Below are 105,036 nucleotides of genomic sequence, written 5' to 3' on the forward strand. Positions count from 1 at the left end.
AATATCTGTTCAGTGAGTTTCAGATTAATAAAACCTGACTCATAAATCCCATAGAATACAGCATGAGGGTTATATCTAATATTTTTTTCCTTATTCAAACACTTTTGAAAAAATTCCCCTTCAGGGGTCACTTTTGGGCTTCAGGGGTCCCTGAACAATGTATCAGTTGCACCCCGTCTCTTCGGGTCATGGGGTGGATGTGGCCTGTCCGCTTAGAAGGTTTGTTTTGTATTTGTTGTGTTGTATTGTGTTGTGTTGCATTGTGTGTAAATGAAGGCATATAAATACAACACAATATAACTCCAAGTAAATCAAGCTTTTGTCAAATCAAACTGTCCACTTAGGAAGCAAAAATGATTGACAATCAATTTGACATGCTTTTGTGCATATTCAACTTTGTACAGAACAAAGTATTCAATGGGAGTATTTCATTCAATCAGATCTGGGATGTGTTCTTTGAGTGTTCCCTTTATTTTTTTGAGCAGTGTATACATCGACCGTAGCGCACGTCACGGATCTTTCTCCGCCAAAGTTCCAGCCTTGAAACTCCACCTAGTGGCGAAGCGTCTTCGGTTCTGTTTCTCGTTTTACTCGGACGGGTATGACGCTCTGTACGGTCGATGTAAACAGTGAAGTCCCGTGATACAGTGGTGCCCCAAAGGCCACGTTCCCTCATTGCACTGGTCGCAAACAGCTAACTACTAGCTACCAAGGAAGTCCTCGGAGTCAGGCGATGCAAATTCTCGGTTTTGCACTTTTACGTTGGGTGCCTTGTCCTAGCCCTGTGCACGAGAATCGGGAGAGTGGGGTGTCCCGTTCTTTCAAAGCTTCTACCATCATTTGTACTATCACAATTACAATTTATATGCTGACATCAAGTATGAAATATATTCACAAATGAAATGAAACTAAACTTGCACACTTAAATAAGTAAGTGATTAAATTAAAATTCAATAAATGACAGAAATATCTGTTCACTGAGTTTCAGATTAATAAAAATTGAGTCATAAACCTATAGTATACAGCTTGCCTTATTCAAACATGTTTGAAAAAATTCTCCTTCATGGGTCACTTTTGGGCTTCAGGGGTCCCGCAACAATGTATCAGTTGCGCCCGTCTCCTCAGGTCTTGGAGGGAGGATGGTCCCCCGTCATTTCCAGAGAAGCCCCGCGTGTCACATCTGACTATGGTAGATACATCATGGGGTGGATGTAGCCTGACAGCTTAGAAGGTCTGTTTAGTTTTTGTTGTGTTGTATTGTATTGTATTGAGTTGTGTTGTGTTGTATTGTCTGTGAATGAAGGGGTATATAAACTACACAATATAACTCCAAGTAAATCAAGCTTCTGTCAAATCAAACTGTCCACTTAGGAGGGGAAAATGATTGACACTCAATTTCACATGCTTTTGTGCACATTCAACTTTCTACAGAACAAAGTATTCAATGGGAGTATTTCATTCAATCAGATCTGGGATGTGTTTATGAGTGTTCCCTTTAATTTTTTGAGCAGTGTATACAGTGTTCCCTCGATTTTCGCGGGGATGCATTCCGAGACCAACCGCAAAAACACTATTTTTGGATATGAACAGTATCACATGCCTTCCCTTAACACTTTAAACCCCTAAATTACCAGTTCCCATTCCCTTCACAACCATTTACTCACCATTATTACTGATAGTCACCATTGAATAAGACACTTAGTGATCCTGATATTTATAAACATAATTATTTATTAACAATACTTTTTTTGTTATTTATTGGCAAAAATTATTAGTTTGGCGATGACGTATGATGTCATCGGGCAGGAAAAACTGTGGTATAGGAAAAAAAACACAAAGTATTTTTTAATCAATATTTTTTGAAAAACCGTGGTATAGGCAATTTGCGAAGTTTGACCCACGAAAATGGAGGGAACACTGTACTGGACGTTTTTCGCTTACTGACCAACTGTGTGAATTGATCTCTGTTTGTCTTGCAGCTCAGAATGGATTCCAGTGGGCGGACCGTCTTCTGATCTAGTCTAGGACTCCTATGTTTGGAGGTGAGTGCTTGAGAGAAGCGGGGTTCAATCTCTGACAGCTGTCCCGTCAGAGCACGAGACCATGCGGAGGAATTGCCTGCAGCATGAACGGCGTGGGTCGGGAAGGGACTCGGTGGAGGCTCCTTGTACAGAATCCCGCTGGGACTCTGGTATCAGGGGTGTCAGAAAAGAGGGAAAAAGCGCTCCATCATCCAAGTAAGTATTAGGAGAATATTGGAAAGAGGCTTTGTGGGGCATGTCAGGGCTTTCAATCTACCAAAGGGCAAGGAGCCAGCCCTGAGATTCCCTCCAATCCGTTTCGGGAACAAAAGAGGAGGATATTCCCACAGCGAGACAAAGAGTTATTTTAAATACAGTTTCCACGTCTCCAAATGTTTCCAACTCTTTATTGTTTCAGGACAAGGCAGATCCCGAGAGGCAGCATGCTTTGTAATGTTCTTTGGCTCTTCACTTGGTAAGTTCCAGGAAGTGGCCTTTGAACACCGAAATATGTTTGTTTGGAGCAGAATTTTCCATTGGAGGGTTACGTAATAGGGACTGAACGGCCGCGGTTTCTCTCCTCCCGTCGTCTCAAGGCTGCCGTCGTCGGGCTATAACCGGAGGATTTTTCAATGGAGATACTGGAGGGCTTCCGCTTAGCACCCCACACCGTTTCACGGCTGCCGTCGTCGGGCTGTCAACGGAGGCTTTTTCAATGGGGATTTAGGAACTTTTTCGCTTACTGACCAACTGTGTGTTTGATCTCTGTTTGTCTTGCAGCTCAGAATAGATTCCAATGGGCGGCCTGGCCTGTCTTCTGATGTAGTCTAGTGTTTATTGTTTCAGGACAAGGCAGATCCCCAGGGGCAGAATGATCTGTAATGTTCTTTGGCTCTTCACTGGTAAGTTCCCGGAATTGGCCTTTAAACACCGAAATATGTTTGATTGCAGTAGAAATTTCCCTCGGAGGGTTGCTTAATAAAGACTCCGAACGGCCGCGGGTTCTCTCCTCCCGCTGTCTTAAGGCTGCCGTCGTCGGTCTGTCATCGGAGGGTTTTGCAATGGGAATAGTGGACGGCTTCTCTTAGCTCCCCGCACCGTTTCATGGCTGCCGTCGTCGGTCTGTCATCGGAGGGTTTTGCAATGGGGATTTTGGAACTTTTTCGCTTACTGACCAACTGTGTGCTTGATCTCTGTGTTGCAGCTCAGAATGGATTCCAATGGGCGGCCTGGCCTGTCTTTTGATCTAGTCCAGTCTAGTCTTTATTGTTTCAGGACAAGGCAGATCCCGAGAGGCAACATGCTCTGTAATGTTCTTTGGCTATTCACTGGTAAGTTCCCGGAATTGGCCTTTAAACTCCGAAATATGTTTGTTTGCAGCAGAATTTTCCATCGGAGGGTTGCGCAATGGGGACTCTGAACGTTCCCTCTTTGCCCTGGTCGCAAACAGCTAACTAAGGGCTACCAAGGAAGTCCTCGGAGTCAGGCGGTGCAAATTCTCGGTTTTGCACTTGTACGTTGGGTGCATTGTCCTAGCCCTGTGCACGAGAACCCAGAGAGTGGTGTGTCCCGTTCTTTCAAAACTTCTACCATCATTTGTACTGTCACAATTATAATTTATATGCTGTCATCAAGAATCAAATATATTCACAAATGAAATGAAACTAAACTTGCACACTTAAATAAGTAAGTGATTAAATTAAAATTCAATAAATGACAGAAATATCTGTTCACTGAGTTTCAGATTAATAAAAATTGATTCATACAGCATGAATGTTATATCCAATATGGTTTGTCTTATTCAAATATCTTTGAAAAAATCCTCCTTCATGGGTCACATTTGGGCTTCAGGGGTCCCCCAACAATGTATCAATTGCACCCCGTCTCCTCAGGTCTGGGAGGGAGGATGGCCCCTCGTCATTTCCAGGGAAGCCCCGCGGGTCACATCTATGGTAGACACATCATGGGGTGGATGTAGCCTGCCAGCTTAGAAGGTTTGTTTAGTTTTTGTTGTGTTGTATTGTATGGAGTTGTGTTGTGTGGTATTGTGTGTGAATGAAGGGTTATATAAACTACACAATATAACTCCAAGTAAATCAAGCTTCTGTAAAATCAAACTGTCCACTTAGGAGGGGAAAATGATTGACAATCAATTTGACATGCTTTTGTGCACATTCAACTTTGTACAGAACAAAATATTCAATGGGACTATTTCATTCAATCAGATCTGGGATGTGTTCTTTGAGTGTTCCCTTTATTTTTTTGAGCAGTGTATACACTACGTGCTTGTATTTGTATAACTCAGGCTCACCGCGTTTCATGAATGACATAAATATCTGTTCACTGAGTTTCAGATTAATAAAACCTGACTCATAAATCCCATAGAATACAGCATGATGGTTATATCTAATATTTTTTTCCTGATTCAAACATTTTTGAAAAAATTCCCCTTCAGCGGTCACTTTTGGGCTTCAGGGGTCCCTGAACAATGTATCAGTTGCACCCCGTCTCCTCGGGTCTGGGAGGGAGGATGGCCCCTCGTCATTTCCAGGGAAGCCCCGCGGGTCACATCTATGGTAGACACATCATGGGTTGGATGTGGTCTGCCCGCTTAGAAGGTTTGTTTAGTTTTTGTTGTGTTGTGTTATATTGTGTTCTATTGTGTGTATATGAAGGGTTATATAAACTACACAATATAACTCCAAGTAAATCAAGCTTCTGTCAAATCAAACTATCCACTTAGGAAGCAAAAATGATTGACAATCAATTTCACATGATTTTGTGCACATTCAACTTTCTACAGAACAAAGTATTCAAGGGGAGTATTTCATTCAAACAGATCTGGGATGTGTTCTTTGAGTGTTCCCTTTATTTTTTTGAGCAGTGTATACACTACGTGCTTGTATTTGTATAACTCAGGCTCACCGCATTTCATGGATCTTTCTCTGCCAAAGTTCCAGCCTTGAACGTCCACCTAGTGGCGAAGCGTCTTCGGTTCTGTTTCTCGTTTTACTCGGACGGGTATGACGCGCTGTACGGTCGATGTAAACAGTGAAGTCCAGTGAAACAGTGGTGCCCTAAAGGCCACGTTCCCTCTTTGCCCTGGTCGGAAACAGTTAACTACTACCTACCAAGGAAGTCCTCGGAGTCAGGAGGTGCAAATTCAACGTTTGGCACTTGTACGTTGGGTGCATTGTCCTAGCCCTGTGCACGAGAATCCAGAGAGTGGGGTGTCCCGTTCTTTCAGTGCTTCTACCTTCATTTGTACTGTTACAATTAAAATTTAAATGCTGACATCAAGTATCAAATATATTCACAAATGAAATGAAACTAAACTTGCACACTTAAATAAGTAAGTAATTAAATTAAAATTCAATAAATGACAGAAATATCTGTTCACTGAGTTTCAGATTAATAAAAATTGAGTCATAAACCTATAGTATACAGCATGAGGGTTATATCTAATATTTTTTTCCTTATTCAAACATCTTTGAAAAAATTCTCCTTCATGGGTCACTTTTGGGCTTCAGGGGTCCCGCAACAATGTATCAGTTGCGCCCCGTCTCCTCAGGTCTTGGAGGGAGGATGGTCCCCCGTCATTTCCAGGGAAGCCCCGCGTGTCACATCTGACTATGGTAGATACATCATGGGGTGGATGTAGCCTGCCAGCTTAGAAAGTCTGTTTAGTTTTTGTTGTGTTGTATTGTGTTGAGTTGTGTTGTGTTGTGTTGTATTGTCTGTGAATGAAGGGGTATATAAACTACACAATATAACTCCAAGTAAATCAAGCTTTTGTCAAATCAAACTGTCCACTTAGGAAGCAAAAATGATTGACAATCAATTTGACATGTTTTGTACATATTCAACTTTCTACAGAACAAAGTATTCAATGGGAGTATTTCATTCAATCAGATGTGGGATGTGTTCTTTGAGTGTTCCCTTTATTTTTTTGAGCAGTGTATACACTACGTGCTTGTATTTGTATAACTCAGGCTCACCGCGTTTCATGGATCTTTCTCCGCCAAAGTTCCAGCCTTGAACGTCCACCTAGTGGCGAAGCGTCTTCGGTTCTGTTTCTCGTTTTACTCGGACGGGTATGACGCTCTGTACGGTCGATGTAAACAGTGAAGTCCCGTGATACAGTTTTGCCCCAAAGGCCACGTTCCCTCTTTGCCCTGGTCGCAAACAGCTAACTACTAGCTACCAAGGAAGTCCTCGGAGTCAGGCGGCGGAAATTCTCGGTTTTGCACTTGTACGTTGGGTGCATTGTCCTAGCCCTGTGCACGAGAATCGAGAGAGTGGTGTGTCCCGTTCTTTCAATGCTTCTACCGTCATTTGTACTATCACAATTACAATTTATATGCTCTCATCAAGTATAAAATATATTCACAAATGAAATGAAACTAAACTTGCACACTTAAATAAGTAAGTAATTAAATTAAAATTCAATAAATGACATAAATATCTGTTCACTGAGTTTCAGATTAATAAAGCCTGACTCATAAATCCCATAGAATACAGCATGAGGGTTATATCTAATATTTTTTTTTCTTATTCAAACATTTTTGAAAAAATTCCCCTTCAGGGGTCACTTTTGGGCTTCAGGGGTCCCTGAACAATGTGTCAGTTGCACCCCGTCTCCTCGGGTCTGGGAGGGAGGATGGCCCCTCGTCATTTCCAGGGAAGCCCCGCGGGTCACATCTATGGTAGACACATCATGGGTTGGATGTGGTCTGCCCGCTTAGAAGGTTTGTTTAGTTTTTGTTGTGTTGTGTTATATTGTGTTCTATTGTGTGTAAATGAAGGGTTATATAAACTACACAATATAACTCCAAGTAAATCAAGCTTCTGTCAAATCAAACTGTCCACTTAGGAAGCAAAAATGATTGACAATCAATTTGACATGCTTTTGTGCACATTCAACTTTCTACAGAACAAAGTATTCAATGGGAGTATTTCATTCAAACAGATCTGGGATGTGTTCTTTGAGTGTTCCCTTTATTTTTTTGAGCAGTGTATACAGTACATCGACCGTACCGCACGTCATGGATCTTTCTCCGCCAAATTTCCAGCCTTGAAGCTCCACCTAGTGGCGACGCGTCTTCGGTTCTGTTTCTCGTTTTACTCGGACGGGTGTGACGCGCTGTAGACAGTGAAGTTCAGTGATACAGTCTTGCCCCAAAGGCCACATTCCCTCTTTGCCCTGGGCGGAAACAGCTAACTACTAGCTACGAAGAGGATGATGAAGTCCTCGGACTCAGGCGGCGGAAATTCTCGGTTTTGCACTTGTACGTTCCTAGCATTGTGCACGAGAATCCAGAGAGTGGTGTGTCTCGTTCTTTCAATGCTTCTACCATCATTTCTACTGTCACAATTACAATTTATATGCTGACATCAAGTATCAAATATATTCACAAATGCAATGAAAGTAAACTTCCATAATTAAATAAGTAAGTAATTAAATTAAAATTAAATAAATGACAGAAATATTTGTTCACTGAGTTTCAGATTAATAAAAATTGACTCATAAAACCCATAGAATACAGCATGAGGGTTATATCCAATATTGTTTTTCTTATGCAAACATTTTTGACAAAATTCCCCTTCAGGGGTCACTTTTGGGCTTCAGGGGTCCAGGAAAAATGTATCAGTTGCACCCCGTCTCCTCAGGTCTGGGAGGGAGGATGGCCCCTTGTCATTTCCAGGGAAGCCGCGCGGGTCACATCTATGGTAGACACATCATGGGTTGGATGTGGGCTGCCCGCTTAGAAGGTTTGTTTTGTATTTGTTGTGTTGTGTTATATTGTGTTGTATTGTGTGTATATGAAGGGTTATATAAACTACACAATATAACTCCAAGTAAATCAAGCTTCTGTCAAATCAAACTATCCACATAGGAAGCAAAAATGATTGACAATCAATTTGACATGTTTTGTGCATATTCAACTTTCTACAGAACAAAGTATTCAATGGGAGTATTTCATTCAATCAGATGTGGGATGTGTTCTTTGAGTGTTCCCTTTATTTTTTTGAGCAGTGTATACATCGAACATACCGCACGTCACGGATCTTTCTTCGCCAAATTTCCAGCCTTGAAGCTCCACCTAGAGGCGAAGCGTCTTCGTGCACGCGATTCTGTTTCTCGTTTTACTCGGACGGGTATGACGCGCTGTAGACAGTGAAGTTCAGTGATACAGTCTTGCCTCAAAGGCCACATTCCCTCTTTGCACTGGTCGCAAACAACTAACTACTACCTACCAAGGAAGTCCTTGGAGTCAGGCGGTGCAAATTCTCGGTTTTGCACTTGTACGTTGGGTGAATTGTCCTAGCCCTGTGCACGAGATTAATAAAAATTGATTCATACAGCATGAATGTTATATCCAATATGGTTTGTCTTATTCAAACATCTTTGAAAAAATCCTCCTTCATGGGTCACATTTGGGCTTCAGGGGTCCCCCAACAATGTATCAGTTGCACCCCGTCTCCTCGGGTCTGGGAGGGAGGATGGCCCCTCGTCATTTCCAGGGAAGCCCCGCGGGTCACATCTATGGTAGACACATCATGGGGTGGATGTAGCCTGCCAGCTTAGAAGGTTTGTTTAGTTTTTGTTGTGTTGTATTGTATTGAGTTGTGTTGTGTGGTATTGTGTGTGAATGAAGGGTTATATAAACTACACAATATAACTCCAAGTAAATCAAGCTTCTGTAAAATCAAACTGTCCACTTAGGAGGGGAAAATGATTGACAATCAATTTCACATGCTTTTGTGCACATTCAACTTTGTACAGAACAAAGTATTCAATGGGACTATTTCATTCAATCAGATCTGGGATGTGTTCTTTGAGTGTTCCCTTTATTTTTTTGAGCAGTGTATACACTACGTGCTTGTATTTGTATAACTCAGGCTCACCGCGTTTCATGGATCTTTCTCCGCCAAAGTTCCAGCCTTGAACCTCCACCTAGTGGCGAAGCGTCTTCGGTTCTGTTTCTCGTTTTACTCGGACGGGTATGACGCTCTGTACGGTCGATGTAAACAGTGAAGTCCCGTGATACAGTGGTGCCCCAAAGGCCACGTTCCCTCTTTGCCCTGGTCGCAAACAGCTAACTACTACCTACCAAGGAAGTCCTCGGAGTCAGGCGGTGCAAATTCTCGGTTTTGCACTTGTACGTTGGGTGCATTGTCCTAGCCCTGTGCACGAGAATCGAGAGAGTGGGGTGTCCCGTTCTTTCAAAACTTCTACCATCATTTGTATTGTCACAATTATAATTTATATGCTGTCATCAAGTATCAAATATATTCACAAATGAAATGATTCTAAACTTGCACACTTAAATAAGTAAGTAATTAAATTAAAATTCAATAAATGACATAAATATCTGTTCACTGAGTTTCAGATTAATAAAACCTGACTCATAAATCCCATAGAATACAGCATGAGGGTTATATCTAATATTTCTTTCCTTATTCAAACATTTTTGAAAAAATTCCCCTTCAGGGGTCACTTTTGGGCTTCAGGGGTCCCTGAACAATGTATCAGTTGCAAAAATGATTGACAATCAATTTGACATGCTTTTGTGCACATTCAACTTTCTACAGAACAAAGTATTCAATGGGAGTATTTCATTCAAACAGATTTGGGACGTGTTCTTTGAGTGTTCCCTTTATTTTTTTGAGCACTGTATACAGTACATCGACCGTACCGCACGTCACGGATCTTTCTTCGCCAAATTTCCAGCCTTGAAGCTCCACCTAGTGGCGAAGCGTCTTCGTGCACGCGGTTCTGTTTCTCGCTTTACTCGGACGGGTATGACGCGCTGAACGGTCGATGTAAACAGTGAAGTCCCGTGATACAGTGGTGCCCCAAAGGGCACGTTGCCTCTTTGCACTGGTCGCAAACAGCTAACTCCTAGTTACCAAGTAAGTCCTCGGAGTCAGGCGGCGCAAATTCAAGGTTTTGCACTTGTACGTTGGGTGCATTGTCCTAGTCCTGTGCACGAGAACCCAGAGAGTGGTGTGTCCCGTTCTTTCAAAGCTTCTACCATCATTTGTACTATCACAATTACAATTTATATGCTGACATCAAGTATCAAATATATTCACAAATGGAATGAAACTAAACTTGCACACTTAAATAAGTAAGTAATTAAATTAAAATTCAATAAATGACAGAAATATCTGTTCACTGAGTTTCAGATTAATAAAAATTGAGTCATAAACCTATAGTATACAGCTTGCCTTATTCAAACATCTTTGAAAAAAATCTCCTTCATGGGTCACTTTTGGGCTTCAGGGGTCCCGCAACAATGTATCAGTTGCGCCCCGTCTCCTCAGGTCTTGGAGGGAGGATGGTCCCCCGTCATTTCCAGGGAACCCCCGCGTGTCACATCTGAGTATGGTAGACACATCATGGGGTGGATGTAGCCAGCCAGCTTAGAAGGTCTGTTTAGTTTTTGTTGTGTTGTATTGTATTGAGTTGTGTTGTGTTGTATTGTCTGTGAATGAAGGGGTATATAAACTACACAATATAACTCCAAGTAAATCAAGCTTCTGTCAAATCAAACTGTCCACTTTGGAGGGAAAAATGATTGACAATCAATTTCACATGCTTTTGTGCACATTCAACTTTCTACAGAACAAAGTAGTCAATGGGAGTATTTCATTCAATCAGATCTGGGATGTGTTTGTGAGTGTTCCCTTTAATTTTTTGAGCAGTGTATACAGTGTTCCCTCGATTTTCGCAGGGATGCATTCCGAGGCCGACCGCGAAGGTTGAATTTCCGCAACGTAGAGATGCGGAAGTAAAAACACTATTTTTGGATATGAACAGTATCACAAGCCTTCCTTTAACACTTTAAACCCCTAAATTACCATTTCCCATTCCCTTCACAACCATTTACTCACCATTATTACTGATAGTCACAATTGAATAAGACACTTAGTGATCCTGATATTTATAAACATTATTATTTATTAACAATACTTTTTTTGTTATTTATTGGCAAAAATTATTAGTTTGGTGATGACGTATGATGTCATCGGGCGGGAAAAACTGTGGTATAGGAAAAAAACCACAAAGTATTTTTTAATCAATATTTTTTGAAAAACCGTGGTATAGGCCATTTGTGAAGTTTGACCCACGAAAATCGAGGGAACACTGTACTGGACGTTTTTTGCTTACTGACCAACTGTGTGAATTGATCTCTGTTTGTCTTGCAGCTCAGAATGGATTCCAGTGGGCGGCCTGTCTTCTGATCTAGTCTAGGACTCCTATGTTTGGAGGTGAGTGCTTGAGAGAAGCGGGGTTCAATCTCTGACAGCTGTCCCGTCAGAGCACGAGACCATGCGGAGGAATTGCCTGCAGCATGAACGGCGTGGGTCGGGGAGGGACTCGGTGGAGCCTCCTTGTACAGAATCCCACTGGGACTCTGGTATCCGGGGGTCAGAAAAGAGGGAAAAAGCGCTCCATCATCCAAGTAAGTATTAGGAGAATATTGGAAAGAGGCTTTGTGGGGCATGTCAGGGCTTTCAATCTACAAAAGGACAAGGAGCCAGCCTTGAGATTCCCTCCAATCCGTTTCGGCAGCGGTCCCCAAACTACGGCTCGTGGGCCGGATGCGGCCCGCTGAGGCAATTTATCCGGCCTGCGGCAGCACACGAGATTTTACATGGAGCCGGGTGTTGAAGTTGGGTTCGGGGAGCAACGAAAGTGCGAGGCCGGCTACAGTTTTTCTTTTTTTGAATGGCGAAGGTTTTTCTTATTCTGAATGTTGCATGTGCACGTGCACTCTCCATCCCCTTGTGGGCTGGCAGGGGGATGGGGGCGGAGAGGCCACAACTGAGAGACTCGGCACCCGTCCCTCCGCAGCGGGCAGGAGCGGCCGCGGCTCCCTTTCCTTCTCCCGCCGGCAGCCATCGCTGCAGGTTCCTTGGGTGGGAGCTGCCACTCCCTCTGGGCAGCCAAGCCAGGCGGCCTTATAAAGTAAAGAGATTATTGCACTTTCTACGGCCCGCCTGGATGGGCTGCCCAGAGGAAAGTGGCCGCTCCCGCCCAAGAAACCTGCAGCACCAGCCACCAACTTGGCGGAAGGCGCCAGTGGTAGACATAGGCAGTGGGAGAAGGGAGATGTGGCTGCCCCTGCCCATTGCAGATGTGCCGGTGCCATGCCTCCCCGCCCCCGGCCTCCGCAGAGAGGTAAGGAAGAGAGAAAGAGAGAACAAGAGAGAGAGAGAAAGAGAGAGTGTGTGAGAGAGACCAACAGACAGTGAGAGAGAGATAGAAAGAAAGGAGAGAGAAAGTGAGAAAAAGAGCAACAGAGGGGGGAGAGAAATAGAGATAGCAAGAGAGAGAACAAGAGAGAGAAGGAAAACAAGGGAGAAAGAGTGAGAGAGAAAAAATCAAGTGAGAGGGACAGAAAGAAAGAGAGAGAGAAAGCAAGAGAGAGAGGGACAGAGAGAGAGAGAAAGAAAGAGAGAGATAGAGAGGGAGAGAGAAATAGTGAGAGAGTGAGAGAGAAAAAATCAAGTGAGAGGGACAGAAAAAGAGAGAGAGAAAGAGTTAGTGAGTGAGAGAGAGGGAGAAAGAAAACAAGAGAAAGAGTGAGAGAGAAAGCAAGCAAGAGAGAGAGGGACAGAGAGGGAGAGAAAGAAAGAAAGAAAGAAAGAAAGAAAGGGAGAGATAGAGAGGGAGAGATAGAGTGAGTGAGAGGAAGAAATCAAGAGAGAGAGAGAGAGAGAAAGCAAGAGAGAAAGAGGGACAGAGAAAGAAAGCAAGAGAGAGAAAGGAAGAGAGAGAGATACAAAGAAAGTGAGTGAGAGAGAGAGAAAAGAACGTGAGAGAGTGAGAGAGAGAGAGAAAAAAAAGGAGAGGAAGGAAGAAAGAAAGAAAGAAAGAAAGAGAAAACTCGGCAAGGAGTTGGGGACTTGCTCCACTTCACCTCCTCCTCCTCCCTCAAGGTGACGGCATTAAGAAAACCGCAGGGTTTTTTTTAATAGTCCGGCCCTCCAACAGTCTGAGGGACAGTGAACTGGCCCCCTGCGTAAAAAGTTTGGGGACCCCTGCATTTCGGGAACAAAAGAGGAGGATATTCCCACAGCGAGACAAAGAGTTATTTTAAATACAGTTTCCACGTCTCCAAATGTTTCCAACTCTTTATTGTTTCAGGACAAGGCAGATCCCGAGAGGCAGCATGCTTTGTAATGTTCTTTGGCTCTTCACTTGGTAAGTTCCAGGAAGTGGCTTTTGAACACCGAAATATGTTTGTTTGGAGCAGAATTTTCCATTGGAGGGTTGCGTAATAGGGACTGAACGGCCGCGGTTTCTCTCCTCCCGTCGTCTCAAGGCTGTCGTCGTCGGGCTATAACCGGAGGATTTTTCAATGGAGATACTGGAGGGCTTCCGCTTAGCACCCCACACCGTTTCACGGCTGCCGTCGTCGGGCTGTCAACGGAGGCTTTTTCAATGGGGATTTAGGAACTTTTTCGCTTACTGACCAACTGTGTGTTTGATCTCTGTTTGTCTTGCAGCTCAGAATAGATTCCAATGGGCGGCCTGGCCTGTCTTCTGATGTAGTCTAGTGTTTATTGTTTCAGGACAAGGCAGATCCCCAGGGGCAGAATGATCTGTAATGTTCTTTGGCTCTTCACTGGTAAGTTCCCGGGATTGGCCTTTAAACACCGAAATATGTTTGATTGCAGTAGAAATTTCCCTCGGAGGGTTGCTTAATAAAGACTCCGAACGGCCCCGGGTTCTCTCCTCCCGCTGTCTTAAGGCTGCCGTCGTCGGGCTGTCATCGGACGGTTTTTCAATGGGAATAGTGGACGGCTTCTCTTAGCTCCCCGCACCGTTTCACGGCTGCCGTCGTCGGTCTGTCATCGGAGGGTTTTGCAATGGGGATTTTGGAACTTTTTCGCTTACTGACCAACTGTGTGCTTGATCTCTGTGTTGCAGCTCAGAATGGATTCCAATGGGCGACCTGGCCTGTCTTTTGATCTAGTCCAGTCTAGTCTTTATTGTTTCAGGACAAGGCAGATCCCGAGAGGCAACATGCTCTGTAATGTTCTTTGGCTCTTCACTGGTAAGTTCCCGGAATTGGCCTTTAAACACCGAAATATGTTTGTTTGCAGCAGAATTTTCCATCGGAGGGTTGCGCAATGGGGACTCTGAACTGCCTCAGCCTCTCTGATCGCGCCGTTTCAAGGCTGGTGTTGTCAGGCTGTTGTCGGAGGGTTTTGCAACAGTATGTGCTTGTATTTGTATATCTCGGGCTCACCGCATTTCATGGATCTTTCTCCGCCAAAGTTCCAGCCTTGAAACTCCACCTAGTGGCGAAGCGTCTTCGTTCACGCGTTTCTGTTTCTCATTTTACTCGGACGGGTATGATGCGCTGTACGGTCGATATAAACATTGAAGTCCTGTGATACAATCGTGCCCCAAAGGCCACGTTCCCTCTTTGCCCTGGTCGCAAACAGCTAACTAAGGGCTACCAAGGAAGTCCTCGGAGTCAGGCGGCGCAAATTCTCGGTTTTGCACTTGTACGTTGGGTGCATTGTCCTAGCCCTGTGCACGGGAATCCAGAGAGTGGTGTGTCCCGTTCTTTCAATGCTTCTACCTTCATTTGTACTGTTACAATTACAATTTAAATGCTGACATCAAGTATCAAATATATTCACAAATGAAATGAAACTAAACTTGCACATTTAAATAAGTAAGTAATTAAATTAAAATTCAATAAATGACAGAAATATCTGTTCACTGAGTTTCAGATTAATAAAAATTGATTCATACAGCATGAATGTTATATCCAATATGGTTTGTGTTATTCAAAGATCTTTGAAAAAATCCTCCTTCATGGGTCACATTTGGGCTTCAGGGGTCCCCCAACAATGTATCAGTTGCACCCCGTCTCCTCAGGTCTGGGAGGGAGGATGGTCCCTCGTCATTTCCAGGGAATCCCCGCGGGTCACATCTATGGTAGACACATCATGGGGTCGATGTAGCCTGCCAGCTTAGAAGGTTTGTTTAGTTTTTGTTGTGTTGTATTGTATTGAGTTGTGTTGTGTGGTATTGTGTGTGAATGAAGGGTTATATAAACTACACAATATAACTCCAAGTAAATCAAGCTTCTGTCAAATCAAACTGTCCACTTAGGAAGCAAAAATGATTGACAATCAATTTCACATGCTTTTGTGCACATTCAACTTTGTACAGAACAAAGTATTCAATGGGACTATTTCATTCAATCAGATCTGGGATGTGTTCTTTGAGTGTTCCCTTTATTTTTTTGAGCAGTGTATACACTACGTGCTTGTATTTGTATAACTCAGGCTCACCGCGTTTCATGGATCTTTCTCTGCCAAAGTTCCAGCGTTGAACGTCCACCTAGTGGCGAAGCGTCTTCGGTTCTGTTTCTCGTTTTACTCGGACGGGTATGACGCTCTGTACGGTCGATGTAAACAGTGAAGTCCCGTGATACAGTGGTGCCCCAAAGGCCACGTTCCCTCTTTGCCCTGGTCGCAAACAGCTAACTACTAGCTACCAAGGAAGTCCTCGAAGTCAGGCGGTGCAAATTCTCGGTTTTGCACTTGTACGTTGGGTGCATTGTCCTAGCCCTGTGCACGAGAGTCCAGAGATTTATATGCTGACATCAAGTATCAAATATATTCACAAATGAAATGAAACTAAACTTGCACAGTTCCTCTGTCTCTTGCTCTTTCTTTCTCTTGTTTTCTTTCTCTCTCTCTTGCTCTTTCTTTCTCTTGTTTTCTTTCTCTCTCTGAGCTTCGCGGCACACCTGACCATGTCTCGCGGCACACTAGTGTGCCACGGCACACTGGTTGAAAAACACTGATGTAAACAGTGAAGTCCCGTGATACAGTGGTGCCCCAATTGCCACGTTCCCTCTTTGCACTGGTCGCAATCAGCTAACTACTAGCTACCAAGGAAGTCCTCGGAGTCAGGCGGTGCAAATTCAAGGTTTTGCACTTGTACGTTGGGTGCATTGTCCTAATATCTTCGGGACCGCCTCCTGCCGCACGAATCCCAGCGACCGGTTAGGTCCCACAGAGTTGGCCTTCTCCGGGTCCCGTCGACTAAACAATGTCGTCTGGCGGGACCCAGGGGAAGAGCCTTCTCTGTGGGGGGCCCGACCCTCTGGAACCAGCTCCCATCTGAGATTAGGATTGCCCCCACCCTCCCTGCCTTTCGAAAACTCCTTAAGACCCACCTCTGCCGTCACCTCCCCCTTGCCCATGTTGTTTTGTTGATTGATTGACTGTGTGCCTTTTTTTATATATACTGTTTTTATGAGATTACTAATTTTAAATTGTTATTAGATTGGTGGGCATTGGATTTGGTATTATGTACTGTGCTGTTTTTTATTACTGTTGTGAGCCGCCCCGAGTTTGCGGAGAGGGGCGGCATATAAATCCAATAAATCTAATCTAATCTAATCTAGTCCCGTGCACGAGAACCCAGAGAGTGGTGTGTCCCGTTCTTTCAAAGCTTCTACCATCATTTGTACTATCACAATTACAATTTATATGCTGACATCAAGTATCAAATATATTCACAAATGAAATGAAACTAAACTTGCACACTTAAATAAATAAGTAAGTAAATTAAAACTCAATAAATGACATAAATATGTGTTCACTGAGTTCCAGATTAATAAATCCTGACTCATAAATCCCATAGAATACAGCTTGTTTTATTCAAACATCTTTGAAAAAATTCTCCTTCATGGGTCACTTTTGGGCTTCAGGGGTCCCGCAACAATGTATCAGTTGCACTCAGTCTCCTCAGGTCTGGGAGGGAGGATGGCCCCTCGTCATTTCCAGGGAAGCCACGGGGGTCACATCTGACTATGGTAGATACATCATGGGGTAGACGTGGCCTGCCAGCTTAGAAGGTTTGTTTAGTTTTTGTTGTGTTGTGTGTAAATGAAAGGATGTATAAACTACACAATATAACTCCAAGTAAATCAAGCCTCTGTCAAATCAAACTGTCCACTTAGGAGGGGAAAATTATTGACAATCAATTTCACATGCTTTTGTGCACATTCAACTTTGTACAGAACAAAGTATTCAATGGGAGTATTTCATTCAATCAGATCTGGGATGTGTTCTTTGAGTGTTCCCTTTATTTTTTTGAGCAGTGTATACAGTACATCGACCGTACCGCACGTCACGGATCTTTCTCCGCCAAATTTCCAGCCTTGAAGCTCCACCTAGTGGCGAAGCGTCTTCGGTTCTGTTTCTCGTTTTACTGGGACGGGTATGACGCGGTGTAGGGTCGATGTAGAGTAGACACTGAAGTCCAGTGATACAGTCGTGACTCGTGCCCCAAAGGCCACGCTCCCTCTTTGCCCTGCTTGCAAACAGCTAACTAGTAGCTACCAAGCGGAAGGCAAAGTCCTCGGAGTCAGGCGGCGCAAATTCTTGGTTTTGCACTTGTACATTGGGTGCATTGTCCTAGCCCTGTGCACGAGAATCCAGAGAGTGGTGTGCCCTTGTTATTTCAATGTTTCTAACATCATTTGTACTGTCACAATTACATTTATATGCTGACATCAAGTATAAAATATATTCACAAATGAAATGAAACTAAACTTGCATAATTAAATAAGTAAGTAATTAAATTAAAATTCAATAAATGACATAAATATCTGTACACTGAGTTTCAGATGAATAAAAATTGACTCATAAAACCCATAGAATACAGCATGAAGGTTATATCCAATATTGTTTTTCTTCACTGGCTGGGGAATTCTGGAAGTTGAAGTCCAAATATCTTCAAGTTGCCAAGGTTGGGAAACACTGATGTAGACAGTGCAGTCCAGTGATACAGTCATGCCCCAAAGGCCACATTCCCTCTTTGCCCTGTTTATTTATTTTATTTTATTTATTTATTTTGTCCAATACACAATGAGGGTTTTAGTGGGTATATATATATATATATACACATAGTAAAATACATGATGAAGGTTATAGAGGAGATACTCATAGTAAAATATATCTAAGAAATAATAGAAAAGAAGGTATAGTAATAGAACATATCAATGAAAGAATAGAAGAAGAGATATAGGAATAGAAGAAAGGTATAGGAGATATAGGAGAGCAATAGGACAGGGGACGGAAGGCACTCTAGTTCACTTGTAATCGCCCCTTACTGACCTCTTAGGAATCTGGATAGGTCAACTATAGATAATCTAAGGTTAAAGTGTTGGGGGTTGTGGGATGACAGTGTGGAGTCCAGTAATGAGTTCCACGCTTGGACAACTCGGTTACTGAAGTCATATTTTTTACAGTCAAGTTTGGAGCGGTTAATATTAAGTTTAAATCTATTGTGTGCTCTTGTGTTGTTGTGGTTGAAGCTGAAGTAGTCGCCGACAGGCAGGACGTTGCAGCATATGATCTTTTGGGTAATACTTAGATCTTGTTTATGGCGTCTTAGTTCTAGGCTTTCTAGACCCAGGATTGAAAGTCTATTTTCGTAGGGTATTCTGTTTCGAGTGGAGGAGTGAAGGGCTCTTCTGGTGAAGTATCTTTGGACATTTTCAAGGGTGTTAATGTCTGAGATGCGATATGGGTTCCAAACAGAGGAGCTGTATTCGAGGATGGGTCTGGCAAAAGTTTTGTAAGTTCTGGTAGGTAGTGTGAGACTGCCAGAGCAGAAGCTACGTAGGATTAGGTTAACAACTCTTGAAGCCTTCTTGGCTATATTGTTGCAGTGGGCTTTGGCTACCAAGAAGAGACAAAGTCCTTTGAGTCAGACGGCGCAAATTCTCCCTTTTGCACTTGTACGTTGGCTGCATTGTCCTAGCCCTGTGCACGAGAATCCAGAGAGTGGTGTGTCCCGTTCTTGCAATGTTTCTACCATCATTTGTACTGTCACAATTACAATTTATATGCTGACATCAAGTATCAAATATATTCACAAATGAAATGAAACTAAACTTGCACACTTGAATAAGTAAGTAATTAAATTAAAATTCAATAAATGACATAAATATCTGTTCACTGAGTTTCAGATTAATAAAACCTGACTCATAAATCCCATAGATTAGAATACAGCATGAGGGTTATATCTAATATTTTTTTCCTTATTAAAACATTTTTGAAAAAAATCCCCTTCATGGGTCACTTTTGGGGTTCAGGGGTCCCGGAACAAGGTATCAGTTGCACCCCTTCTCATCAGGTCTGGGAGGGAGGATGGCCCCTCGTCATTTCCAGGGAAGCCCCACGGCTATGGTAGACACATCATGGGGTGGATGTGGCCTGCCCGCTTAGAAGGTTTGTTTAGTTTTTGTTGTGTTGTGTTATATTGTGTTGTATTGTGTGTAAATGAAGGGTTATATAAACTACACAATATAACTCCAAGTAAATCAAGCCTCTGTCAAATCAAACTGTCCACTTAGGAGGGGAAAATGATTGACAATCAATTTGACATGCTTTTGTGCACATTCAACTTTGTACAGAACAAAGTATTCAATGGGAGTATTTCATTCAATCAGAGCTGGGATGTGTTCTTTGAGTGTTCCCTTTATTTTTTTTTAGCAGTGTATAAATCGACCGTACCGCACGTCACGGATCTTTCTCCGCCAAATTTCCAGCCTTGAAACGCCACCTATTGGCGAAGCGTCTTCGTGCACACGGTTCTGTTTCCCGTTTTACTCGCACGGGTATGACGCGGTGTACGGTCGATGTAGACACTGAAGTCCAGTGATACAGTCGTGCCTCAAAGGCCACGCTCCCTCTTTGCCCTGCTTGCAAACAGCTAACTACTAGCTACCAAGCGGATGGCAAAGTCCTCGGAGTCAGGCGGCGCAAATTCTCGGTTTTGCACTTATACGTTGGGTGCATTGTCCTAGCCCTGTGCACGAGAATCCAGAGAGTGGTTTGCCCTTCTTATTTCAATGTTTCTAACATCATTTGTACTGTCACAATTACATTTATATGCTGACATCAAGTATAAAATATACAGTATTCACAAATGAAATGAAACTAAATTAAATAAGTAAGTAATTAAATTAAAGTCGGTGTTAGTGGGGGGACAGAGGTCGACTCCTAGGTCTCTCCCTTGTGGGGTGCCTCAGGGGTCGGTCCTCTCCCCCCTGCTATTTAACATCTACATGAAACCGCTGGGCGAGATCATCCAAGGACATGGGGTGAGGTATCATCAATATGCCAATGATACCCAGCTTTACATCTCCACCCCATGCCCAGTCAATGAAGCGGTGGAAGTGATGTGCCGGTGCCTGGAGGCTGTTGGGGCCTGGATGGGTGTCAACAGACTCAAGCTCAACCCGGATAAGACGGAGTGGCTGTGGGTTTTGCCTCCCAAGGACAATTCCATCTGTCCGTCCATTACCCTGGGGGGGGAATTATTGACCCCCTCAGAGAGGGTCCGCAACTTGGGCGTCCTCCTCGATCCACAGCTCACATTAGAACAACACCTTTCAGCTGTGGCGAGGGGGGCGTTTGCCCAGGTTCGCCTGGTGCACCAGTTGCGGCCCTATCTGGACCGGGACTCATTGCTCACAGTCACTCATGCCCTCATCACCTCGAGGTTCGACTACTGTAATGCTCTCTACATGGGGCTACCTTTGAAAAGTGTTCGGAAACTTCAGATCGTGCAAAATGCAGCTGCGAGAGCAGTCATGGGCCTACCTAGGTATGCCCATGTTTCACCATCACTCCGCAGTCTGCATTGGCTGCCGATCAATTTCCGGTCACAATTCAAAGTGTTGGTTATGACCTTTAAAGCCCTTCATGGCATCGGACCAGAATATCTCCGAGACCGCCTCCTGCCGCACGAATCCCAGCGACCGATTAGGTCCCACAGAGTGGGCCTTCTCCGGGTCCCGTCAACTAAGCAATGTCGGTTGGCGGGCCCCAGGGGAAGAGCCTTCTCTGTGGCGGCACTGGCCCTCTGGAACCAACTCCCCCTGGAGATTAGAACTGCCCCTACTCTTCCTGCCTTCCGTAAACTCCTTAAAACCCACCTTTGCCGTCAGGCATGGGGGAACTGAACATCTCCCCCTGGGCACGTTTAATTTATGCATGGTATGTCTGTGTGTGTGTCTGTTAGCATATGGGGTTTTTAAATATTTAAATATTTTAAATTTGTCTGATTGCTTATGATTTGTTTTTACAAATCTTCGGAGAGGGGCGGCATACAAATCTAAGTAATAAAAAAAAATAAAAAAAATAAAAAAAATAAAAAAAATTCAATAAATGACATAAATATCTGTTCACTGAGTTTCAGATGAATAAAAATTGACTCATAAAACCCATAGAATACAGCATGAAGGTTATATCCAATATTGTTTTTCTTATTCAAACATTTTTGAAAAATTTCCCCATCATGGGTCTCTTTTGGGCTCCAGGGGTCCCGGAACAATGTATCATTTGTTGTGTTGTATTGTATTGTTTTGCACCTGTACGTTGGGTGCATTGTCCTAGCCCTGTGCACGAGAATCCAGAGAGTGGTGTGTCCCGTTCTTTTAACCTTTCTACTATCTTCTGTGCTGTCACAAACTGTCACAATACCAATTTGTGCTCTGCTCTGCTCCGCTATGCTCTCAGAGTTGGAAGAGACCTTGGAGGTCTTCTACTCCAACCCATTGCTTAGGCAGGAGACGCTACACTACTTTAGACAGATGACTATCCAACATTTTCTTAAAAACGTCCAGCGTTAGAGCATGCACAATTTCTGGAGGCAGGCGGTTCCACTGATGAATTGTTCTAACCTTGACACAGGTCGTTTTTTCAAGGGGAGGAAGGGGACACACGAGGGCAACAGTGAGAATCGGGTGGCAAAGAAGGGGCGATCCTCCCATGGGACTCCCCTCTCCCTATGCAAACAGCCTTCACGGACCTCCGCTTCCCCCCTCCCCCCACATTCCCCTCGTGCAGGCGGTTAAAAAGCAGGCAGGGGCCTCCGTTTCTTCCCCGCCACCGCTCTGATCAACTGCCGGGAAAATGTACAGAGTAGAGCCGAGAGGAGTGTTGGAGAGCCGCCCTGGTAAAGGGCTGATCCCTCGCTTCGCTGAGGACCGGAACTCGGCGCCTCGATACCCGTGAGCGATGGGGAAGGAAAAGAACAACCCCCGGTTGCCTTCTGGCATTCAGGCGCCCACACACACCCCGAAGAAAGAGTCACAACGAAAAATAACAAAAACCACCACCAGGGCGGCGCCCAGAGCTCCCACTCCTAAGCGGAGGGCGATGCGCGGTCCCGGGAGTCGGCTGGGTTCCTGGGCAGCCTTCCAAGGTGGATCCCCGCCACCCCTGAAATAGGCTTCGTTTGTGTGGCTCAGCCGCCTCTCAGTCACGGAGGGTATAAAAACGGCACAAACTCTATAAAGTTACAATATATAGCCGCATGTATAGTGTATATATAAGAATAGAATAGCATAGTTTTATAAGAATGTATAGTATGTATGTGTGTGTGTGTGTGTGTGTGTGTATATATATATATATATACAGTATTCTATATATATACTGCACACAAAAAAATAAGGGAACACTTAAACCTCAGAATATAACTCCAAGCATTCAATGATAATATTTCATTCATTCAGATGTGGGATGTGTCATTTGAGTGTTCCCTTTATTTTTTGAGCAGTGTATATATACAGTATATATATATATAGAGAGAGAGTATGTATTTGTATTTGTATTTGTATATACCGGACTCAGTGCGTTGCATGGATCCTTCTCGGCCAAAGTTCCACCCTTGAAACTCCACCAAGTGGCGAAGCGTCTTCTTGCGCGCAGTTCTGTTTCTCGTTTTACTCGGGCGGGTTTAATTTAAAGCGCTGTACGATGTAGACCAGTGTTTCCCAACCTTTCGCTGGCTGGGGAATTCTGGGAGTTGAAGTCCAAATATCTTCAAGTTGCCAAGGTTGGGAAACACTGATGTAGACAGTGAAGTCCAGTGATGCAGTCGTGCCCCAAAGGCCACGTTCCCTCTTTGCTCTGTTTGCAAACAGATAACTACTAGCTACCAAGAAGAGGCGAAGTCCTCCGAGTCAGACGGCGCAAAGTCTCGCTTTTGCGCTTGTACGTTGGCTGCATTGTCCTAGCCCTGTGCACGACAATCCACAAACATACGAGTGGAATGTCGTGTTCTTTCAACGTTTCTCCCATCATCTGTGCTGTCACAAATTGTCACAATAACAATTTATACGTTAAAATGAAATATAAAATTTTTTTCAGAAATGAAGTGAAACTAAACTTGCACACTTAAATAAGTAAGTAATGAAATTAAAATTCAATAAATTACATAAATATCTGTTCAATGAGTTTCAGATTAATAATGTTTAGGTCATAAAACCCATAGTATACAGCATAAAGGTTATATCCAATATTGTTTTTCTTATTCAAACATTTTTGAAAACATTCTCCGGAACAATGTATCAGTTTCACTCCGTCTCCTCAGGTCTGGGAGGGAGGATGGCCCCTCGTCATTTCCAGGGAAGCCCCGCGGGTCAGATCTATGGGGGCCACATCACGGGGTGGATGGGGCCTGCCATCTTAGTAGGTTTGTTTTGTTCTATTTTGTTTTGTTCTCTTGTCTCTATATATATCAATCAGTGTTGCTTCCTAAATGGACAGTTCGATTTCATAGAAGTTTGATTTACTTGGAGTTATATTGTGTTGTTTAAATGTTCCCTTCATTTTTTTGAGCACTGCATATTATAATACATTATAAGAATAGAATAGGTATTATAATATATATTCCGCAGGAAGATGGCAGCCCCTCCCAACTGCCTTCGGCACCCAGAGACCCCCGCTGCCCTCTCTCTCCCCTCCATCCCGAGCGGTGCCTCCCTCCGTCCTCCTGCGCCCCATCTCGGGCTCACTGCGCTGCGTGGCTCCTTCTAAGGCAAATTCCACCCAGTTCAAGCAAGCAATTCTGTTTCTCGTTCTTCTCGCGCTACAGTTTAAGTTTCAGTCTTCCGAGGCAGCCGTGCCGAAAAGGCTTACGGTCCTTCCCTCTTTTTCCTTGGCTGCAAACAGTACTAGCTACTCGTTGGAAACTATGAGTCAGTGGGTGGCCCCTCGGAGGAGTGAACTCTGCTCACTTTTATTTAAAATAAAGCCTCAACCCAGAGAGAGAAGGCGGAATCCCTCTTCAAAAGACGCAGACCAAGCCGCCCTGAGTCTCAGGAGATGGGCGTCCTAGAGACATCGAACTAATAAATAAATAAAATAAATAAAAATAAAAATAAAAAGGCGTATTGAAGCTCCAAAGCTGAGGGAGAGAAAAGTGCCTTAGTGTGGTCCAAGCAGAAAGCGAGGAACTGAATAGATTTCTTTATTGACCAAGTGTGATTGGACACGCAAGGCATTTGTCTTTGGTTCATATGCTCTCAGAGTACATAAAAGAAAATACAGTATATACATTTGTCAAGAATCATGAGGTACAACACTTAATGATTGTCATAAGAGTCAAATAAGCTATCAGGAAACAATCAATATTAATAAAAATCTTTTAAAAAACCATATGTGGAAACTTTTACAAGTGGCTAGAAATTAGAAGAGAGAATACAAACAAGTTAAATAAACGGGGAAATTGTTAAAATGTAATCAACAAATTTATTCAAAATAGTAAACAATATAGATATAGGATAGAGAAGTAAAGTGTATTTATATGTGTGTAAAGCTAGAAGAAGTAATATTGTGAAGTGTAAATATATCTGGAAATGAAATAGTTGCCAGAGTGGTTAGTATTTACTTTATTTGTTTATATTTCATGCATTTTTGTATATCGTGTTTATATATTGTTTTAACTAAAAATCTCAATAAAGATTATCAAAGGGGAAAAAATCTTAAGTATACAAGCAACAAGTTACAGTCATACAGTCATAAGTGGGAGGAAAAGGGTGATAGGAATGGTGAGAAAAAAACAACTAGTAATAATAGTAGTGCAAACTTAGTAAATAGTTTTGCAGTGTTGACTGAATTATTTGTTTAGCAGAGTGATGGCATTTGGGGGGGGGAAACTGTTCTTTTTTTCTGCAGTTCTGATTATCCTCTGAAGTCTGTGTCAGTCTTGTTGGGTTGCAGAACCAAACCAGACAGCTATAGAGGTGCAGATGAGAGACTCAATGATCTATCACCATAGAGGAGCTGTTTAGAAAATAATATAATATAAATAATATATTATCCTATGCTATGCTATGCTATGCTATGCTATGCTACGTTACGCTACGCTATGTTATGCTATGGTGTGCTATGCTATCAGAGTAGTAGTTGTTGTTGTTATTGTTATTGTTATTATTATTATTATTATTAATTAGATTTGTATGCCACCCCTCTCCGCAGACTCGGGGCGGCTCACAGCAGTAATAAAACAATATACAGCAACAAATCTAAAATTAAAAGTCTAAAATAACAAATCTAATATTAATTAGATCTAAATCTAAGAGTTGGAAGGGACCTTGGAGGTCTTCTAGTCCAACCCCCTGCTTAGGCAGGAGACCCTTCACCCCTTCAGACAAATGATTATCCAACATCCCCCACTGCCCACCTTCTCCCCTCCATCCCAAGCGGGGCCTCCTTCTGAGCTCCATCTCGGACTCACTTTGCTCCCTTCTAAGGCAAAGTGCACCAAGTTTGTGCCTACAATTCTGTTTGTCATTTTTCTCGTGGTCAGTTCAAGTTTCAGCTTTCCGATGCAGGCCTGTCGAAAAGGCTTATGGTAGTTCCCTCTTTTCCTTGGCTGCAAATAGCTACTGGAAATTATGAGTCACTCGGTGGCTCCTCGGAGGAGTAAGCTCATTTTTATTTAAAATAAAGCCTCAAAGCAGAGAGAAAAGGAGGAATCCCTCTTCAGAAGACGTAAAACATGTTAAAAAAGGTGTATGAAAGCTCCAAAGCTAAGGGAAAGAAAAATAGTGCCCTCATGTGGTCCAAGCAGAAAGTGAGGAACTGAATAGAATTCTTTATTGACAGTGTGATTGGACACACAAGGAATTTGCCTTTGGTGCATATGCTCTCAGTGTTGATAAAAGAAAAAGATACATTTGTCAAGAATCACAAGGTGCAACACTTAATGATTGTCATAAGAGTCAAATAAGCTATCAGGAAACAATCAATATTAATAAAAATCTTAAGAATACAAGCAAAAAGCTACAGTCATATACTCCTAAGTGGGAGGAGAGGGTGATAGGAATGATGAGGAAAAACTAGTAGTAATAGTAGTGCAGACTTAGTAAATAGGTTGACAGTGTTGAGGGATTTATTTGTTTAGCAGAGTGATGGCATTTCGGAAAAAAACTGTTCTTGTGCCTACTTGTCTTGGTGTGCAGTGCTCTGTATGGATGTTTTGAGGGTAGGAATTGAAAGAGTTTATGTCCAGGATGTGAGCGGTCAATAAATATTTCCACTGCTACTAAATATAAGGAAAATTAAAAATACAAGGATCAGGGAAATGAGAAGGAAAATATTACATAAGTGGTATTTTACTCCCGTTCAACTCACATACTTACAGCAGAATGTCAGGGGGAATTGTTGGCACGGGTGTCAAGATAAAAGAGTGTTTATGCATATGTTTTGGGAATGTCCGATAGTGCAGGAATTTTGGCAAAAAGTGAAAGAGGATATCAATGCTAAATATACAATGGACAATCACTAAGGAAATGGCAGTAGTAGTTAAAAGCAATGCGATGGGAGAATTTAGAGAAATAAAAAAAGCAGCAATAGAAAGCGCTCAGGCCATAATAGTTTTGGGTTGGAAGGATGCGACAAAATGGACAATGCAAAATTGGTACAGGTACATGGTGGACAATATTCAATTTGAAATAATGGATAAAAGGATAAATTCGGATAATGAAACTGAGTTGGGACAACTGATGGGACGGTGGGACAAGGTAAGACGATATATGACGAGCAGAATCCGAGACCAAGCTACAAGAAATAAATTGGAATCACTCTATAATATGTAAATAAATATATTGCTCTTGGGTCAAGTGAACTATACAAGGAACACCCCCGATTTGGTGGTGGGGAATGTGTGTGTGTCTGGGTGGTGGGCACATTTCACTATGCACTGTTTTATGTTGTGTGTAATATAAATTTGTTAAAAATTAATAAAAAAAATTATTAAAAAAAATATTTCCACGACACTCTTTTTGACTCGTGCAGTATACAGGTCCTCAATGGAAGGCAGGTTGGCAGGAATTGTTTTTTCTGCAGTTCTGATTATCCTCTGAAGTCTGTGTCGGTCTTGTTGGGTTGCAGCACCAAACCAGACAGTTACAGAAGTGCAGATGACAGACTCAATGATTCCTCTGTAGAACTGCACCAGCAACTCAATGTCAGCCAAACAATGTCAACTGGTGGGGCTCTGGCTCTCTATAACCAGAGAGAATTACCCCAATACCCCAGAGTATTAGGGTTTTTAAAATTGTTTTACTGTATATTGTTTTTGTCTGCTGTACACCCTCAGAGTCTGACAATAGTTGGGCAGCCTATAAATTCAATAAATTAAACACCTGTCCACCCTAGACGAATTCACATCACCAGGACCAGATGGATTACACCCCAAGGTTCTGAAGGAACTGGCAGACGAGATCTCAGAAGCACTGAACTATATCTTTCAAAAGATCCTGGAGCACTGGGGATTTGCCAGAGGACTGGAAAAGAGCTAATGTAGTTCCCATATTCAAGAAAGGGGGGGAAAAACAGATCCAGAAAACTACAGACTTTTCAGACTGACTTCAATACCAGGGAAGATTTTGGAAAAGATAATCAAACAACAGGTGGCAATGAACACCTAGAAGCATAGTTCCCTCTAAGCTGAGCAGTGAGCAATCGCTCACTTAAAAATCATCATCAACTCAGAGTTTTCCAAACCTGCCCAGAAGCCGAGAGGGAAAGAGTGAGAGGGAAGGAGAGAGAGAGGAAGAGAGGAAGAGAGGAAGAGAGAGAAACAGATAGAAAAAAGAGAGGAAGGAAAAGAGAAAGGAAAATAATGGGAGTAAGGAAGAGAGAAAGAAAATCAAAATCTAGTTTGAAACTAGCTCAACTATTTAAGTGGCATTTTGATATTGATAGAGTTGCCCTATTATGAGCTCACTGTTATAGACACACAGTACAGTATTTTATTTTGAAATTCTCTGAGGCAAAACAGGGTGGGTTTTTTGTTTGTTTGTTTGTTTATTTATTTATTTATTTGTTTGTTTGTTATTTCTGTGCCGCCCAGTCCCGAAGGGACTGCCGCTCAGACACTATACTTTTCCGCCCCCCCCAAAAAAAAAATTAGAGGGAACACTGCCTAAAAGAAAACAAAGTAATAACCAAAAGCCAACATGGGTTTGTTAAAAACAGATCATGCCAGACTAATCGTATAGCATTCTTTGACAAAGTGACAAAATTAGTGGAGCAGGGAATGCTGTCGGATGTGGTTTACTTGGACTTCAGTAAGGCTTTTGACAAAGTAGACCATAACCTACTACTAAATAAACTAGAAAAATGTGGGATGGACAGCAACACCTCCAGATGATTTCAAAATTGGTTAACTAACCGCCCTCAACGTGTGCTGTTTTAGGCCCAGTACTCTTCAAAATCTTCATCAATGACTTGGAAGAGGGGACAGATGGGGAACTTATCAAATTTGCAGATGACACCAAACAGGCAGGAATAGCCATCACTCCAGAAGACAGGTGCAAAATATAGAATGATCTTGACAAACTTGAACAATGGGCATTATATCTAACAAAATGAAATTCAATGGTGAAAAAAGTAAAGTTCTACATTTAGGCAAGAAAAACAAAATGCGCAGGTACAGTATATGTTGTACATTGCTCAACAGTAGTAACTGTGAGAGGGATCTTGGAGTCCTAGTGGACAACCATTTAAATATGAGCCAGCGGTGTGCAGCAGCTGCCAAAAAAGCCAAAACAGTTCTAGGCTGCATTAACAGAGGGATAGAGATCAAGATCACGTGAAGTGTTAATACCACTTTATAATGCCTTGGTAAGGCCACGCTTGGAATACTGTATTCAGTTTTGGTCGCCACGATGGAAACAGGACATTGAGACTCTAGAAAGAGTACAAAGAAGAGCAGCAAAGATAATTAAGGGATTGGAGGCTAAAACATATGAAGAACGGTTGCAGCAACTGGGCTAGTTTAATGAAAAGAAGGATCAGGGGAGATATGATAGCAGTCTTCCAGTATCTTAGAGGTTGCCACAAAAAGAAGGAGTCAACCTATTCTCCAAAGCACCTGAGGGTAGAACAAGAAGCAATGGGTGGAAACTAAACAAGGAGAGAAGTAACTTAGAACTAAGGAGAAATTTCCTGACAGTCAGAATGGTTGATCAGAACAGCTTGTCTCCAGAAGTTGTGAATGCCCCAACCCTGGATGTTTTTAAGCATATGTTGGATAAACATCTTTCTGAAGTAGTGTAGGGTTTCCTGCCTAAGCAGGGGGTTGAACTAGAAGATCTCTAAGGTCCCTTCCAACTCTGTTGTTATTGTTGTTGTTGCTGCAAGACGGTTTTGCTACACTCTATACCAGGAGTAGGCAAAGTTAGCTCTTCTCTGACTTGTGGACTTCAACTCCCAGAATTCCTGAGCCAATCATGCTAGCTCAGGAATTCTGGGAGTTGAAGTCCACATGTCAGAGAAGAGCCAACCTCTGCCTACCCCTGGTCTATACACACAGTATAGCATATAAAGGGTATATCAATATTGGGTTTCTTTTTAAAAAATTGGTTTAGTAAACATTTTTGAAAAATTTCCCCTCTTTTATTCAATTTTTAATTTTTTTCTCCACCTTCACAAAAACAATTTCACACACACACACACACACACACACACACACACCCTCCAATATTACAACAAAACATATATAAATTCTTGATTATTTAAAACAATTAAAGCCTTAAATAGATTTGATATAGCATATATAAAACACTCATAACAAAACTACCTCTGGTAAAAAAAAAAGTCATTTGGATTTTTTCCATTATCATGTTACAACAATTAAAACTCAATTAATTGTTATGTCTGATCTTTCCCAAATTGTTATTTTTCTCTCATTCCTTTCCATTTTTAGGCCTACTGCTTCTACCCCTTCTTTGATCATTTCCTCAATCTCTATTTTTTCTTTTACCTCATCTTTTATCATAACCAAAACCTCTATTCTGCTTTTGTATAAACATGTAATCAAACCTATTATGTTCTTATCATTTCCAATTTAAATAGTACATTTTCTTAATTATCAATAGTTCATATATTACTGAACTTTCACATAATAAACGTTTCCATTTAGGCATTATTTCAAAGCTTATAAAAGAAAAAAAAATTCAAAACAGATCAATAATTCAATTTCTCATAAAATGTATCTTCAAATTTTCTATTTAAACCTTATTTCATGAACTGCAATCATTCCTAATTCAATAATTATCATGCCAGGAATTACTCCATCTTCAATGCTGTAATCTTTTCTCTAGAATGTAGTATTTTTAGTAATAATAATTCATGTTAATTATATAAATCAAATCATTAAGATCAAAGTTCATATTATTCTCATACTCCTTGTTTACAACAAGTTTGTTGAATACCATAAAAAAGTGCACTCATTTATTTCAGACAAGACTTTACCTTTCAGCAAATTTCTCTTATAAGGTGAAATAATTGCTTATTTGAAAAATAAAACAAAGACCACAAAAAGAGAATTATAATAATAAAGAAGGATCTGAAAGAATAACCAAAATTAATAAGTCTCTCATATATTCATAATAATACTCTATCCATCCTCATCTTTTTTTTATATTTATATTTTTCCATCCCCATTTCTTTAACTTCACCCTTTTCTCCCTCTCCCTCTCCCTCTCCTTCTTTCTCTTTTTCTGTTCTTTCTTTCTGTTCTTCCACTATTCATACCTAAACTTTACCCCAACTCCTTTTCTGTTTTTAAAGAACCTTATTGCTCCCTCCATGCAGTTGTTAGCCGCCACCTTTTTACCGTACCTCTCTTTTCTCCTCATAAATCCATCATTTTCAAAGTAATCATCATCTTCGTGTTCAGGAAACGGGACCCAGGGGAAGAGCCTTCTCTGTGGCGGCCCCAACCCTCTGGAACCAGCTCCCCCTGGAGATCAGGACTGCCCCCATCCTCCTTGCCTTTGGAAAATATCTTAAAACCAACCTCTGCCGTCAGGCATGGGGGAAGTGAGTCATCTCCCCTTGCCTATGTAGTTTTATATATGGAATGTTTGTGTGTATGTTTTTATATAAGGTTTTTTTTAGGTTTTTAATGTAAAATTGTTATTTTAGACTTAATATTAGATTTGTCGTTGTATACTGCTTTATCACTGCTGTGAGCCGCCCCGACTCTTCGCAGAGGGGCGGCATACAAATCTAAATAATAATAATAATAATAATAATAATAATAATAATAATAATAATAATAATAATAATAATTGTTCTGTCGGGCTCTCTGGTAGAATCCTCCCAAAAATTCACAGGTACAAATTTCAGACACACACAGGTTTGAAAATTCAAAATAATGTTCTTTATAATGAAAATTCACTTAAACTAAGCCCTCTTTTGGTATAGCAAAGAGCACTCGTCTCCAAACAAACTGGTAATTTATACAAGTCCCTTATCAGTCCTGTAATACTTAGCTTGCAGCTGTGAGGCAATGCAAAGTCCTTCTTTCACAAAGTGAAACACACTTTGCTCTGGTTTAGTTTCAAAGCAGGGAAAAATCAGCACACACAACAAGTCAGTCAGTAAAGCAGTCATGAAACACAAGGATCAGATAATCCTCCACAATGGCCAAACCCACGGGCTGCTATTTATAGCAGCCTCACTAATTACCGCAGCCCCACCCAACCACAGGTGGCCTCATTTTCTTTGATAATAATCTCTTAGTTGTTGTTGCCTATGCATGTGGCTGTATCATTAACTCTTGTTCTGAATCCAAGGAGGAGAGAGATAATTGATCTCCTTCTGAGCTGTCTGCCACACTCTCCTCCTCCCTGTCACTCATGTCTTCTTGGTCAGAGGAGCCTTCATCTTCAGATTCCACCGGGGGCAAACCAGGCCTGCAGCATGTGGATGTCTCCCCCACATCCACAGTCCTTGGGGCAGGAGCTGGGCCAGAGCTAACCACAACAACAAATAATAATAATAATAATAATAATAATAATAATAATAATAATATTGTAGATAAAACTTATTAACACAGTCTAGTTTAATTTCATGTGTCACCACTTTTTTTTCTTCCCCCCTTGCATGATTCAAACTTTCCCTTCTGTAGCAACTTCCTTCTCAGTTTTGTTTGCATTTCCTTCCTTGTCGTAGAGTTCTCTCTCGGTTTGGAGTGCTTGTCTCTCCGTGGGAATTACCCGAATTATCACCGCCTGTGTGGTCTTTTTGGAACCAACCCCAGAACTGCCCTGGAGGGGCCGTGAAGAAGAGGGACACCGTTTGGGACCTGTTTGGAGGACGGCATACCCCACAGGAACCTGAACAAGAGCTGCCGTGGAAAGGGTCGGGAATCTAAGCAGTTGGGAGTCATCTGGAACTGAGGATATGAAGAATTGTGCAGGGAGACTGGAGAAGAGCAGAAAACTGAGGTTGGTGTATTCCCTTTGTGCCAAATAGTGAGACCAGAAATGAAAGGAGAGGCTACAGGGGGTGGACAAAAACATGGAAACACCTTGAAAATCCAGATTTGGAATCCAGATTTGTGAAGCTCCCTTCGAACAGTTTTTGTGGAAACTGGGCTCTGTATGTGTCTATTGAGATCTATAGTGATTTTAGGAGCTGTGGTCTTGTGATCCGCTCTAACAATTCGCTTTAGAGTCCGACGGTCTCTCTCAGACAACTTTGACTTTCAACCAGACTTGTGCTTGGCTGTGGACATTTTCCCTTCTCTTTCAAAGGCAGTCATTACTTTTGAGACATTACCTCTTGAAACGCCAAACATTCGGGCACTTTCTGTTACACTAGCGCCTGCCAGTCAAGCACCAACAATTTGGCCTCTTTGAAAGTCTGTGTGGTCTGCCATTTCTAGAAGGTTATAACCAATGATTGGTTTTAATTTGTGGTGTTTTTAAATTAATTTAAATATTGGATTTGTCTTACATTGTATTGCTATTGCTGTGAGCCGCCCCGAGTCTGCGGAGAGGGGCGGCATACAAATCTGATTAAACTCATACTTAAACTCAATTTCCTTAAATTTCTGTTTAAAAAAAGGTAGTTTAAAGAAACATATCAAATAACAGAATTAAAAAAAACATTAAAATATGTCATGATTTGATTGATTTGAACACGTTCAAACATTATGAAGCCAAAAAGTCAAGTGTTCCCATTTTTTTTGTTCACCCCCTGTAATATGACATTTGGAAAAGATAGAGTTACAATGTACTGTAAACAAAAAAACATGCTTGTGGGTTTTATTTTAAATGACTGGATTGTGAAGCAAGTGATTGCTAAGATATCAAACGGAGGAGTTCCCTGATGGTTTATTTCTGAAGAGTGGAAGTAAGAAACTAAGCCGAGAGAAGAAAATGGGTGTGCCTTTTAAAGGCTTGCGGCTGTGAAAAAATTGCTGAGCTGAAGGCTTGTAAATTGGTGATGAGGCCAGTTGATAGACTTGTTGGTAGATGTTTCATCTGGGCTTTTTGGAATTTTAAGACAGGACTTAAAGATTTAAGAACAGTGACTTTGTAAACACGATGGAATTTAATTCAACTGAGTTGAATCGCTGAGAGAATTGGCGGAGGTCTCCATGGAAAAAATCCCCCTTCATGGGCCACCTTAGGTACGCCTCCTGTCACTGATGTGTCTCTGGACAAGAAGCTGGTAGGGGCAGGTACTTTCCCACCAGCTTCTGCCTTCCATGGTTGTCCCAAAAGTGCTTTGTCAAGAGGCAACTGGAGTTTCTTGGGTTTTTTAAAAGTGTCCTTCAGTTTTTCATCCAGGTTTTTTGGATGAGAAGTGAAACATCTTCAAAGAAAAGCAAGAAAAGCTAAGAATCTTTACGAAATTGCGAAAAAAAATGAAATTAGATATAATTTACCTTCACATATCAAAAGACAATATAGCAAATCTTTAGAATGCCCCAAAACTGGGAAATTATATTCTTCGTTAACACAACAACAAAAAGGGGTGTGTATGTCTTATATATTAAAGAAACAATAAATGCTTAACAATGTAGGCATAATAATAAAATAACAACAACAATAACAACAACAACAACAATACATCACACAGTCCTAGACACTTGAGAAGTATTTGACATGATATTCTGATATGAAATCCAGCATATCAATCTCATTTGCTGTATATTACTGGTTTGGGTGAATAATAACAACAACAATAATAATAATAATAATACATTGCACAATCTAGATGCTTGGGAATTGTTCGACTTATGATATGGTGATACGAAGTCCAGGATATCAAGTGTAAAGATACAATACATGCACAGAACAGTGTGGGAATGGTTATTAAGGGAATAGGAAAAGTTTATGTAGCGTAATAGTGTGGGGGAGGGTTTATAAAGCCTTAAGTATAGCGTCCCTACTTTGCTGATTTTCTTTTATTGATTGATTGATTGATTGATTGATTGAATGATTGGATTTGTATGCCGCCCCTCTCCGTGGATTCGGGGCAGCTAACAACAGTGACAAAAAACAGAATGTAAAGATCCAATACTGCAACAGCTAAAAACCCTTGTTATAAAACCAATCATACATACAAACATACCATGCATAAATTGTAGAAGCCTAGGGGGAAAGATTATCTTAATTCCCCCATGCCTGACGGCAGAGGTAGGTTTTGAGGAGCTTACGAAAGGCAAGGAGGGTGGGGGCTATTCTAATCTCTGGGGGGAGTTGGTTCCAGAGGGTCGGGGCCGCCACAGAGAAGGCTCTCCCCTGGGCCCCGCCAACCGACATTGTTTAGTTGACGGGACCCGGAGAAGGCCAACTCTGTGGGACCTAACTGGTCGCTTTATTGCGGGTAGTCCTGGAAACTAACACCCACGATGATGATGATGATGATGATGATGATGATGATGATAATGATAATGATAATGATAATGATAATGATAATGATAATGATAATGATAATGATAATGATAATGATAATGATAATGATAATGATAATGATAATGATAATGATAATGATAATAATAATAATAATAATAATAATTTATTAGATTTGTATGCTACCCCTTTCTGAAGAATTGTGGTGGCTCACAACAATAATAAACAGTCTACAAATCCAATATTTAAAAAACAATTGGAAAACCCTTATAGTAAAATAATCACACAATCCATTCAAACCATACACAAACCAAGATAGTTGGGGGATATGTCAGTTTCCCCATGCCTGGCTACAAAGATGAGCTTTCAATAACTTACAAAAGGCAAAGAGGGCGGGGGCAATTCTAATCTCCGGGGGGAGTTGATTCCAGAGGGCTGGGGCTGCCACAGAGAAGGCTCTTCCCCAGCTCGTCCCACCAGACGACATTGTTTAGTCGACGGGACCCGGAGAAGGCCAACTCTGTGGGACCTAATCGGCCGCTGGGATTCGCTGGGATAAACGAGGGATCACTGTATTCTGATGCGAAATCCAGCATATCAAAATCTCGTTGGCTCTGTATCATTGTTTTTGTCAGTGATGATGGTAATGTTGAACTGACCGTGTAACAGAAGGTGCTGGAAACACACAAATGGTGACTTTGAACCTGCTGCGGTGGAGATTCAAGCCACGGTGTTGGGGTCTGCTGGGTTTCACCAGCTGTTCAGAAGATGCGAGGAAGATTCTCTGCTCCCACCCCGACCTCTGGCTCTGGAACGAAGTTTCTAGCCAGGCACAGCAGCAGAAGCAGCCTACGGAGCAAACCATTCGGGTGGCCGGGTAGAGGGAGTGCACGGGAGATGCAGCACCAGGACAAGGAACCTTTTGACTGTATGCTGCTGCCTGAGAGAAATATCCCCCCCCCCCGTTTCGCTTCAAGAGGCTGCGCCAGGTGCAATGAGTCTCATGAAGGCTAATTTCTGGCAGAGTTTGAAGGAAGGGAAGATTTATTTCATGCAGCCAAAAGGTTCCTTGTCCTGGTGCTGCGTCTTACATGCACTCCTCTGCCCCCCCGCCTGAGAGGTTTAATTGCCACCTGCAGGCCAAGCTCAGCTGCGTGGAAAAGGAGGCCTCCAATGATGGTCACCCTAGAGCAGGGGTAGGCAAAATTGGCTCTTCTAGGACTTGTGGACCTCCACTCCCAGAATTCCTGAGCCAATGACGCTAGCTCAGGAATTCTGGGAGATGAAGTCCAGAGCTTACAAAACTTTTGCCAGACCCATCCTCGAATACAGCTCATCTCTTTGGAACCCATATCGCATCTCAGACATTAACACCCTTGAAAATGTCCAAAGATACTTCACCAGAAGAGTCCTTCACTCCTCCACTCGAAACAGAATACCCTACGAGACTAGACTTTCAATCCTGGGCCTAGAAATCCTAGAACTAAGATGCCTTAAACATGATCTAAGTATTGTCCACAAGATCATATGCTGTAATGTCCTGCTTGTCGGCGACTACTTCAGCTTCAACCACAACAACACAAGAGCACACAACAGATTTAAACTTAATATTAACTGCTCCAAATTTGACTGTAAAAAATATGACTTCAGTAACCGAGTTGTCGCAGCGTGGAACTCATTACCAGAGTCCTATTGCTCTCCTATATCTCTTATACCTTTCTTCTATTCCTATATCTCTTCTTCTATTCTTTCATTGATATGTTCTATTGCTATATCTTCTTTTCTATTCTGTTCTTTCATAGATATATTTTACTATGAGTATCTCCTCTATAACCTTCATCATGTATTTTACTATGTATGTCACCAGAAATTTCCAAATCCTACACGGAAGAAACCCAAATATACCAAGACCGTCATACCTGTACCCATGAAAATCTACGAAAACAAATATATATAAAACTCTCATTGTGTATTGGACAAAATAAATAAACAAACAAACAAACAAACAAACAAATAAATAAATAAAAATGTCATAGAAATGCCAACTTTGCCTACCCCTCCCTAGAGCAGGAAGCACACTTGCAGTGGAGTCACTGCCCTGGGTGGGGTTTGGAAGCCGCAGAGCCGTTTGGGGAAGAGAAAGAAAGGCTCCTTCTCCTTTCCTTCCATGCACCCAAAAGCAGAAGCAGCAGAGAAGTCTTTCTTTTTCTCCCTCAAATTTTAGTGATGTTTTTACTCTTTTTTACTTGTATTGGATTTATAACCGTTGTTAGCTGCTCAGAGTCCATTTCGAAGTGAACGGCATATAAATGCAATAAATAAGATAAAATAAAATAAAATAAAATAAAATAAAATAAAATAAAATAAAATAAAATAAAATAAAATAAAATAAAATAAAATAAAATAAAATAAAATAAAATAAAATAAAATAAAATAAAATAAAATAAAATAAAATAAAATAAAATAAAATAAAATAAAATAAAATAAAATAAAATAAAATAAAATAAAATAAAATAAAATAAAATAATAAATAAAATAAAATAAAATAATAAATAAAATAAAATAAAATAAAATAAAATAAAATAATAAAATAAAATAAAATAATAAAATAAAATAAAATAATAAAATAAATAAAATAAAATAAAATAAAATAAAATATAACAACATAACATAAAATAAAATAAAATAAAAATAAATAAAATAAAATAAAATAAAATAAAATAAAATAATAAAATAAATAAAATAAAATAAAATAAAATAAAATATAGCAACATAACATAAAATAAAATAAAAATAAATAAAATAAAATAAAATAAAATAAAATGAAATGAAATGAAATGAAATGAAATAAATGAAATGAAATGAAATAAAATAAAATAAAATAAATGAAATGAAATAAAATAAAATAAAATAATAAATAAAATAAAATAAAATATAACAACATAACATAACATAAAATAAAATAAAATAAAATAAAATAAAATAAAATAAAATAAAATAAAATAAATAAAATAAAATAAAATAAAATAAAATGAAATAAATGAAATGAAATGAAATGAAATGAAATAAAATAAAATAAATGAAATGAAATGAAATAAAATAAAATAAAATAAAATAAAATAATAAAAAATACAGACTGGCTGAGGGATGCCAGGAGTTGCAAGACTCCAGTAAGATTCATGACTCATGGGCTGGCCTGCCTCCTGCACCCCGAAAATAATAAGACCCCCCCAATTGTTGCAACATGGTGTCCAAGCTACTGCTGTAAGACACGTATGTGTTGTCCCCTGTTTGACTTTCAGCAGATGGAAATACCTGTGTATAGCTGAAGGGCCGTACTCAGGTTTAACCTATGCTAAAGTCCAAACCCTCGTGTCTTCCTTCCCTGACCTAAGCACATCCCACAAAAGGCATGGTTCAGCGAATTCCTCACTTCACTACCTCACTTACCTTGTTGAATTGTACCTTTCCAATTGGATTAACTTTTCTGCAGTATTGTGCAATCATTTTGTATTGGACCTGGCTTGTCACATGTATCCTGTCCTCTAATTGTCTGTAAACTATAAAAGGAGCTCCCCTGATCTTAGTCAGGGTCCTCTCACCTTGAACAAATTCACGTCTGTGCCTTCTGATTTGGAGAACCCCGAAGCGACCCACTAGGAGCGGGGGAATGTCTGCACCCAATCATAAGGCAAAGGCCATATTTTAAGGGTCCAAAAATATAATACAGGGTCTTATTTTCAGGGAATAATACTAATTCTAATCTAATAATACATGTGTTAACAGCGGCTAGATTTGTATTTAGAAACAAAGAAACATAGAAAATTGACAGCAGAAAAAGACCTCCTGGTCCATCGAGTCTGCCCTTAGACTATTTCCTGTATTTTATCTTAGGATGGATATATGTTTATCCCAGGCATGTTTAAATTCAGTTACTGTGGATTTACCAACCACGTCTGCTGGAAGTTTGTTCTCACGTTGCTTCTGATCTTTCCCCCAACTAACCTCAGATTGTTCTTGTGTTCACTTTCCTATTAAAAACGCTTCCCTCCTGAACCTTATTTAACTCTTTAACATATTTAAATGTTTCGATCATGTCCCCCCTTTCCCTTCTGTCCTCCAGACTTTACAGATTGAGTTCATGAAGTCTTTCCTGATAAGTTTTATGCTTAAGACTTTCCACCATTTTTGTAGCCTGTCTTTGGCAAATACAATGTTGTATTTGCACAGCATTGGAAAAAGTAGTGATTCCTACAGAAGAGAAGATAATAAAATAAATGCTAAAATATATGGAAATGGATATACTAACACTTAAAATTAAAGAGAAGGAAGACACAGAATATTTTTATTTTTTTATATTATTATTATTATTATTATTATTATTATTATTATTATTATTATTATTATTATTATTATTATTATTATTAATTAGATTTGTATGCCGCCCCTCTCCATAGACTCGGGGCAGCTTACAGCAATGATAAAAACAATATATAATAACAAATCTAATAGTTGGAATCTAAAATAACAATAATACATTTTAAAAAGTCTAAAAAACAAGAAACCCCAATATATAAAAGCATACATACAGTCATCATCGTACACAGAAAACTACATAGACAGGGGGAGATGTTTCAGTTCCCCCACGCTTGACAGAAGAGGTGGGTTTTAAGGAGTTTATGAAAGGCAAGAAGGGTGGGGGCAATTCTAATCTCTGGAGGGAGCTGATTCCAGAGGGTCGGAGCCACCACAGAGAAGGCTCTTCCCCTGGGTCCCGCCAAATGACATTGTTTAGTTGACGGGACCCGGAGGAGACCAACTCTGTTGGACCTAACCGGTCGCTGGGATTTTTGCGGCAGAAGGCGGTCCCGGAGATACCCTGGTCCGGTTCCATGAAGGGCTTTATAGATAATGACCAACACTTTGAATTGTGACCGGAAACTGATCGGCAACCAATGCAGACTGCGGAGTGTTGGAGTAACATGGGCATATTTGGGAAAGCCCATGATTGCTCTCGCAGCTGCATTCTGCACGATCTGAAATTTCCGAACACTCTTAAAAGGTAGCCCCATGTAAATCATTTTTTAAATTTTTTATCTCCATATATACAACACAATACATATATCCAAATCATTAGTTTTATCAATCAGCGTTGTTGTATCCGTCATTTCGGAGTTGAAGTATGAGAAGATGGCGTAGCTTCTGCTGTCATAATATAGTGGTATCTTTCTTGTCATCATATCGTCAAATATTTTTAATCCAAATATAGGTGTAAAGATGTATGTACTTCAGGCTCTTCTTTGTCCTAATCCAATTATTGTAGGAAATCAAACAAAAACTGTAATCCAAACACAGGTATTTAATCCAAACACAGGTCAACACTCCACAACCTGCATTGGTTGCCAATTAGTTTCCGGACACAATTTAAAGTGTTTGTGATGACCTACAAAGCCCTACATGGCATTGTGTTGTATGGTTTTAATTGCTGGGGTTTTAGATATGTTTTATTTTTAATATTAGACTTGTTTCACTGTTATATTGTTTCTATTATTGTTGCGAGCCGCCCCGAGTCTTCGGAGAGGGGCGGCATAACAAATCTAATAAATAATAATAATAATAATAATAATAATAATAATAATAATAATAATAATTGGACCAGAATACTTACGGGACCACCTTTTGCCACATAAATCCCAGCGGCCAATTAGGTCCCACAGAGTTGGCCTTCTCCAGGTCCTGTCGACCAAATAATGTCATCTAGTGGGGCCTAGTGGAAGAACCTCCTCTGTGGTGGCCCCAACCCTCTGAAATCAACTCCCTCTGGAGATTCGAACTGCCCCCCCTCCTCACCTTCTGCAAGAGCCTTAAGACCTATCTATGTCACCAAGCATGGGGTAACTAGTGTATCCCCTCCCTCTGACCATTGAAAGTTATGTGTGGTTATGATTGTGTAGTATCGATTGTTTTTAAGGTAATGAGTTTTAGTTACAGTTTTAATTATTAGATTTGTATTTGTATTGTTCCATTGTTCCATTGTTGTTGTGAGCCGCCCCGAGTCTTTGGAGTGGGGCAGCATACAAGTTTAAATTATTATTTGTTGTGATTCCGTCTGAGGCTCCTCAGGGAACAGCTGGAACTCTGCCGGCTCCCAGCTCAGAGGGGGAGGACGAGGAACAGGAGGAGGAGGAGGAGGACCAGGCAGACGGGGAGGAGGAATGTCAGGCCGAGGAAGAGGGAGAACAGCCTGAGACCCCCGGGGGGGAGCTCTCCCCAGCGAGTAGCCTGGAGTCCTTAGATGAGAACGCACAAGCCATCATCGATCTCAGGCAGAGAAGAGCAGCACAACGAAGGGGACAATTAGCCAGGTATTTCCATCCCTAATAGGCAACAGCTGGGTTTGGGTGTGGTTCTCCCCAGAAAGGTTGAAAAGGCAGGCCCGCCCTTCCTGTATCGTGGAGAGTTATCTTTTGGGAGTTCTGTGACCTTGCTTCAATCCTTGGTGTCTCTGATTCTGGCTTGTGGCCTTGAAGGCTGAAACCCTGGGGGAGGCGGGGTTTTTATTCTCTACAGTGATGTGTGTGCCAGCAAGAAGCCTGTTGTATTGTCTGGCCGTCGTGACTCTTCTGTGAAGCCTCATAGCATCCCAGTTTGTAAGAACAGTTTTTTCTCTGTGTTTGTTTTCAAAGATATAAAGTGACTTTGCTTTTTACCAGCGTGTCTGGCTGCTTTTTTCAGTTGGTGTTGAAGTCTGGGGGCACCCAGACAGAACAATTATTATTGTTGTCGTTGTTGTTATTATTATTGTTGTTGTTGTTATTATTATTATTATTATTATTATTATTATTATTATTATTATTATTATTATTTTCTGTCGAGCTCTCTGGTAGAATCCTCCCAAAAATGCACAGATACAATTTCAGACACACACATGTTTGAAAATTCAAAACAATGTTCTTTATACCGAAAATGCAAATAAACGAAGCCCTCTTTTTGTATAGCAAAGAGCACTCGTCTCCAAACAAACTGGTAATTTGTACAAGTCCCTTATCAGTTCTGTGATACTTAACTTGCAGCTGTGAGGCAATTCACAGTCCTTCTTTCACAAAGTGAAACACACTTTGCTCTGGTTTAGTTTCAAAGCGGGGAAAAATCAGCACACAAAGGTCAAAGTCAGCAAAGCAGGCACCAAACACAATGATCAGATAATCCTCCACAATGGCCAAACCCACAGGCTGCTATTTATAGCAGCCTCACTAATCACCACAGCCCCACCCAACCAGAGGTGGCCTCATTTTCTTTGATAATAATCTCTCAGTTGTTGTTGCCTATGCATCGCTCTCCGCATGCGTGGCTGTATCATTAACTCTTGTTCTGAATCCAAGGAGGCGCTAGATAATTGATCTCCTTCTGAGCTGTCTGCCACACTCTCCTCCTCCCTGTCACTCATGTCTTCTTGGTCAGAGGAGCCTTCCTCAGCAGATTCCATGGGGTGGGGGGCAAAACAGGCCTGCAGCATATGGATGTCTCCCCCGCATCCACAGTCCTTGGGACAGGAGCTGGGCCAGAGCTAACCACAGCCCCACCCAACCACAGGTGGACTCATTTTCTTTGATAATAATCTCTCAGTTGATGCTGCCTATGCATGGCTGTCCTCATGTGTGGCTGTTTCATTAACTCTTGTTCTGAATCCAAGGAGGAGCTAGATAATTGATCTCCTTCTGAACTGTCTGCCACACTCTCCTCCTCCCTGTCACTCATGTCTTCTTGGTCAGAGGAGCCTTCATCAGCAGATTCCACCGGGAGCAAAACAGGCCTGCAAGCATGTGGATGTCTCCCCCAATCCATAGTCCTTGGGGTAGGAGCTGGGCCAGAGCTAACCACTTCATCATAATCATCATTATTGATATCAATATCAATATCAATATCAATACTAATATCAATATCAATATTATGTATATTCAGGCTCTTCTGTGCCCTAATCCAATGTTTGTAAAAATTAAATCCAAATCCAAAAGAAAAAACCAAAAAGCAAAAGAGAAAAGAAGAGGACCTTGAAACTCTTCAATCTTCAGGCTCTTCAAAAGGGCAAAAGCATTTAAAAAAAGAAGGTGAGAGAAAAAACAAAAAGAGAAAGGAAAAATAAAAAAGTAAAAGCATTAACAATATTTTTTTTAATGCAAATTACAAATTACAAACACTTTGCATTCAGATCTCCAGACTCTTGTTGCCCTAATCCAATGATTCAAATCAAAATCAAGGAGAGAATTAAAATAAACATTGGTCTGAGAGGTCACAAAAAGAAAGAACTTACAAAATATGACTTTTTAGCTACCAGCATAAATCAAAAACACCAGATGTTATGCACTGGCAAATAATTATAACTAAAGTCAAGGGCAAAACTAAATGCAGTTTAAAAAAACAAAAAAACCCCAAACTCTTTAAGTTTTAAATCTGAAAGCAATTTACTGTTCCAAAACAAAAGAGATATTAAAACAAAGAAACTTGTTGCTTGCATCCTTAAGATTTTTATTAATATTGATTGTTTCTCGATTGCTTGATTGACCCCTATGACAATGATGAAGTATTGTACCTCATGATTCTTGACAAATGTATATTTTCTTTTATGTACACTGAGAGCATATGCACTAAAGACAAATTCCTTGTGTATCCAATCACACTTGGCCAATAAAGAATTCTAAAAGAACAAAATCATGTAGTCCACACAACAACATTCCAAGAAAACAGAACGCAATAGCTAAATGTAGCCAAAAAACAAAAGAAAAAAAGACTAAGCTTGACACTAGATGTCACTGCAGTCTTCAATTATAACCATTGCAACAGTCCAGATGTCAAAAATATCAAATGCAAAATAAAATAGAATAGAATAGAATTTTATTGGCCAAGTGTGATTGGACACACAAGGAATTTGTCTTGGTGCATATGCTCTCAGCGTGCATAAAAGAAAAAGATACATTTGTCAACACTTTTGGTAACACATTCGTTTTAATTAAGGCAATCCTGCCTAGAAGAGATAGTTGGAGGGTAGACCATTTGTCTAGGTTGGTATTAATGGCCTGTATTATATTATCATAATTCTCCTTTTTGATTGAACTGCATTTTGAAGACAGTGTTATTCCCAAATATTTAACCTTTTTTGTAATTATTTTATTATTATTATTATTATTATTATTATTATTTATTACATTTGTATGCCACCCCTCTCCGCAGACTCAAGGCAGCTCACAGCAACAATAGAAACAATATATTAGAAATCCAATAATTAAAAAATCATTAAAAACCCCCTTATTAAAAAACAAAACATACACACAAACATACAATGCATAACTTGTATAGGCCTGGGGGGAAAGGAGTATCTCAATTCCCCCAGGCCTGACCACAGAGGTGGGTCTTAAGGAGCTTACGAAAGGCGAGGAGGGTGGGGGCAATTCTAATCTCTGGGGGGAGCTGGTTCCAGAGGGTCGGGGCCGCCACAGAGAAGGCTCTTTCCCTGGGTCCCGCCAGACGACATTGTTTAGTCGACGGGACCTGGAGAAGGCTGACTCTGTGGGACCTAGTACTAATACTAATACCTAGAGTGTTTTCTAATTTCGAGACCTGCTTCACCATCATGTTTTTAATTATTATCTTAGTTTTGTTTTTATTTATTTTTAGACCAGTAACTGTTCCAAATTTCTCAATCTCATCTAGTAAGGGTTTACTAGTCTCTGATGGGTCCTCCAGAATGAAGACCAGGTCATCGGTGTATGCCTTTAATTTCCTCTTTTTTCACCCTTAGGCCTTTTATCTCCTTATTGTTTCTTATATTGATTAATAATGTTTCTAATGCCAGGATGAAAATTAAAGGTGCTAGTGGGCAACCATGCCATACCCCTTTCTTTATTTGTATTTCATCAGTCAAGCCTGTATTAACTATCACTCTAGCTTCTTGATGGTTATATATTGTTCTGAGGAAACCTGTAAATTTATCGCCAAATTTCATTTTTTTCCAGTTGTATGATAAATTATTGCCAGATAATTTTATCGAAGGCTTTCTCCGTGTCTTCTCATTGAATACTTGGTTCTGTACAAAGTTGAATATGCACAACAGCATGTGAAATTGATTGTCAATCAGTGTTGCTTCCGAAGGGGACAGTTTGATTTCACAGAAGATTTATTTACTTGGAGTTATATTAAGTCGTTTAAGTGTTCGAATGATTAAAGTTTAAAAATCAACTGGCACAGCAATTTCCTTAGAAGCAGTCCAACTTAATAGCTTTATTTTAAAACGCTCTTAATTTCACTTCTCCAATTCTTTTAATCACGGTCCATTTTAAGAAAAGAAAAATCTATTTTTATTCTGTTTTAAAAGGTTTTAGTTCGCTGCTGTTTATTTAAAAATTGTGGTCTCCCATGAGAAAAAAAAATTGTGGTCTCAACCAGAGGACTTCAATCTGCTTTAAGCTCCGCGCTGTTAGCTTCGCCGCCAGACTAATGGCATCCTCTTGCCTCCGTTCAGCCGATGACCAAGAAGCTTAGCTGTAGCTGCCTCGGGGGTCGGTGGCAACCCCCTGCGGCCCGCCCAGCGATCCTTCTTTCCTTCGCCGCCCCCGGTGCTTACATGGGAAGCGTCCCTCTCGTCCGGCGCCTGGCTCCCCCCCACCCCGTCTTCGTTGTTGTTGTTTGTTTACCATCCACACTTACCACGTATTGGCAATCACCCTACAAGGTGCCCCGCCCCTTTCTGGCCCTTGAGCTAGAGCAGGAGCCCCCAACCTTTCGGACCTCAGGGACCACCACCACATTCATAATCTCGCATATCACTAATACAAATCTAGTGCGCCGCTTGCTGAAGCGCCTGCGTTTCCAGTGAGGACGGGGTCCTTCGGGCATTCCCTCCCCTCCTCCCTCTTTCCCTGTCTCTCTCTCATCTCTTTCTCCGCCTCTCTTTCTCTCTCTCTCCGCCTCTCTCTGTCTCTCTCCTCTCTGTTTTCCCCACTTTCTTTCCTTCTCTAGCTCTCTCTCATCTCTCCCTCTCCCTCTCTCTGTCTCTCTCATCTCTCTTTTCCCCTCTCTCTTTCCCTCTCTGCCCCTCACTCTCTCATCTCTCTTCCCCCTTCTCTCTGCCTCTCTCATCTCTTTCCCCCTCTCTGTTTCCCCCTCCCCCTCTCCCCCTCTCTCTATCTCACTTCTCTTTTCCCCACTTGCTTTCCCTCTCTGCCTCTCTCTCCCCCCTCCTCTGTTTCTCTCTTTCATCTCTTTCTGCCGCTTTCATCTCTCTCTTACTTCCTCTGCCTATCTGACTGTCTCTCTGTCTCTCTCTTTCTCTCTTTCTGATTCTGCGGCACTCTCTGGGTCTTGCGGTCGCTCCTTCGGCCTTTCTTGGTACTGGACGGTTCGCTCCCGCTCTTGAATTTGGAGCAAACCTTCATCCTCCGGCCTTCCCTTGTCAGGCCAGGCTGGGAGTGACTTGAAGGGGAGGGGAGGGCGGAGGGCGAGCCAGCCACTGGTGGGTTCAACTGACAGGAAGCCACAACAGGGGGAAGAACGAGCCGCAGGTTACGACACCCGTTGCTTCGGCCCGCCTGTGCCGCCCCCCCCTGCATCATTACTTCATTCCGGCCGGTGAGGGCTAAGCTGCAAAGTTGCAAGTTTCACACAACTTTGATTTCCAACCTACAGCTGAGATTTCCAACCCCACCGTGAGCTGCCTGGCCGGTTCCATATCCCGGAGCTCTAGTCACAGGACTGGCCCATTGGTCATCCCAGAGCAGCTCCTCCACCCGGGTGCACCGCAGACCTCCAAAATGTTTTCACGGACCACCAGTGGTTGGTCACTTGTGAGCTAGAGACCCTCTCCGGGGGAATTCCCCCCTCCCATCTCCATTGCTCGGCTTGCATTCCAGCAAAGGTCCTGTGCGCATGCGCCTTTCGTGCCCATTGGACACCAAATTATAAAGCTACCCCAGCTCCTTCGAAGGCAGAGCTTTTGGCTTGGGGCAGGGGTAGGCAAAAGTTGGCTCTTCTATGACATGTGGACTTCAACTCCCAGAATTCCTGAGCTAACATGAAGTTGAAGTCCACAAGTCATAGAAGAGCCAACTCTGCCTACCTCTGGTTCGGGGAGATGGAGGACGCAAGGGGTGGAGAAGGATGGAGGGGCGGCTGGGGATGATGGTGGGGGGTGGAATGAGCAAATAGGCTTCGCAGCGTCTGGCCAGCCTGGGCGGCGGAGGAGGAACCGGGCTGAAGAAGCGAAGCTCTTCTGCGAGGAAACTTTTTCCAAATTAGGGCAAAACTTGGAGGGAAAGAGGCGTGCATCTATAAGGTGGGAGGCGATATATATTGGAGAAATACGCCCAGTAAAGGCATGAATCAACAAGTTAGTGTAGAAGAGACAGAACGAATCTTCTTCTTTTTAACTGTGTTTTAGTGGTAGGTTCTCCTTTTTGACGCGGGTTCGATTCCCGACCACTGCAACTCGCTATTATTATTATTTTTTGGACCCCAAAGATATTTTGTTACAAAAATACCTTCAGCCAGTGATTAAATACTGTAGCTGCGTTTCCCCACCTCCCTAGAAAAAATGTGTTGGGATTTCCTTCGGTCTCTTCCCTCCCTGCAAGTGGACCCACAGAGATAATTTCATCTCCCACTTAATGAGGGTTGCAGTGTCCCTGGGTCATGTGATCACCTTTTGGGACCTCCTGACAAGCAAAGTCAAGGGAGAAACCAGATTCACTTAAAAATGGTAATACTAATGTGACAACTGTAGTGATTCACTTAACAAATAGGACAAGTAGGGTCATAAAATGGGGCAAATATTTCACTTAGAAACATAAATTTGAGCCTTGATTGTGGTCATATGTTGAGGTCTACTTGAACAGTGGTACCTGCAAACGCCTCTACTTACAAACTTTTCTAGATAAGAACCGGGTGTTCAAGATTTTTTTTTGCCTCTTCTCAAGAACCTTTTTCCACTTACAAACCTGAGCCTCCGAAATTGTAACCGGGAAAGGCAGGGAGAAGCCTCCGTGGGCGTGGGGCCTTTCTAGGAATTTCCTGGGAGGAAACAGGACCAGAAAAGGCAGGGAGAAGCCTCTGTGGGGCCTCTCTAGCAATCTCCTGGGAGGAAACAGGGATGGAAAAGGTGGTGAGAAGCCTCTGTGAGGCCTTTCTAGGAATCTCCTGGGGGAAAACAGGGCCGGAAAAGGCGGGGAGAAGCCTCTGTGGGGCCTCTCTAGGAATCTCCTGAGATGAAACAGGGCCGGAAAAGGCAGGGAGAAGCCTCTGTGGGGCCACTCTAGGAATCTCCTGAGAGGAAAGAGGGCCGGAAAAGGTGGGGAGAAGCCTTTGTGGGGCCTCTCTAGGAATCTCCTGTGAGGAAACAGGGATGGAAAAGGTGGGGAGAAACCTCTGTGGGGCCTCTCTAGGAATCTCCTGGGGAAAATCAGGGCCTCAACCCTCCCTGTGGTTTCCCCAATTCAATTCAATTTCAATTCAATTTATTAGATTTGTATGCCACCCCTTTCTGAAGACTCGGGGCTGCTCACAACAATAATAAAAACAGTATAACAATGGAACAAATCTAATAATAAAATTATATTAAAAACCCCAACAATTTAAAAAACTATACAGCACATACATACCAAACATAAAATATAAGAAAGCCTGGGGGAGATGTCTTAATTCCCCCATGCCTGGCGATATAGGTGGGTCTTGAGTAACTTGCGAAAGGCAAGGAGGGTGGGGGCCGTTCTAATCTCCAGGGGGAGTTGATTCCAGAAGGCCAGGGCCGCCACAGAGAAGGCTCTTCCCCTGGGGCCTGCCAAATTCTGTGGGACCTTATCGACCGCTGGGATTCGTGCGGTAGAAGGCGGTTCCGGAGGTATTCTGGTCCAATGCTGTGAAGGGCTTTAAAGGTCATTACCAACACTTTGAATTGTGACCGGAAACCAATCGGCAGCCAGTGCAGGCCACAGAGTGTTGTAGAAACGTGGGCGAATCTAGGAAGCCCCACGATAACTCTCGCGGGCGCATTCTGCACGATCTGAAGTTTCCGAACACTTTTCAAAGGTAGCCCCATGTAGAGAGCATTGCAGTAACCGAACCTTGAGGTGATAAGGGATGAGCGACTGTGAGCAGTGACTCCCGGTCCAGATAGGGCCGCAACTGGTGCACCAGGCAAACCTGGGTAAACGCCCTGCTCACCACAGCCGAAAGATGGTGCTCTAATGTAAGCTGTGGATCGAGGAGGACACCCTCTCTGAGTTTCCATGCTGTAGCCGGTCCTGAAACCACACTGCTGAGGGCCTAGATAATCGGCTTCTTCCAAGGACCGCTGGAGTTGGAGCGCCACCATCTTCTCAACAACCTTCCCCATAAAGGGAAGGTTGGAGACTGGACGATACTTGTTGAGCATGGCTGGGTCCAGGGAAGGCTTCTTGAGGAGGGGACGTACAAGTGCCTCCTTATAAGGAGCCAGAAAGGACCCCCTCCCCAAGGAGACGTTGACAATCTCCTGGACCCAGCTCCGTGTCATCTCTCGGCTGGCTGAAACCAACCAAGAGGGACATGGATCCAGTAAACAGGTGGCGGAACTTGCAGCTCCGATGGCCTTGTCCACTTCATCAGGTGTCACCAAGTCAAACTCCTCCTAGACGGATGGACAAAGACGTTTAGCCCCACTCACCTCAACTGACTCGTTGTCAGTCGATACTACTATACAATTGGAGTCGAGATCTGCCCGGATCCGAGCAACTTTATCAGCAAGATAAATTCCTTGGCACTGTCCTGCAAGGGCTCCCCAACTCCCCTCTGATTTAGAAGGGAGCGGGTCACTCTAAACAGAGCAGCTGGGCGGGATTCCGTTGATGCAATCAGGGCGGCATGAGAGCGCCACTTTGTAGGTCTTAATAAAAGCTCTTACAAGTGTTCGATCGGATTCGGACTTACTCTTCCTCCATCGCTTCTCTAGACGTCTGTTCTGGCGTTTCAACTCCCGGAGCTCCTCATTGAACCATGGAGCTCTACGGGGTCTAGTGCACGCATTATTTGCTTTTACATTGATTCCGAAGGGAAAAAATTGCTTCTTCTTACAATCTTTTCTACTTAAGAACCTGGTGACGAAACGAATTAAGTTTGTAAGTACAGGTACCACTCTACTCCATGTCCAGTAAACCACAGCCGACTCCGGGGGAATGCAAAGCCATGTGGCTTCTTCATCCAGGACAGCCACCCACCTCATCCCCTGATTCTACACCCAGGAGACAAAAGCAGGCAAACTTTGATACAGAAAATATTATTTTATTCTTTTTTATTCACAGAACTGGTCTCAAATACATCTTCAGGTAAACATTTTCTATATCAATAGCAGTGAGACAGGTTTTTAAGGTTTTTAACGGAACAATTACTAAAAATTAGTTCCTTGATAGAACTCTGATATCCAATCCTAATCACAAATCAATTTTGTAATTTTATCAGTTTTCCCGCAGTTAAAATAAAGCAAATACAAGTTCATTTATTTATTTTACCCATTCAAGAAATATCTGGCTTTATACCGAATATAGTTTTCACCTGCATTTTTGATATGTTATGGTCACTCTTTTTCTCTCTATCAAAATACTTTAGTATTCATATTTCAGGTGAAAGAAAATCCCAGTATAAAAATAAATTTTTTGATTCAATTCCTATTTTTAATAGATGGAATCCCTGAGGTCTGTTAAATTTCCAGGAAAAATGACTTATAAAAAGAATCCCAATTTTCAGATGCATAATATTTCCAATCACATAATAAAATATGACTCTAGCTTAAAGTGCTTTGAGTGATAAGAGTGCAAATTCGAATAACTCTGGAGAATGTTGTGGGGCTAATTTTGGATCATACCAACCCCTCAGAGTAAAAAGGCAAGTGAACTTCCTGAATATATGAAATTTTTCATAGAGGAAGTATCAACAGGGCCTTCCTTTTGCAGAGTCCTTTTGTGTTAGGCCCAAGCCATCATTTGAGTAGATACTTTGGCCAGCCACAATTAGAGTAGTTCTGTGGAAATTGGGGAGGGGTGGTTGCATGAGAGGGGAAAGTTACTGGCCCACAACTAATTCTTTCCAGAAGATTCAAGGTCACCCTTAGCTCAGCACCACCCGGAAGTACGGGGCTGGAGCGTGGACATTGAAAGAACCGGAGTGATCCACGTGCTGAACTTGTGAATGTGGGGATGAGGGGTGAACCTTAAATCTGAGTGGAGAACTGTAGGAAACGCTAGTATCAGTTTGACTACAGTTCCTATCACACATGGTTCTGTTAATAAATTGGAAGAAGGCCAAGGTGTGAACTCTGATTTATTTCTCGGATGTTTATGTCAGGATTAAGGTGATATTACATTGTATTACCATATAAGGTAAAAGTAGAATGTAAAGCATGTTAATGCTGAGTTATAGGGTGTAAACTGCAACCTGATTGGGCCAGAGCATTATAAGATGCAAATCAACTTCACCATGATTGATCATCTGCTGTTGTTTGCTGTTGTTGTTGTTGTTGGTTGTTAGTTGGCTGGCCAGAGCAGTTTGAGCATGAGTTAAATAGTGAGTAGAGTAGTACTTATTTATATTTAATCAATCAATAAATTAATTAGACTTCTATGCCACCCAATCCCGAAGGACTCAGGACGGAGTACAACAGTATAAAATTACAAATAATAATAACAATAAAAAGAAGTCAAGAAAAAAAAAAAGAACAATTTCTAAAATCCAAAAGACGGTCCCGTAAATAATTTAGTCCTTTCCCCTCTCTCCAGATATTTTGCACTTAAGAGTAAAACTACTGTTTTCTACAAACGTATCTTCGTCTTTTATCTGGTTCCTTCATTGCCACATTATATTCTGATATCTTATCTAGTCCTCCTGCACAGCTGTGCATATATCTGGACAGTTTATTGTGATGCTAACACCCTGCAGATACATGACCAGGAGCTGTAGGCTTTCTTCTAATATTGGTCCAGGAGCTCCTGATGAAACCTATGTTGGTTGAGGCAGGCAGGATTCCCTTGGCTTTGGCCCGATTCAGCATGGTTCTTCTTATGTTCTTAACCTAGCCACCAGCTGGATCCGGACACTCAGATGTGGGAGATTCCCTAGAATGCAATGTGGGAAAGGTTTAATTAGGAGGAGTGGTGTCCTTTGGTGTTCCCAGGTCCTCCTCTTTAGCATATATGTTAGGTTCTAAGCGATGTATAGATCTGGCCCTGGGATGAATTTCCCATGAAAACTACAGAAGATACTTTGGATTTGTCAACACTCAGTCCTCATGGCTATTTGTCCAACTAGGCTATTTAGGAGTAGCCAGAAGAGCAGAGAGAAATATGTGGCTGTTGGGAGTCTTCTCATAATCCCTAAATCCTGGAATCCTGTGGAAGAGAATCAACTGAGGGCCAATCGTTGTGTGTCAAAAGGACTTACCAGCAAAGTTTAGCGATCTTCCTTGGAAGGCAGAAGATATCAGGAGGCCTCCTAGAATTCTCCTTCAGGAGCAAGAATAACAATAATTAATAATAATAATAATAATAATAATAATAATAATAATAATAATAATAATAATTTATTAGATTTGTATGCCGCCCCACTCCGAAGACTCAGGGCGGCTCACAACAACAATAAACAATATGGTACAAATCCAATAATTAAAAACTAAAGTTAAAAAGAAAAGGAGAAAGCAACGTGAGGCACATCTTGAACTCCAAGAGGGAAAATATCCTTGATGCAGTTTAATTGTTCATAACTTTTCTGGATGCAACCAACCCTCAAAATGAAAAGCATCTGCCTGGTTTCTGCCTTTTTTCATTGTGAAGGATGAGTCCGGACTCAGGTCCTTAATGCTGACCCCTGGGACCTCCTGCTGCCCTTACAACTACCCAATAGGATGAGGTGGATGGATGGATGGATAGATGGATGGACAATGAGAGATAATTCTGCCTTTTTCTATTCAAACAGAGATTTATGAAGATTGCAAAAAGCCACTTCCTGAAACTTACCACAAATTGCCAAACAGCCTAAGTGCAGGATAAAATACTCTCTGTATCTGGTTCCGCCTTCTCCTGAAAACGATAAATATTAGGTATTTGGAGGCACTGAGAAAAATTGCATTGAAATACTGGATATTTATTTATTTATTATTTATTAATCGGACTTATATGCCGCCCCTCTCTGTGGACTCGGGGTGGCTCACAAAATTTTGATTAAAAAAGATACAATATAAAACATTTCTAAGCCAATTAATAGAATAATTACTTTAAAATATTGTCTTAAAACTAGTCATTTAAAAAGGAACAATCACACCCATACTATCACATTTAATACATTTACTGGGTAGAGGCTGGGGTCTAGTGACCCCAAGCCTGCCGACATAGGTGCATTTTCAAGTTCTTACGAAAGGCAAGGAGGGTGGGGGCAGTGCAAATCTCTGGGGGGGAGTTGATTCCAGAGGGCCGGGCCCCCCACAGAGAAGGCTCTTCCCCTAGGCTCCACTAAACAACATTGTTTAGTTGGCGGGACCTGGAGAAGGCCAGATTCTGTGGGACCTGACCGGGCACTGGGATTCATGCGGTAGAAGGCGGTCCCAAAGGTAATCTGGTCCTATGCCATGTAGAGCTTTATAGGTCATAACCAACACTTTGAATTGGGTCCGGAAACCAATTGGCAGCCAATGCAGTCCAGTGCTGAAGAGACATAGACATTAGTGATAGGCGAACCCAACGGTGTTCGGATTCGGTGAGTTCGGACGAACTTCACGCAAAGTTCGGACAAACCCGAACTTGAACTCTGAACACTACGTGACGTCAAAGCTCCGCCCCCGGAATCCCATCGTTTTTTATTTTTACAGATTTTTTATTTTTATTTATTTTTATTTTTACAAAGAAGGATGCCGCAGCGGCGGCGCAAGCAAAGGGAGGTCCTTTCACGTAAAAATAAAAATTTCCTTCAAATTCATAATGAATCATTGATCGGAGGGAATATCAGTGCTTGGAATATTTAATTTTGTGCTTTTTCCCTGTGAAATGACCTATGAATTGGCACACACCAACATTGGGTCTTCCAGAAAGGATGAGGGGAGGATGGTGAGCTGGGCATCCTATTCATGGGGTCCTGGAGGGGGAATTCCCAAGAGAAGAATTTGGGGTGGCCCTTTCCCCGCACAGTGAATTAAATAGGTGATCATTCATGAACTGAGTCCTCATTCCTCAGCTCTCCAGATCAGACATGTAATGTTGGTTAAAATGGGGAGTGGGATTTTTTTAAAGACTCGCACTTTGAAAAGAATGAGGTTTACTTCACTCTTGATTGATTCTCAAACCAACCCTGGAATATCTCCCAAACGGTCCTTACCTTTGACAGTGAAAATGGAAGTTCAAGTCAAGCAAAGCTCCCCCTTGACCTGTGAAGAAACACCATGAGACACTTGTGACAGCTGAAACCCCCAGAATTTGAGGAAAGCTGCCCTACAAAACACCTTCCCTCAGTGGGGATAGTGAATCTTTCCCCGGGAGCTAGCTGTTTCCCCAGAGCTCTTTGAATCCTCTCGACCTGTAGCTCCTCCTGATCCCAAGATCCAAGGAGGTTCCTATGCAAGGAGAAACAGCTATCACGAAGTCCCCACACACTCACCTCTGATCCCAGGATTCCCAGACTGGATTTGAAGATGGGCTGCACTTTGGAATCCATCCCGATCTAGCAGAACAACAAAGAAGCCTCTTCAGACAGCATTCAGGGAACAGCTGTGTAAGGTGGGGGCCTAGAGAGCCTCTTCTAGGATTGTGCGGTTGTGTGAAGGGTCCTGATTATGAGGTTGTGTGAAGGGTCCTGATGGGGGAGGGCTGGGCTAAGCTACCATATGTAAAATGTGAAATTTTATGGAAAAGGTGGGGAGTTTGTGGAGAGAATTTCAAGGTCTCTCGCAGGATCGTCTGGGAAGTCTGCATTGATTGCCGATCAGTTTCCGGTCACAATTCAAAGTGTTGGTTATGACCTATAAAGCCCTACATGGCATCGGACCAGAATATCTCCGTGACCGCCTCCTGCCGCCATAGTTCCCTCTAAGCTGAGCAGTGAGCAATCGCTCACTTAAAAATCATCATCAACTCAGAGTTTTCCAAACCTGCCCAGAAGCCGAGAGGGAAATTTTATTATTATTTCTGTGCCGTCCAGTCCCGAAGGGACTGCCGCTCAGACACTATACTTTTCCGCCCACCCCCAAAAAAATTTAGAGAGAACACTGCGCTGCCGCACGAATCTCAGCGGCCGATTAGGTCCCACAGAGTTGGCCTTCTCCGGGTCCCGTCGACCAAACAATGTTGGCTGGCGAAACACAGGGGAAGAGCCTTCTCTGTGGTGGCCCTGGCCCTCTGGAATCAACTCCCTCCAGAGATTTGAACAGTCCACACCCTCCTTGCCTTCCATAAAATGCTGAAGACCCACTTTTGTCACCAGGCGTGGTGATAATTACCACCTCCCCCCCCTTTTATTATGTTTTTGGCCTTACTGTATGATAGATTAGGTTGAATGTGTATGATTGCATAGTTAGGGATTTTATTATGTTATTAATGCTTTCTTAAATTGTTTTAATTTTTATTATTGGATTTGTAATGTATTGTATTACTGTTCTGCTGTGAGCCGCCCCGAGTCTTCGGAGAGGGGTGGCATACAAATCTAATAAACTATAACTATAAGCCCTTGGAGGAGTAAATGCGGGAAAGGAGAGTGCTTGGATTGGGGCATCCTGAGTCCAAGCCCTACATGACTCAGGGCTCTTGGTTTCTCTCACAAGGTTCTTATGGGCAACTTCCCAGGAAAGAGGCCTGGGAGAAAAGGCAACAGGATGTTAAGGCAACAAGAAACAACCACAAATACAGGAACGGCAGAGGCTGACCTGAAAGTAGAGAAAAGCCCAGTTGTATCTTCCAATCCAATCCTCTCTGGGCTTCATTTTGACCTGCAAGGGCAGAACTGACTTGAAATGAAGGCACAAAGACACACTCACACAATAAGTTGCCCTAGGATTTTTCAAGAGATCCCCTTTTACTTCTGTATGATAAAGAAAGGATGGAGGTTTTGGAGTAAATGTGGGAATGACAGGAGGAATCCCCCCCTTCAAAAAAATCCCATAACCCAAACTCTCCCTTCTCCCCCAATTCCCTCTTCAGCAATACGGCCTCCCTCCCATCGCTCACTTCAAATGCCGAGGGAGCCAAGATGGAGGCAGGGAGAGGCCCAAGGAGTCTCTGGGTCCTCCAGATACTGACCTACGAATCCGGGGGGTCTTCTTGGTAGGAGGGTCAGAAGTATGGATGCTTCCATTCTTCTGGGTCCTGCAACAAGGAACAGAGGGAGAATTACCCTGTTGATCTCAAATAACGGTACAGTATTGCCTTAACGCCCTTTGCTGGTGACAGCTGGTACTTTCCCCAGATTCCGACTCCTCCGTGGAATAAGATCCTGGCTGCCTACAGCGAGAAAACCTTTTCTGGGGAGCCGGAAAAGCCCAAGGGAACATGGGTGAAGAAAGTCCTATGGTGAAGCCGGAGGAGCAATGGTACAATGTAAGGGCATGTCTGAGAACGCGACCAGTAAACTTCCGGTTCTCTTGTCCAGGGACACCCAGAAGAAGCAGCTGGGGCCATTAAAACAGGAACGGAATAAGCAGAATCCATTCTATCGAAATTCTACCGTATCTCAAGACCTAAAATGGTCACCTAACGTCAAAAACGTCATCAAAAAAGCACAACAAAGACTGTTCTTTCTGCGTCAACTCAGGGACCTCAAACTGCCCAAGGAGCTGCTGATACAGTTCTACAGAGGAATCAGTGAATCTGTCATCTGCACCTCTATAACTGTCTGGTTTGGTGCTGCAACCCAAAAACACCGACACGGACTTCAGAGGATAATCAGAACTGCAGAAAAAAAACAACTGCTGCCAACCTGCCTTCCATTGAGGACCTGTATACTGCACAAGTCAAAAAGAGGGTGGGGAAAATATTTACTGACCCCTCGCATCCTGGACACAAACTGTTTCAACTCCTACCCTCAAAATGTCGCTACATTGGTGGTGGGGTGTGAATGCTTGTCTGGTGGCGGGCACTACTGACAGAGCACCTGTTTTATGTTGTGCGTGTGTTCGTATTATTAAAAATTCAATAAAATATTTATTAAATTAAACAAAAAGAACAGTTTTTCCCCCAAATGCCATCATGCTACTAAACATATAATTTTCTCAACACAGTCAAACTATTTACGAAGTCCGCACTACTATTTATTACTACTAGTTTTTTCCCATCATTCCTATCACCCATCTACTCCCACTTATGACTCTATATGACTGTAACATGTTGCTTGTATTCTTAAGATTTTTATTAATATTGATTGTTTCCTCATTGACCCCTTGGACAATCATTAAGTGTTGTACCTCATGATTCTTGACAAATGTATCTTTTTCTTTTATATACACTGAGAGCATATGCACCAAAAACTTGTGTGTGCAATCATACTTGGCCAATAAAGAATTCTATTCTATTCTGAAATTATGCCGATCTTACCATGGAGCATTGCACAAAAAACCCCAAGGGAATTGGACTTGAGAGCACCAACCAGTTAGGGCAACAAGGCAGTATTGAAGAATTAAGAAAAGCAGTAAAAAGAGTAAAAATCTGGCTCTAAGAAGCGCTAGTGAGACCACATTTGGAATACTGTGTTCAGTTCTGGAGACCTCACCTACAAAACGATACTGATAAAATTGAATGGGTCCAAAGACGGGCTACAAAAATGGTAGATGGTCTTAAGCATAAAACTTATCAGGAAAGACTTCATGAACTTGATCTGTATAGTCTGGAGGACAGAAGGGAAAGGGGGAACATGGTCTAAACATTTAAATATGTCAAATGGTTGAATAAGGTTCAGAAGGGAAGTGTTTAATAGGAAAGTGAACACAAGAACCAGGGGGCACAATCTGAGGTTAGTTGAGGGAAAAATCAGAAGCAACGTGAAAAAATATTATTTTACTGAAAGAGTAGTAGATGCTTGGAACAAACTTCCAGCAGACGTGGTTGGTTAATCCACAGTAACTGAATTTAAACATGCCTAGGATAAACATATATCCATCGTAAGATAAAATACAGGAAATAGTATAAGGGCAGACTAGATGGACCATGAGGTCTTTTTCTGCCGTCAGTCTTCTATGTTTCTATGTTTCTAAAAAACTCAGTATCAGCTGAAGCATACACCCCCCACCCCCTGTAATTCACTTAGTAATGGCCGAACCAGAAACATCTAGCTTGCCGAATAGAATGGGATGGGATGGAATAGTTCGAAGGGACCTTTTAGTCCAACCCCCGGCTTAGAGAAATGATCATTGTTGTGTATGCTAATAACCGCTCATTTGCATGACGACCGCGGATTGGCTAAGACGCGGCCAGCAAAATCAAGTGGCTGTCGAGCTACCTGCGGCCGCTTCTTGTCTTGTGAATTAAATGCTGCTGTGCGGTAGAATGAGGTACGTTCCAGCTTAACCCCAATAAACAGAGTTACAACTAAATAAGGTTCAGGAAGGAAGTGGAAAAGTCAAGGGGCAAGTGGTCACAATCTGAGTCACAATCTGAGGTTGGTTGGGGGAAAGTTCCGAAGCAACCCGATAAAATATTATTTTACTGAAAGAGTAGTAGATGCTTGGAACAAACCTCCAGAAGACGTGGTTGACAAATCCACAAGCGGCTGTCAAGGGAAAGGGAAAAGGTTTTTAAAAGGAACTGCAAGCCTGCTGCCGCTTCTTGTCTTGTGAATTGAATAGGTTGAGGCACGTTCCACTTTAACCCCAATAAACAGAGTTACAGCTACAACGGGGCCCTCCTTTATTCAACAATCTAACAATTATCCAACACTTTCTTTAAAGCTTCCAGTGTTGGTTGGAGCATTCACAACTTCTGGAGGCCGGCTGTTCCACAGATCAATTATTCTAATCTTGAAACAGGTCGTTTTCTCAGGGGGGGGGGGGGTTTACACGAGAGCTACAGGGAGAATCGGGTGGAAAAGAAGGGGCGATCCTTCCACGGGACCCACCTCCCGCAATGCAAATAGGTCTCCCCCCCCCCCTTTTCCCTCGTTCAGACGGAAAAAAAGAAAGAAGTCGCCGTTCCCGCCACCGCTCGAATCAACTGCGGGGAAAACGTACAGTAGAGTAGAGCCGAGAGGAAGGTAGGAGAACCGGTCACCCCTCGCCGTTCCTTGCGAAGAGGGAGCCGTAAAGAAACCGGGGAGAGAGAGAAAAGACACGGAGAGACTGGGAGAGCCGGTTACAAAACTTCCTCACGAAGCTTTCAGCGCTCCAAACCAGTGTTTCCCAACCTTGGCCACTTGAAGATATTTGGACTTCAATTCCCAGAATTGATGGCTGGGGAATTCTGGGAGTTGAAGTCCAGCTATCCTCAAGTGGCCAAGGTTGGGAAACACTACTCCAAACAATCGCGCGGCCCCAAACCAGAAGGAAGAAACGCCCCGCCCCCCCTCGCGCCATCCTCAGAGCCCGCAGAGCTCCAGGCTGCCCTCGGAGTTTGCTCCTCTGTGGGTTGACAGACTGACAACAGCCTAAAGCGCGTCTGGGGGCCGCGGTGGCTCCCTTGGGAAGACGCTGAGCCTGCGCTTCGCTGAGGACCGGGGCTCGGCGGCTGGGTCTCCGTGAGCGAAGGGGAAGGAAAGGAGCCTCCTCCGGTTCCCTACCGGCATTCAGGGACCCCCACGCACCCCGAAGAAAGAGCCAGATACACCTGGGCGCCCTACTCTAAGAAAAATAAACAGCACCAGCAACAGCGCTGGCGCCCAGAGGTCCCACTCCTAACCGGAGGGCGATGCGTGGATCCCCGCCACCCCTGAAATAGACTTCGTTTGTTTGTGTGGATCAGCCGCCTCTCAGTCACGGAGGGCATAAAAACGGCACAAATTCTATAAAAGTACACTATATGGACGCATATATATTATATATAAGAATAGTACAGAATATATATTATAATATATAATAATATATAGATATTCATTCCCCCCAGGCCTATACAATTTATGCATGGTATATTTGTATGTACAGTATGTTTGGTTTTTAATAAGGGTTTTTAGTTATTTTAAATATTAGATTTGTTATATGTTGTTTTATTGTTGTTAGCTGCCCCGAGTCTGCGGAATGGGGCGGCATACAAATCCAATAAATGAATGAATGAATGAACGAACGAACGAACGAACGAACGAACGAATACATAAATAAATATACAAACTCTAGAAAGGTACAATATATATAGCCGCATAAATAGTATATATAAGAATAGAATAGTATATGTATTATAATATATAATATAAAAACTCTATAAAGGTACAATATATATATATATAGCAGCATATATAAGAATAGAATAGCATATGTATTATAATATATATTCCGCGGGCAGATGGCAGCCCCTCCAATCTGCCTTCGGCACCCAGAGGCCCCCGCTGCCCTCCTTCTCCCTTCCACCACCTCCTCCCGTCCTCCTGCGCCCCATCTCGGGCTCACCGCGCTGCATGGCTCCTTCTCCGGTTTCTCGTTCTTCTCGCGGGTCGTTTTAGCGGATAATGGTCATCCAAGTTACAGCCTTACTAGCTCGGTTTTATTTGCCACCAAGGGAAGAGTCAGGTTGTGCAAACTCCTCCTATATACTGTACCACGTGTTGAGCAGCAAAGTTCTTCTGCTTTTTTTTTCCTGTGTTGAAGAGTAGTTCCTGTTGGGCACAAACAACAAACTCTGCTTCAAGCTGGAAACGGAGTCAGAGAGAATCTCCAGTTTAGTTTCTGTTTGACCCTTCAAAGTAAAAAACAATAACGGGAACGTACTGAGTCCACTCTTGCGACTCAGCAATTTCCTATATTATACATACACACACACACACACACACATATACATACATACATCAAAATACAAAAATATACATATACATATACATATACATATACATATATATATATGCCGCCCCGAGTTTTCGGAGAGGGGCGGCATATAAATCCAATAAATGAAATGAAATGTAAATGAAATATATATATATATATTTATGTGCGTGTGTGTGTCAAATGTTTTTTTTTAGCTTTTTTTAGTTTTTTTTTAACATTTGACACATACAGAATATAGTTGTCGGCTATAAATAAAAAATTAACTGCCTTGTAATGGTGCTGGGTTGGACCTAGAGGCAAAAAGGAGCTGTGACGTTCCATATATATGACGGTCTTGGTATATTCGGGTTTCTTCCCGTATAGGATTTGGAAATTTCTGGCGACGTTTCGACGAGGTCTCACTCGTCATCTTCAGGCTGGTGTTTCTGTCCTTGTTCTCAGGCGAACACTGCGAGACCTGAGCTGCCTTCCTTCTATAAATACTGGTGGCTGGGTGTGGTTTGATGGCTCAGCAATTGCCTGCTGTGTAGAAACTTCCTGGTGAGTCAGTGGGGTGATAATTGGGGTCGTTGATGTAGCTGAGGTGTGCTGATTAGTTAATGGTTGTAGATTAGGCGTGATATCCTGAGTAGTTGGAACTTGCAGGCTACTTGATTGCTTTACAATGTGTGTTCTGAGTCTGGTTTCTATGGCTGGGATACGTTTGAGGGCTGGTTTCCAGATGTCTGGTAAGCGGGAGGTATCATCCCGCTAGTTCATATTTTGGGGATGTTTTTCTATCTCGATGGCTTCCATGATTATTCTTTTGCTGTAGTGTTCTGTTGTGGAAATTAATTTGGTACTGTCAAAATCAATTTCATGTCCTGTAGTTTTGAAGTGTTGGAAAAGGGAGGAGGTTTTTTCTTTTTTCTTTAATGCATTCTTATGTTCTGCAACACGTGCATTTACTCTCCTGTTAGTTTGTCCAATATATGTGGCTGGGCAGATTTTACACGGTATTTGATAAACTCCCTGGTTTTCTAGTTGGATATTGTCTTTCAGGTTTTGGCGACGTTTCGACGAGGTCTCACTCGTCATCTTCAGGCTGGTGTTTCTGTCCTTGTTCTCAGGTGAACACTGCGAGACCTGAGCTGCCTTCCTTCTATAAACGTCGCCAGAAATTTCCAAACCCTACACGAGAAGAAACCCGAATATACAAAGACCGTCATACCTGTACCCGTGAAAATCTACGAAAACACACACACACACATATATATGTATGTATATATCTATTTTTGTATTTTGATGTATGTATGTATAATATATATGTGTGTGTGTGTGTATTTGCATTATATACAGTATTTGTATTTCTATTATATTTGTATTATATATTTGTATTTATATTTCTCTGTTTTTATATATTTAAGCTATTATTAATTAATTTATTAGGGAGGGTTTTTTAACTGATGGATAATTGGGGTGGGTCTAATAACATGCATGAAATGAAAGTTTGGTATGAGTGGGAGGGGTGGGTGGGATTATGGCATAGAGGTGGTGAATGGGATTGTTATGAATGATGTACCTGGCCCACCTGACACTGGAGAGGCAGGAGGGGAGGGGCCACCGATCTCTGAGGTGGCAGAGGGTCGTAATATTCCAGAGTTGCTGGGGAGAGGCAGATATGGCGGGAGCCACGGAGCTAGCCGTTCCAGGGGAACGAGGGATCGCTGCTTAATAACGATCCCTTGTTCCGGCTCTGTGAGCTCAACCCTGGGCACTGGTGATGAGTGTAATTCTGGCCCTGGACTCAGGCTGCTGCTACTCAATGCCAGGTCGGTGGTAAATAAAGCTCTCCTCAACCGGGATTTGATCCTGGATGAGGAGGCCAACCTGGCATGTGTGACTGAAACCTGGCTGGGCCCGGAGGGAGGAGTTCCTCTCTCTGAAATTTGCCCAGCCGGGTTTCAGATCTGGCATCAGCCTCGACCCCAGGGAATGGGGGAAGGAGTGGCTATTATAGCCAGGGAGAGCCTTTGCCTGTGTAGACTCGTTGCTCCAGAGATTGCGGGCTGTGAGTCCCTCCTGGTGAAGTTGGACTTAGGGGTTCAGGTGGAGTTGTTACTCACGTTCCTGCCTCCCAACTGTGCCTGTGCTGCTTGGGGAGGTAGCCGGGCTGGTGGTGGGGTTCCCCAGACTTATTGTCTTGGGGGACTTTAACCTACCGTCATTTGGCGAAATCTCTGGGCTAGCGCAGGAGTTCATGGCCACCATGACAGCCATGGACCTGACTCAAGTAGTACAGGGTCTGACTCACGAGGGCACAGGGTAAATAAGTAAGTAAGTAAGTAAGTAAGTAAGTAAGTAAGTAAGTAAGTAAGTAAGTAAGTAAGTAAGTAAGTAAGTAAGCAAGCAAGAAAGTAAGTAAGTAAGAAAGTAAGTAAGTAAGCAAGCAAGCAAGTAAGCAACCAAGAAAGTAAGCAAGTAAGTAAGTAAGAAAGTAAGCAAGCAAGCAAGAAAGTTAGTAAGTAAGTAAGTAAGAAAGTAAATAAGTAAGAAAGTAAGTAAGTCAGGAAGTAAGCAGGTAAGCAAGCAAGCAAGCAAGCAAGCAAGCAAGCAAGCAAGCAAGCAAGCAAGCAAGCAAGCAAGCAAGCAAGCAAGCAAGCAAGCAAGCAAGGAAGGAAGGAAGGAAGGAAGGAAAGAAGGAAGGAAGAAAGAAAGTAAGTAAGCAAGTAAGTTTAAGTTTAGTTTAAGTTTAATCAGATTTGTATGCCGCCCCTCTCCGCAGACTCGGGGCGGCTCACAGCAATAACAATACAATGTAAAACAAATCTAATATTTAAGTTAATTTAAAAAACACCACAAATTAAAACCAATCATACACAATAGCGTACCATGCATAAATTTTATAAGCCTAGGGGTAGGGAACATGTCAATTCCCCCATGCCTGACGACAGAGGTGGGTTTTAAGGAGCTTATGAAAGGCTAGGAGGGTGGGGGCCACTCTGATATCTGGGGGGAGTTGATTCCAAAGGGTCGGGGCCGCCACAGAGTAAGTAAGTAAGTAAGCAAGTAAGCAAGCAAGCAAGCAAGCAAGCAAGCAAGCAAGCAAGCAAGCAAGCAAGCAAGCAAGCAAGCAAGCAAGCAAGCAAGCAAGCAAGCAAGCAAGCAAGCAAGCAAGTAAGTAAGTAAGAAAGTAAGTAACCAAGAAAGTAAGCAAGTAAGCAAGTAAGCAAGTAAGTAAGTAAGTAAGAAAGTAGGTAAGCAAGCAAGTAAGGAAGCAAGCAAGTAAGCAACCAAGAAAGTAAGCAAGTAAGTAAGTAAGCAAGCAAGCAAGCAAGCAAGCAAGCAAGCAAGCAAGCAAGCAAGCAAGCAAGCAAGCAAGCAAGCAAGCAAGCAAGCAAGCAAGCAAGCAAGCAAGCAAGCAAGCAAGCAAGCAAGCAAGCAAGCAAGCAAGCAAGAAAGTAAGTAAGTAAGTAAGAAAGAAAGTAAGTAAGCAAGCAAGAAAGTTAGTAAGTAAGTAAGAAAGTAAATAAGTAAGTAAGAAAGAAAGTAAGTAAGGAAGCAAGCAAGAAAGTAAGTACCTGTATATACTCTAGTATAAGCCGAGTTTTTCAGACCCAAAAATGGGCTGAAAAATCTGATCTCAACTTATACTCGGGTCACTGATGAGTCACTATAAGAGGGCGCCCTGCGGGAGTCCGGCAGCCATTGGTGGCTCTGGCTGGCAAGGGACCGGGCTGCGGTGGTCAAGCTTTTCTACCCTCCACGGTTCCAACTTCCAATTAGGAAAGAAGGGCGGCGTGGAGGGATGATGCCGGGCACCGTGGCGCTGCCTTTAAGGCAAATTTGACCAAAGGCTTTCGGGCGCACGGGGAAGAAGAGAGAGAGGCCGTCTGCGTGTGGCCTTTCTCTCTCTCTCCCCCGCCCCACCGGCGTTTCTGTCAGCTTCTCCCCCCGCTCCAGTTCTTCCAGAGGCTCCGTCTTCTCACACACACACACACCTCACCGGTTTCCCATCGCCTTTTCCCCCTCGGCTGGTGCCTTTCCTTGAGCCGGCGAGAGGAGGCAGTGGGAGGGGTGGGGCAGTTGCCGCCTCTCCCCAGCTCAAGCAAAGGCGCCTCCAAAGGCAGCGCAGACAGTGGGAGAGAGCGAGTGCGAGCCTGGATGAGAAGCGGCTGGCTACCTTCTTATTTATTTATTTATTTATTTATTTATTTATTTATTTATTTATTTATTTATTTATTTATTTATTTTATTATTTAGATTTGTATGCCGCCCCTCTCCGTGAACTCGGGGCGGCTCACAACAGGCATAAACAAATCGTACAAATCCAAATAGATTCAAATAAATTTAAATATTTAAAAAGTTTAAAAAAGAACCTCGATATACTAACAAGCACACACACAAACATACCATACATAAATTGTACGTGCCTGGGGGAGATGTTTCAGTTCCCCCATGCCTGACGACAAAGGTGGGTTTTAAGAACTTTACGGAAGGCAGGGAGAGTAGGAGCAGTTCTAATCTCCGAGGGGAGTTGGTTCCAGAGAGTCGGGGCCGCCACAGAGAAGGCTCTTCCCCTGGGGCCCGCCAACCACCATTGTTTAGTTGACGGGACCCGGAGAAGGCCAACTCTGTGGGACCTAATCGGTCGCTGGGATTCGTGCGGCCGCAGACAGTCTCGGAGATATTCTGGTCCAGTGCCATGAAGGGCTTTAAAGGCCATAACCAACACTTTGAATTGTGACCGGAAACTGATCGGCAGCCAATGCAGACTGCGGAGTGTTGGTGTAACATGGGCATACCTAGGTAAGCCCATGACTGCTCTCGCACGATCTGAAGTTTCCGAACACTTTTCAAAGGTAGCCCCATGTAGAGAGCGTGTCCCCTTTCAGTTGCGTTTAAAACCCAGAGCTTGAAGTTCCCCCTCAATTGGGAGGAGAGGAAAACGTGCCATTTGGCAGCTGATTGATTGCACTTGCACGGGCTGGGTGAGGAGAGCCCTACACAGCCTTAGGCGGCTGGGAAAGTGAGGGGGGGAGCCAAGGGAACAAAAAAAGGGGGGAGGATGAGCTTTGGAGGGTGTGTGTATGTGTGTGTATTTGTCAACAAATAAACCCTATCAGAGTCCTCAGGACGGAGGAAGCCCTAGAGCGGCGTGGGGGTGGGCGTGTGAATGAATGGGAAGCCAAGGCAACAAAGAAAAAGGGGGAGGGTGAACTTTGGAGGGCGGGGGGCGTGTGTGTGTATGTGTGTGTTTGTGTTTGTGTGCGTGCGTGCCCCCCTCCCCCCCCCCGTGAAATATGCCAGCTACCTCTTTGAAGGAGTGAGTGTGTAGCCAAAGTTCCTCCTTTTCCCCTGGCTGAAACCAGTAGGGGTTTTTTTTTGTTTACTCCTCACTCCCTCCTTAACTATTCCTTGCTCTCTCTGCGTTGCCCTTAGTTGGATTAAAAAGGCCCCCTGCTGTCCGATTCTCCTCCCCCCCCTTTCAAAGGATTTAAACTGTTTAAAAAATGGTATTTTGTGGTAGTTGCTGTCCTTGCTTGGATAGGATCTAATAAAGTGTAATGAGGCAAGAGCTAGACAGGAATTTCTAAAAGTGTGTTTGTGGATCTTTAAAAGTTGCCTTTTATAAAGTGGGTTTGAGAGCAAGTTTCAATTAACAAGTATGAGGGGAAGCATTTTACATATTTTAAAGATGAGTTTGATTCTAAATAGGACCTGCATATTTAGGATACAAAACCACAAGAGCTGTCTGTGTTTAGCAAGTTTTGCTTGTCTCACTAGTCTTTCTTTCTTTCTTTCTTTGTATCTATCTATCAATCTATCTATCTTTCTTTCTATCTACCTTTCTATCTACCTTTCTATCTATCTATCTATCTATCTATCTATCTTTCTATCTATCTATCTTTCTATCTATCTACCTTTCTATCTCTCTCTCTCTCTTTCTTTCTATCTATATATTTATCATCTATCTATCTATCTATCTATCTATCTATCTATCTATCTATCTATCTATCTATGATCTTTCTATCTATCTATGATCTTTCTATCTATCTATCTATCTTTCTTTCTATCTATGTATCTATCTATCTATCTATCTATCTAATATATCTATCTATCTATCTATCTATCTATCTATCTATCTATCTACCTACCTTTCTTTCTATCTTTCTATCTATCTTTTTTCTATCTATCTATCATCTTTCTTTCTATCTGTCTATCTATTTATCATCTATCTATCTATCTATCTATCTATCTATCTATCTATCTATCTATCTATCTACCTACCTTTCTTTTTTCTATCTATCTATCATTTTTCTATCTATCTTTCTTTCTTTCTATCTATCTATCTATCTATCATCTATCTATCTATCTATCTATCTATCTTTCTATCTATCTATCTATCTATCTATCATCTTTCTTTCTGTCTATCTATCTATTTATCATCTTTCTATCTATCTATCTTTCTATATTTCTATCTATCTATCTACCTACCTATCTACCTGCCTACCTACCTTTCTTTCTTTCTTTCTTTCTTTCTTTCTTTCTATCTTTCTATCTATCTATCATTTTTCTATCTACCTATCTTTCTTTCTTTCTATCTATGTATCTATCTATGTATCTATGTATCTATGTATCTATGTATCTATCTATCTATCTATCTATCTATCTATCTATCTTTCTCTTTCTTTCTATCTATCTATCTATCTATCTATCTATCTATCTATCTATCTATCTACCTACCTACCTACCTACCTACCTACCTACCTACCTTGCTTTCTATCTATCTATCTATCTATCTATCTATCTATCTATCTATCTATCTATCTATCTATCTATCTATCTATCATTTTTCTATCTATCTTTCTTTCTATCTATGTATCTATGTATGTATGTATCTATCTATCTATGTATGTATCTATCTTTCTATCTATCTATCTATCTATCTATCTATCTATCTATCTATCTATCTATCTATCTATCTATCTATTTTTCTTTCTATCTATCTATCTATCTATCTATCTATCTATCTATCTATCTATCTATCTATCTATCTATCTACCTACCTACCTACCTACCTATCTATCTTCCTTTCTTTCTATCTATCCTTTTAGTGGAAAAGGACACAAATTCCTTTGGACTGCAAGGTACTAGAATATAATGTAATAAAGTTGTGATGCATCTTTTCTTTCCTCCTTCCAACCAAATACCCTGCTTTCCTCCCTGCCTTGGGGGGGGAAAGTTTATTGCTCTGCCTACTTCTCCCCCCCCCTCCTTCCCTTCCCCTTTTTTTCTTGGGTGCAATGTTGTAATAATTCAGAACTAATAATGAAGAAGTGACTTATAGAGGGGTTAGAAATAGCAACTGTGGCGCAGCAAGTAATTCATACATAGGACAAAAGTAATCATGTGAGCCATTGCTATACGTGTAACTGCTTAGCGTATGTAACCCAATAAAAGAGAGTCCTGGTCTTCGGATTGGGTTCGTCTCACTTTGAACCAATGCTGTGTGCGTTGCCTTCTTGCATCCCCGAGGTTGACCCACTGGTGGGGGGTTGGAAACCCCTCAGTGCAAGAATGAGAGTTTAGGAGGAGGGGGGGGGGCTGGAAAAGAAAAGGAGAGATAGGGGCGTGCTGGCAGCTGTCAAAATAACCCGTCAACCCTGCAATATCACCCTCTGGAGCAGGGGTCCCCAAACCTTTTACACAGGCGGCCAGCTCACTGTCCCTCGGACTGTTGGAGGGCCGGACTATAAAAAAAACCTATGAACAAATCCCTATGCACACTGCACATACCTTATTTAAAGTAAAAAACAAAATGGGAACAAATACAATATTTAAAATAAAGAAGAAGTAATAAGTAATTAATAATTAAGTAATAAAGTAATTTATACTTCTTTATTAACAAGTACATTTAAACTTAAATCAACAAACTCCATTTCTCCTCCCTTCCCTCCCTCCTTCCTCTCCACTTCTCTCTTCCCTCTTCCTTTTCTCTCATTTGTTTCATTTTCCTCTCCCTTGTTCTTTCCCTCCATCATTTTCTCATTTTTCTCTTTCTCTCTCTCTCTTTCTTTCCATCTCTCCCTCTTCCTTTCTCTCTCCCTCTCTATCTCTCCCTCTTTCTCTTTCTCTCTCTCTCTCTTCTTTCTTTCTCTCACTCATTCTCTTTCTAACTCTCCTTCTTTGTATCTCTCACACTTTCTCTCCCCCTCTCTCTACAGTATTTCTCTCTTTCTCTCTCTCCCTTTCTATCTCTCCTCTTCATTTCTCTCTCCCTCTCTATTTCTCCCTCTTTCTCTCTCTCTCTCTCTCTTCTCTCTTTCTCTCACTCATTCTCTTTCTAACTCTCCCTCTTTGTATCTCTCACACTTTCTCTCCCCCTCTCTCTATTTCTCCCTTTCTCTCTCTCCCTTTCTATCTCTCCTCTTCATTTCTCTCTCCCTCTCTATCTCTCCCTCTTTCTCTTTCTCTCTCTCTCTCTTCTCTCTTTCTCTCACTCATTCTCTTTCTAACTCTCCTTCTTTGTATCTCTCACACTTTCTCTCCCCCTCTCTCTATTTCTCCCTTTCTCTCTCTCCCTTTCTATCTCTCCTCTTAATTTCTCTCTCCCTCTCTATCTCTCCCTCTTTCTCTTTCTCTCTCTCTCTCTTCTCTCTTTCTCTCACTCATTCTCTTTCTAACTCTCCCTCTTTGTATCTCTCACACTTTCTCTCCCCCTCTCTCTATTTCTCCCTTTCTCTCTCTCCCTTTCTATCTCTCCTCTTCATTTCTCTCTCCCTCTCTATTTCTCCCTCTTTCTCTTCCTCTCTCTCTTCTCTTTCTCTCACTCATTCTCTTTCTAACTCTCCCTCTTTGTATCTCTCACACTTTCTCTCCCCCTCTCTCTATTTCTCCCTTTCTCTCTCTCCCTTTCTATCTCTCCTCTTCATTTCTCTCTCCCTCTCTATCTCTCCCTCTTTCTCTTTCTCTTTCTCTCTTCTCTCTTTCTCTCACTCATTCTCTTTCTAACTCTCCTTCTTTGTATCTCTCACACTTTCTCTCCCCCTCTCTCTATTTCTCCCTTTCTCTCTCTCCCTTTCTATCTCTCCTCTTCATTTCTCTCTCCCTCTCTATTTCTCCCTCTTTCTCTTTCTCTCTCTCTCTCTTCTCTCTTTCTCTCACTCATTCTCTTTCTAACTCTCCCTCTTTGTATCTCTCACACTTTCTCTCCCCATCTCTCTATTTCTCCCTTTCTCTCTCTCCCTTTCTATCTCTCCTCTTCATTTCTCTCTCCCTTTCTATTTCTCCCTCTTTATCTTCCTCTCTCTCTCTTCTCTTTCTCTCACTCATTCTCTTTCTAACTCTCCTTCTTTGTATCTCTCACACTTTCTCTCCCCCTTTCTCTATTTCTCCCTTTCTCTCTCTCCCTTTCTATCTCTCCTCTTCATTTCTCTCTCCCTCTCTATCTCTCCCTCTTTCTCTTTCTTTCTCTCTCTCTTCTCTCTTTCTCTCACTCATTCTCTTTCTAACTCTCCCTCTTTGTATCTCTCACACTTTCTCTCCCCCTCTCTCTATTTCTCCCTTTCTCTCTCTCCCTATCTATCTCTCCTCTTCATTTCTTTCTCCCTCTCTATCTCTCCCTCTTTCTCTTTCTCTCTCTTCTCTCTTTCTCTCACTCATTCTCTTTCTAACTCTCCCTCTTTGTATCTCTCACACTTTCTCTCCCCCTCTCTCTATTTCTCCCTTTCTCTCTCTCCCTTTCTATCTCTCCTCTTCATTTCTCTCTCCCTCTCTATCTCTCCCTCTTTCTCTCTCTCTCTCTTCTCTCTTTCTCTCACTCATTCTCTTTCTAACTCTCCTTCTTTGTATCTCTCACACTTTCTCTCCCCCCTCTCTATTTCTCCCTTTCTCTCTCTCCCTTTCTATCTCTCCTCTTCATTTCTCTCTCCCTCTCCCTCTCTATCTCTCCCTCTTTCTCTTTCTCTCTCTCTCTCTTCTCTCTTTCTCTCACTCATTCTCTTTCTAACTCTCCCTCTTTGTATCTCTCACACTTTCTCTCCCCCTCTCTCTATTTCTCCCTTTCTCTCTCTCCTCTTCATTTCTCTCTCCCTCTCTATTTCTCCCTCTTTCTCTTTCTCTCTCTCTCTCTTCTCTCTTTCTCTCACTCATTCTCTTTCTAACTCTCCTTCTTTGTATCTCTCACACTTTCTCTCCCCCCTCTCTATTTCTCCCTTTCTTTCTCTCTTTCCCTTTCTATCTCTCCTCTTCATTTCTCTCTCCCTCTCTATTTCTCCCTCTTATTATATCAATTGGTAAAATCTTGTGTGCTGCCACGGGCAGGTTAAAAGACCTCAGCGGGCCGTAGTTTGGGGACCACTGCTCTGGAGAAATAAAAAGTTTCCACTTTGCAAACCAGGAAGCAAAACAAACCGGCACACTTCCCAGCCTGTGCTCAGGAAAGTAATCCTATGCCTGCAAGCCGGTACGACCTGGGATATTGTGGAATGCCAGCTCTGACCTTACAGATGGAATCGGGCTGCCAGTCCATGAAAAATCAAATCAAAACAAAACAAAAAAAACTCCTGGGTGGAAATGCAAGGATTCCATAGATCAATTTCTTTTTTAAAAAAATGTGTGATTCCTCAAAAGTATGCAGATGAGTTTCATTCCTATGAAACTGGCGTCTTGCAATGTAACTTCAACAGCTAAACTCTGCTGAGTAAAATCCTGCAAATTTCCCCAAAGTTCTAATTTTTGGATATGTCTGGAACTCTCATAACATCAAGACATCTTCCTCTGCAACAGAAGTGATAAATTTAGGAAGCAAGTGCAGCCTCAAGCCCCATGCCTATAACATTGAAAAAGATGTACAGTATGGCATTTTATGGATAGGTTTACTCATCTAAGGAGCTGTCGACGACGGCTTTACCCCCATTTCTTTGAGAGCGATACTGGTATGACCTTTTTCCCCTTAGAAACATAGAAACATAGAAGACTGACGGCAGAAAAAGACCTCATGGTCCATCTAGTCTGCCCTTATACTATTTCCTGTGTTTTATCTTAGGATGGATATATGTTTATCCCAGGCATGTTTAAATTCAGTTACTGTGGATTTACCAACCACGTCTGCTGGAAGTTTGTTCCAAGGATCTACTACTCTTTCAGTGAAATAATATTTTCTCACGTTGCTTTTGATCTTTCCCCCAACTAACTTCAGATTGTGTCCCCTTGTTCTTGTGTTCACTTTCCTATTAAAAACACTTCCCTCCTGGACCTTATTTAACCCTCTAACATATTTAAATGTTTCGATCATGTTCCCCCTTTTCCTTCTGTCCTCCAGACTATACAGATTGAGTTCATTAACTCTTTCCTGATACGTTTTATGCTTAAGACCTTCCACCATTCTTGTAGCCCGTCTTTGGACCCGTTCAATTTTGTCAATATCTTTTTGTAGGTGAGGTCTCCAGAACTGAACACAGTAATTCCAAATGTGGTCTCACCAGCGCTCTATATAAGGGGATCACAATCTCCCTCTTCCTGCTTGTTATACCTCTAGCTATGCAGCCAAGCATCCTACTTGCTTTTCCTACCGCCCGACCACACCGCTCACCCATTTTGAGGCTGTCAGAAATCACTATCCCTAAATCCTTCTCTTCTGAAGTTTTTGCTAACACAGAAGTACTTAAGTACATCACAACATGTATTGATTTGGTGAACATGGGAATGAATGAATGGATTTGGCTGAGGAAAATAGGGCAACTCAAACCCCAGAACAGCTGACATGGTGCTATTTGTACCATTTTTACCTAAAAGGACCACATCTGGCCAACGTGGTTCCCAGGAATTCCCATCCTCCTTTGGAAGGTGGTAAAATCACAGGGGCTATAATTTGGGGACAGGTTGCACCTTCCTCTGTGAAAGTGGTAATGCTCAGTTCCAAACTTCTGAAGATTATTTGAAGATACGAAGGAATACTTTATAGGCAAACTAACTTATGGATGGGGCTTTTCAAGAAACAGCTAATTTTCACAGATGCATACAATGGATTTAGAAAGTAGCCCCTGGTGACAATTGATTATTTCCTAGATTTCTATTTATCCATAGCCAGCTACCATTTCTTTCCCACAAGATTCAACTTCCTATTCACACACACACACAATCTCTCTTTTGTGTGTCGCTTATGAGAAAATAATGATGTCATATTAAGAAATTAATATTACATATCACTGTGTACTGTTTTTGTGTAGTGTGCATTTGTTTTTATTATAATTATTATAAAAGTCAATACAAATTTTATTTTGCTAGGCCTCTGATTTTGTCCCACTGCCAAGGAATGCAACAAGACTTTTTGGCATGATTTACATTTGACAAACCCACATTGGCTTTTGGTTATGATTTTACCTCGAGATTCCCCACTTGTGTAGTTTGATGTAACACAACTTTTGTTCCCAGCTTTTAAATGTTATATTCCAATTGCTTATGTCTAAAACAAATTAAAAATTGCTTACATTCATCATAAACTTCGCTTTTGTGACCACGGCAATGAAAATTATGCATTTTTACTATAGAAACAGACGATTTTGCATCTTCTCATTTATACAGTCAGACTAAGAACACTATATGCATTGCAAATTTACACAGATTACCAAAAACTGTTCAGAAGTGTGTGGTTTTCCGAGATTTACGACTATACTGCAAATCAGTTTCACGAATCAATCCCCAAATATAGTCGCCCATCATATTTTCGTTATATTGTCCTTGGTAGCTGCGTTCAAAGTTCCTAATGTCCTGGTGAAAGCGCTCGCCTTGGTCCTCTGAATAAGCTCCCATGTTCTCTTTGAACTTATCAAGATGAGCATCAAGGATATGGACATAGGGGAAGGTCCGGTAGGGAAGGTTTGCCTATTTGCCGATCACTCTAAAGTGTGCAATAGGGTTGATATTCCTGGAGGGGTCTGTAATATGGTAAATGATTTAGCTTTACTAGATAAATGGTCAAAGCAATGGAAACTGCAGTTTAATGTTTCCAAATGTAAAATAATGCACTTGGGGAAAAGGAATCCTCAGTCTGAGTATTGTATTGGCAGTTCTGTGTTAGCAAAAACTTCAGAAGAGAAGGATTTAGGGGTAGTGATTTCTGACAGTCTCAAAATGGGTGAGCAGTGTGGTCGGGCAGTAGCAAAAGCAAGTAGGATGCTTGGCTGCATAGCTAGAGGTATAACAAGCAGGAAGAGGGAGATTGTGATCCCCTTATATAGAGCGCTGGTGAGACAACATTTGGAATACTGTGTTCAGATCTGGAGACCTCACCTACAAAAAGATATTGACAAAATTGAACGGGTCCAAAGACGGGCTGCAAGAATGGTGGAAGGTCTTAAGTATAAAACATATCAGGAAAGACTTAATGAACTCAATCTGTATAGTCTGGAAGACAGAAGGAAAAGGGGGGACATGATCGAAACATTTAAATATGTTAAAGGGTTAATTAAGGTTCAGGAGGGACGTGTTTTTAATAGGAAAGTGAACACAAGAACAAGGGGACACAATCTGAAGTTAGTTTGGGGAAAGATCAAAGGCAACATGAGAAAATATTATTTTACTTAAAGAGTAGTAGATCCTTGGAACAAACTTCCAGCAGATGTAGTTGGTAAATCCACAGTAACTGAATTTAAACATGCCTGGGATAAACATATATCCATTGTAAGATAAAATACAGGAAATAGTATAAGGGCAGACTAGATGGATCATGAGGTCTTTTTCTGCTGTCAGTCTTCTATGTTTCTATGTTTCTATTTTGAGTGACATCCTGCAGCCCATTGCAGCATAATTCTTTATCAGAGTCTGAACCAGTTGTACATAGTTTTCATCTTTGATTGCCTAAGAAGCCATGAACCACTGTGACAAAACTATTCCAAGCTGCTCTCTCCTTCCTATATGAGTGCCCACATCCATAATTCCATGCCTGGGGAAGGCAAAAACAGATTCCCCCACACCACACTCCCAGATGCCCTCTGGAGGCCGGAAATGGTCTGTTTCCCGCCTTCTGGCAAGCCCAATAGGCTCATGTTTTGCCCTCCCCAGGCTCCAAAGGATTCCCTAGAGCCGGGGGACCGTAAAAATGCCCTTCCCCAACCTCTGGAGGCTCTCTGGAAGCCAATAACGCCCTCTGTGAGAGTCATAAATCAGCTGGCTGGCACACACATGCACGTTGGAGCTGAGCTAGGGCAATGGCTTGCATGCCAGCAGACATGGCTCCGCGTGCCACCTGTGGCACTGGTGCCATGGGTTCGCCATCGCTGAACTAGCCCATTCTCTTTTATGTCTCTATGGTAACACTCCTCAATGGATTATTCTATGAAATATTAGCCCATTGCTCCATCTTCAGTTCTTTCCACCTTTGAGTGCCTATGTCTTTTCTTGTGTGTGGCTGCTTGGATGGTGTTGTGGTTAGCTCTGGCCTTGCTCCTGCACATGCTGCAGGCCTGTTTTGCCTCCGGTGGAATCTGCTGATGAAGGCTCCTCTGACCAAGAAGACATGAGTGACAGGGAGGAGGATTGTGTGGCAGACAGCTCAGAAGGAGATCAATTATCTAGCTCCTCCTTGGATTCAGAACAAGAGTTAATGATACAGCCAGGCATGTGGAGATCAATGCATAGGCAACAACAACTGAGAGATTATTATCAAAGAAAATGAGGCCACCTGTGGTTGGGTGGGGCTGTAGTAATTAGTGAGGCTGCTATAAATAGCAGCCTGTGGCTTTGGCCATTGTGGAGGATTATCTGATTGTCGTGTTTCGTGACTGCTTTACTGACTTTGATTTTTTGTGTGATTTTTTCCCCACTTTGAAACTAAATCAGAGCAAAGTGTGTTTCACTTTGTGAAAGAAGAAGGACTGTGAATTGCCTCACAGCTGCAAGATAAGTATCACAGAACTGATAAGGGACTTGTACAAATTACCAGTTTTTTGGAGACGAGTGCTCTTTGCTATACCAAAAGAGGGCTTGGTTTAAGTGAATTTTCATTATAAAGAACATTGTTTTGAATTTTCAAATGTGTGTGTGTCTGAAATTTGTACCTGTGAATTTTTGGGAGGATTCTACCAGCGAGCCGGACAGAACAGATGGTAAATAAGATTCAGGCTCATGAAAACCATGCTTGCATATTCTGCGCATTAATAAGCTGCCTGCCATGTCTGGCTCCTTGGATGATCCGTACATTGGCTGTTACAAACATAGCTCAGTCTACAGTTTTTTTTCAGTTTTTCCTGTGTGAATCATTTGATGACAAATGTATGGAAAGTGGATCAAGGTACACTGGGTATAGTGTGCCCACCTGCACACTATACTCAGTCAACCTTGATCCACTTTTTATACATTTCTAATTTTCCTGACTGCATCCAATCTGACAACTAGAGGTGCTGTACCCATTAAAATTTCTTCACAGTCAAGGCCAACGTTCCCTCTAATTTTTTTTCGGTGTGGGCGGAAAAGTATAGGGTCTGAGCGGCAGTCCCCTTGGGACTGGGTGGCATAGAAGTATGTATGTATGTATGTATGTATGTATGTATGTATGTATGTATGTATGTATGTATAAATAAAATCCCTTCTTTTTTATTAAAAGAAATTAATAATAAAACAAAACCAAAATCTATTACTATTAAAACTAAAACAACCAGCAAAACCAAAAACATAACTATTAATAAAAACAGGTGAGGGCTTATTATTAAAGTGCTTTTACTATATGCTTTAAATCAAGAGTCACTTCTCTCTGTTTCTCTCTTTCCTGTCATTCTCTGCCTCAATCATTTTCTCATTTCTCTTTTTTCTCCCTTTTTTCTATCATCTCTCTCTTCCTTCCACTCTTCTCTCTCTTGCTTTCTCTCTTGCTTTCTTCCTCACTCTCCTCCTTCCTTTCTTGCTCTCTCTCTCTTCCTTCCTCTCTTCCCTCTCTTGCTTTCTTTCTCTCTCCCCCCTCTTGCTCTGTTTCTCACTTTCTGTCTCCCTCTCCTTTCTATCTCGCTCTGTCTGTTGCTCTCTCTCTCTTGTTCTCTTTCTCTTTCATGAGAAATCAGATATCCTTTACAAGTAAAGACCTTTACACATTCCATACATTTGTATGGTCTCTCCTCTGTGTGGATCCTTTCATGAGAATTAAGTCCTTTCTGAGTAAAGCTCTTTCCACATTCCAGCCATTTATATGGTCTTTCCCCTAGGCCAGTGATGGGCAACTTTTTGAGCTTGGTGTGTCAAAATTCGCCAAAAAACTGAGTATAACTCGGGTGGTGTGTCACCTTGAGAAAAAAACTGGGCGGCATAGAAATATATGTATGTAGATAGGTAGGTAGGTAGGTAGGTAGATAGGTAGGTAGATAGACAGATAAACAAACATAAAATAAATATAAATATAAATAAATAATAAATCCCTTCTTTTTTATTAAAAGAAATTAATAATAAAACAAAACAAAACTCTATTACTATTAAAACTAAAACAACCAGCAAATTCAAAAACATAACTATTAATAAAAACAGGTGAGGGTTGGGGTTTTTTTTCTCTGTTATTATGTTTATGTTTATGTTATTATATGTTTTAAATCAAGAGTCACTTCTCTCTCTCTTTCTCTTTCCTGTAATTCTCTGCCTCAATCATTTTCTCATTTCTCTTTTTTTCCTCTCCTTTATTCTATCATTTCTCTCTCTCTCTCTTCCTATCTTCTCTCTCTCACTCTTTCTCTGACTCTCCCTTCCTTTCTTTCCTTCTCTCTTCCTTCCACTTTTTTCTCTTTCTCTCTCTCTCCCTTCCTTTCTTTCTCTTCCTTCCACTTTTTTCTCTTTCTCTCTCTCTCCCTTCCTTTCTTTCTCTTCCTTCCACTTTTTTCTCTTTCTCTCTCTTTTCCTTCCTTCCCCTTTTCCCCTCCCTATCTTTCTCCCTCTCCCCCTTTATATTTATCTCTTCCTTCCTCTCTTCCTCCCTTTCTCTCTCCCTCTCGTTCACTTTTCTCTCTTCCTCCCTTTCTCTCTCCCTCTCGTTCACTTTTCTCTCTGTGGCGAACCCCCAAACTGTTCAGATTCAAGAAAAAGCTTATCAAGGGGGGTGGGGGGTTGTAAAAATCTAGTTATGAGCCGCCAAAGGAGGAAGCAAATGGTGCGACGTCCACGCAGGGTTTTTTTTCAGACTCTCTTTTTTGCGAGCCCGGCATGATTTTTTAAAATTACAAATTAATAACCTGGTAAGGGTTTACCTTAGCACCGTCTCCTGTAACACCGTTCTGGAAGGCGAGCAGGGAGCAGAGGGGCGAGGGTGAGGGGTGCAGACCCTGAAATAGGCCTGCAACACCTCCCCTCGCTCCCAGCGGCCCCTGCGAGCCAACCACCGTTCGTGGTGGGCTCCGACGCTTGGCGCCACGCCAATCAATATTCCCTCTAATTTTTTCCCGGTGTGGGCAGAAAAGTATAGTGTCTGAGCGGCATTCCCTTTGGGCCTGGGCAGCATAAAATAAATAAATAAATAAATAAATAAATAAATAAATAAATAAATAAATAAATAAATAAATAAATAAATAAATAAATAAATAAATATTCATGCCTGAGCAGTGCTATGTATTTTGTCAATAGTTAATGAATCTAACCATAGAGGTTCTCAAATTCTGAAACAGATTCCTAAAAAGATAAACCAATTTATGTAACCCACTTTATGAATAAATTAATCCTTTCACTGGCATAAGGGCTAGGCAAGGAAATACTTTTAAATGTCATGTTATAATATATGTTAAATAAAACAATTACATAATTGTATAATTTAATTTTCAAATATTTATTTTATTTAAAATATGATATTTATGACTATGTTTTGATGGGATGAATGAACTTGCTTACTTTTGTTGACACCTGAATCAATGTCTGATAATTGCAAAAAAAACCTTGAGTCACAGAAGTAGAAATGCCACAAACGTTTATCAGCACTGTCAATGAATTGATCATTAGTCGAGTCTTCGGAGAGGGGCGGCATACAAATCTAAGTAATAAAAATAAATAAAATAATAAATATTAGGATTGGGTAAAAATGTTTCCATGCTAAAAAGCCAAAAATGTAAAAAATGATTTGGAATAGTAAATTTCACTATTAAAAAGTCACTCAAAAGATTATGGAATTACCAGTATGCTAGTGGGGATATATGAAACAAACATTTTCGACAGAAGCAATGCACAGTAACATTTGTTATCATAATTTAAATGATTTAGTTGGCAGCTCATACACTTCTTGCCGTTACTAAAAAAAAGAAGCTGAAAATTGGTTTGTAAGCATAGCAATGCCCACAATTCCAAATTTGATTATCATGTCTGAAACAAATATTTTTTAAAATTCCTACATACCACTTCCAAACCAATGTTGAACTTCTTACTTTATAGAGAAGAAAACAATTTCTAGCTTTGTTTTTCAAAACCCATAAACATTGAAAGAATTGCTATCTCCTCTTATAAATTCTGTGCAGTATTAGGAGAACAATATCTAACATATATGGGAACAGAGAGAGGGAAAAGGGAAGAGACCGAACCGCCACCTTCTCCCTCAGCAATTGTCATGGCACCCATCGCCCGCATAGAGACACCCCCTCCCCTCTGAGGAAGGCGACTCCCTGCCCTCCACCGTTAAAGAAGCCCACCCGCAGAGAAACCGCCGGGCTCGAGATCCGCCACCCACCTTACAGAGAGATACTGGTGCTCCGCCCCACTCCTCCTCCTCCCCCGGGATTTCCTCTTTCCCGCCCCAGACTTTCCCTTATTCCCCCTGCAAACAACACGGGGGGAACTAGGCATCTCACCTCCCGCTTGTTCCTGGCTGTGCTTGTCCGCTGGCTGTTCTCTCCGGCACCTGGGCCAGGCGGCTCAGGGGACGGCGTGGTGCTTTCCCCCGGCCCCAGCCCAGCTTGGCCTTCACACCAAGCGGTTTCTCAGCCGCTGGCGAGACTGTTCCCTCGGCATGGGTGGAGTGGGGAGGAGGAGGATGACTGGCTGCCCGGCACTTTGAAAATGCCGCTGCCGCCCCCCTCAGCAGGGGGGAGGGAGGAGGCCACTCCCCCCCCAGGAAAGAGTTGCAAGAAAGCAGCGCATTTGAAAAGCGCGTTGCTTTCTCAGAAAGCCGGCTTTCCTGGCCAGCACAGGGCTTTCCCGCCGCTCCCCCCCCCCCCGAAAACACAACGGAGGATGACAGGCAGGGCAAAGCGGGGTGGAGCTACGGGAGGCTCAAGAAGGCAGCCCCGCGCTTTTCTTTCGGTGGAAGAGGAGGAGAGCGGACGGATCGGGCGGGCGGGGGAAGCGCCTTCTACTGCCGGTGCCTCCCCGCCCCCCCCGCGGGCTGGCAGGGGGATGGGGAGTGCGCGCCCATGGAAAAGGCTGCGCGGGGGGTATTTTGGGGCACGCGCTTCTTCCCCCGGCCGGACAGGCATGCTTATGCTGCCAAAGGCAGCGTGTGGGCAAGCCTGCGCTCTGCAGGCTCGCCCACACGGAAGGAGGCAGCTGGGAGGCGGCCGCGTGTCACCAAAAATGGCTACGCGTGTCAGTGCTGACACGCGTGTCATAGATTCGCCATCACTGCCCTAGGCGGATCCTTTGGTGGTGAGTAATTACCGTATATACTCGAGTATAAGCCAAGTTTTTCAGATGAAAAAAAATGGGCTGAAAAACCTGACCTCGGCTTATACTCGGGTCACTGAGGAGTCACCACAAGAGGGCGCCCCGCTGGAGCCCAGCAGGCATTGGTGGCTTGGGCGGGTGAGGGAGCTACGGTAGGTGCCGCCTCTTCCCGGCTTCGGCGGCACCTTTGGGAGGGCATTGCTGTCTGTGTAAATACGTAGTGCCATCTCTGACAGCCGGACACAGGGACTGGGCTGCAGAGGTCGCGCTTTTCCACCCTCCGCGGCTCCAACTTTTAATTAGGAGAGAAGGGTGGCGTGGAGGAATGATGCCGGCGCCGAGGAGGCGCCTTTAAGGCAAATTCAAGAGTTCAGAAAAGAGAGGGGGGAGGAAGGCGATGGGAAGCTGGTGAGGTGGGGGGGCGGCGAGAAGACAGAAGCAGGAATCCACCGCTGCTTCAAAGACGGAGCCGCCTGAAGAACTGGAGCCGGGTGAGACGTTGACAGAAATGGCGGCAGGGACGGGGGAGAAAGGATTGTCTTCGGGAGGGGGGGATGCTTGAGGAGGGGGACGCTTGAGACCGTCCTTGCAGAGATGCCACCAGGAAGAAGGAAGAGGAGTTGGTCCTGAATCCTCATGTGCGTTGCAGCAGGGCAGCTATGCCTCGCCGAACAACTGATCCTCCCCCTGGAGCACCCAACATGGCAGGAGAGCAAGTGAGCAAGCGAGAGAGACGAGTCGTGGTGTCCTTGTAGCAGGCAGGAGAGCGCGCGCGAGAGAGAAATGAGCCTTCTCCGCCCGCCCAAAGGAAGAGGAGTTGGTCCCGAATTCACGTGCGCGCTGCAGCAAGGCAGCTCTGCTCGGCCAGGCTACTGCTACTCCCGCTGGAGGCTCGTTTCTCTCTCTCTCTCTCCTGCCGCGCAGCTCGTCTCTCTCACTTCCTCAATTGCTTTTCTTTTTAAAATATTTAAATACCGGTAAATAAATATGCTGTCGGCTGCTTCCTCTTCTCCTCTTTTGTTTTCTCCTGTCATTTGTGGTCGTGGAGGAAAAGGAGGAAGAGGAAAGAGGCAATACTTTTCCTTTCTTTCCTCTTCCTGTTTCCTTCGCAGCTGCAGTCTACTCTGGCGGTCCTCCTCCTCCTCCTCCTTTCCCTGCTGCCGTCCCAAGTGGATCTCTTTAGCAAATCTGCTTCCCCGAACAACACATGGGGCAATAAAGGGAGACGGAGGAGGAGGGAGGATCAGGGTGGGAGGGAGATCCAGCCAGCGAGCCATCCAGCAAGCTAAGGGGGGGGGGGGAACGGCATGAACTCTCTCCAGGCTTCTAAAAACTTGCCAAGTTTAAAGAGCCCTGGGTTAGAGTTAAAAATGCAAGAGTCTTCAAACCCGAAAAGATTAAGGCTTGTGGACTTCAATTCCTACTCCTGAAGTAGCATGGTTGGGGCAGGAATTCTGGGAGTTGAAGTCCACTAGTCTTAAAACTGTCAAGTTTAAAGATCCTGGGTTAGGGTTAGAAATGCAAGAGTCTTCAAACCTGGAAAGATTAAGGCTTGTGGACTTCAACTCCTACTCCTGAGGTAGCATGACTGGGGCAGGAATTCTGGGAGTTGAAGTCCACTAGTCTTAAAACTGTCAAGTTTAAAGATCCTGGGTTAGGGTTAGAAATGCAAGACCTTTCTTCAAACCTGGAAAGATTAAGGCTTGTGGACTTCAACTCCTACTCCTGAAATAGCATGGCTGGGGCAGGAATTCTGGGAGTTGAAGTCCACTAGTCTTAAAACTGTCAAGTTTAAAGATCCTGGGTTAGGGTTAGAAATGCAAGAGTCTTCAAACCTGAAAAGATTAAGGCTTGTGGACTTCAACTCCTACTCCTGAAGTAGCATGGCTGGGGCAGGAATTCTGGGAGTTGAAGTCCACTAGTCTTAAAACTGTCAAGTTTAAAGATCCTGGGTTAGGGTTAGAAATGCAAGACCTTTCTTCAAACCTGGAAAGATTAAGGCTTGTGGACTTCAACTCCTACTCCTGAAGTAGCATGGCTGGGGCAGGAATTCTGGGAGTTGAAGTCCACTAGTCTTAAAACTGTCAAGTTTAAAGATCCTGGGTTAGGGTTAGAAATGCAAGACCTTTCTTCAAACCTGGAAAGATTAAGGCTTGTGGACTTCAACTCCTACTCCTGAAGTAGCATGGCTGGGGCAGGAATTCTGGGAGTTGAAGTCCACTAGTCTTAAAACTGTCAAGTTTAAAGAGCCCTGGGTTAGGTTTAGAAATAGGTTTTAGCTTGGTTGCTAAGTGAGCTACTTTTTTTTACTTTTTAATTTATTGTTATTACCAGATTGCTTTTGTTTATCCTCTTTTAAATTTACAGGGCTAGTTTACTGGTTTTCTTTAAAATAAATATTATAAAACATTTAATCTACTGATTTCTCAATTAATGTAATTTTATTGGTTTCCATTTTTATAAGTTACCAGTAGCCACTGCATTTTCTAACCTCGGCTTATACTCGGGTCAATAAGTTTTCCCAGTTTTTGTGGCAAAACTGGTGCTTCGGCTTATACTCGGGTCGTCTTATACTCAAGTATATACGGTACTTTCTTCCTGGGAAAGCACTTTCCACACACTGTGCCTTTATTATTTATTTATTTAATTTATTTGGATTTGTATGCCGCCCCTCTCCGAGGACTGTGGATCCTATCATGATAATTAAGTGATGTTTTCTTTTTAAAGCCCTTTCCACATTCCAGGCATTTATGTGGTCTCTCCCGTGTGGATCCTTTTATGATGAATCAGATTTCTTTTGCCAGTAAAACCCTTTCCACATTCCAGGCATTTATATGGTTTCTCTCCCGTGTGGCTCTTGTTATGAGAATTAAGATGCCCTTTCTGGGTAAAGCTTTTTCCACACTGCATGCATTTATATGGTTTCTCTCCCGTGTGGCTCTTGTTATGAGAATTAAGATGCCCTTTCTGGGTAAAGCTTTTTCCACACTGCATGCATTTATATGGTTTCTCTCCCGTGTGGCTCTTGTTATGAGAATTAAGATATCCTTTCTGGGTAAAGCTTTTTCCACACTGCATGCATTTATATGGTTTCTCTCCCGTGTGGCTCTTGTTATGAGAATTAAGATGCCCTTTCTGGGTAAAGCTTTTTCCACACTGCATGCATTTATATGGTTTCTCTCCCGTGTGGCTCTTGTTATGAGAATTAAGATTTCCTTTCTGGGTAAAGCTTTTTCCACACTGCATGCATTTATATGGTTTCTCTCCCGTGTGGCTCTTGTTATGAGAATTAAGATATCCTTTCTGGGTAAAGCTTTTTCCACACTGCATGCATTTATATGGTTTCTCTCCCGTGTGGCTCTTGTTATGAGAATTAAGATGCCCTTTCTGGGTAAAGCTTTTTCCACACTGCATGCATTTATATGGTTTCTCTCCCGTGTGGCTCTTGTTATGAGAATTAAGATATCCTTTCAGGGTAAAGCTTTTTCCACACTGCATGCATTTATATGGTTTCTCTCCCGTGTGGGTCATTTGGTGGTGATTAAATGCTCGCTTCTCGGAAAAGCTCTTTCCACACTCTGTGCATTGATATGGTTTCTCTCCCGTGTGGCTCTTGTTATGAGAATTAAGAGATGCTTTCTTGGTAAAGCTTTTTCCACACTGCATGCATTTATATGGTTTCTCCCCGGTGTGGATCCTTTGGTGGCAAATAAATGCTCGCTTCTCGGAAAAGCTCTTTCCACACACTGTGCATTGATATGGTTTCTCTCCCGTGTGGCTCTTGTTATGAGAATTAAGAGATGCTTTCTTGGTAAAGCTTTTTCCACACTGCATGCATTTATATGGTTTCTCCCCGGTGTGGATCCTTTGGTGGCAAATAAATGCTCGCTTCTCGGAAAAGCTCTTTCCACACACTGTGCATTGATATGGTTTCTCTCCCGTGTGGCTCTTGTTATGAGAATTAAGATTTCCTTTATGGGAAAAGCTTTTTCCACACTGCATGCATTTATATGGTTTCTCTCCAGTGTGGACCCTTTGGTGGAGAATAAGTTTACTCCTGCTAATAAATCTCTTTCCACACTCCAGGCATAGTTTCATCTCTCTGGAATTCCTCCCAGATTTTACATAGTTATGTGATTTGCTTTTGCTGTCTAGGTCCTTTAGTGAAGTAAGAGAGAAAGAATGACTCACAAATTTGTCATACATTTCCCCTTCGGTCTCCTTTAGGCCACATTCATTTAAATCAAATTGATTTTTCTTCCCCCCCCCATATTTTTCCCTTTTCTTTCCTTCCAGATCTTGCTGGGACAGGAAGCTGGAGATTCCAAGAGGAACAGAAGTGGATGAGGTCTCCTCTCCATTCTCTGACGTGTTTCTGTCTTGTCTTCTTGTGTCCTCTTCTTGACCAAATATCTCTTCTTCAATTTCATGTTTCTCTGTCTTTAATCTTGCTTGCTTCCTATTCTCATTTTCCAACCCATCATCTCCTTGGAAAAGAAAGAAAAGAAACATTTATGTTACAATTAGAATTTTGAAAGGGGGGTTAGTCTCCCTTCTCAAAAATAAGTGTTTGTTTGTTTGTTCTATTTCTATGCCGCCCTTCTCTTGAGAATCAGGGCAGGTTATTATTATTATTATTTTTTATTTATTAGATTTGTATGCTGCCCCTCGCAGGTTTGGTACCAGTTATGTGTCTAGCTAGGATGTGAAGCTTGCCATTTTTTATTTAGGTACATAGGCATACAAAGAATTTGTTGGCCAAAAATATATTAAAGCTTTGGTGTTGGTTGGTCAATCCGCTCAACCCCTGCCATGTAACTTGTTGGTATGTCTCGGTATAGCTGAGACCTTTGACATACACCGAGCAGAGATTAAGAAGAGTGTGGATGTGTGTGTGTTATAGCCAAAAATGACACAGACTTAGTTATGCTGATTAAGTACTATTTACATATATACATAAAACAGAACCAATCCATAAACTGCACATAGCAAGCACTAAGCAATACACACTCCCCCCTCAAGGTAAAGACAAAAGTGAATGAGCAATTCAGCATCATTGTAGGAGAGAGTACTGGCACCCTCTTATGGTGAACCAGCCAAAACTCTTAAAGTGATATTACCACTTAAATACAAGAAACGACAATAGGCAGTTTAACACGGCAATCCCAAATAACCATGTACTAACAGAACATCTAGGACATTTTCAGATGCTATGGTGAGTATTTCTGACAAGGACTTAAAGAGGGCTGATCACCTTAAGCATCTGAGTATAAATAGCTAGTCTTCCTCCACTGAAAAAGAACTACCCCAATGAATGGAAGTCAGAGGAACGCCTGGTCTTACCCAGAACAGCCATATTCTCCGAGATTTCCTGTATGACTTCTCTGCACAAGGTCTTCTGACCCGGATCTAGCAGCTCCCACTCCTCCAGTGTGAAGTCCACAGTCACCTCCTCAAATGAACCAGATTCCTGATATATTAAAAAAATGTTCCTGTTGTGATTCAGTCTGAGGCTCCTCAGGGAACGGCTGGAACTCTGCCGGCTCCATGCTCAGAGGGGAAGGACGAGGAACAGGAGGAGGAGGAGGAGGACCAGGCAGACGGGGAGGAGGAGGAATGTCAGGCCGAGGAAGAGGGAGAACAGCCTGAGACCCCTGGGGGGGAGCTCTCCCCAGCGAGTAGCCTGGAGTCCTTAGATGAGAACGCACAAGCCATCATCGATATGAGGCAGAGAAGAGCAGCACAACGAAGGGGACAATTAGCCAGGTATTTCCATCCCTAATAGGCAACAGCTGGGTTTGGGTGTGGTTCCCCTCAGAAAGGTTGAAAAGGCAGGCCCGCCCTTCCTGTATTGTGGAGAGTTATCTTTTGGGAGTCCTGTGACCTTGCTTCGATCCTTGGCGTCTCTGATTCTGGTTTGTGGCTTCGAAGGCTGAAAACTTGGGGGAGGCGTGGGTTTTATTATCTACAGTGGTGTGTGTGCCAGCAAGAAGCCTGTTGTATTGTCTGGCCATCGTGACTCTTCTGTGAAGCCTCATAGCATTCCAGTTTGTAAGAACAGTTTTTGTTCTCTGTGTTTATTTTCAAAGATATAAAGTGACTTTGCTTTTTACCAGCGTGTCTGGCTGCTTTTTTCAGTTGGTGTTGAAGTCTGGGGGCACCCAGACAGAACAGTTCCTTGGCAGACATTACCAGGAAATATCTGGATGTTTTCTGTGTTATGGCACAAAAGTTCACAAGGAACTAAGCTGACATTTTTCTCCTGGGAACGGATTTATACCTGCATCTCCACGCAGTCTTTGGAGCTGGGAAGCCGTAGCTGCAGAAAATATGGCTTAGGTAAATCCAGGCTATAGAATGGGAACAGGCCACCATTGCAGAGCTTCCCAGCGGGTGTGAATAACTCAGCAAGGTTGCAGGGAGCAGAGTCCCCTAGGCTAGAAAACTCCTATGTAAACATGACACATCCACTTTTGAAACCTATTTCAAGATGTTGTGTGAGCCTAGAAATCCAAGTCACTTAGCTAACAGTCTTGCTGTTGCAACCAATGTTCCCTCTAATTTTTTTTCGGTGTGGGCGGAAAAGTATAGTGTCTGAGCGGCAATCCCCTTGGGACTGGGCGGCATAGAAGTATGTATGTATGTATGTATGTATGTATGTATGTATGTATGTATGAATAAGGAAAAAATCCTTTCTTTTTTATTAAAAGAAATTAATAATTAAAAAAACCAAAATCCATTACTATTAAAACTAAAATAACCAGCGAAACCAAAAACATAACTATTAATAAAAACAGGTGAGGGCTAGGGTTTTTTTCTCTGCTATTATTTAAGTGCTTTTACCATATGCTTTAAATCAAGAGTCACTTCTCTCTCTGTTTCTCTCTCTTTCCTGTCATTGTCTGCCTCAATCATTTTCTCATTTCTCTTTTCTTCTCCCCTTTTTTCTATCATTTCTCTCTCTCTCTCTCTCTCTTCCTTCCACTCCTCTCTCTATCTTGCTTGAGCTGTCTCTCTCTTGCTTTCTTCCTCTCTCTCTCTTTTCCTTCCCCTCTCATCTCTCTCTCTCTCCTTCTTGCTCTCTCTCACTCTCTCTCTTCCTTCCTCTCTCTTCTCTCTCTCTCTCTTTCAGACTTTCTCTCTCTCTTGCTCTGTCTGTTGCTCTCACTCTCTGTCGTTCTCTCTCCATTCTTCTCACAGTGGAGCCAGCGAAGGTCACTTTCAATGTCGGGCGCGTGGGTGCACGCGCTCCCCATCCGCCTGCCAGCCCGCCCAGAACATTCAAAATAAGAAAAACCTTCGCCGGCAAAGGTTTTTCTTATTTTGAATGTTCCGGGAGGGCTGGCAGGGGGATGGGGAGCGCGCGCGCCCACGCGCCTGACATTGAAAATCACCTTCGTCGGCCTCCGCTGTGAGAATGCCTGCCCCGCCTCTCCTGAAGCCCCCTCGCTGACAGCCCGGGATGAAAGCACTCTCAGACTGCGAGAGGAGCGGGGCGGGCGTTCCCAAAGCGCTCGGAGCGGCTAGCGGCCGGATGAGGAGGACGAGAAGCCGCCACCGCCGCTGCAGCAACTGCTACGGGAGGAGCCGTGCCCCAAGGCAGGAAGCGGAGGAGAGGCGGATTGGGCGGGCGGCAGCAGCGAGAAGCCAGGGGCGCGAGGGGGCCAGAGGCGCTGGGGGGGGGCGGGGGCGTCTGCTTGCGCGCCCTTGGAAAAGGGGCGCAAGGGGGTGTTTAGGGGGGCGTGAGCGCGCAGGCGTGCAGCTTAGAGGGTACAGTGGCTGCAACTATTTAAAAGCCACTTAGAGTTTGATCTTCATGAGATTCATGCAATTTTTAATCTTATTTCCAATTTTTTAATTCTTGGGCTTCATTTCTAACTAGTTTTCTGCACTCTTATGAAAAATATGAAGAATTAAACTCTTTCCAATTTTCAAATTGTCCAATGCAATGAAGCCTGCAAAGTTTCTTGTTTGCAATTCAAGAACAATCTTGAACGCTGAGTGTGATTTAGGGGGACATTCTGAAGGGGAGGGGGGACACTAAGTTCAAATAATTACAGACTGAGCATTTCATAAGAAAAAAAGCTCATGGTCAAATCATGGAATTTGTACTCCACTGTTATCAGAAGAATCCTGCTCTCACCTGGCAAAGAGGCCACAGGTGGATCCTCCTAAAAGGCAGGTCCTGAGAAGGGCTGGATGGATCTCCTTTTCCCTGGAGCTCTGCAGAGATCTCCCTCATGAATGACTCCTGCATCTGAGAGAAGACTGTTTTATGATCCACTTTCAGAAAACCAGAAACATATTAATTTTCTTGCCTTTTCCCCTCTGTACCAGTATTTCTTCAACCTAATTCAAAGTAAGAGAACTTGGGGACTCTACTCTCCATGTGGCTGCTCTTTCTGGGCAAATGCTTTCATTTTAGATTGATATTGGAATTAAGGAGACCTGCTGCAATAACTAACAGAACTGCTATGACAATCACAAGTCCTCCTGTAAAGGGAACAGTTCAGAAAGACACTACTGTTTCATTAACTTTAGAAAACAAAATTCTGTAAGGAACATTGGGGACAAACCTACAGGTTACACCCTAACATTTAAAGTCAGAAATATAGGATTGAGAATTAGTAATTTGAATATCATCATCTGAACTTAAAAATGTACCCCAATTAATTCCTGCACCTGAGGAAGGAAAAAGAGACATTGGACAAGAAATTGTGACTATTTCCTCAAATTCAGAACTCTCTTACAAAGGAAGCTTGAAAAATTAGAATATCGTGCAAAAGTTCATTTATTTCAGTAATGCAACTTAAAAAGGTGAAACTAATATATAAGAGACAGACTTATTACATGGAAAGCAAGATAGTTCAAGCTGTTATTTGTTGTAATTGTGATGATTATGGGGTACAGGTCATAAAACCCCCAAATCTACCATCCACAAAAATGAGAATATTATATGCTATCAATAAAACAAGGATTGTACTTAGAACAATATCAGACCTCTCAACAGTATGAGAATCCCTATGTACAGTACTAAGAACTTGGTTTGGGCCTTGAACTAGTTCAAGACTTGAACTATGTTGCCTTGATTGTAATGAGTGGCTCTAATATATTTTGTTTCACCTCTTAAGTTGCATTACTGAAATAAATGAAGTTTTGCATGATATTCTAATTTTTCAAGTTTCACCCATATATGCCTCAGGAGTTCCAGTAGGGGAAACAAAATTGAATTATCTTCTCACTCAGAATTATCTTCATGAGGAAAGAAGCATTTCAAGAAACAAAAAGATTCCCAAGAAGAAATTAGATCTTCAAGTACTGTCAGTCAGGGGGCTAATTCTGTTGACGGGCCACTGAAAGAAGTTCGGCAGTTTGATCCTGACCGGCTCAAAATCGACAGCCTTCAATCTGTCCTTGCTATTAGCAGTTCACCGCAGACCCCGAGCGACCCCCGGTTCTCCCCTCCCCACCCCGAGCTCACCTGCCCCTCCTGCGGCTCTTCCCTCTGGGCTCGGCTGAGCAGGAAGCCTTCGGCCAGGGCCACCGCCTGGCAACAGGTCTCGGCTCCGCACTCCCTCACCCAGCCCGCCATCTCCGGGGGCAGCAGGGCCAGCAGCTGCTCCAGCACCACCCGGTCCAGCATCTCCCCTTTGCTGCTCCTCTCCGGCCGCAGCCACTGACGGCACAGCCGGTGCAGGCGGCTGCAAAGCTCCCGGGGCCCCTCGGCCTCCTGGCGGCAGCCATCCAGACCGCGGAAGCGCCACCGGTGGATCTCTGGGCTGAGGGAGTCCTCGGGGAGGCTTTTCAGGCTATTTCCCCCCCCGGAGTCCCATCCGTTCTCCATCGGATTTACTGCTCGAGGAGAAACAAAACAAGGCTATGACAATTGGAGTTGCCCCCACACAGACAGACACACCCGCCGCCCACCACTTCCACTAATTTCCCGGTTTCCAGGAGGTGAAGAAACGGGGGCTCGTTTAAATCGAGGCTTCGGTGCCTGAGGAGACCAACCGCCAATCGTTCCTCTCACAATTTCCTGCCCAGTGCAAACAATAGATACGGGCGAAACAGGCCTAAGGGAGTCCGAGGTGGCCGAGACAACCACCCCGCCCCGACTGCCTCGGTTTCCAGCAGGGGAGAAACGGAGCTCAACGGCTGCTTCAGAACTTCTGAACAGCTTCCGATCGCTCCATCACAATGGTTCCAGGCGCATGCTCATTCCCTGCCCAATGATGTTTGAAAAGCTGCTCAGACACCTGAGATTGGGGGTGGGAGGGGCGGGGAGGTGCGATGGGTAGAGAGGGTTGATGTTTGCTTCTGCGCGTCAGGGATTTTTCTTCTGCCTGCGCCCGAATCTTCTTGGAAGTGCGGAAGCGTTTCTGGGACAGATGCAAAAAGGTGGGAGGGGAGCGGAGACACTTTATTAAGGACCCTAGAAATGACAAAAACTGGCAAGTCCTAAGACAAAGTCAATGTATCCATTTATTACTAAGTCTTCTTTTTTTAATGACCCCATGATCCCTTGTAGGGTGGAGTCTGGGCCCCTGAATGGAGCTAATAGTGTATTTACGGGCTGGATACTCTTCCTGGTGTCAATAGAGTTTTGTTCAGCAGATATATTCTTAGTGTCTATCCACTAAGAACCCTCTCCATCCCTGGAGATCTCTATTTGTATTTGTTTGTTTTGTCAAGTATGTATCGGTGGTATACAAAGATATAACGTCGGGACCGCCTTGTGCCGCAGGAATCCCAGCGACCGATTAATTCCCACAGAGTTGGCCTTCTCTGGATCCTGTTGACTAAACAATGCCGTCTGGCTGGACCCAGGGAAAGAGCCTTCTTTGTGGCGGCCCCAGCCCTCTGGAATCAACTCCCCTTGGAGATTAGGACTGCCCTCACCCTCCTTGCCTTTCGTAAACTCCTGAAAACCCACCTTTGACACCAGGCATGGGGAAATTTATTCCCCTCAGCCACTCCGTTTTATGTATGGTTTGTTTGGGTTTTATGAATGTTTTTAAATCAAGGGGTTTTAACTGTTTTCATGCTTTAATCATTGGGTTTATATTTTGTATTCTTGTGAGCCGCTCCGAGTCCTCGGAGAGGGGCGGCATACAAATCTAATAAATAATAATAATAATAATAATAATAATAATAATAATAATAATAATATACATGATACTAGTAAAAAAGAAACATTAGGATAGGGGACAGAAGGCACACTGGTACACTTATGCACGCTCTTTACTGACCTCTTAGGAATCGGGAGAGGTCAACAGTGGAAAGTCTAAGGTAGTGATGGCAAACCCGCGGCACGGGTGCCACAGGTGGCATGCAGAGCCATATCTACCAGTACTCAAGCCATTGCCGTAGCTCAGCCCCAGTGTGAATGTGTGTGCCAGCCAGCTGACTTTTGGCTCGCCCAGAGGCTCTGGGAGGGCGTTTTGCTTTCAGAGAGCCTCCGGGGAGAATGGGGGAGGGCATTTTTACCTTCCCCTGTCTCCAGAGGAGCCTTTGGAGCTTAGGGAGGGCAAAACACGAGTCTACTGGACCCACCAGAAGTTGGGAAACAGGCCATTTCCAGCCACCAGAGGGCCTCCAGGGGCCGGGGGAAGCTGTTTTTTGCCCTCCCTACGGAGAGGGGCGGTATACAAATCTTATAAATAAAAAAAATAAATAAATAAATAAATTGAATTATAGGTGTTGGCACTCACGCATCCACGATAGCACTGCCTTAGCACTGTGAAACGGTATATAAATCTAAGTGCTATTGCGATTGCTATGTTGCAAACCATTCCTCCATAGAGCAAGATTCCCACTTCTCTCCCACCTCTGACAATGGCCTGCAATTTACCTCGTCCATGTTCCTTGAGTTCTTATGGTCCAAGGGAATAAGGCAAGGGGTGATAGCGCCCTGGCGCCCTGCCGGAAGCAGCCTAGTTAAATGTATGGTTTGTACAACAAAAAAAGCTCTGTCCAGACTGCAAGGGAACTGGTGAAAAAGGGTAGCTATACTAATCCTAGCACCGCATACAACTCCTTGTGTGTCCATCAACAAAATTGCCACAGAACTCCTAATGGGTAGGTGGCTTCGCACATTGTTGGACCGTGTGCATCCACAGTACGCTAACGAAGTTCCAGTGAATTATTCTATGCCAGGTCGGAGTTTCGCTATAGGTGGCCAGGTTTACGCCCAAAATTTCTCAGGCAGCCCCTTGTGGGTTTCGGCCATCATTGTAGCAGTACTGGGTCCTCATACTTACAGGATGGTAACAGAGGCATTGATCAGCTTCATTTACAAGTGATTCCCAAACAGGTTCACATGCTTCTGGAAGACCCCTTTATATTTTGAAGAACCACCACAAGCACCTGCTATAACATCACTTCCGGCAGTTGTTGTGGTTGGCTCTGGCCCAGCTCCTGTCCCGGGGAATGTGGAGGTGGATGCAGGGAAAACGTCAACATGTCATAGGCCTGTTTTATTGCCGACAGAGGCAGGTAGTTCAGTTTCCTCGGACGAAGAAGAAGGCGGGAGTGACTTGGAAGAGGGGGGCTTGGCACACAGCCCAGGCAGTCAATCTCCATTATCTTCGGTTGATTCGCATGCGGAAGTCTTGGACCTACGCAGGCACAGAGTTATGGGTAGAAGAGACCAATTGAGAACATATTACAGGAGATTAGAGAGGCCACCTCTGTTTGGGTGGGGCTCCAGTAATTAGGGCTGCTGCTATAAACAGCAGCGTGTGGGTTTGGCCATTGTGGAAGATTATCTGATCTTTGTGTTTCAGGACTGCCTTGCTGACTCCAGACTTTGTTTTTTCACAACTTTGAAACCAAAGCAGAGCAAAGTGTGTGTGTGTTTCACTTCGTGGAAGAAGAAGGACTGTGACGTTTCTTCACAGCTGCAAGCTAAGTACTTAAGGACTGATAAGGGACTTGTACAAACTACCAGGTTGTTTTGGGACGAGTGTTCTTTGCAATATAAAAAGAGTGCTTAGTTTATTTTGAATTTTGTGATAAAGAACGTTGTTTTGAATTTTCAAACGTGTCTGAAATTTGTACCCTTGAATTTTCGGGAGTCTCCTACCATAGAGCCTGGCAGAAAAGCAGTCGGCCATTTGGAGATCATTCCACAAAGGAATTGATCGGGAGCAGGAAAATCAATAATTTATGCTGAATAGGTCTGGCCGAATTATAAGGCGCCCAGCCTAATTGGCAGATTATGCCTGTTCCATAATAAGAGGGAAGGGGTGTAATGTCGGCAAGCTAGACAGAGGGCGTCCATGAGTCACTTGACTCTCATTGGTTAGTTTTGTTGAAGACAGTGTTTATTGGTCAGTTCGAATTGCTTTACTTTATAAAAGAGCTTCTATAGCAGTTGGTTGTTCCGTTAGTTACTGATTGAAATAAAAACAAGATTTATCTCAGCCGTGAATGTCTGCCTGATCTCTCTGTTATTTTAGATTGGATTTTCTTCACTCTCTTCGCTCCCTGCAACTGGACCCACACAGATAATTTAATCTCCCATTTATGACGGTTGCAGGGTCCCTGGGTCAGGTAATGATCAACTTTCGAGAAACCAGATTCATTTAAAAACGATAATCCTAATGTAACAACTGCAGAGATTCATTTAATAAATGGGACAAGAAGGATCGTAAAATGGGGCAAATATCACATGACAAATGACTCACTTAGAAACATAAATTTTGGCCTTAATTGTGGTCATATGTTGAGGTCTGCTTGTACTCCGTGTCCAGTAAACCACAGCCAACTCCAGAGGAACGCAAAGCCATATGGTTTCTTCATCCAGGACCGCCACCCACCTCATCCCCCCAGGAGACAAAAGCAGGCAAACTTTGATACAGGAAATATTATTTATTCTTCTTTATTTAAAAATCCCAGCACACAATTGGTCTCAAATACCGTATATCTCCAGGTAAACATTTCCTATATCAACAACAGTCATGCAGGTTTTTAAGGTTTTTAACGGAACAATTACCCAAAATTTGTTCCTTGATAGAACTCTAATATCCAATCCTAATCCCGAATCATTTTTTTTTTTGGTAATTTTATCAGGTTCCCTATAATTAAACTAAAGCAAATACAAATTCATTTATTTATTCTACCCATTCAAGAAATACCTGGCTTTATACTCAATATAGCTTTCCCCTGCATTTGTGATATGTTACGGTCACTCTTATTCTCTCTATCAAAATACTTTAATATTCATATTTCAGGTGAAAGAAAATCCCAGTATAAAAATAAATTACATTATTCAATTCATATTTTCTGTAGATGGAATCCCTGAGGTCAGTTAAATTTCCAGGAAAAATGATGTATAAAAAGAATCAGGTGCATAATATTTCCAGTCACAGAATAAAAGGTGATTCTAGCTTAAAGTGCTTTGAATGGTAAGAGTGCAAATTCGAATAACTCTGGAGAATATTGTGGGGTTAATTTTGGATGATACAAACCCCTCAGAGTAAAAAGGCAAGTGAACTTCCTGAATATATGAAATTTTTCATAGAGGAAAGTATCAACATGGCCTTCCTTTTTCAGAGTCCTTTTGTGTTAGGCCCAAGCCATTGTTTGAGTAGATACTTTGGCCAGCCACAATTAGAGTAGTTCTGTGGAAATTGGGGAGGGGTGGTTGCATGAGAGGGGAAAGTGAAGAGCCACAACTAATTCTTTCCAGAAGATTCAAGGTCACCCTTAGCTCAGCACGACCCGGTAGTACGGGGCTGGACCGTGGACGTTGAAAGAACCAGACTGGTCCACGTGCTGAACTTGTGGATGTGGGGATGAGGGGTGAACCTTAACCTGGGTGGAGAACTGTAGGAAAAGTTAGTATCAGTTTAACTACAGTTCGTATCCCACATGGCTCTTGTTAATAATTTGGAACTTGGAGGAAGGGCAAGGTTTGGATTCTGATCCATTTTTCAGATGTTTACTGGGATGCTGACACCCTGCTGATAAAAGACCAGGAGCTGTAGGCTTTCTTCTAATGTTGGTCCATGAGATCCTGAAGAAATCTATTTAACGACCAGCTGGATCTGGACACTGAGACGTTGGAGATTCCCTAGAATTCAATATGGGGGAGGTTTAATTAGAAGGAGTGGTGTCCTTTCATGTCCCCAGGATCGGGTCCTCCTCTTTGGCATATATGTTAGGTTCGTAGTGATGTACAGATCTTTGTGTGTCAAAAGGACTTACCAGCAAAGTTTAGCGATCTTCCTTGGAAGGCAAAAGATACCAGGGGACCTCCTAGAATTCTCCTTCAGGAACAAGAAAAGGAGAAAGCAACGTGAGGCACATCTTGAACTCCAAGAGGGAAAATGCCTTGATTTAACTACAAATATTGTTCATAACTTTTCTGGATACAATCAATCCTCAAATTTAAAAACATCTTTCCGGCTTCTGCCTGTTTTTATTGTGAAGGATGAGTCTGGACTCAAGCCCTCAATGCTGACCCCTGGGACCTCCTGTTCCCCCTACAACTACCCAGTAGGATGAGGTGGATGGATGGACTACTTCAGCTTCAACCACAACAACACAAGAGCACACAACAGATTTAAACTTAATACTGTATTAACCGCTCCAAACTTGACTGTAAAAAGTATGACTTCAGTAACCGAGTTGTCGAAGCGTGGAACTCATTACCGGACTCCATAGTGTCATCCCCAAACCCCCAACACTTTACCCTTAGATTATCTTCGGTTGACCTATCCAGATTCCTAAGAGGTCAGTAAGGGGCGATTACAAGTGCACTAGAGTGCCTTCCATCCCCTGTCCTATTGCTCTCCTATATCTCCTATACCTTTCTTCTATTCCTATATCTCTTCTTCTATTCTTTCATTGATATGTTCTATTACTATATCTTCTTTTCTATTATTTCTTAGATATATTTTACTATGAGTATCCCCTCTATAACCTTTATAACCTTCATCATGTATTTTACTATGTGTATATACATATATACCCACTAAAACCCTCATTGTGTATTGGACAAAATAAATAAATAAAATAAAAACAATGAGAGATAATTCTGCCTTTTCTATTCAAACAGAGATTTATGAAGGTTGCAAAGAGCCACTTCCTGGAACTTACCACCAGTTGCCAAACAGCCTAAGTGCAGGATAAAATATGCTCTGTATCTGGATTCGCCTTCTCCTGAAAATGATAAATATGAGACACTTGGAGGCACTGAGAAAAACTGCATTGAAATACTGGATATGGGAATATCCTTCAAATTTATAATGGGAATTAATCGGAGGGAATGTCAGTGCTTGGAATATTTAATTTTGTGTTTTTTCCCTGTGAAATTACCTATGAATTGGCACACACCAGCATTGAGTCTTCCAGAAAGGAAAAACTGAGGATGTTGGGAGGATGGTAAGCTCGGGGTCCTATTCAGGAGGTCCTGGAGGGGGAATTCCCAAGAGAAGAATTTGGGGCAGACCCTTCCCTCCCACACAATGAAGTAAATGGGGGGTCATTCGTGAACACAGTCTTCATTCCAGACCAGACACGTAATAATAATAATTATTAATAATAATTTATTATATTTGTATGCCGCCCCTCTCCGGAGACTCGGGGTGGCTCACAAGACAAGGAGAGTGGGGGCCATTCTAATCTCCGGGGGGAGTTGATTCCAGAGGGCCAGGGCCACCACAGAGGAGGCTCTTTCCCTGGGGCCCGCCAAGCGACATTGTTTTGGTCGATGGGACCCGGAGAAGGCCAACTCTGTGGGACCTTATCGGCCGCTGGGATTCGTGCGGTAGAAGGCAGTTCCGGAGGTATTCTGGTCCAATGCCATGTAGGGCTTTAGTAATGTTGGTTAAAATGGGGAGTGGGATTTTTAAAGACTCACACTTTGAAAAGAATGAGGTTTACTTCACTCTTGATTGATTCTCAAATCAACCCTGGGACGGAATGGGACTTTTTGCTTCCTCTTGTTGGCCAAGTCTGATTGGTCTCCAGTCTTTCATCTCCGATTCTCGTGCTCTGCCTTTTCTCCTTCACTGGAAGGGCCCTAGCTGTTGGGCCAGGCCTTGTGTCACAGCCCCTCCCATCACAGCCCTTTAGTCACAGCTCTTTCTCCGAATGGTCACAAAATCCCATTCGCCCTGGGTTTTTGGGTACACGGGACATTTTGCCACCAGCCAATCAGAGGACCAAGAACTCTCCTTCTAGTTTGCATGGAACTTTTCTCTTGCTCTCTATGTATCCACTAGTTTGCATAGAGGGTTTTTCTCATTCCAGTGAGAGAGGGAAGTTAGTGTTTCATCCATTTCCCACCATTAGTTGTTGTTGTTGTTGTTGTTGTTGTTATTATTATGTCAACACAACACAGCAAATGAGATCACTATGCTCCGAGTCTACGGAGAGGGGCGGCATACAAATCTAATAGATAGATAGATAGATAGATAGATAGATAGATAGATAGATAGATAGATAGATAGATAAATAAATTTCGTATTTCATCACCAGTCGGGCACTTCCCAAGCACCTAGGACTGGGTGATGTAGTGGCGAATTATGTTTGCTGATCCCAGTAAAGCTGCCTTTTGCAATTGACAGATGGATATTTTGTCAATTCCGATGGTTTTCAAATTATTATTGTTATTATTATTATTATTATTATTATTATTAATTAGATTTGTATGACGCCCCTTTCTGAAGACTCGGAGCGGCTCACAACAAGCAACAGAGTACAAATCCAATATTAAAAATAGTATTTTAAAACCCTTATAATAAAAAACAATCATACAACCCACATAAACCATACATAAATCATAATAGCTGAGGGGTATATCAATTTCCCCATGCCTGGCGACATAGGTGGGTGTTCAAGAGCTTACGAAAGACAAAGAGAGTGGGGGCAGTCCTAATCTCTGGGGGGAGTTGATTCCAGAGGGCCGGGGCCACCACAGAGAAGGCTCTTCCCCAGGGTCTCGCCAGACAGCATTGCTTAGTCGACGGGACCCGGAGAAGGCCAACTCTGTGGGACCAAATCGGTTACTGGGATTCATGCAGCAGTAGGTGGTCCTAGAGGTAGTCTGGTCCGGTGCCATCCAACCCTACCCGACCTTCGGTTCTGGTTCCCGCCACTCTGAACAACCCTACCACCTTCTCCCATATTCCAGTGAGAGAGGAAAGTTGGTGATTCATCCCTGAAGGGAGGGACTGTGATGGAAGGGCTGGGCGGAAACAGCTAGGGCCCTTTCAGCAAAGGAGAAAGGCAGAGCCCAATAATCAGAGGCAGAAGACTGGAGACCAATCAGGTGTGGCCAACAGGAGGAGGCAAAAAGTCCTAGACACCCACCCACCACCACCCCGGAATATCTCCCAAATGGTCCTTACCTTTGCCATAGAAAATGGAAGTCCCAAGCAAGCAAAGCTCCCCTTTGGCCTGTGAAGAAACACCACGAGACACTTGTGACAGCTGAAACCCCCAGAATTTGGGAAAAGCTGCCCCACAAAACACCTTCCCACAGTGGGGATAGTGAATCTTTCCCCAGGACCCAGCTGTTTCCCCAGAGCTCTCTTTGAATCTTCTGGACCTGTGGCTCCTTCTGGTTACAAGATACAAGGAGGCACCTGTTGTGGTGCAGCCTGAGCAAGATCAAAGACCAGCTGCGTCTCTGCTGGCTCCATGCCCGGGGGAGGTTGAGAGCGAAGAGGAGAGTTCTTGGCAGCCAGACTGGGGAGATAACAATCTGGAAAGTGATGAGGAAGGGGGGCCTGGGAGCCCTGGGGAGGGGCTCTCTCAAGCAAGTAGCTTGGAGTCTCTGGAGTCATTGGATGATGAGGCACAAGCTATCATTAGTATGTGACAGAGACGCATAGATCAAAGGAGGCAGCAACTGAATAGATATTATCAGCATTGAATGAGGAACACCATGGCTTGGGTGTGGTCCTCATTAGCAGGGAAGGGTTTATAAGGCATGAGAACCATTCCAGCAGCGTGGAGTGTTATCACAGTGGAGTTGGAGTTATCTGCCTTTTCTCTCAGCGTTTTGTTCCTGGCTCGTGGCCCAGCAGCCTTGAAGACCCGTGGGAGGTTTGTGCCTGTTAGCAACAGCCTCGTTTGTCATCAAGGATCCTGTGTTTTTGTATGAACAATTGCCTTCGTGTATCTATTTGGAGTTCCAGTGCTTTCCTGACTTGTAAGGACATTTTCTGTTGGCTTCTTTTCTCTTTACCATTATAAAAAATGTGTTTGGATTCAACCGGTGTGTCTGGCTTATCTTTTTGGGTTGGTCATAGCTTCCGGAGTGACCCAGACAGAACAGCACCTATGCAAGGAGAAACAGCTATCATGAAGCCTCCCCCCCCCAATACTCACCTCTGATCCCAGGATTCCCAGACTGGATTTGAAGATGGGCTGCACTTTGGAATCCATCCCGATCTAGCAGAACAACAAAGGAGCCCTTTCAGACAGCATTCACAAACAGCTGTGTAAGGAGGGGGGCCTAGACAGCCTCTTCTAGGATTGTGCGGTTGTGAAGGGACCTGATGGGGGAGGGCTGGGCTCAGCTACTTTCAGGGTGGGGAGCTCCTCCCTTTCATGGGCAGCCCAACTCCAGCTTTTCTGCAAGAGATCCCTCAAAAAAAGTTAAGTTTAAGGGATCTGGAAGCCATTCACTCCCAAAAGTGTCTTTTCTTAATTTGTTATTGCTGTCGTTGTTCACCAGCACTATTTTCGATGAAGAGGAGGAGAGCATGACCTCTGTTAGGTCCCACAGAGTTGGCCTTCTCCGGGCCCCGTCGACTAAACAATGTCGTTTGGCGGGACCCAGGGGAAGAGCCTTCTCTGTGGCGGCCCCGGCCCTCTGGAACCAACTCCCCCCGGAGATCAGAACTGCCCCCACCCTCCTCGCCTTTCGTAAGCTCCTTAAAACCCACCTTTGTCATCAGGCATGGGGGAATTGAGATATTCCCTTCCCCCTAGGCCTATACAATTTATGCATGGTATGTTTGTGTGTATGTTTGGGTTTTTTAAAATAAGGGTTTTTAAAATTGTTTTAAATATTAGATTTGTTACATGTTGTTTCATTATTGTTGTTAGCCGCCCCGAGTCTACAGAGAGGGGCGGCATACAAATCTAATAAATAAATAAATAAATAAATCTGCCTTCCATTGAGGACCTGTATACTGCACGAGTCAAAAAGAGGGCGGGTAAAATATTTACTGACCCCTCACATCCTGGTCACAAATTGTTTCAACTCCTACCCTCAAAACATCGCTACAGAGCACTGCACACCAAGACAACTAGACACAAGAACAGTTTTCCCCCGAACGCCATCACTCTACTAAACAAATAATTCCCTCAACACTGTCAGACTTTCTACTAAATCTGCACTTCTATTCTACTAGTTTTTCTCATCATTCCTTTCACCCATTTCCTCCCATGTTGACTGTATGACTGTAACTTGTTGCTTATATCCTAAGATTTTTATTAATATTGCTTCTTCATTGCTTATTTGACCCCTATGACAATCATTAAGTGTTGTACCACATGATTCTTGACAAATGTATATTTTATTTTATGTACGTTGAGAGCATATGCACCAAGACAAATTCCTTGTGTGTCCAATCACACTTGGCCAATAAAAAATTCTATTCTATTCTATTCTATTCTATTCTAAATGAATGAATAAATAAATAAATAAATAAATAAATAAATGTAAAATGTGAATTTTTTTGAAAAAGGCATGGAATTTGTGGAGGGAATTTCAAGGTCTCTTGCAGGATCCTCTGGGAAGCCCTTGGGGGAGTTAACAGGAGGAAGGAGAGCGCTTGGATTGGGGCACCTTGGGTCCAAGTCCTACATGACCCAGGGCTCCTGGGAGAATTGGGAGGGCTCTAGCTGGTTTCTCTCACAAGGTTCTTATGGGCAACTTCCCAGGAAAGAGGCCTGGGAGGAAAGGCAACAGGATGTTAAGGCAACAAGAAACAACCACAAATACAGGAACGGCAGAGGCTGACCTGAAAGTAGATAAAAGCCCAGTTGTATCTTCCAATCCAATCCTCTCTGGGCTTCATTTTGACCTGCAAGGGGAGAATTGACTTGCAATGAAGACACAAACACACACAGGATTAATCAAGAGATTTCCTTCTGTATGTTAAATAAAGTAGTTGTAAGCAAGTGAAGAAAGGATGGTGGTTTTGGGGTAAATGTGGGAATGACAGAAGGAATTTCCCCCCTCCAAAAAAATCCCATAACCCAAACTCTCTCTTCTCCCCCAATTCGCTCATCAGCAAGAGGGCCTCCCTCCAGCCCCAACGTCAAATGTCGAGGGAGCCAAGATGGAGGCAGGGAGAGGCCCAAGGACAGACCTCCGAATCCGAGGGGTCCTCTTGGTAGGAGAGTCAGAAGTAAGGACGCCTCCAGTCTTCTGGGTCCTGCAAGAAAGAACAGAGGGAGAATTATCCAGTTGATCCCAAATCAGGGTACTGTATTGCCTTAAGGCCCTCTGCTGGTCACAGCTGGTACTGTATTCTCAATACAATACAATTTCGGAACTTTCCCCGGATTCCGACTCCTCGGTGGACTGAGATCCGGACTTCCTAGAGCGAGAAAACCTTTTCTGTGCAAGCCAAAAATCAGCTGCCTGGCACACACTTGCACATTGGAGCTGAGCTAGGGCAACAGCTCTCGTGCCAGCAGATAGGTTTGCCATCACTACTCTATGGTGATGTTTAGAGGGTAGGAGTTGAAACAGTTTGTGTCCAGGATGCGAGGGGTCAGTAAATATTTTCACCGCCCTCTTTTTGGCTCCTGCAGTATACAGGTCCTCAATGGAAGGCAGGTTGGCAGCCATTGTTTTTTCTGCAGTTCTGATTATCCTCTGAAGTCCGTGCCGGTCCTGTTGGGTTGCAGAATCAAACCAGACAGTTACAGAGGTGCAGATGATGGACTCAATGATTATGCTGTAGAACTGTATCAGCAGCTCCTTAGGCAGTTTGAGTTTCCTGAATTGGCGCAGAAAGAACATTCTTTGTTGTGCTTTTTTTATGACGTTTTTGAACTTAGGTGACCATTTTAGGTGTTGAGATATGATAGATAAAATAGCATTCCTTATTGGCGAGGTGTGGTCAGATATAAACTGATCTTTTGTGGAGCACAAGTCTTTCAAAAGAGTATCAAACTGGTGTTGAAATAGCACACCCAACACTCTTTTTCATGGCCAGAAATCCTCAATTCAAAAGAAGCTTGTCACGGGGTAGAGAAAGCCCCAGGGAGGCTTCCATCCACAGACACCGCTGGAAAAGCCAGGTGTTGGCTCCTGCCTGCCCCTCCAGCCAAAAGGACCTTGGAAGGAATGCAGGGTGGGGTGGGAAGACGGACGGCCAAACTTTATTCTGGGTATCTTTATTCGGGGCTGTTTTAGAAACATACGGTAGAAACATAGAAGATTAATGGCGGAAAAAGACCTCACGGTCCATCTAGTCTGCCCTTATACTATTTCCTTGGATCTTAGGATGGATATATGTTCATCCCAGGCATGTTTAAATTCAGTTACTGTGGATTTACCAACCACGTCTGCTGGAAGTTTGTCCCAAGCATCTACTACTCTCAGTAAAATAATATCTTCTCAGGTTGCTTCTGATCTTTCCCCCAACTAACTTCAGATTGTGTCCCCTTGTTCTTGTGTTCACTTTCCTAATAAAAACACTTCCCTCCTGAACCTTATTTAACCCTTTAACATATTTAAATGTTTCGATCATGTCCCCCCCCCCTTTGCAAGGAAAAGGGGGATCCTGGCCCACGGAAAGAAAGGGGGGGAGGTGACTCGTCCCGTTCTGAGCAAGAGAAATGCGTGTTTGAAGGAAGGAAATTTTCTTCCACGAAGTGAAGCTGCGCCGGGGAGGGGGGCCGGGGGTGAGGTGGGGACAAAGCGTTTACCACGGACTTCCTGAAGGCAGAAAGTGCAAGAACCAGCGAGAAAATCAATGGGTATTCTCCCGGATGGAACGTCGTTGGTCTCCGGGCAGAATCCTTTGCGTCTTCCCTGAAGGGAAAAGAGCCTCTCTTCTGCATAGAGAGAGAAACGGAGAAAGCGGGAGGGGGGGATCTTGTCCTGAATAAACCCGTGAAACTCGCTCTTTCTTTGGGAAAACTGCCTGGAGACCGATGATGCCGCAAAAGGAAGAATTCCCATTGGCCCCCAGTTCTGGACTCGGCACCCTTCCCCCACTCTGGCTCTGCCTCTTCTGGCCATGAAAACCTGGCCGTCGAGCAATACCATCTAGCTCCACCCAAGAAGATATGAATGCTTTTATTTTAGGGGTTTTAACTGTTTTTATATTGTTACTCAGAGTCCAGAAGGAGTTGGGCGGCCTATAAATTTAATAAAATAAATTATTCTGTGATCCCTTCGCTTCGAGAGAAGGAAGCAGCGAGGAATTCCATTGCCTGAGCTAAAGTGGTCCATGGTTACTACTACTAATACTACTAATAGTAATACTAATAACAACAACAACAACAATAATAATAATAATAACAATAACAACAACAATAATAATAATAACTACTACTACTGCTGCTACTACTAATACTACTACTATTACTACTACTACTACTGTGTTCAGTTCTGGAGACCTCACCTACAAAAGGATATTGATAAAATTGAACAGGTCCAAAGACGGACTACAAAAATAGTGGAAGGTCCTAAGTATAAAACTTATCAGGAAAGACTTAATGAACTCAATCTGTGTGGTCTGGAGGACAGAAGGGAAAGGGGGGGACATGATCAAAACATTTAAATATGTTAAAGGGTTTAAATAAAATTCAGAAGGAAAGTGTTTTTAATAGGAAAGTGAACACAAGAACAAGGGGACACAATCTGAAGTTAGTTGGGGGAAAGATCAGAAGCAACGTGAGAAAATATTATTTTACTGAAAGAGTAGTAGATGGTTGGAACAAACTTCCAGCAGACGTAGTTGATAAATCCACAGTAACTGAATTTAAACATGCCTGGGATAAACATAGATCCATCCTAAGATAAAATACAGGAAATAGTATAAGGGCAGACTAGATGGACCAATAGGTCTTTTTCTGCCGTCAGTCTTCTGTGTTTCTACTACTTCAGTCAAATGGTTATCCAACATTTTAAAAACTGACAATGTTGGGGCATTCACAACATCTGGAGGCAAGCTGTTCCACTGATTAATTGTTCTAACTGTCAGAAAATTTCTCCTTAGTTCTAAGTTGTTTCTCTCCTTTTTAGTTTCCACCCATTGCTTCTTGTCCTACCCTCAGGTGCTTTGGAGAACAGCCTGACTCCTTCTTTGTGGCAACTCCTGAGATATTGGAACACTGCTATCATGTCTCCCCTGGTCCTTTTTTTCATTAAACTAGCCATGCCCAGTTCCTGCACCCATTTCATACTTTTTAGCCTCCAGTCCTCTAACTATCTTGGTTGCTCTTCTCTGCAGTCTTTCGAGAGTCTCAA

General features: G+C 42.8%; 1 protein-coding gene and 2 long non-coding RNA genes across 5 annotated transcripts; 1 reads left to right on the top strand and 2 right to left on the bottom strand.

Annotated features, from left to right (window-relative positions):
* Window positions 1-1,859: 1,859 nt before the first annotated feature.
* Window positions 1,860-96,857, top strand: LOC139163158 (uncharacterized). 3 transcript variants are annotated; one of them, XR_011558429.1, is made up of 9 exons: window positions 1,867-2,042; window positions 2,440-3,352; window positions 11,238-11,300; window positions 13,183-13,239; window positions 13,545-14,095; window positions 32,346-32,620; window positions 93,365-94,133; window positions 96,015-96,317; window positions 96,643-96,857. It is a non-coding gene; the product is annotated as an uncharacterized lncRNA (long non-coding RNA). The 3 variants fall into 3 exon arrangements; XR_011558430.1 differs by lacking the exons at window positions 11,238-11,300; window positions 13,183-13,239; window positions 13,545-14,095; ... (2 more) ...; window positions 96,015-96,317; window positions 96,643-96,857 and having other exon boundaries at window positions 2,440-2,496; window positions 2,802-3,789; XR_011558428.1 differs by lacking the exons at window positions 11,238-11,300; window positions 13,183-13,239; window positions 13,545-14,095; ... (2 more) ...; window positions 96,015-96,317; window positions 96,643-96,857 and having other exon boundaries at window positions 1,860-2,042; window positions 2,440-3,789.
* On the bottom strand, window positions 54,688-56,395 carry LOC139163163 (uncharacterized). The gene is made up of 3 exons (XR_011558435.1): window positions 56,329-56,395; window positions 55,956-56,018; window positions 54,688-54,757 (listed from the first exon to the last, which is right to left on the bottom strand). It is a non-coding gene; the product is annotated as an uncharacterized lncRNA (long non-coding RNA).
* Window positions 83,207-90,791, bottom strand: LOC139163098 (zinc finger protein 665-like). Its single transcript, XM_070744038.1, has 4 exons — window positions 90,061-90,791; window positions 88,723-88,836; window positions 85,923-86,049; window positions 83,207-85,066 (listed from the first exon to the last, which is right to left on the bottom strand). Exons 1-4 carry the CDS (start codon window positions 90,421-90,423, stop codon window positions 83,328-83,330), a joined length of 2,343 nt encoding a protein of 780 aa, XP_070600139.1. The 5' UTR covers window positions 90,424-90,791; the 3' UTR covers window positions 83,207-83,327.
* Window positions 96,858-105,036: the final 8,179 nt, after the last annotated feature.

This window comes from Erythrolamprus reginae, chromosome 2 (assembly GCF_031021105.1).
Source record: "Erythrolamprus reginae isolate rEryReg1 chromosome 2, rEryReg1.hap1, whole genome shotgun sequence".
NCBI classification, from domain to species: domain Eukaryota; kingdom Metazoa; phylum Chordata; class Lepidosauria; order Squamata; family Dipsadidae; genus Erythrolamprus; species Erythrolamprus reginae.

Excerpts from the sequence above, each read along its gene's own strand:
- LOC139163098 (XM_070744038.1), bottom strand. The coding sequence starts at position 90,423 with ATGGAGAACGGATGGGACTCCGGGGGGGGAAATAGCCTGAAAAGCCTC. Across the intron at positions 88,837-90,060 it reads AAGAGCCGCAGGAGGGGCAG|ATGCAGGAGTCATTCATGAG; the intron begins GTGAGCTCGGGG and ends GTCTTCTCTCAG. Across the intron at positions 85,067-85,922 it reads GGAGAATATGGCTGTTCTGG|GAGATGATGGGTTGGAAAAT; the intron begins GTAAGACCAGGC and ends TTCTTTTCCAAG.